General features: G+C 43.7%; 2 protein-coding genes across 16 annotated transcripts; one reads left to right on the top strand and one right to left on the bottom strand.

The window, feature by feature from the left end:
- The first annotated feature begins 47,220 nt into the window (after nucleotides 1-47,220).
- Nucleotides 47,221-62,318, top strand: LOC144937232 (phytanoyl-CoA dioxygenase, peroxisomal-like). The gene is made up of 5 exons (XM_078864615.1): nucleotides 47,221-47,348; nucleotides 59,122-59,232; nucleotides 60,347-60,523; nucleotides 61,640-61,838; nucleotides 62,148-62,318. Exons 1-5 carry the CDS (start codon nucleotides 47,221-47,223, stop codon nucleotides 62,316-62,318), a joined length of 786 nt encoding a protein of 261 aa, XP_078720741.1.
- A 1,263-nt stretch (nucleotides 62,319-63,581) lies between these two features.
- Nucleotides 63,582-114,359, bottom strand: LRRFIP2 (LRR binding FLII interacting protein 2). 15 transcript variants are annotated; one of them, XM_078871139.1, is made up of 33 exons: nucleotides 113,729-114,358; nucleotides 104,101-104,187; nucleotides 96,164-96,181; nucleotides 92,473-92,526; nucleotides 92,019-92,063; nucleotides 91,821-91,889; nucleotides 91,403-91,483; nucleotides 91,164-91,208; nucleotides 90,825-90,869; nucleotides 90,626-90,673; nucleotides 90,261-90,293; nucleotides 89,311-89,352; nucleotides 88,125-88,181; nucleotides 86,309-86,371; nucleotides 85,006-85,053; nucleotides 83,478-83,540; nucleotides 81,103-81,168; nucleotides 79,859-79,924; nucleotides 78,536-78,649; nucleotides 78,046-78,093; nucleotides 77,399-77,506; nucleotides 76,250-76,321; nucleotides 75,640-75,729; nucleotides 74,724-74,804; nucleotides 72,987-73,079; nucleotides 71,197-71,289; nucleotides 70,756-70,851; nucleotides 69,116-69,260; nucleotides 67,498-67,547; nucleotides 66,642-66,741; nucleotides 65,517-65,596; nucleotides 65,276-65,380; nucleotides 63,583-65,135 (listed from the first exon to the last, which is right to left on the bottom strand). In XM_078871139.1, exons 1-33 carry the CDS (start codon nucleotides 113,810-113,812, stop codon nucleotides 65,025-65,027), a joined length of 2,400 nt encoding a protein of 799 aa, XP_078727265.1. In that variant the 5' UTR covers nucleotides 113,813-114,358; the 3' UTR covers nucleotides 63,583-65,024. The 15 variants fall into 15 exon arrangements, with proteins under 15 accessions (XP_078727335.1, XP_078727265.1, XP_078727276.1 ...); XM_078871150.1 differs by having other exon boundaries at nucleotides 91,821-91,883; XM_078871182.1 differs by lacking the exon at nucleotides 76,250-76,321.
- Nucleotides 114,360-144,179: the final 29,820 nt, after the last annotated feature.

Raw genomic sequence — 144,179 nt, 5'->3', positions numbered from 1 at the left:
TTGTCACCCGAGTAGCTCAGTGGGCGTTAGTCGCCAGAGTAGCTCAGTGGGCGTTAGTCGCCAGAGTAGCTAAGTGGGTGTTGGTCACCCGAGTAGCTCAGTGGGTGTTAGTCACCCGAGTAGCTAAGTGGGTGTTAGTCACCCGAGTAACCAAGTGGGTGTTAGTCACCCGAGTAGCAAAGTGGGTGTTAGTCACCCGAGTAACCAAGTGGGTGTTAGTCACCCGAGTAGCTAAGTGGGTGTTAGTCACCCGAGTAACCACGTGGGTGTTAGTCACCCGAGTAGCTAAGTGGGTGTTAGTCACCCGGGTAACCAAGTGGGTGTTAGTCACCCGAGATACTACAGTAGGTGTTAGTCGCCTGTGAACCGAAGTTGGTGAAATAAAGAGTGTGCTACCCGTGAAGTCGTCTCCCGCCGAGTTACTACATTACAACTGGCGTCAGAAGTAAACCTGTCTTCAAGAAGAATGGATACTAGGAAGACTACCCGTACCCACGAGCGAGATCGGGAAGATGACGGCGTACCGGAGACACCAACCTCGGGAGGAGAGGACGAGGAGTTGCCGCCGATGCAGCACTTCGCGGCGATGGCTGACGCTCAGCTCGCCTCCGACACCAGCCTACAGGACGCGCACTCCCGCCTGGCGGAGTTGCTGCTCGCCGCCGCTGCAGTTTTGGCGGAGATCTCCGTTCCAGCGGGCGGAGGGACGGCTGCGGGGTTGGAGGAGGCGGTGCGGCTGGAGGGTTCCCGCCAGAAGGCGCTTCGCGCCAAAAGTTTTGAGGTTGGCGCCGTTTTTGAGGGACCGCCATTGTTTGGCGGGAAACGGGGACACCACGTGGCCGGAGATCTCCACTCAGCGCGGCCCGCGTCATCGGCGCGCGCCGGAGCTCTCCAGGGTGCGACTGCTGACAGAGCCGACATTTTGTACAACCACAGTGGCGCGGGGGAAAATCGTTCCGACGACGACGACGACCGAGTCCTCCAGCAACGATTGCCCGCGCTGTCGGCGTTCAAGGCAGACGGAGGCGACTGGGGAGCCTTCCACCGAAGGTTCCTCGCACATCAAGAAATGTCGGGGTGGTCCGACACCACTGCCCTGCGCGCTCTGCCAGCGATGCTCGACGACGACGCGCTTGCAGCCTTCACATCGGCCCCAAGGTCGTCTCGCTCAACGCTACAGGCCGCGCTACACCTGATGGCTAGGGTGTTCGGCCCGCCCTCGACCTGCCGCCACCAATTCTACGATCGGCGGAAGGTGGCTGGGGAAACAACGCTCGCCTATCGCACGGCGCTGCTCGCCTTGGTGGACACAGCTTTTCCTCGCATGGACAAGGAGGGGAAGGACGCCATGGTGACGGAGCAGCTGCTGGCGTTGGCCCACGAGTTGGAGTCCCCATCAATGTGGCAGACGAAATGTATATCTGCTCCCTGGCGATCGCCACGAGTATTCACGCGTACGAGGTCCTCAAGCGCAAGCCGACAGTCGTCTGCAAATTGGCGGAGAACGCGGCACTGGCCGCCACGATCGCCGAGCCTCAGCCAGCTGCGGATCGGGAGCAGGCCTTCGCTGTATCACGTCCGGGGGAGTGGAGAACGGGAGGTCGTTCACCCACACGTTCATCCCGCAAGCTGGAGCAACCGAAACCTACGACGTCCCTCGTCGTCTGCTACAACTGCGGCCTTCGGGGTCACGTCGCAGCCGGGTGCCGGGCCCCGCGTCTGCGCGCCACGGGACCACGTCGGGAAGACGACCAGGCCCACAAGTCATCCCAACTAAACCCGGCAAGTCGCGGCACCTCACACGCCCGGTCCACATACGCGGCACGTTCGGGTCGCCGCTTGGCGGTGGGGGGTCAGCGGCTGGGTGCCGGGGGTTCACTTCGGCGGGGGGGGTCCGTACACGGCCCGCAAGCAGTCGAATGGTCCGAATTGGCCCACAGGATAGTGGCTGCGTCGGCCGGGTCGTCCGTGGTAACGGGGTTTATTGACGGGGTTGAGGTCCGGGTGCTTGTGGACACGGGTGCGTCGTCCACTATCATTTCGGACCTTATTTATAACATTCTTCCCATCCAAAGTCGACCCCTTCTGCCTGTGGACGTGCCATTTTATGCGGCGAATGGGGGATCCCTGGGGATCATCGGCCAGATTCGGGCGACTATTTGCATTGGTGACATCAAATTGGCGTGCCCTATTTTTGTATCATCATCGCTGGCCGTTCCTTGTTTGCTAGGTACGGACTTTTTGTCCAAAATGCCCATCAAAATTCTCATAGATCAGGCCTGCATTGAGCTTCCGTCGGGACGGCGGGTTGCGTTCTTGACAAGCCCTACCAAAATACGCACGGTTTGTGCGACGGTGCAGGCGTTGGCAACTCAGACTGTACGGGTGCCCCCGGGATCGCAAATGTTGGTACCCCTTCGGTTGAGGAAACCACTCAAGGTGGGTGCGGGGGCACAGGGAGTACTGTTGGGGCCGTCTAACAGGGCCAAAAGGGGCCTCGACTTGGCGGTAGCTCAAACCATGGTGAGAGGGGACAGTGAGCCGTTCGTAATGGTCCTGAATATGGGGTCGCGGCCGGCCATAATTACGCAGGGAACGGTGCTGGCTCACGCCGCGCTGCTACCCGTTGAGGAACAGCTCGTTGCTCACGCCGATTTCAGTGTCGAGTCGCATCCTCCAAGTGATGAGGGGACAGAGTGGTTGGACTCGTTGTGTGCCGGGTCTGCTAACTTGTCCAAGGTGCAATTGGGAGCATTGAGGGGTTTGCTACTCGAGTTTGCTGATGTGTTCAGCAGACATAAGTACGATATCGGCTGCACAGACCTGTTGCGCCACCACATAGCTACGGGGGACGCGGCCCCTATTCGACAGAATCCCTTCCGGCTCAGCCCAGCCGAGAAGGAGCATGTGCAGTCGGCGGTTAATGATATGTTGGCGGCCGACATTATTTCGCCCTCTTCCAGTCCGTGGGGTGCTCCTATTGTCCTAGTTAAAAAACAGGACGGGTCTTTGCGGTTCTGTGTCGATTTCCGCCGCTTAAACAAAATCTCGATGGCGGATGCGTTTCCGCTCCCCAGAATGGATGAGTCGCTGGATGCCTTGGCGGGAGCACAGTTTTTTTCCACACTCGATCTGCTTTCCGGATTTTGGCAATTGCCCCTCGATAACGAATCTAAACCTAAAACCGCTTTCCGGACACCTGGTGGCCTATTTGAATTCAACCGTTTGCCCATGGGCTTACATTCCGCTCCCGCCACGTTCCAGAGGCTCATGGAATTGGTTTTGTCGGGCCTCCAATGGGACACCTGTTTGATTTATCTCGACGATATCATCGTTTTCAGCCGGACTTTTGAGGAGCACCTCCAGCGACTGAGAGCGGTGTTCCTCAGGATGCGTTCCGCTAAGCTTAAATTTAAGCCGACTAAATGTTTTCTGCTTCGGGAATCGGTCAGGTATTTGGGCCATATCGTGAGTCGTTCAGGGATCTCGACAGACCCTGCTAAGACGCACTGCGTCAGCTCATGGCCAACGCCAACCTCGGTCACGGAGGTTCGCAGCTTTATTGGATTCGCCTCCTATTACCGTCGTTTTGTCAAGCAGTTTGCCACCATAGCCAGGCCCCTGCACGCTTTGACGGCTAAGGGTGTGCGGTTTCACTGGGGGGCGGAAGAGGAGGCTGCGTTCTGCTCCCTTCGTGACGCCTTGGTGCAGGCTCCCCCCTTGTGTTACCCCGATTTCACACAACCGTTTTTGCTTGACACGGATGCCAGCAACACGGGTATCGGGGGAGTGCTCTCACAGGTGGTCGGGGGGGTCGAACGGGTGGTCGCCTATGGTAGTAGAGTTCTTTCCCCCGCCGAACAACGCTATTGCGTGACTCGCCGTGAATTGTTAGCGATTGTGTTTTTTACACAGCAATTCAGGCCGTATCTTTACGGCCGTCATTTTACAGTTCGTACGGACCATGCGGCTCTCCAATACGCTATGCGGGTGGCGCAGCCATCGGGCCAATTGTCCCGATGGTTGGAGGTCCTTCAGGACTACCAATTCACGACGATTTACCGCAAGGGATTACGACACTCAAATGCGGACGCCTTGTCGCGGTTGCCACCGCGCACGGACTGCGCATGTTTGCTGGGATCGGCGCGGTGTAAACCCCCGGTCGCCGACACCGCGGGAGTTGCGCTCGCCGCCACTGACACCCTGGGTGTCGACGCTCCCACGGGGAGGGACTCGCTGTTATCGTTGCCCCTCATTGAGTGGGGCCGTCTCCAAATGTCCGACAGCTCCCTGCTTACGCTACGTCGTAAAGTTGACGCTCCCGAGGTAGGGGATGCGCGGGTCGGTTCCTGGGTGTGCAGACAGGGCCTCTTGATGAAGTGGGACAACATGTCCCGGCGTCACGTGCTTGTTGTGCCTTTTGCTATGCGGGGTAGGGTCGTTCTGGCTGCTCATGAACGACTCATGCATCTGGGTTTTCACAAAACGCTCGCCCTAATCCAGCGAGACTATTATTGGCCGGGGATGGGTAACGACGTGGCGAACATTCTTAAGGGATGCGTAGGGTGCGCCCGGAGAAAACCGCCACCATTGGCGGCTAATCCACCGCTGCAATCCATTCAAGTTTCGCGCACAAACGAATTGGTTGCGTTAGACATCTTGGGGCCCTTTCCTGCTACGCCGAGGGGAAATAGGTTCCTGCTGGTTGGCGTAGAGTACTTCACCCGATGGCCCATGGCATGGCCACTCGCCAACCAGTCGGCTGCAGCGGTTGCGGACGCCTTCGTCCAGGGTTATGTTTTGGACAAGGGCGCCCCCGAACGCTTGCTGACGGATCAAGGAAAGAATTTTTCGAGCGTTTTGTTGCGCGAGGTGTGCGACCTGTTGGGTACAAAGAAAGTGCGGACTTCCCCGTACCACCCGCAGACTGACGGGATGGTTGAGCGTCTGAACAGGACGATTACGTCTATGCTGTGCCAACAGGTCTGCGACGATCAGGTTGATTGGGACTTACAGGTGCCGGGGGTACTCGCGGCCTATCGAATGGCCCCTCATGCGGCGACGGGGTTTTCCCCATTTTTTCTTATGTATGGGCGGGAGGCCGATCCGGCCATGGACGTCCAACTGGGGATTTCCCAGCCACGTGCAAAATTAAAATTGGCAGAAGCCCTATGCGGCACCGTGTGACCCAGTTCTGTGCCGTAACGACCGGGCGTGTGATGTGACCGTCGACTCGGGGAGGGATGTGTCGCAGGCTGATCCTCACGTGTCTCCATCTGACCCTCCCCCAGGTGTCTCGGGCCTGACGGCTGCTGACCGTCGGGAACCGGAACCCCGCGGCACGCGCGGGTCCCCGATGCCTGGCCCGTGCCTTCCTGAACTGCCGGCACCGCCGGACGGTCAACCGCGTCTGGTGCCGTACGACGGACCGGCAAGGCGGACTCGGGCTAGGGCACAACACTTTTCATGAAGACATTTTTCGACACCGAGCTCGCCCGGTGTTCCCCCTCTGCCGGGGTCATGTCCCGTTCTAGGGACGCTCGGAAAGAATGGGACGCTGCACGAGTCGGAAGAGAAGAAACAATTTTTTTTTTTTTTTTTTTTTTTCTGCATACACATTTGGTATTGTCACTCGCCGGATTGTATATATTGTTCTGTTGTTGTGTAGTGGCATTGGTTGATGGTTGCGGATGGCAGTGTTCGCGTTGTGTTGTGTTGTTACGATGGTTGTTGTTCTTCTTGTTGTGTTACGGGGCACACTGGGGGGAGGGGGTGTTGTATATTTTTATAGCAGCCGGGTCGGCTGCGAGCTATGTAGTAGGGGGTGATGTAGTGGTGGTGTTGACGCGCGCCGACTGTGACAGTGATGGATCACGGGGCGGCACGGGGTGCGGGGTTGGGCACGCGTTGTGGGCGTGGTATGGACGCGCGCGCCGGGAGTGACGGATGACGGGGCGGCGCGGCGTGGGTGGTGAGGCACGCTGAGATGTGGGAAAACAGGATCGTAGCGAGTGCCCAGTGATTGGTCAAATAGGATGGGTGCTCTCAGCGACGTCCGCAGGTGGGGTATAAAGGGGGACGCGCGAGAGCACTCGGGGTGGTTAACCAGTTGAAGATCGAAGACGGAGTTGAAGAGATAGTGCCCCGAGACCCCTAGTCCCGCTGTCCTTGTAGGGACCGGGGCCCTGTGTGGCTCGGAGGCGAGACTGTGGGACCCGTGGTTCGACGCCCACGTGGGTCGGGACTGGGGGACCCACAGTCGAGACGGACACCCCGGCAGGGTGTGTCCCGAGTAGCTCAGTGGGTGTTTGTCACCCGAGTAGCTCAGTGGGCGTTAGTCGCCAGAGTAGCTCAGTGGGCGTTAGTCGCCAGAGTAGCTAAGTGGGTGTTGGTCACCCGAGTAGCTCAGTGGGTGTTAGTCACCCGAGTAGCTAAGTGGGTGTTAGTCACCCGAGTAACCAAGTGGGTGTTAGTCACCCGAGTAGCTAAGTGGGTGTTAGTCACCCGAGTAACCACGTGGGTGTTAGTCACCCGAGTAGCTAAGTGGGTGTTAGTCACCCGGGTAACCAAGTGGGTGTTAGTCACCCGAGATACTACAGTAGGTGTCAGTCGCCTGTGAACCGAAGTTGGTGAAATAAAGAGTGTGCTACCCGTGAAGTCGTCTCCTACCGAGTTACTACATTACACATGCACAATGCTCTGCATGTATTGGGAGTGTCGGCATATGTTTTCATTGATTGATTTATCCATATATCCCTAGTCATCAAATCAACAAAGACATTTTTATCAGAACTGTTAATAGATTAGACACGTGCCATATGCCAAGGAATATTGGCGAGCTTATTACACATTATTTGTGTGCAAGACTAAATGGATGTCAGGGGGAGCTGGAATTGGCATCATGTCAATCTGTAATCTGTCTTCTCCCAGTGACTACAGTGTTTGACTTATACTCTATTATACTCTATTCGCAATAACTGAGGTTAAACACCAACAGCTTGATCAATGTGTACATACGTTACATTAATTGTTCATCTAAAGTTCCTTTCCCATAATATTTCAAGGTATATTTTACATGAATATCAGAATCAGAATCTTTATTTAGACTGGAGGAATCCGATGAGCCATGAAGCTTTTTATCATAGATGTACAGTATGGGCGGACCAGCAAGTTACAACAGAAAACAATACAAACGATAGGAGTGCAAAATAGATACAATTATAAGCAAGTCACGAAATATAAAGAAATAATGCATACATTAATTATAATTATATCCCGATTTATCAAAATTCGGCAAGGCAGCAAAAACAACAAAACGGACCCAGGCCACACCAAGATAACACACAGCAGTAGTCCCTCAATCAAATGGCACATTAACATTGAACTATGGGCACACAGGTAATGATCAAAGTGACAATCACATTTGCAAATGTGACTGTATCCAGCGCTAAACTTCTGCTTCAGGATATATACATTTCACCAAGTAACTATTGTCACCCGGAACATACTGAAACTACAGCACGTATTTCTATATATATAAATAGTAAGGTGAGTCAATATTATTTAATTAGACAGATGAGAACTAAAAAGAGAACAAGAAAATCTAATTTGAAAGTGACCTCGGGTCGCCCAAAATTTGTTTTTAAAAAGCAATGAGGCAAATATAATACATCTGTGTGTTAAGTAGACGATTGTATGTATGTTGAACATCTTTCATAAGTGAAGATGATGTATACAAGGCTACTTTTATGATACATTTTAAAAGAGCCGTGCTGAAGTGGACAGCGGGGATTTTAATGCTTGGGTTGAGTAGAAAGTGAATGGGGGCCGTACGAGTCGTCTCTTGGGTTAGGCACTTTATTCTAGCCGCACCACACACACAGCTTCACAACCAATGACCTCCTGCATTCTCCACGCTCACATTTAATCTCCCCCAATGCCCCCCCCCCCCATTCATTTTGAAAACCTTCCAGAATATACTGATAGGGTTTTACCCCTTTTTTCTGGCAACAAAACTAATACCTTTTGCAAGGAATCATGCTTACATTAACCACAATACTTGCAGTCAAATGCAAACAAAAACAATACTCTGATAATTTATGCATTGTCTTTGAAACTGATTGGTCCACACCAGAGACAGCTTTCTTTAGAGCCTAGTCTCATATGGTGTTCGACCAGATGACGCCTTTTGGCGACCAGATAACGCCTTTTGGCGTCATCTGGTCGAACACCATATGAGACTAGGCTCTAAAGAAAGCTGTCTCTGGTGTGGACCAATCAGTTTCAAAGACAATGCATACATTATCAGAGTATTGTTTTTTTGCATTTGACTGCAAATATTGTGGTTAATGTAAGCATGATTCCTTGCAAAAGGTATCAGTTTTGTTGCCAGAAAAAAAGGGGGAAAACCCTATTAGTATATTTTGGTACTGGCAAAGGAGGTCCCATGATGATAAACCTTCCAGAAGGTTCTCTATCTGCTCCTCTTCTCCACCAATCACCTTCTCTCTTCCTAAACGTCTTTCAATTCGTCATCCCGTTTTCCAGCCTTTTTCCCCATTTGAAACCTCTCCCCCAATCCCATGCTTCGCTTCCCAGCAACTATCCCAGTCTTAGAGTTTATTTATTTATTTAATATGTCTTTCATTGACCATTACAGGAGTGTGGATAGATGCATGGGCAACTGCTTAGGATACTTCTCTGAATGTTGGTTCTTAATCCATAGACTCTTCAAATTATCATGCCATGTCAGTTGTCTGCCTTGTGTTTGACATTGAGACTTTAATAATTTGCTTACGTAGGCCTGACAAACAAATAGTAGCGAATCTAGTGGCCAAATATCACAAGCAGCCACTTTGGCAAAGAATGTAAATAATTAAACTGTAAATATCTCAATCTTGATTTGAAGCTTTCATGACGGCAGGAATCCATACTCTTTGGTTCTTTCGGTAAAGTTACCGAAAGAACCAAATAGTATAGTAAATATGTCTGTTATTGACATCTCTGAAACTCATGTAATTGAGCGTATATGAACAACAGGCTTTGTCTAAAGTATTTAACTTCATCAACTGTGCACAGGGTTTCCGACTCTTACACTATTCTGAGAGATTTCTATTCTTAATTTATTTTCGTAAATGAATAAATAAATGTCCTTCGAAAATCTCCTAGATTAGTCACCAGGAGATGACTCAGCCCATCATCCCTTCTAGGGTAATAAAATAGGTACCATACAGTATTATGGGGAAGTCAACAGTGTATTACCGAAGGATAGACTATGCCCCACCATAGAAATGTAGAATTTCCACCACAAGTTCAGGACTATGAAAAGCAGATGAGCACTGTATCATTGCATCAGTGTTCATTTGAGCAGAACATCACTTTGACCTTTTTAACTTCAATAGTTAGTGGGGGGAAACCTCAATAATCATGTAGGGTACTAACTCAAGGTGTAGGTCATGAAGATCAGTAATGTGTTTTATTGAGTATATTAATACTGTATTAATCATAAGCCATTATCTATCTACTGCTGGATGAAGGTCTTCCCATGCTGGTCATGGGTGTTATCTGACCATACTTCACCATGTTGGGAAGGGTGGGGTATGAACGAAGCGCACATAACCTGTTCAGATATCAAACAGCTGATGTTTTCTTTGCTGGCAATCTAACTCATCTCTTTGGGTATATAACACAGTGCAGATAAAATCTTAAATTTGCAATACTATACATTACATTTTACTGAATCTAGCTTTGGGGACATGATAGTGACACAACACATAGTGATAAACACTCGCACTTCTGATGAATAGTTTCTGCTATGAGTAGATGAAATAAGTTAGTCAATCATACACTGGGGTAAGTGGTGTCTCATTCTAAAGCATGCCTCTTCCAGGGTGTCCTATCCTGCTGTCCACACGTGGTACGGAAAGATGAGAGAAACCTTGAAATACTTTGAACCAAATAAAAACGTACATAAAAAAAAACTTTGAAATCTAAATGTCTAAAGTAAAAATAAGGGCAAAAGGATTGACTGGCTAAAAAATGAAATACACAGAAATGTATTATTTTTGGAGAACCATCTGGGTTAAAGCTATAGTGTACATTGTAAAACGGAAGCAGCGAAACATGTCCAGCAACATTACGTATTCATTATTTGTATTCCGCTTAAAAGGTTACAGAATCACTTCCTATATGTGAACACACTTTCAAATGTCACATTGGCATTCCTAAACGAAAACAGTTACCAGCATTCATCACCGAGTGAACACCCAGATGAACTTCCGGCTAAACGGAGGCCAACGATAGCAGAGGGATTTTTGTTGTTGTTATTGTTGCATTTACTTGAATCATGTTGTATTGTAATTTATGGGCAGCGTATTAGCTAGGGCACATGACATTTCGCTCACTGACATTCTATTGCTAAATTATATGAATATAATAACATTGAGAGGTGTTAAAATATATCGTTGTGCACACATTTACATTAAAATGCGTTTTGCATTACTCCAGCGTGACAATAACAGGTTGATTTGTGTGCTGATCAAAAATACCACAGAAACATTAATGTCAGGAGTATTTTTTTAATGTGCGATTAAATGAACAACGTCATACTTTTTTGTCTCTAATTGTATGATTAATGGTCTAAATTCCCGGCACTATATTTTTTTTTATTAAGCTGTGTTTATGTTTATTACATATTAGCATGTTCATGTCATCAGACATGATCTATCCACTGCTGAATGAAGACCTCTCAAAGATGTCGCCATCTCTCACGCTCTCACAGCATTTTCACGTACTGCAGCTGACATTTTGAATCACATCAAGTTAATATTTTACATTTGAATGAAATATAATTTGAAAAAGGGTCATAGAAAGGTTGGGGGAGATATAGAAACAATATATGTATTTTTTTAAACATTAAGATTAACGAAATGTGTCATGGCATCAACAGATCGTATAATAGTGTGGCTATTAAAACATCAGAGATGGTTTTACAAGCTTCCATGATAACTAAAAGTATAGTGTAGCCAAAGCAGCAGTCTTAATGTCCCTCAGATTTGTTTTTCTTGGGGCTTAATTTCAAACAAGTGCCTCATCAAACGTTCCTATAAAGAGCATTACTTTCCACATTTCAAAAAAACTTAGGGAAATGGAAACAATAAATAGATTATTACACAACATATAGTTGCTAACATTTATTAATATAGTTGCAATGTAATTTTTTTACTCAAGGGAATGATAAAATAAGTTAATTTCAATATGGGAACCGGAAGTTGCCTCAGTGCAACTTACTGTTTTGTTAGAGCTATTACAATTCTACTGCAGTGCCTACAACCATTAATCAACTCCTTATTGATTTTGGCCGTGGAAAAAAAACATCTGTCAACTGTTTGGATGTCATGGAGATCCTGTGGCCCACCCTGCCTGGAAATTTTGATCGTATCTTGTTGGGAATGTCATTATCGGAAAAGTCTCAGGACTTTGCCAGTTATTTGCCAAAGCCAAGTATAGCATTTGAATTTTTTGCGTACGTGATATGCGGGCTATTGTGAGCGTGTCAGTTCAACTACCTGACCTAATAATTATGTGTTTGGGAAGCGTTACGGTGAGCCAATTTGTATGAAATAAATGGTTTGCATCCTGCAGATGCTTGCTAAGCTCTGTGGGAAATTACCAAAGTAAACCATTTGCACGGAATCAGATACTCTGTGATAACATTGTGTGTCAGTCTCTTAACAAAAACTGACCATTTAAAAATAAAATATAAAAAAGAGCAACATTGAGATGTTCAAGTGTTTCACTTACAACGGAAATTATTTAAGTCTTGATCAGGGATTGACTCGATAATCTTTAAATGGCAAGCAATACGAGTACAGTACCACTTTGTGCAAAATCAACATTGATAATATTATTCATGGATGGATTGGCCACTCCCATCGCAATGGATCATTTACTCTGCTGGCATATGAACCTTATGGCGGGACCCCGGGGTCCCATAAGCCCCCGGTTCTCGCATAAACGTTATATTATAATGTAAACAAAACCTTTGCTCTTTTTCACCAATAGGTTTGAGGGATGGTGGTAAGTGTTATCTTGTTAAACTATGCCTTTAAAACCTAAAACTACTTACCTGCAGTCCCTCTATTTAAATACACTATCGAAAACATAATTTACACCCCTCTATCAATCATCGTGTTTCTCAGTGTGGGTTTGTGAACACACTTTGTAAAGAGTACATAAAATAGTACGCGTTTTCAAATGCGCTATTTATATTGTAACAAACGTTTATACCAATGTCACTCTACAGAGTAGTGGGTCGCCGCTCCTCTTATCCGCATTAATACAAGCGGTATTGGGGACTATGGATTGACCGCAAAAAAAACCTATCTGCACAAATGCATGCGGACAAGAGAAGTATTATCAAACAGGAGGAATTAACGGTGCAACGCATCTCATTTGTTAAATATTTGCAGGTAATAGGATTGTCATCGATTGATCCTGGCTGCAGACATTTAAAGGTCACAAATAATAATGAAGATAAGAGAGCTGTTTCATTGTATTATGCATACCGTTATGACAAATAAAGGACTTAAGTCGTGTAGGCAGTTTGAGCAGCTTTGGATAAGACTTATGATCCTGGCCATACCCGAGCATGGAGTGCATTCGCTTGTTCAGCTCTAGTGCGCATTCGTCCTCGCTGCTGCGCTTGGACAACGACATGACAATAGAATGATCCGCGCCAGGTGGGTCGAGGCGTTTATGTGTGCGGTGGGACGGAGTCGCCAAAAATAAATTAATTACGATTTTGACTTCCGTTTGTTCGGGACCCTGGGGTCCCGCCATAAGGTTCATATGGCCACCTGTTAAATGAGTGCCATTCCACCCTTATTTTAGGATGAAGATTCTTGGACTGTATCACTTATTAACTGATAATATGACCGTTCATAATTAACAATTCAGCATTGAAGTTAGGTCTCCATTACATAGAGATCATGCATTTTGGTGACCTATCAATATTTACAGACTGGGCACTGAATTTACGGCATTTATATTTGAAAAAGGTTAGTTGTTTAAAATTAGGCAGCCGTGCAGGATAGCTTGGAACATTTCTCCTGCCACTTGCAGGCTTTGTGTTGCTTTAGATTATCCGTTCGAGCCTTTGGAATTAGCACTGAACATTAAGAGTCCTAAACTTGGTCTCATGCAATTTTGGCGACGCGCACAACCCACTTGTCTTAAACACGGGTTTTGAATTCAGTGCTGTTCGCAGTGTTGTTGTTCACGTGATGGAGTATCATCATATGCACTGTGATGGCTCTCTCCTCTGCCACAAATCACTCTTCAATGTCTGGTGCTGTTGTGAAGCAACTTTCCCCCTTTTTCAATCTTACCTAAAACTGCAAAACATTTTTAGCCGTGATTTTTCAAGAACTACATGTGCTAGTGATTTAAAATTTCACATGTCACAAGGACAAAATATATCAGTACATATATACAGTATAAGATATCTCCCTGCAGTACGAACTACAAAGGCAAAGTCATTGTCTTTAGTGTTCGCACATTTCATCATTAGCCTCAGGTTCAATATGAACAAAGCTGTTGTGTCCTTCTCAATGTCAGCTTGAGGTTTTTTTGTGCCATTAGTACAAAACGAAGTAGGTTTCAATCAGGCCATTGATGTTCACACAATGACCTGAACATTCTTTTTTTTCAAAACGTCCTACTGAATTAAAGGCTTTTGAACTATAAACATGTCATTATAACTTCTGAAAATAATTGCATTCTTGGGAATTTGTACACATTGCAAGCACACACAAAATGTATTAAAATCCATCACTTATTTCTGGTGGAGCAGCGGCACAGTGGTTTGCGCATTGTATGCTGAACCCATGGACCTTGGTTCGATTCCCGGCTACAATTAACATGACTGGTGAGAGATATATGAAACAGTCCTGGGCCACGTCCATCCTTCAATAACGCACACTTACCACAAACCACATGACTGACAGGCCAAAAGAGCTGCAACACATATTATCCGACAGGTATATTAAAAAAAAGTATTGGCATTACCTGTTGGCAAGGTAATTTTCATAAGCAGCAATAACTCATTCTCTATACTGAATAATTTTCAATAAATGTCATTGCACGTGAAGATACAATAGTATGTGCATTGTGCTGATATGACAAAGTACGAACTAAAGCGATGAGGCATATATTTGATGTGAGACCATTGCTCCCTCCATGGGGCTACTGCCAGACTATATTGGTCCTGGGAGTATTGCTTCATTGGCTCAAACCAGTGTCTGTTCATCACAATTATGGATTGGCCCTGCTTTCTATGGTACAGTACCTGCTAGTCTGACTCTTGGAAGGGCATTCACTCATCCACATCCACAAAAGAAAACAAGACATCCTCCATCAGACGGAATATACCAAGCCTCTGCCCTACAATGATGTTTGCGTACTGCAATATATTTACGCCTCACCTAATATGTGCAGTGCATTTTCCCACTTTGTATGCACTATTGCACATAGGTCACATTCTCCCTGTCACCCAGCTCTGTTAATGATAATACAGTAATACATAAATGTACAGCTCTTTGAAAATTCACTGGGCAATGAAGACCTCCCCATACTACACTGCTAATGGGGGTTGTTTAACCATACTTCACCACACTAGTCATTGTAGGTTGGTAAAAGGCAGGTGATCAGGATTGATTCCGATATCACACGCCATTGATGCTAGCCATGGCTGGGAATCGAACTTAGGTAGCTGGCTTTATCGCAAAATGCCATTCTTTTCATTGTTTTTTTATTGTATTTAAACACGAGCCCGGTACAGAGCACAAACCGTGACATGGGGAGGGGGGAGCACAGAAACTCCACGGACAAAATTACCAAATTCTATACTCCTGGGTTTAGACACGTGCGTTTGTAGTATTTGGCTGCAATACATTTGCATGTGTAGTGGTGATACGCGCTGGGTGTATATGTCATGTGCCAGCGCGTATGTACGGGTGTGTGTGTGGTGACGCGCGCTGACGGGGAGGAGCAGGCGTCAGTGCGCGGGTGGGGGTAGTGCTGCTGATTGGCTGTGTGCCGGTGACGCGCCCAGAGGGAGTGATCGGGTAGCAGCGCGGTGTGATTGGTCGGGGAGTGGAAACACGCGCTGAGCGGAACCGGATCGTAGGGATAGCGCGTGGGGATTGGGTAACTGGGGAGCGGTGCCGACGTTGAGGTCCGCATCCGCTCCGTCTCCCGGGAAGAAGAGGTATATAAGGTGATGCACAGAGGAGCGGGAAGCAGAAGTGGAACCATCTAAGAATGAAGACGAAGGTGCAGAGGTAGAGCCCGGAGAGGAGAGTAATGGAGAGTAATGGAGAGTAATGGAGAGTAGAGGAGAGTAATGGAGAATAGAGGAGAGTAAGGTATAAGTGTGTAGCCAGCGAGAGAGAACGGTCTACACGAGCTGAGTAATGTATAGTGTGTAGCCAGAGAGAGAGAACGGTCTACACGAGCTGAGTGATGTATAGTGTGTAGCCAGAGAGAGAGAACGGTCTACACGAGCCGAGTATGCATACGGTGTAGCCAGAGAGAGAGAGGAAGGTCTACACGAGCCGAGTATGCATACGGTGTAGCCAGAGAGAGAGATGCAAAGTCTACACGAGGCGAGTGGAGAGTGTAGCAGAGGCGCAGAGTCTACACGAGGCGAGAGAAGAGTGTAGCCGAGGCGCGGAGTCTACACGAGGCACAGAGAGCCAGCAGCACAGAATCCAGAGAGTCAAGAGAAGCGTAGGGTGAAGAAGAAGAGGTCACGAGTTGTACCGTTGTATGGTGACCGCATTGTGAAGAAGAGAGGCCACGCGTTGTATTGTTACAAGTCAAGATTTAATAAAAGAAGTGTGTTCCCGTCAAGGAGTTTCCTGCCGTCATTTCCAATACTTCACATGTAATACGCCACTTCGTTGAGCAATCATTTGTGGCCAGGTAGCTTTTGACAAAGAGCTATATAGCTCAGGGGTGGGCCTTACCTGGTAAAATAAAAAAAATATTGTTTAATAGTTAAGAGGGAGGGAAGAAATTGAGCTCACTGCCCCACCTAGGTGGGGACCGCTAGTGGGAGCGTACACTTTTATATGGGGGGGAGGGAGAGATAATGGAGAAATAACTTAAGAGAGGGGATAAAAGGGATGGGGAGAAGGAGAGGGCAGTGGGGTGCGGGGAGCAGTAATGCCATTTTTTTTACATCACAGACTGTTAATGGGAATATTTAATTGAAAATCAAAGGCAAGCCTCAGTGTGATTGTGGTCATGCAACCCAAACAATGGACCGTATAGTAAACGACTGGAGGCTGCGCCACAACAACGTAGGAATAGCAAACCCACACTAACTAGCCCCTGAAGCTAGCAGGCCTGGACATTGGCACTTAGCCCCTGAACACATTGCATGCGGCGAGAATAGTACTGACTGTTTACTCATAAGATTAAAAAAAATCTACACACCCAGAAATGTGTAGTATTCCTTAATTATATGAATACTGACTTAAAGCTTTCGTGACTGCAGGAATTCATATTCTTTGGGTCTTTCGGTAAAGTGACATAGATAGGTTGAAAGAAAATAACAAAAAACTACGACGTTTCGATCGCAACACAAGCGATCGTCAACAGGAGGAGAAAAGATGAAAGCTGCTGAGGCAGATTGTTTCAAAGGTTTTAAATGGGTGTAGCCCAAAGGTCATAAACAAAGTGGGCGGGGCTAGTGATGTGAATGTGAGAAATTAGCATGTTAATGTAAGATTGGAGGGCGACATCCACGGTGAAGGACGCAGAGGTGGCTATGTTAATGCGAGAGATTAGCATGTTAATGTAATATCGGAGGGCGACCTCCATGACGAGGGCGCGGAGGTGGATTCTCCAAGACGGAGGTACTTTGCAAATCCACTGGCTATCAACAAATATTTGTTCATGAAGCCATCCATATTTATAGACACAGACACAATTTCAACTGAGAAGATGGGTAAAAACTGAGCAATCATTGGAAGGATGTTGTTAACCAGATAAAATCATAACTGGCTGTGATGCTTCCATCCTACCTGCCGATGTTAAAAGTAATTTCCGACTCTGAGTTACATTACCTTGTTAAATGTCTTTACATTAACAGGTTAAATGTCTCACTAACAATGCCGCTGCTTCCCTTTTCCTCAATGTGGCGGTGGCTCTCGTTGTTTAATAGGCTGAATGTCTCTCATTAACACAGCTGCTGCTGCGGAAGCCATCTGACATTGACATGCTAATCTCTAATCTCTAGCAATACAATGGCTTCTTCAGCACCGTAGTCGTGGGGTTACATTAACAGATTGACATGCTAATCTCTAGCAATACAGTGGGCGAGGTATATTACTTGTAAAGTCCATCTCTAGCCCCGCCCACTTACCCTTGGGTTGTGTCCATCTCAAACCTATATAACCTCTTGCTGCGTCGCTCTCTCGCTATATTTCTCCTGCCTCAGCAGTTTGCCTGCTGTATTTTATCACCTGAAGACGATTGCTTGTGTTGCGATCGAAACGTCGTGATTTTTTAAATCATTTTTCTATCTACGTGACTTTACCGAAAGACCCAAAGTGTATGAATTCCTGCAGTCATGAAAGCTTTAAGTCAATGCTAATTTCTCACATTAACATCACCAGCCCCGCCCACTTCATTTATGACCCTTGGGCTACACCTATTCTAAACCTTTAAAACAGTCTGCCTCAGCAGCTTTCCTCTTTTCTCCTCCTGCTGACGATTGCTTCTGTTGTGATCGAAACGTCGTAGTTTATTTTCTTTTTTCAACCTATCTACGTGACTTTACCGAAAGACCCAAAGAATATATGAATAGTAAGTGACTCTATGTGCATTAAGCTATATACTGACAACACGTTCCATTCATTGGCTGCCACATTCAGATAACCCCCTCCCCCCTCCTCCCCCCTTAACTTGTATTTAAGGGCTTGTCTCTTGGAATTTTGCCTCACTTGATACAGTAAATCTAGCTGTGACGGTCCCACCTGATGACGGAGATTTGTGTTGCCTCCGAAACGTCGTGATTTATAATTTTATTTCTATTATTATTTATATTATTTTATTATTTATTTTTACCTACGTGACTTTACCGAAAAAAAAAACTAAGAGTAAGGGTGTTGAACTCATGATTATTCTCATGCGCTGCCAAAGCTATTTTAAGCACATCTGCAGTGACTTATTTGCACCTGAGAGATGACAGCTTATGCAGGAGACTTTTGACACATGCACTCTTATATGAACTGATGGCGCAATCTCTCTTGCCCTTACAGTAGATATGGCACACGCCGGACAAATATTTCATCGCGGCAATTCTACCAATGTCAACCGTTTGTTGAAATGTTTTTGTTTATTTGAAATGCTGCTTGGTTTGTGTCTGTTTTCACCCCTCTTCTTCCTCAATCCATCACCTTTCCCACAGCATTCAATTGATGTCTGTACCATTCATTCTCTTTCATTGCTAAGGCTACCAGGCAGCGTGGCTTAGACCTGTAGTCTAGCTTTATTCGCAGGTGGTAGAATTTAAAGTAAGATGCTGACTCATTTTGTAGTTTCGATTTAAAGCTTTCGTGACTGCAGGGATTCATCTTCTTGGTTCTTTCAGTAAAGTCACGTAGAAGGGAAATATTAAAATAATAAAAATAAAACATAATAAAATACAATTCTCACGACGTTTCGGCTACAACGCAAGCAGCCGTCCTCAGGTGAAGAACAGGTCTGTCGGAAAGACAGCGTCTGAATGAACACCACCAAGCTTGGCAGCGTATATTTAAGCTGGGTTAGAGGAGGTTTTGTAGTTGCTGTACAATTATATTGAGTGATATTCGCTTGTATGCAGTTTTCTCCGGTATGAATTTCTCTGGGTAATCAGGCTTTCTACCACACTTAATGATAGTTGTGAATAAATTGGCCTACATTCCCAATGCTGGAACCTCTTAAGCTTTAAGTGTTGAGACTCAGTCACGTTTTCCTGGGAAAGAAAATGCAACAATTTATTTCTCAAATCAGCATTGAGGTGACACCCCTCTCCTATTCACAGCCCAGAACCAGTGGTGGAAATTCTGCATTCCTATAGCATGGGCGAAAGGCTGTTGCCTTTCCCATGAAGCAGTACTAATTTTGTTGACCCTGGAAGAATGATGGGCTGAGTCAACGCCAACCAGAATTTGAACTTGCAATCTTCTGAAAAATGTACATGCTGAGCCCTACAGTACTATCTACTTGGAATGCATTGCATCAATGACTCAGCTGTTACAATTCGCTCAAAATGTACAGTTCATCACGCATACCTGATCTTTGTAGAATAATTGATTGAATTGGCATCACCTTAATAGACTTTGCACACACGCCGTCTCAAGAAACTGCTCGTTTAAACAACAAAGACAGGAGCACTGCCATTTCATGGTGGGCAGAAAGGTGCTCTAATTGATGGACGTGTCTGTGACTGTCAGAGTAATGGGCTGGTAATTGGAATTGGTAAGCTGGCAGACGGTCGTCCGAGGCATCGCCTCTGTTATGGTTGACACAGACGCTGCTGCCTGAGCAGGTCCCAAAGTGACATTTGCAATTCCTGCAGTAGGTAAAGTGGAAAATCAGGGCACCTTGCGCGATGTTCCCTACTCGTCAAATAATTTGCAATTTAAAACACTAAGATGTCATATATATATAGATATGATATATGTATGGAGCAAGCATGCACAGTAAAGTTGGCTAGGTGGCTTGGAGGTCAGAGCAGTGACCCGGAAATGTTGAGGTTCTGGATTCAATTAAATCTGATTCTCAAGTGCAGCAATTTTATATTCTTACCTCGGTCACCAATGACAGCAAAAAAAAAAACATCTTAATGAATTTAGATTTTGTACTTACTTTGACTGAATTCCAACTCTGAAAATTCAAACATTTTATTTGAATTTAAGCAACAATCTCTTTGCAGAATGCACAGGAAAGTGCCGATCCTTTCTATGTAAAAGATACAAATTCCACTTGGAGGATGTTTTAGAAGACACCGTGAAAATCTCCTCTGCAGGTGTTCTCTGACATATGGTCCACACTGCTCTCCGAGGTTTCTGAATGGATTTGGAATCTAATGACACGATGCTGGTCAAACAACTGGCGAAAAAAAACCCCCAAAACATTTACATTTGTAAAAAGCGTGACATACCCTGTGCCATATTTTTGGCGTAATCACATATAGATTCATCATCGCATGATGGTATCTATCATACTGCACGAATTATGCAGGAAGATATAGGATAACATTGAATTCATATGATTTTCATTTTCCATATATTTTGAGTGTCTACTTGGTTATAGACAACGTGATGGGAAAGTTAACTTGTGTGCATGTGTGTATATCTATAACAATAGCGGCCATTCACCACAAAGTGGCTGTGAAATTACCACAATGCTTGTGCCAGGCTAGGTGCACTTAGGAGGTCACGGGACAACCAAGTGTTATGGGTGAACTGCCTGATGCGCACCACCTGTGCCTCCCACTGTGCCAACATACAAAGGTCCCCCATATAGCCTACCCAGGCTGTAGGGGCAAGTGCTGTTCGCGAGCACCTATGAAGGCTAGCATGGCACGCAAGGCGGTGGGTAGCCAGCACCACGCTGAACAACCTTTGTCTCCTTAGTGGCGATTTTTACACACCGCAGCAGCTACGCATTCGAGACTGAGTGGACCACGGGGAGGCCCAGGACCGGTTCAGATAATCGACACTGATGTTGGTTGTGAGTGCGAATCAAACTCCGGTCTTCAGGTGCGTAGTGCAGCGTGCTAACCGCGACACTACCGCTCCCCACAAACACACACTCACACACACAGCTAGACACAGACACACACAAATGACAGATGCCTAATTTTGGTCACATACCCCGTATGCTCAAACGCATACTTACACCGTACACGTATATATATATAATTATTGAGTGATGCCTGCCTGCTAGCTCTGTAAGCTCATTTCATCACCACTGGACACATGGCATGCAGTGTAAGCTGCGTCTCTGTTTATAGCCAGTGACCGTGGGCATGCTTTATTGAAGAGGGGTGATTTCCAGTAAATTCCATGCAGGTTGAGCTGATAAATGGGTCACGCTCCTGCCCATTGATAATAAATCGACATTTCATGAATGTGTAAACTGGATTTGCTTTGTCCTTGAAATAAGATTATGGTTGGGAGTACATCATAACATATCGGAACACAAGTCTCCACCTGTATTACATAATCTGTTATAAATATAAGACAGCTGCTTTATAATACAATTGTCGTACATTGAGGATGTTAACAGTATCTAAATGGAACCACAAAAAACAGTGGTACATGTATCATGGAGAACTTGGGGGTTCATGTATCTGATTGATGTTATACAAAGGAGACAGTTGTATGCAGAAGAGAAGAGGAAGCTCTTAAGCCTGGACTTTAACGCAGGCAGGGGGGTCAACAGCAGCGCAGATGTCTGGGGGGTGGGAAATATAAACTTCAGCAGAGGGGAAAGCGTGGTCTTCCACTGAGCGAAGGTTGGCCGTGGCCCTTGGCAGAAGGCCTTGGTTGCTTCAGCAGAGAGTGCGCAAATAGAGGAGTGTCAAATGAGAGGGGGAGAAATAGGCAGGGGGCAAGTCAATGAAGGCTTTTGATGGATGCCGAGAGCGATGTTAAAGTTGATGATAAATTGGATTGGGAGCTCGCGGAGGGGATCCGAGGATTGGGGTTATACTGTCACAATTACCGGTACAGGTGAGAAGTCTTTGGCAAGTGTTGACATTGAAGTGCTGAATTAGTACTTATCCTAAACCTGGCAGCAACATTTTGGGGAAGCCTTAGAGGAGAGTTATATTTGCCTTAGCATTTGACACTAATTATTGGACATTTCAAAAAAATCACTTAATGATTCCTTGCATCCTGATTGACCTTGTCTGCACGTTAGCACACATTTTTTTCTTCCATTTCTCTAACGTGTGTAATGCATCGTATTTATGTTTGCAAGGATGGTTCGTGCTATGCACTGCAATAGGAATTGATTTTACATAAGGCCAGGGAATATGCCAGAATCTGTTATTATAGTCATTCGTTTGATTCCAATACATAACAATACATCAACATCTATACCCGTCAATGCATGATGCGAGGGAGGATGTGGAATGAAACATATTTAATGTATATAAAAATACATACATCAACATAAACATGTATAGTGTACTACTGTACATAATAATTCATATATATTGTACGATATATTGTATACACTATTAAGAAACATTCATTCAGGGTATACAGGAGTGCCCCTCTTATGCGAGACCCTATTACCTGTGACTCTTCTTATCCGTATGAGGTGTGTGGCCTGAAAAAACACCAATAGTATTAATAATTAACATTTTCAACTTGGAATGTGCACAGGATTTGTTCACTCTCTTATAAAGAGAATCACTCAAAGGCACGAGGAACCACAGTCGCCGACATTTACCAAGCTCTGCGGTTCTCTATATATGAAGGCGTTATCAGTGAACTAACGAGTGTTTACATGTGGGAGGTAACCGGAGCACCTAGTGAAAACCCACTGCCTCACACAGGCAGAACAAGTGGAGTCCACAGTTGTTGCTGTACTGTATTCTCCTGACAATCATGGGTATGGCACCTTGACGCCCACGGGAAGGAAGTTTCGCAACATTTGTGTGATCCACCAACGCTCGTCATGGGGCGAGGTGGGTTGATTCTGCTCGGACTGAGGAGCCTCTAATGTTGGAGGACGAAGCCACCCCCAGTGAGAGACTGGCTGATGCCATTTTCTGATTTTGTGCAGCGATCTAGAGCCTGAGACCAAGTAAAAATGCTGGGCAGACATGATGACTGAAGAAAACTGCTGAGGGAGGGTGGTGATTTCATGTAGGCTGAGCTACATGACATCATTATGACTCATTGGATATGAAGTATTCCCTCGTGGTGCCCTTTTAAAAGAGGGACTGCAATTATTAGATCAACGTCCAAGGCATCTCACTCCTCGGTGTGCTGGGAAATGTCATAGCAAGGATTATTCAACATTGCCTTGCCAGGCATGCTGAGGAGAAGATTACGGAGGCCCAATCGAGTTTTAGGCTGGGACGAATAAACACAGATGCCATGTTCTCTGTTCATCTGCTAAAGTAGAGGTGTGGGGAATTTTTGCAGGACCTACATCTCTGCTTTAATGACCTATTAAAGGCCTATAATGCCATCAAAATGCCATGACTTTGGGTTATTGTTCATGTTTTTGGAGTCCCTGACTCTTTGCTCATGATCATTTAAGGACCTTTATGGTGGTGGACAAGCCGGGGTAAAGCTGCATAGTTGAGAGTCAGAGCCATTTCCTGTTTACTTCGGGGTGTGATAGGAGTGCCCATTGGCATGTACACTGTTTAACATCTTCTTTGACCACGTAGTTTTGAAAATCTTTCCATGGCTGTACCAGATACATATCAATGAGGCACAAATACAATAGGGGGCTGATCGATGCCCAAGTACCTTCAAGGGATGGCTTCCTCCTGGTCAACCATGTTACATATGCCCCCGTCAACCTCATCTTGTTTTATTTCCCATTGTTCCCCTCGTCATCCCATAACATTTTAAATCGCACTGCACCATGGCTCTTTTCTCAGCCCGAGCATCTTTCTATTTCACCTCCTTCCTCAAATAATATGCATGTATGTTCTGTATGTTAAACTTCTTTTGCACCGTACATAGCCAACCGTGTTAATTGGAGTCGTGAGATCGAACGCACACCCATTCAGAACATAGCAATCAAAGAATACTTCTTTTGTGCTTGAGATTAAGGACGGGTAGTCAAATATACACGCACATACATAACGCTGATTATACAAGTACTCATTACAATACTTCAAATTCACATTTTTGCTCACAGATAATCACGATTGATTAAACACTAATTTTATTTCCGTTGAATGCGAGGGCTTTCATTGATTAGGATTCACATTGCGCTACAATTAAATCCGTGAGCGGAGAACGAACGTGAGGGCTGGGCTGCTCAGCCTGTCCTTTGAGGCCTGACCCCGCTGGAGGTGAGTGACTTCGGAGTATAAAGGTGTGAGCAGTCACATATTTTACAGCGTAATTAGGGTTGCGGGCCAAGCCATGTATCGGCATTCAAAAAATAACAACAGATTACTGAACAAATTGATTATTTTGATTATTGATTAATCTATTTATACAATAATAATAGCTCTATCGAGTAGTATGGCAAAGCAATAATTATGCATGTCGTTACCTCTGGGACGAGGGATGTGTGTCTTGAGACTTGGAGCTCATGCGGTGCTAACGGTGGCATCCAGAACCTCTCTCCATCAATGTGCTATTGAGTCAGACCTAAACAAAACATTCAACTGTGTCAGCCATACAATCAACGACGATAGTGTTTACTGTTTCTTAAGCCAATTTAAACCAAGTTTCAATTAACAGACACATACTCAAACCCAAAAGCAAGGATTTTAATTTCACATTTTTTAATGATGATCTTAATTGTGTTTTTTTATTACTGCTTGTGTGAGGAGTCAAATTTGGGGAAACGGTTTGAGCTGTTCTATGATTTATTAAACTGACCAGGTTATTTTGATATCAGGGTAGGAGAGAAACAACGTATTCATAAATAATTAACGTCACAAACTTTTACAGTTCAAATAACGTTGATTAGAACTGCACTCCTGTTGACGAAGAGGATTTCACCAAAACCCAGAGATGCCCCTTGCCTGTGGGCATAACCAAAGGGAACCATTGATAGTGACACGGCAGTGAGCGACCCTGAACGTTGCCTCAAAATGCTCAATTTTCTTGTCTCCACAGTGTCATATGAGTTTGGTGTCTTTGGTCTAAAAACGAATTCAACAATTTAATAGTCATCATGATGGGGCAAACAGCATCTCTGTTGTGTTGGTGGGGGGGGGGTAGAATCTGAAAATAAAACGACTCATTTATCTGGACTACACTGCAACTTCATGATATTTGGGGTATGTAGAAAATATTAAATCAGCACCAAGCATATTTTGCAATGTCATAATTACACTGTGCCTTCTGTCGAAAGTGTAATTTGCCCAAGCAATATTTTACGATTGCAATCATACCAGAAATAAAATGTTCACACCTGAGATATATTTTTTGTTTGAAAAGAAAGTTTTCTTGACAAATGGTAAAAGTCTCCAGAATTAAATTAGCAAGATTATATTCAGAATGAAGGATTGTGACCTTTCCAAAACAAATGTCTAATTTACAGTCACTACTTATCATTGGCTCCCATGCCAACTACCGTTAAATATATTCCAATATCCATCATATTCTGATTGCAATCAAATTACGAGCGGAAGTTACCTCTCACTGTCATTCGTATGCTGCTCTTTGCTTCAGGACTTGATGTCTCCTCAACTTATTTGTGCTTACTTTAAAAAATATATCTTTACCACTGAGACAATTCCCTTAGAGATCTTCTCTGTAATTTTAGCTTCATGTTTTATATTCTAAAAAAATACAAATCTTTAAATAATTTACATTTTTATTAAATTTGTTGTGGTTTGAGCCTACGTGATATGCGGCATTTAGGGGTGCTGTTGGCATTAATGATGCTACATGAAAGTCAACTATTTACTACTAGCCTTTTGCCCGTCCAAGGACGGGTGGATTGCAGTAAATCTGAAACTTGCAAGCGAAAAGCAGACCGCAACGTGATATTCATTGCGTTAATGCGTGTGCAATTTGTAGGGGCGCGGTGACACAGACCTATTTCATTTTAAGGTTATAATCGCTTGTTCATCATGACGTCCTTTTTACTTTGATGTCTCAACAGCGTTACAAAGGTCGCGTGACGTGAGGGTTCTGCCTTTGTAGTGAGGGTTGTAAGTTGACGCCGAGAAGTGGGGAGGAGGCGCCTTGACCCCCCCCCCCCCCATGTGGAGTGACGTCACCCGCTAATTATTATGAAAAGGGGGGTGTCCATTTGGAGGACGTAACCTGCTCATGAATATTAATGAGGGGGACTGGACAATGCTGCTGTGATGTATGTTTGTCTACTTGAATTAAGAGGCCACATTTACATTTTGTCTCAATTCGGGACCTCAACACAAACGTCTGAACCTAATTTAGAAGCAGTACTGTAATTTAGGCAGTAATTTCAATTAAAGTGTAGGTACACGACGCAGGGGAAAACAGCGAATTAAGTGCATCAGCAACTTGAACAATTGGATTCAGACCTAAATGGAAGGCCATGAGTGCCAAAGGACATGGTACATAGAGAGATACGTTTCAATAAAAATGAGACCAGTGTAAAACACATTTCACGTGTCCGTGACACAGAAATACACCATCAGACTTGATTGTAAGGAATGAAAGGATTCGACATACAGGTATCACCTAATTAACCACACAATGTTTATTCTATAGCCAAGCACTACAGTATCTCAAATGTTAATGGATCCAATTCAAGCCAACACAAGTTCATCATTTGACAATGCCATTGTTGCTGTGGTAATAATGAACTTGACATTAATCCTAACTTCATTGGAAGTGATCTAATACTCTACAATTGTGTCATATTAATAAGTGTCATTATATATGTTTCATGAGACATCAAACCCTCATTTTGGAGTGCCACATGGCCCACCTGTGACCATAGCATTAGCTGTTGGGTGAGATTAATGCCGTTTCAAAAAATGTATCATGAATGGGTAAATTGCCTGTTCATGTAAATAAAACAAATGCATATTGCCATTGTTCGATAAAAGTAAGATTATTTTAATTTTGCTTGTTGTTGCTGTGAAAAATCCACTGATGGGTGTTTATTTTGTGGAATTTGCCAAATAAGCGTAAAAAAATTGAGAATCCAATGTATATGAATAATCAACACTGCTAGATAGATCAAATGGATTTTTAGATGTATATGTACCATTAACTCTTTATGTCTTAGAGTAATATTTATTATCAATGGATAATACACCCCTCGACTATCCATACAGTAAACCCTCACTATTTTCCGGGAGTTGTGATCGCTGTTTTGCGTATTCACGACAAATGTATTGGAGTGCTATTTTAAATTCGCGGGGGATGTGTTTTTAAATATTCGCGGCCGTAGCTCTCGCTGCTGACGACCCGACAAGAAGTGGTGAGGCGTGGGAGCGGCGTGGATCTTGAGACCACAAAATAAATAGTTTTTTAATCGTTTTTAACCAAAGTTGCCCCCGCGTGATGCTAATCTCCCCCTCACTCTGCCTTTATCTGCCGCACATTTCCTTGACGATTTTTTTTTTTAGGGATGGGGGGGGATTACGCGCTGTTAATATTTTTTCATTTATATTTTCACTCTTAAATACGTGTGTGTTCATCAATATAAAAGGTAAGTTATATAGCACTTATGTAATATATGTATTCATTAATAAAAAAACATTTATATGTTTACCTTGCTGATCTCGTCAAGGAGCATAAACCATCACACGAACAAAGACGACGGTCACCGCATCGCGGCGCTTTCAGATGCGCTTCTGCGGCCGTCTGGAACGCTCTTCCTTCCGATATTAGGAAGCCACTGGAGCTGTGCACTTTTAAATAATCTAGATTGAAAACTCTGTTTCTTCAGAACTGCTTTTTGTGTTTAGTTTGTTGTCCTTCCCCCCACACTGCCGATTAGCACAGGAGGCTACGTATGGTGCAGAAGAAGTCCAACATAATACATCAACGTAATGTATGTTTATGGCCGTTAACCCTATTTTCCTCAAAAGCTTTAAGCATTAATAGTCACAAAATGTATATTCCCGCCGTTCTCCAGGAATGTATCCCCGTGAATATTAAGGGTTGACAAAGCATTTGAACAATGCTAAATTGTCAACGACAGCCTAGCAACCAACACACTTTCTCTGAAGGACATGACGTCAATCCATCCATTTATCGCCCTCGTATTCTCAGCTTGCGTCCAATCAAATATAGTACTTATTTTCAGAAATGCTTCCAGTTGACATTTATGGTACAATGGGTAATCTAGAAATGTAATTTGCAGAATGCGTGTAGTTGTACGCCATGCACCAAAACTGTGACCATAAATCATGATAAAAGTAGCTTTGTGTTCAAATTCCCTACAATTGATACTTTATATATGACTTGTTGCTATCACTCTTTATGCCTTACATTTTTTGTCCTGGCAGAAGTAAAGAGTGCTAGATATTTCGACAGACTGACAGAAACATGCTTCTTTTAAAATCCAGGGCTTGAGGCTTTCCATAGGAATCATCCAAGGGCTACTGAAAGTCAAACGCTGAAGGCATGATGGGTTATAGGGTTACAGATGGCTCAGCATGCCAGGTTAAATCAAAACAGACAAGGAGACAACTGTTTTGCTTTGGAGTTTAGAGACCTTAATCAAATGACACGAAAAATACAATCAAAGCTAAGGCTGTCAATCTACTTGAGTGAAGCTGAGAACAACATTTTTTGTAACAAAAAACATTTCTCACATTATGCCAGTTGCTCTGAAACCAGATTACTCCAAGGGCAGAAATGTTTTATATGGACACAATCACTTTTTTAAGAATATCAGTGTCTGGCCAAAATAGCGAACATTACAGTTAAATATGTAGATGTAGCCCACACATATACAGATACCAAAAATGTGCAGAACTAAACTGGGATTCGTATAGAGTTGGAGCTCACATAATTCGCTCCGCTGGTTGGATCGTTAGCTTCCCTAGAGGAGCCCGGTATCGATGAGCCACGTGACATGATCCATTGCCCTCCAAGTTAGATAAAATACAATGTGAAATTAATTTGGGCTTAACACTAAGCATTTAAAACTGCACATGAGCGTGTGCAAATAATACTGAATTGTAATCCAAGCAATATATTTTTTATCTAGATGTGGTTTTAAATAGTTCCACGTCACGTCCCATGTTATCCAACAGTACATCAATTAGACATTATGATGAAAGGCACTAATGTAGAAAGCAGTAAATGTCAAGGGATATGATAGATTGTATGCCTGCATTGCATTCGTGCTCTTGACACACACGTCCTTAAAATGTGCTTAACCTGAATGCGTGTACCGTAGTGCTCCGATCACCATGAGGTGTCAACGCTGTCTGGACCCAGTTCACAGACATCATTAAAATCTTGGGTTTCCATTCAGCCTGGCCTATTAACCGTTCTTCATTTGTAAACTTCAGTATGTGCAGAAATAACTTTTGAGTCTGGCACATCACGTGAACCTCATTAAAAAATAAGTGAGCACAATAAAACAAAATGTCACGTTATTATCTGCTTTGTGTAGAATTTGAACTGCATTTATTATCAGAACTTTGCGGATTGTAATGCACGACACATAATCTTTAAATTAACCCAACGAGTAGACATTTTGAAACTTGTTCAACTGATCATAATCTGTTGGTAATTATCAAAGCCATTCTAATTTCAGGAGGTGTATACTGTATTTATGCGTGGACAACGTTGTTAATCTTGCACCGTATTTTGGATGATGTTTATTTTATTACTGGCTGTGTTGATAAGCGGGGGGGGGGGGTAGCAGCGATGGTTACCGTCACTTGGCGAACTGCATCGTGAACCCAGAAACCTGCATTTGATTCCTGTCTGCAGCTAACATCAGAGTCAAGTCATATATAAACTGGTCATGGGTATTCCCCCTTCCCCAACCTACACATTGACCCACAAGGTGATGTATGACCAAACAACCCATATTACCAACATGACGTGTACATGTTTCTCATCCAGCAGTGCAATTACAAAGGGCTATGCATTAATGTATTACTTATTACTTATTAATCGAGCTGTTTGGCAGGGTTCATGGGATATTGTACAGATCTGAACTAAATTATTATTTTTATTCTACCAGGTAAGGCCCACTGAGCTTCATAGCTCTTTTTCAGAAGCAACCTGACCGCACATAAGATCTCAACGAAGTGGCTTATCAAGTAGAAATGTATAACAGCCACATTTTCAACACGCATGTTTCTAAATAAGGTATGAAAAACCGGAGGACCTGAAGAAAAATCCATTCGACCACAGGGAGAACAAGCAAACTCCAAATATACCGGCGTCAGGATTGGAATCGAACCCACGACCTCATGTATACCAGGTGAGGTAGTTAACATCTCGCCACAGTGGTGCCGAAAGTGCAAACAATGTAGCAATATTGACTGCACATATTGTAATACGTGAGACACAAATGCATTGCTGTAGGGTAACATCACTAGTGCATAGCCTACGGATATTCCGTGCCTCATCTGGGATGTCTTGTTTATTTTGGGGATGTGGATGGCCGAATGCCATTCCATAGTACAGGTGTTTGGCAACCAAAATAACGAGAAGAGACAATGTTTTTCGAATTCGGTCCAAAAAAAATGCAAATGCACGTGGTGAAAACGAGACGGTGGTGGGTCCTTAATAAATAACGTGTCATAGGGCAGTCCTTAAAGAGACACCACACGCGGCTCAGGAGCCGCAGGCTGCCGACCCCTGCCGTAGCAGATACCATCAGCCAGCAGGGCAAGCGTAATGACTGGCATGGTGAAGCATGGTCACACAATCACAGCCATTAATATGTTCAGTATTGATTTCAACATCTTAAAATACATTTTACATTTGTTTCCCACGCCGGAATATTTTTAGTTCGATTTATATTTGTCACAAAGCTTCAAATGTTGGTCCACAAACATCACTAATATGAATGTTGTATATGGGGCCTCGTGCATCAGGATGCATGCTAATCCAGTCTCCATAGATATTTCCAAGTACTGTTAATGCCACGGATTGTTTTTTTTTTCTCTTATGAAATAGCTGGCTCCTCTGACACGGGATTTAATCTCAGAGGGTAGATGTGATTATGACAAAATGTTTAAGTAATTTCCCAGCAAAACCATTTAAATTGCCTGGACGTTCTTTCCCTATGCCAGCCACTCTTATTTTTAACATTTTGACGTCCTCTGGTCTAACATTGTTTGAGACTAGGCTCGAACGAAAGCTGGCTCTGGTGTGGACTAATCAGTTTCAAAGACAATGCATATGCTATCAGAGTATGTTTTTTGTTTGCAGTCTAACCACAAGTATTGTGGTTAATACAGGTAGGAACAACAGGTTCCACACTGCCCACCAGGGATTGTTTGTCTGTCTGTCGTGCATATTTGTCTGACGTGCACGAATGCGCTGTCCAACCAAGTTCCTACCTGCCCACTCCGAAGGAACGTGTTGCACACATGATTCCTTGTAAAAGGTTTTAGTTTGGTGTTTTAACATCTTAACACCTGTTTTGTTGCCAGAACAAAGGGGAAAACCTATTCTCAAATAAATCTGAGTATAAACCAACAGATCATTGCACTAGCCTGCACATGACTCTGGGAGCTAACACTCACTCTGGGAGCTAACAAAGCCAGTGGATTCCATAGTACATATTGTGTGCAAGTGGCTTCAAAAACGATACAAATAATCACGGCAATAAACATAACTCATCTCCCTCTGCAGTTAAACAACAATGCTGCCAAACAAGCTGCAGCAACAGCACGTGGTTCGTGTGCGCGTGTGCGAGCATCTGCTTTTCGTGACGCTTCCGGTGCGCTCATACTTTATTGTTAACTAGCTTTTTGGCCCGTTTAAGGACGGGTGTATATTGCAGTAAATCTGAAATATTCAATAGAAACATTGTTCAGCTCATGATTATTAATGAGGGGGGGGGGGTTGCCCCATGTGGAGTGACGTCACCCGATAATGGTTGTTGGGGAGGGGTGCGGCATGTGGAGTGACGTCACCCGCTCATGATTATTGATGAGGGGAGGGGTGCGCATGTGAAGTGCGCGACCTTGTGCGTTCGTGTAAATTTGCACGTGGGCATGAATATTAATGAATAGGGGGGGGGGCCTCTTTTGCAGTGACGTCACGTACAGATGTAGCACTATGTTGCGTATATTTATTTTTTACCGTCACTTTCTGTAAAAAAAACGTCATATTTGAAGCGACTTTGCGTAATAAATGATTTAATTCAGCTCGACCTTCCTCTGCGTTCGTGTAAAAATCCACCCACTCATGAATATTAATGAGGGGGTGTGGGCCTCATGTGGAGTGACGTCACGCGTGGGACGGACAGACATTTCTGGGTGATTATAGTAGGTAATAACAATGACGCATGCGTATCAAGGCCCAGCTTCAGCAACTCTCGGATTAGGTGGGGGGGTGGCAGTAGAGTTTTTTGTGTAGGGGACGGGGGCGGTACCGTAATAGTGACAGATCAAATTTTGACTTAAAACTTTAGTGACTGCAGGAATTCATATTCTTTGGTTGTTTCTGTAAAGTCATGTAGATAGAAAAAAAAGTTAAAATGAAGTGAATAAAGTGAATACAAATACGTGATATTTGTATTCATTTTATTTTTTTCTATATATCTATATGACTTTACCGAAAGAACCAAAGAATAAGTAACAGATCACTCAGGAGAGGGTGACATCACTGTAGAGCACAGCCTATGGATATTCCCTGCCACATCGAGAATATCTTGTTTGCTTTGGGGATGTGGATGGGTGAATGCCATTCCATAGCAGCTGCCATGGAACAGCAGAGACCAGCGTAATGACGGGCATGGTGAAGTATAGTCACACACTCTCATCCATTAATATGTTGAGTATGGAATTCAGAACTTACAATACATTTTATATGTAAAAAAATACGATTGAACAGCTACACGTTGTGTTTGTAACTTCATGTACAGTAGTACATCTGTGAAAAAAATTACTTCATAACTCATGAGATTTATCCATGATAAATACATATTCTTGATCTGAAATACATATTTTAATTCTGACACTGAGATTGCATGAATTAATTGCATGTACATGCACAGCCCTTTGTCAATCCGTTGCTTGTTAGAAATTATATTTAATGAAAATGTATTGTAGAACTCAAGGTGTAAATACATGCTGAGAAAATATTAACCCTTTCAGATTTTCTCATGGCACAATCATTATAACAACCGATTGAGACTAACTGCAGGACGTAATAAAGTGGACTACAAAATGGGGCTCAAGATGAATACGATCGAAAAGAAAATTCACGTCCAACAACTTTGCAGAACAATTATGTTGGAGGAAGACGACTAGAGAACGCATGCAAGTCCGTAAACATTCGACATTTATACTCTTTGGTTCTTTCGGTAAAGTCACGTAGATGAAAAAAAAATAATAACTAAATTAAATCACGACGTTTCGGAGGCAACACAAGCTTACATCATCAGGTGGAACAGTCACAGTAATTTTGCTGTGGCTGTCACGAAAACTTCAAATCTACAATTGGCATTTATTCAAGCATGGGGATCAACATGATGAAATAAGAGGCGGAGGAGAGCAAAATGGAGTTTCGTGTAAAAACTGAACTTCATAATGAAAAGTAGCAAGCCAACGTGCCTATAGAGCAACGATTTTGATTAGTCAATATTATACCTTGCTATATGGATCAGAAACATGGACATTTACAGAGGAAAATGCAGCAAAAGCTTAAAAGTGTACACATTAGTATGAGAGGTGCATGCTTGGAATTATACTGAAGCGCAAGAAGAGCAACACATTGATTAAAGTTAAACTTAGACTCAAGAAGAGGAACACGTGGATTAGAGAGCGTAAGTGTGTTAAAGATATTGACTGTTGATTAAAGCAAGTTTTGACAAGAAACGTCATTATAAGTAATGATGGCCGGTGGGTGGTTGAGACTAACAACACTCGAGTGGCAGCTGAAAGAGAAATGGAGATATTGAATAATCTGGTATACAGGAGTTAGATGGATTGGTGCATGTTTACACTATGAGATATGGTGATGGCTAGGAGAGGCCTTATCCAGCAGAAGATAGACTGTGCTTGATGATGATTTGTGCTATAATGTTTCCAATCATTAAAAACAAAAATACCCTGCATTATTTTCCTTCATCGCATTTTATAATAAACCCAATTTTAACGTGCACTCTTCAAAAGCATCAATGTAATTGTGAGATCAAAAACTGATGGATTGACGCATGAATAAATCATGTTTCAATGCAAAACATGCGATGAATTGACGTATGAATTTGAAGGGTTGAAATTCTGAACAGACGGGCGTCTCAACCTCTGCAAAATATTTTCATGCATGAACAAGCTGAGAGATTACAGCATAAATGGTGATCCATCTCAATTGTAATCGACAGGTTAGCGAAGGATAACACATTCAAACTGTGCTAAAAGGGAAAACATACGGCCACTCTTTACCAAAGACAGCAAAGTGAAATTTCCTGTGGTTACCAGGAGCTGACAAGTACAGAAAACTGCATTATTTTTTTACTATATTTGTGCAAGAACACAAGTTGGTGTGTGAGATTTTGCAGTGGCATGGTTACACCTATTGATTTCAGTGCGGTTTCAAGGCCTTTGCTATTTATTATTTATATACTGTAATGGGTCACATATTTAAGCTTCGCATCCTTATATTTAAAATAAAAAACAACTATTATTTAATCACACAATATATATTAAAAATGTAATTTCCACTTTCTGAAAAGATTGTGTTTTCTCATCGATCATCATCAGTCATGATCTATTCACTACTGCGATTGGCACAATATATCTCAATCCTGCCTATGAGCTGATATTGGTCTCCGCGGTGAGGAGATGTTATCTGCCTCGCCTGGTATGCAGGAGGTCGTTCGTGGATTCAATCCTGACCCTGATGCCTGAGTTGGCATGTTCTCCCCGTGGTACACATTTAGAAACATGCGTTTAGAATATTTGGCTGCTATACATTTCCACATGATAAGCCACTTCGTTGAGCTATCATCTGTGGCCAGGTCGCTTCTGAAAAAAGCGATCTAGTTCAGTGTGTTCTTACCTGGCAAAATAAAAAAAAATCGTTTCAACAGTAGTTTCGTTTTATATTATTTAATCTGTAGGTCTGTTCTACCCCTTTGGCTGCGATTCCAATCACCACTCTCATTCATTGTCCATCGTCCCTTCTTTGATTACTTTCAGATTTTTCAGAAAGCACATAAGAGTTAACATGCACCGATTGAGAACTGTTTTTTCTAAGCATTTTGCTTCGATGATTTTCATGATCAACTTTCATTTCCAGTGTGTGTTTCCCCACGTTGATTAGATGAATGCCAACATCGTTATTTGTATTGAGGAACGTGTTGTAATTGAGCTAATCAGTAAACACCAAAAAGCAGAATCCATCTATCTGAGAAGTGTGGTTCAGGAATCCAACATCACGGACAATCAAATCTGTATATGATGCGAAAACCCATCGTAACGTAAAAATAGCATAGTCTGGAAAACCATGAGTAAAATAAAACATCATGGACACATACTGTATTTCCTTCACTGTTTGGCTTCAAGGAAATGCCAGTTGCAGTACATTTGGAAGTACAATTTAACATATATATGTACAGCGCTGAGATAACTGTAATGCAATGAACTATGAATATTGCATCGGACATTTAAAATGTTCAATTGGTGCATACTGTCAGCTGTAACATACACATCAGGAATATTGACAAAGTAACATGGTATAACGATGAAAAGTGCACAGATGTGTGTAGAGATGTCGGCTTTAAATTGCAATGAGAGATATAAAACGCAACACGGAGAGTCGAGGGACCAAACACAAATCACAGACATCACACTGACAATTAGGAACAATAAATGGACTTGGTCTTGACACATCGCTAGACAGGATGATAGCTGAGGCTGGTAACGTAAAGGGAGCCAACGCGAATAGTGTGCCCAAGAGAACAACCTCTGCAGAGATGGAGCGATAAGATCAGTTAATTTTCATGAGGGAGATGTGTGTAGCACAGACATAGATCGTGAGAAATGGGTATGACATGGGGAGGCCTTCATCCAGCAGAGCAGTGGTTAGAAAATGGCTGATGATGAGTGAAACATTCTGATTTGAAACATTGATAAACCGATGCAATATGACAATGCCATCCATGTCTGTTGCCAGACACAATCATGATGCATAAAATGAATACACATGAAAGGAATATTGGAAATATTTTTCAGAAAATGTATCAGAAGCACAATCGCACTTACGAATGCTTAATGCAGGGTGAAGTGTTAATGTTTATTCCTACAATTACTATATTGTTTTGACATGCCATTGTTGATTTTTATTGTTTTACTCGTACATTGTCCAGACGATGGGATTTCAGTTGGTGAACAGTCCCACTTGCACTCGCAACATACATTAAAATAAAAATGTGCAAATAATTGTTTGACCACACCGCCGCCCTACAACTTCTAGTGGGGTGGACCAACGGTATGAGGAGAAGGCCTAACCGTTTGACACAATCTAGCCATAAAAACACAATTTTCTACATGTCTCGTTTCACAGTAATGAAGAAGCTGATAGTGATTGCTGCATAGTGCTCGGATGAAGGACTGTGGCCTAGAATAGAATTGAGGTTGGAAGGGTGAGCTGTACAAGGACATTACCAGAGCTGCTGTGGGGAAGGGGAATGACGTAATTGACATTTTCCGTTGGGTTATCTAGGTCATGTAATACAAATCCTAAACATTTTTCCAAAAGCTTAGAACAATTTCCCCTCATAACTGAAGCTACGTTATCATATAAACCAATTACAAACACTTTCGAGCAAATCACTGTTCTAGCATGCCTGAAAGCCTCTTAGGATGCATATATATTTTGTATATGTTTCAAGTCATCAACGAATGTGAATTGGTTAATATTTTCCCCATTAATGTTTACACTGTTTTTTCTCCAATCCAATTTTCAGAAAACATCTTCTCATGTGCCCGAACCCGCTTCTGATATATGATTTGAATTGTATCGCTTTGTTCGTTAACCATACTGGGCAAGTATGGTAAAACAACCCCATATGACTGCAATGGCATGGACAGGGCCTCATCCAGCAGTGGGTTGACAAGAGGGTTGTAAATGTCCATGAACTTTATGAATGCAATCTCAGTGTAGCTGTTTCATCTTTGTAAATGTTTGTGTTATCGTCCATGTGTTTTTATTGAGGCTTTTGTTTGTGGGAGCTTAGATGACTGCATCAATGCCCACTGTGTCAAATGCCTTCCAAAAGTCGTTCAATGTACATTCATATAAACCTGGTTTAATAAAACAAACGGAACTTCATTTATTGCTCAAATATACTGCTTCGTCATTAAATAATGTTTTACAAATGTGTACTGCAGTTTCATGCTCTAGAAACCTGCCCTTTTCCATATATTGCAGTTTGCTGAAGTCAGTGTAATGCTTTCAATTAAATTGAACGATTTGCAATAATACACTGAGTCATTTTCCTGATGCAACTTGCTGACTGATATTCAGAATATTTCAAATATTGTTATTACTATTACATTTCTTTATACAGTTCGTGTTTGTGTCTACTTAGTCTTCAACATTGGATTATGGTTTGACAAAAATACATGATAAATGCATAACACGCCCCTTCCCCCTGTCGTGAATTTCATAACAGGAACCTCTCTGCTGTATTGGATATGCATTTGTCTTGTCCCGAATCTGATTAAGTGTACGTATGTGGTCGATAGTATGAAAACAAAATCCTAATTCCAGTCTCATAGTCAATATAAAACCAATGGAAATTAATTGTAGACAATGATTGAGGAATTTAATCAAAAAGGAGGCAACAAAGTTAGTGTCAAGAAAAATACGAGCAAAATAAAGTCAAGAAGTAAATTGTTGGAGGGACAAAATTGTAAAACACATGAGAGAATTAATAATATGTTTTTATTTTACCAGGTAAGGTCGACTGAGCTCTTTTTCACAAGCGACCTGGCCACAAATGATATCTCAACAAAGTGGCTTACCATGTGGACATTTATAACAGCCAAATACGCTAAACGCATGTTTCTAAATATGGACTGAAAAACCAGAGGACCCGGAGAAAAATGCACACCACAATGGGGAGAACATGCAATCTCCAAATATGCAGGCGTCAGGGTCGGGATCGGAGCCACGACCTCCTACAGTGAGGGAAAAAAGTATTTGATATCCTGCTGATTTTGTACGTTTGCCCACTGACAAAGAAATGATCAGTCTATAATTTTAATGGTAGGTTTATTTGAACAGTGAGAGACAGAATAACAACAACAAAATCCAGAAAAACGCATGTCAAAAATGTTATAAATTGATTTGCATTTTAATGAGGGAAATAACTATTTGACCCCCTCTCAATCAGAAAGATTTCTGGCTCCCAGGTGTCTTTTATACAGGTGTAATGCGGGCGAAAGCGACCTTCCGGATGTGACGTCACGAGGAGGCGGAGCCAGGTGACGTGGGTGAAAGGTAGGGGGTCCTTAAGCGGGTAAACCGGAAGGAGAAGTCAGTCGGGGTGTGAATGGAAAGGTGTGGGGCCACGCGGGCGTACGAGCCGAGGGGGCACCGTCAGAAGCGGGAGCCAACCCTGGGAACAGTAGGGAGCTACCGGGAGGTGTAAAGCTGCAGATAGAGATAGGCAGTAAGGCTGTGTGTGAGGGGCAGCGGGGTGGCTGCCAAGAGTCGCAGGAGCAACGAGAAGGCGAGACAGCACGAGGCTGTCAGAGCTGCAGCAGGAACAGCCAAGGGAGCTGTGTGAGAGTACAGCAGCGGAGCTGCTGTGGGGCTGCAAGAGCGACAAGAACAGCAGCGGGGCTGCTGATGTGGACTGGAGCGACATCGGAACCAGCACAGAGAGAATAAGAGAGACAGCCGTGTGGGAACGCAGTACGGACCGAATAAAGGACACTGAGCCAGAGATCGTGGTCAAGTCTTTTATTACACTGGGGTCAGAAGTGAAACGGCATGTCTAAGCAAGTAAGGAAGAAAATTCCCCCGGCGCCAGCATCGGCTTCTTCGTCCGACGACGACGAATTCCCTCCGACCACGGATTCTGCTGGGGTGGTGGAGGAGAGCCCTGCTGAGGCGAGCACGGGGACGGGCGTGGAAGATGTCGGCGCGATGGCGGGTCCGTCAACAACATCGGACGCTGACCAAAGATGGCAACAGGTGGCAGAACAACTGGAAACACTCAAGGACGTCCTGGCGCATCTATGTCACCTCGTTACGCCAAGGACGACGATGGAACGAGAAGGTGCTCCACGGGCCGCCACGTTGCCTGCCCTGCCGCCGCCATTGGCCACGCGGCAAGAAGACGCCATCTTGCGCGCTCCGCGGCGCCAAACCGCCATCTTGGCCACGCCGCGGGCCGACGCCATTTTGAATTTGCCTCCAGAACAACCATCATTGGAAGACGGCGTAAAGAGGAGTCGGAGTCGCCACCTTACTACAGTTAAGGAATTCTCTATCGGGGGCGATTGGAGCGCTTTCGCCTGCCGATTTTTGGCGGCGGTTCGTTCAGCAAGATGGACCGATGCGGAGGCCTTGGAAGTGTTGCCGACTCTACTGGACGACGAATCTGTTCGATTTTTCCGTTCCATAACGGCCGATAAGAAGAAGACTTTATGTGGAGTTTTTGAGGAAATGGCCGACGCCTATGAGCCACCTGACGACGCGCATCGGCGATTCGCTCAACGACAACGAGCACCCGAAGAATCGCCCGTGGCGTTCAGGGGTGCGGTGTTGGAGCTGGCCATGGCAGCATATCCTGACACGCCACAGGATCTGCTCGAGCCTCTCATATTGGGAAAAATGCTGGAGCTGTCTCGGGATCTGGGGATCCCCATGCCTGTGTGTGGGCATGAGAAGCTCACGTCCCGGGCGGCAGCAAAGTGTCTGGATGCGCAGTTTAATCTCCGTCGCTGGAAGCAAGTGGCGGCATGGACGGGTGGGCCCGTCAAGGGAGGAGGCGCGATGGGGTGGGACCCCACAAGGGCGATCTATGTGCCGGATGAGCGGGGTCCACAGGAGCTGACGGCTGCCTCCTCTCCATGGTCGGGACGCGGAAGGCCGGGGCCGCGCGCTACGCCATCGAGACGGGGCCGCCGGGATGCAAGACCTGCGCTTCGGCGCAACGAGGCCGATTGCTTCCGCTGCGGCCGTAGGGGCCATTACGCCAAAGATTGCTGGGCCCGCTTCCCGGGTCCGCCGCAGCAGGAGCCCACAACACCGGACAAGCCGACCAAGGAACCTCCGAAACAGGCATGTCGGCACGCACCAGACACTCGGCAAGGCTTTACACCTCACCCACCACCTTTGTTGCGCGATCCTATTGTTGTTGTTAAAGAAAGGCCATCGACGGGGCCTTGTCATTCAGTTACGCAGTGGCGCAAATTGGCACGGAGAGTTGTCGCGGCCGCTACGGGTTCGTCCACTGTACCGGGGTCCATACAAGGTGTGGACGTGCGCATTTTGGTCGACTCGGGAGCGTCTGCGACTATTATATCGGATGTCATTTTCCATCTGTTGGGCATTCCGCCGGGGGCTGTGCGTCCGGTTTATGGGTCTTGCGTCGCTGCGAACGGGGGAGGATGTGTCGGCTTCGGGCGTTGTGTTAATATCGAGATCTTTGGCGGTTCCTTGCTTACTAGGCACGGATTTTTTGGCTAAGATGCCCATTTTGATTAAAATCAATGAGAATTGTATTGAATTGCCGGGGGGCCGTCGAATCTCGTTTCTGCCGTCGCCCTGGGGGCGACCTGCTTCGGCCGTACAGGTGCAGGCGCTGTCCGTCGCATCTGTGGACATCCCACCTGGTTCACAGATGCTTATACCCTTGCGGTATCGGAAGCCCCTGCCCAATCGGCTAGGAGCATTAGGGGTCTTGTTGTCACCATCCGCCACGATAACAACGGGATTGGCGTTAGTTGGGGCACAGACCATCGTCCGGCCGGATCAATTACCGGTTTTACAGGTGCTTAATGCGGGGGTGGAAAACATCCGTGTTCTGGCCGGTACGGTTGTGGCACATGCCACTACGGCGTTTGCGACGCACGATTGTCCGCATCGCCGGGGAGTGGTCGCTGGTGTTTCCGAGCCAAGGGGTTCGGATAATCGTTGGATCGCTACCTTATGTGACGAAAATTCTTCCCTGTCCGTGGGGCAACGTGATGCGCTGCGTAAATTGTTGCTGACGTATTCGGATGTGTTCAGCTCCGACGATTTGGATTTGGGACGCACATCGTTGCTTTCCCATCACATTGAGACGGGCGACGCTGCCCCTATTCGATTAAATTTGCATCGGATGAGTCCAGCGGAGCGAGAACACGTTCGGGGGGCGGTGGAAGACATGTTGGCTGCGGACATTATATCGCCATCTAACAGCCCATGGGGCGCTCCTGTGGTCTTGGTTAAGAAAAAGGATGGCAACTTGCGATTTTGTGTCGATTTCCGGAAATTGAATAAGATATCGGTGGCAGATGCGTACCCCCTGCCGCGTATGGACGACTCCCTTGACGCATTGTCGGGGGCTAAGTTCTTTTCCACACTGGACCTCTCTTCGGGATTTTGGCAGCTTCCCCTTGACGAGTCCTCACGGGAGAAAACCGCATTCCGTACGCCGCAGGGGTTATTTCAATTCAACTGCCTCCCGATGGGATTGAATGCGGCCCCTGCTACATTTCAAAGATTGATGGAGCTCGTTTTGACGGGGTTGCAGTGGGAGACGTGTCTTATATATTTGGACGATATTATTGTGTTCAGCCGCACATTTGAGGAACATTTAACGCGGCTGGAGACAGTGTTCACGAGGATGCGCTCTGCCAATTTGAAATTCAAACCAAAGAAATGCCACCTACTGCAACGGTCCATCCGTTATTTGGGGCACATTGTGAGTGCAGAGGGGGTGTCCACGGATCCGGAAAAGACGGCGTGTGTCCGGGATTGGCCGACTCCGGCCTCTGTGGGGGATGTTCGGCGGTTTTTGGGATTTGCCTCGTATTACCGAAGATTTGTGCCGGGGTTTGCGACGATTGCGAGGCCCTTGCATCTCCTTACGGGTAAAGGACGGAAATTTGTTTGGGGAGAGCCGGAAGAGGCGGCCTTTCGGAGTCTGCGTGATCTATTGGCTACGGCCTCGACATTGGATTATCCCGATTTTGATCGCCCTTTCATTCTTGATACGGACGCGAGTGACACAGGTATTGGGGCGGTATTATCACAGTCTAAAGGGGGCGTAGAGCGCGTCGTGGCGTATGGTAGCCGAGTCTTGTCGCCTGCGGAAACACGCTACTGTGTCACTCGTAGAGAACTTTTGGCGGTTGTTTTTTTCCTACGGCAATTTCGACCGTACCTTTACGGTCGTTCTTTTATTGTGCGTACGGATCATGCGGCCTTGCAATATGCACTTAAAATGGACCAGCCATCGGGACAGTGGGCACGTTGGTTGGACACGCTGCAGGAATTTTCCTTCCAAATTCAACATCGGAAGGGAGTGCGCCATGCGAACGCTGATGCACTTTCCAGATTACCAGGGCGCGCCCCTTGTAAATGTGCGTCGGGGACGCATAGGTGTTCGCCGATTCTGAACCCCCCTCAACCGCTTACGTTGGCCGTCGGGAAGTCGGATACTCCGATGGAACCGGGACCGACTGATGGGGTTTTGAATCTGCCGCGGTCTGTCTGGATTCGGGAACAGATGATGGACGAGTCGTTGTTGTCCATGCGGAAGCGGTCTATGAGGGACAATGGGAGTCCGAGTTCGGCTGTGGGGCCGCGAACCGCTCTCCGAGATGGTCTGCTTATGTGGCAAGAAAGGTTCCAGGAAAGCTGGCGTGTGGTGGTACCAACGTCCTTGCGATTTGAGTTGATTAGAACTCTCCATTGTGACACACTATTGCATTTAGGGGTGCAGAAGACCTTGTTGACGTTACAACGTCATTATTTTTGGCACGGCATGGCGACAGATGTCGTAGGGCACGTGCGCGCATGCCCTGAATGCGCCCGGCGTAAGCCGCCTAAACATCCTTACGTGCCGCCTCTCCAGTCGATTCAGGTGTCTCGAGTCAATGAATTGGTGGCACTGGACATATTGGGACCCTTCCCACCATCGGCGAGGGGAAATAAATATTTGCTGGTAGGGGTTGAGTATCTCTCCCGTTGGCCGATGGCCTGGCCGTTGCCCGATCAGTCGGCCGCGGCCATCACCGACGCCTTTTTGTTTGGGTACATTATGGACAAGGGGGCGCCGGAGAGACTCCTCACGGACCAGGGCCGAAATTTCTCTTCTAAATTATTGGCTGAAGTGTGCGCAGGCCTTGGGACTAAGAAGATACGGACATCTCCATACCATCCGCAGACGGATGGTATGGTTGAGCGGCTGAACAGGACATTGTCTGCCATGCTTTGCCATACTGTGAGTGAACAGCAATCGGATTGGGATCTGCACATCCCCGGAGTGCTTTCGGCGTACAGGATGACGCCCCATGCGGCTACAGGGTATTCGCCGTTTTACCTTATGTATGGTCGGGAAAACGTGCCTCCGGTGGATGTGCAATTGGGTACTGGGGTGAAGGGACCTCGTAAACCACTCCCTGAATACATTCAGGACACGGTTCGCCGGGTTACGGAGGCGCGGGAAAACGCCCGCGTGGCTACGGCCAAAGCCCAGGCCCGGAACGAGCGGTATGCTCGGCGGTCTGAGGGGGAGTGCCCCTGGAAGGTGGGAGACCTGGCCTGGCTCCATTGCCCGCAGGTGCGGCCGGGGACCTCTCCCAAATTGCACAAACCTTGGCATGGTCCTGTGCGCCTCATTGAGGTTCCCAATCCACAGTCGGCGCGCGTTCAGTTTGGTTCTCGCCGTTGGTTTGTTCATACGTCGCGGTTGAAACCATATGTTGCTCCCCTACGTGATGCGTCATCTCCCAATGTTGCCTTGCCGGGGTCTGTTGCTGCTGACTCTGACTCTTCCCCGCCTGCGTCCATTGATCTTGCTAGAGCGCCTGTCGTACCTGTTCCAGACAGGCCGACCGTGACACCGCGGGGGAGGAGTGGGCCTGTTCGGAGGGCGCCTGCCAGGGCTGCGGTACCTTCAAGCCCGGCGACCCTTCCGACCCCGCTGCAGGCGCATTCGCGGAATACGACCAAGACTGATTCGACAGGGACACGAGATGTCGGTGGACTTCCAATCGCAGCAGGGGAATTACCCCCTGTCATTTCTCGTGTTCCATCGCGTCCCCGTTCTACAAGTGGGCCGCCGACCGTCCGGGACGGGCCGGCGACCCGCACTCGTTCCAAATCGCTTACGATTCGTTGATTGTATGTTGTTATTGTTCTTGTTCTTGCCGTCGTATTTATCGCATGCTTTCGTACGTTCGTCGATGTTACTTGTGTGTTGTTCTTGTTGTTATATTGCATGCTTAGTGTCCTTTAAGGGGGAAGGTCGGTTCACCGCATTACGCTTTGGTGTTGTTCAGCCGAGGTCGGCTGGGTTTTTTCTATGGGGGAGGGTGGTGTAATGCGGGCGAAAGCGACCTTCCGGATGTGACGTCACGAGGAGGCGGAGCCAGGTGACGTGGGTGAAAGGTAGGGGGTCCTTAAGCGGGTAAACCGGAAGGAGAAGTCAGTCGGGGTGTGAATGGAAAGGTGTGGGGCCACGCGGGCGTACGAGCCGAGGGGGCACCGTCAGAAGCGGGAGCCAACCCTGGGAACAGTAGGGAGCTACCGGGAGGTGTAAAGCTGCAGATAGAGATAGGCAGTAAGGCTGTGTGTGAGGGGCAGCGGGGTGGCTGCCAAGAGTCGCAGGAGCGACGAGAAGGCGAGACAGCACGAGGCTGTCAGAGCTGCAGCAGGAACAGCCAAGGGAGCTGTGTGAGAGTACAGCAGCGGAGCTGCTGTGGGGCTGCAAGAGCGACAAGAACAGCAGCGGGGCTGCTGATGTGGACTGGAGCGACATCGGAACCAGCACAGAGAGAATAAGAGAGACAGCCGTGTGGGAACGCAGTACGGACCGAATAAAGGACACTGAGCCAGAGATCGTGGTCAAGTCTTTTATTACACAGGTAACGAGCTGAAATTAGGAGCACACTCTTAAAGGGAGTGCTCCTAATCTCAGCTTGTTATCTGTATAAAAGACACCTGTTCACAGAAGCAATCAATCAGATTCCAAACTCTCCACCATGGCCAAGACCAAAGAGCTCTCCAAGGATGTCAGGGACAATATTGTAGACCTACAGAAGGCTGGAATGGGCAACAAGACCATCGTCAAGCAGCTTGGTGAGAAGGTGACAACAGTTGGTGCGATTATTCGCAAATGGAATGAACACAAAAGAACTGTCAATCTCCCTCAGCTTGGGGCTCCATGCAAGATCTCACCTCGTGGAGTTGCAATGATCATGAGAACGGTGAAGAATCAGCCCAGAACTACACGGGAAGATCTTGTCAATGATCTCAAGGCAGCTGGGACCATAGTCACAAAGAAAACAGTTGGTAACACACTACACCGTGAAGGACTGAAATCCTCCAGCGCCCGCAAGGTCCCCCTGCTCAAGCAAGCACACATACATGCCCGTCTGAAGTTTGCCAATGAACATCTGAATGATTCAGAGGACAACTGGGTGAAAGTGTTGTGGTCAGATGAGACCAAAATGGAGCTCTTTGGCATCAACTCAACTCGCCGTGTTTGGAGGAGGAGGAATGATGCCTATGACCCCAAGAACACAATCCCCACCGTCAAACATGGAGGTGGAAACATTATGCTTTGGGGGTGTTTTTCTGCTAAGGGGACAGAACAACTTCGCCGCATCAAAGGGACGATGGACGGGGCCATCTACCGTCAAGTCTTGGGTGAAAACCTCCTTCCCTCAGCCACGGCATTAAAATTGGGTCGTGGATGGATATTCCAGCATGACAATGACCCTGAACACACGGCCAAGGCAACAAAGGAGTGGCTCAATAAGAAACACATTAAGGTCCTGGAGTGGCCTAGCCAGTATCCAGACCTTAATCCCCTCCCTGCACGACGGACACAATAATCCCTTGTGGGCTGGTGTAACCAGGAGGTTCCTACCAGTATAAACTTGAAACTTACGGGCATGTCCGTATGTCAGCTGGCTATGGCAATCCTTTGTCAGCAGTTAAACGTCATAGACTAAAAAAAATCACGTAAATGCAGAAGACAGCGTCTGCATGCAAATTATATTTCTGAGAAAATTCTAACTTTGTTAATCATATGCATTTTGATCCAATAACACGGAAGTTAATTGTTGTGAAAATGTCAGTTTTAAGTAGAAATTAAAAAAAATACCTCGCATAAATGTTAGGAGAAAATAATAATGCGACTTTAGTTCCTCATACAAACGTTAATTTCATACTACATATAGAGTACTGTATGTTTCTATCATAGGCAACGATTCAGGCAATGACCCTCATATTTTTGGTTCTTTCGGTAAAGTCACGTAGATAGAAAAATGAATAAAAAAATAAGAATAAATAAAAATAAATAATAAAATCTAAAAAACACAATACAAATAAAAAATTACCCTTCTTCATAGCATACTTGCTATGAAAAATAAGAGGTGAAACGTGGCCTATTTATTTATTTTAACGCAGTGTTCTTGACGAATATATGAAGCCTTTATACCTAGTTTTTGTCACGGTATTTTTAATGGATACAGTAGTGACTCAGATGGGATGTGCTCTGTATACTAGTTTGTGTAGGTCAACTAATTTAAATGGCTCTTTCCAGATGAATGTCATTAGCCATTCAACACTGCCAGACGTATTATCAGTGCTGTGTTCAATTGTTCACGTTTTCAAATAATTCAAAGACACGAGGTCAACTCTGTTTGACTGTAGTAATAGCGAGCTCCTATTAAGGGCATCACAAAACTGTTGCAAAGTCACAAACTGTGAGTGAAGTGGGCACATTCCACACAGTGTCATGGAATTATCCTTATTAAAAATGCGAAGGATTACAAACTAATTATCTCATTCGTATGATGTACATTCTAGCTAATCACAAAAATAATTATGAAAGTTATAATTTATTCGTTAATGGTTGTCGAATCTATGTTATTTTGTCAAGGAAACTTGGCGCCACAGGTAGAAGTCTAACTTGACTTGAGATTGCCTCCAATTAGTACGGTTAGCTACGTATGGTGCAAAAGAAGTTCAACATACATACAACAAGGTTTGGAGGTTGGCTCATGGTGCGCCGAAGGGTGCCCTACTCCAGAACACTACATTATGCTGACAAGCTGTGGCCACACCAGACACAGAACTCGAGGCCAAATACACACTAAACTACTCTGACCTCGGAGAAAGGATGGGAAGTGAATTGCCCGAGAAAGGATGGCAGATTGATGAACCAGCTGTGGCCACACCTGGCACGGAACTCGAGGCCAAACATTTACCTCCGAAAGAGGAGGATGGCGTGAAGGCCAATCTGTGGAGGTCTGTCATATGTGTAAGGCCTCCATTGTCTCAAAAGAGAGATACATTGCTTCTAATAAGAAACACATTGTTAATTCTTACACACTGGCCCATTCATGCAATGAGTTTTATCAGTGGGCTACGGTACAGGAGAAGGGGAAAGAGTAAACGTCCTCAGAGGCGTCGTGGTGAAGCAGTGGAGGTGCTGAAAGGTAATTTTAAGATTTGCAGTTGTTGAATCGGGTAGAGCCGAAACATATGGCAAGTCAGTTTATGGAGACTTAAAGTGAGTTTTGCAGAAGTAATATTGGGGGGGGGGAGGAAAAAGATGCTACATTTGTGGCTACTGGAGGGGGAAATGCATTGAACTGAAAGTCACGTGCCGTGGATCACACGAGCTCAAGAAAAATGGTAAATGTAGAACCATCAAGCTCGTGAACAATGATCACGGTGAAGACACGACCGTACGACGGACGTTGAAGAAAGGACATCATTCTACACGTCGTCAATACACGACGACACCTGACACTGAAGAAAGAAGAACATCATTGTTCTGCACGTCGTCAAGAGTAATTGAATGACTGACGCTCTGCTTTATAATAAACTAGCAGAAGTACCCGGCGTTGTCCGGGTGAAAAATATATTTCTTAATAACCTTACATATATACACAGACTAGCATAAGTACCCGGCGTTGCCCGGGTGAAAAATATATTTCTTAATAACCTTACATATATACACAGATGGGCTGCTACCCCTGCCCCCCCCCCCAGCCACGATCTCCTGGGCCGCTGTGCAGTAATATGTACGGCCTATAGTGTGGTGGGGTGTCGAGGCCTAGTACCGTGCAGAGCCTCCGGCCTCGCCTAAATTGCCCACTCAGCTGAGGCTGGGTACAGGGGCTGTTACCCCCCCCCCCGCGCTACAATAATACTGTCTAATCGCTAGAATTTTATAATCTACCGACCCTATAATAGTAATTGCACACATTGTGGTGGGGGGGGAGTGAAGAGGACGTGAAACTTTGATGAATTTACCTCAGAGTCGCGTGTTATTGCGTGCGCATATTTTTAACGGGAATTAAAAACGGCGTCCACCCCGCAGCGAATGCATCGCTACCCGTTGCCAGGGGCAACCGCCGTCCAATGAAACTGCGTATGGTCCGGCGAAACACAGACAGACAGACAGATTTGCGATTTTATATATATAGATACTAAGGTATTGTCAAAGCCCGGTGGGCTTTGACAATACCTTTCACAACTCACCACTCATCCTCACCACTCACCACTCCCACTCACTACTCACCCTGACCATTCACCCTCACAACTCACCAATCTCCCTCACCAATCTCCCTCACCACTCACCCTCACCACTCACCGTCACCACTCACCAATCACCAAACACCCTCAGCACTAACCCTCACCACTCACTCTCACCATTCACCCTGACCATTCAGCCTCACCACTCACCACTCACTCTCACCATTCACTCGGACCATTCAGCCTCACCACTCACCCTCACCACTCACCCTCTGCCTCACCACTCACGCTTACCACTCACCCTCACCACCACCACTCACCCTCACCACTCACGCTCACCACTCACTCTCTCCCTCTCCACTCACCCTCACTACACACTAATCACCCTCACCCTCACTCCTCACTAATCACCCTCACCACTCACCACTCATCCTCACTACTTACTACTCACCTTCACCACTCACCTTCACCACTGCCCCTCACCACTCACCCTCACCACTCATCCCCACCACTCACCCCTAACCACTTACCCTCACCACTTACCATTCACCACTCACCCTCACCACTCACCCTCACCACTCATCCTCACCACTCACCATCACCATAAAGCCTAACCACTCACCCTCACCACTAACCCTTACCACTCACCCTCACCACTAACCCTTACCACTCACCCTCACCACTAACCCTCACCCTCACGACTCACCTTTACTACTCACCACTCAACGTCACCACTCTTCGTCACCACTCACCCCTCACCATCACCACTCACCCTCACCACTCACCATCACCACTCACCCTCACTACTCACCCTCACTACTCACCATCACCACTCACCCTCACCACTCACCCTCACCACCACCAATCACTGCTCACCACTAACCCTCACCACTCACCCTCACCACTCACCCTCACCACTAACCCTGACCCCTCACCACTGACCACTCACCCTCCCCACTCACCCTTCCTACTCACCACTCAACCTCACCACTAACCCTCACCCCTGACCACTCACCCTCCCCACTCACCACTCACCCTTCCTACTCACCACTCAACCTCACCACTCACCCTCACCACCCACCACTCACCCTCACCACTCACCCTTCCTACTCACCACTCAACCTCACCACTGACCACTCACCACTCACGCTTACCCTCACCACTCACTCTCACCACTCACCCTTACTATTCACCACACACCCTCACCACTCACCCTCAACATCAACACTCACCCTGACCACTCACCATCATCACAAATCTTAACCACTCACCCTCACCACTCACCCTCACCACTCACCACACCCTCAGCACTCACCCTCCCCACTCACCCTCACCACTTAACCTCACCACTCAACCTCACCACTCACCCTCACCACTCACCCTCACCATTCACCCTCAACACTCACCCTCACTACTCACCCTCACCACTCACCACTCACCGTCACAACCACCACTCACCCTCACCACTCAACCTCACCACTCAACCTCACCCTCACTACTCACCATTCATCCTGACCAATCACCACTGACCAATCACCACTCACCACTCTCCACTAACCCTCACCACTCAACCTCACCACTCACCCTCACCACCCACCACTCACCCTCACCACTCACCCTTCGTACTCACCACTCAACCTCACCACTGACCACTCACCACTCACCCTTACCCTCAACACTCACTCTCACCACTCACCCTTACTATTGACCACACACCCTCACCACTCACCCTCAACATCAACACTCACCCTCACCACTCACCATTATCACAAATCCTAACCACTCACCCTCACCACTCACTCTCACCACACCCTCAGCACTCACCCTCCCCACTCACCCTCACCACTTAACCTCACCACTCAACCTCACCACTCACCCTCACCACTCATCCTCACCATTCACCCTCAACACTCACCCTCAACCCTCTCCCTCACCACTCTCCCTCACCACTCACCGTCACCACTCAGCACTCACCCTCACCACTCACCACTCACCACTCACCCATCACCACTCACCCTCACCACTAACCCTGACCGCTCACCACTGACCACTCACCACTCACCCTCACCACTAACCCTCACCATCACCACTCACCCTTACTACTCACCACTCAACGTCACCACTCTTCGTCATCACTCACCCTCACCACTCACCCCTCACCACGCACCCCTCACCCTCACCACTCACCCTCACCACTCACCCTCACCACTCACCCCTCACCACTCACCCTCACCACTCTCCCTCACCACTCAACTCTCACTCTCACCATTCACCCTCACTATTCAGCCTCACCAGTCACCTTCACCACTCACCCTCACCACTCAGCACTCACCATCACAACCAGCACTCACCCTCACCACTCACCCTCACCACTCAACCTCACCCTCACTACTCACCATTCATCCTGACCAATCACCACTGACCAATCACCACTCACCACTCTCCACTAACACTCACCACTCACCCTCACCACGCACCACTCACCCTCACCACTCACCCTTCCTATTCACCACTCAACCTCACCACTGACCACTCACCACTCACCCTTACCCTCACCACTCACTCTCACCACTCACCCTTACTATTCACCACACACCCTCACCACTGACCCTCAACATCAACACTCACCCTCACCACTCACCATCATCACAAATCCTAACCACTCACTCTCACCACTCACCCTCACCACTCACTCTCACCACACCCTCAGCACTCACCCTCCTCACTCACCCTCACCACTTAACCTCACCACTCAACCTCACCACTCACCCTCACCACTCACCCTCACCATTCACCCTCAACACTCACCCTCACCCCTCTCCCTCACCACTCTCCCTCACCACTCACCGTCACCACTCACCACTCACCCTCACCACTCAACACTCACCCCTCACCATCACCACTCACCCTCACCACTAACCCTGACCCCTCACCACTGACGACTCACCACTCACCCTCACCACTAACCCTCACCATCACCACTCACCCTTACTACTCACCACTCAACCTCACCACTCTTCGTCATCACTCACCCCTCACCCCTCACCCTCACCACTCACCCTCACCACTCACCCCTCACCATCACCACTCACCCTCACCACTCTCCCTCACCACTCACCACTCACTCTCACCATTCAACCTCACCATTAAGCCTCACCACTGACCCTCACCACTCACCCTCTCCACTCAACCTCACCACTCAACCTCACCACTCAACCTCACCCTCACTACTGACTATTCATCCTGACCAATCACCACTGACCAATCACGACTCACCAGTCTCCACTAACCCTCACCACTCAACATCACCACTCACCCTCAAAACTAACGACTCTCTCACCACTCACCCTCACCACTCACCCTCACCACTCACCCTCACCACTCACGCTCACCACTCACCACTCACCCATCACCACTCACAACTGCCACTCACCGTCACAACAACCACTCACCCTCACCGCTCACCACTCACCCTCACTACCACTACTCACCCTCACCACTCTCCCTCACCACTCTCTCACCACTCACCCTCACCACTCTCCCTCAACACTCACGCTCACCCTCACCAATCATCCTCACCACTCACTCTCACCACACCCTCAGCACTCACCCTCCCCACTCACCCTCACCACCTAACGTCACCACTCAACCTCACCACTCACCCTCACCACTCACCCTAACCATTCACCCTCAACACTCACCCTCACCCTTCTCCCTCACCACTCTCCCTCACCACTCTCCCTCACCACTCACCGTCACCACTCACCACTCACCCTCACCACTCACCCTCACCACTCACTCACCCTCACTACTCACCCTCACCACCACTACTCACCCTCACCACTCTCTCACCACTCACCCTCACCACTCACCATCATCACAAAGGGTGAGTGAGGGAGAGTGGTGAGGGAGAGTGGTGAGGGTGTATATATTTGTGTCTATGATGACAGCAGTACATGCTGACGTTTTGTATGTTAAATGTAAAAGCAAAATGTGTGAATGTGTGTGTCTGCGACACGCAGTTTGTTAAAAAGGGAATAGGGCGATTTTAAAGTAATCTACAACCCTTGATTCCTTAGCAACGATAGCAAAGAATCGCTTCTTTTCGCACTTGGGCTACATGTTTAATTACAGAGTTTTATTTCCATTGGTATGTTATGTTTGAAAGTTTTCAGGAGTTTTTAATAATATTTTTGCCCCAGTCAACGCCTGATATTTCTCATTTGTAGCAGTTTATATCGACTCTATAATCAACTTATTTTAAAGGGGAACAGGGCGATTCTAAATGAATCTACAACCATCGATTCCTCTGCGCGATTCAGAAAATCGATTCTTGGTGCGTCGGGTTTAAAAGTAATTACACAGTTGTATTTTCATTGGTATGTAATGTTTTAAAGTTTTCAGAAGATTTTAAATGTATTTCCCCCCCGGGCAACGCTGGGTATATCGAGTTTATAGCACAAAAAGTCTTCTCCTGACACGTGTAGGGTGTCGAGGCCAAGTACCATGCAGAGCCTCCCGCCTCGCCTAGATGGCCCACCCGGCTGAGGCTAGGGGCTGGGCCGCTACCCCCAACCCCCCCCCCCCCGCGCTACAAAAATACTGTATAATCGCTATAATTTTATTATCTACCGACCCTATAATAGTAAGTGCACACATTGGAGTGGGGAGAAAGTGAAACTTTGATGTATTTACCTCAGCGTCGCGTGTTAATGCGTGTGCATATTTTTAACGGGAATTAAAAATGGCGTCCACCCCGCAGCGAAGGCGTAGCAACCCGTTGCCAGGGGCAACCGCCGTGGTCAGCGCCGGTCGGTAATAGTAATAGTAAATAAATATAAATAAATAAATAAAAAGTAAATAAATCAAGCGTAAATAAATAAATAAAGATAAATCGCACAAAATCGATAATCGGACCGTTTTAAAGGCGACGGACGAAAAATCGGAAATGCCTACGTTCACCGCGGGGCCGGGGGCGTGCCCACCTGCAAATTTTTTTCTTCCTAAACCCCACGGCCCGAGCGCCAAATCCCTCCAAAGCGAGCGTACGCAGAGGGACAGACGGACAGACGGACAGACAAAAAGTGACGTTTATATTATAAAAATATAAATAAGATACTTGTTTGCATTAAAATATCTGTCTATGGTGTGTGATTGAACAGCGTATCAAAGCCATCGTTAAATGCGAGATATCCACGAATCTGGACAATACGTTTGGCTTCTGTCATTGCGTATAATGAATGAATCACAACCTAGACAAATCGAATATTAAAATAAATGACAGATACCTGCCAGAACTACAACAGTGTGTCATCTAACGTGCGTTACTAAATATAAAACAATATTGTGCATACAATTTGACACAAATGTTCGCACTATCACACACAGCTCTGTCATTGTCGTCGTAGAAATGTGTTATCTGTACAGTTGCTGCCGTAATTTAAAATCGCACCATCTTAACCAGTTCTCGGTGACAACTTGTAAAAAAATGTTGCGCACCCACAAAGACACCACAAACAAACACAGTGAAAACTCTACACGCGATCTCCTACCTCTTCCCCTCTCATGTCACTCGAACTCCCCTCCATGCACCCCACACACCAGAAAGTAAACTTTGAGTAGATGGTCCCTGTCAATCTTCCCTGAGTGAGAGGTCGCTCATTCTCCTCTGCTGCTATCTTGGTCTGGAAATCCCTTCCTCACCACCCATCCATGCTGTTCGCATTTTTTTACCACGGTCTATGTCCATTATTGTCGATGTAATAAACATGCCCACTGCTTCTGAACAGGGTTCGGATAAGTGGTGGCGTTTATACACAATGATAATAGTAGTGGTACTGTATTGTACATGCAGTTTGGATGCTGTTCTTCTCGTTGGTCTACCAGTGTTCTACGATGGTTAGGGCGGGGGGTCACGTTTTGTTTGATGACCAATATTAGCAAATACGCATCCATAATTTAAAGTTCGTAGAAGTGTATAATTATTTGGTGATGTTGCGTTGGCAGTGGTGCACAAGGACACATGATCCATGAAAAAAAACACCTCGACACAACCGTCAATAATAACACTGCCTTCAAAGAAAATTAAAAAAATAGCAGGTTTCGGCAGGACCTCCACAGAGGGTGCTCAAGCGAATCCCCCTTGGGTGTATTTTTGTTCAACTCTTCCACGTTGGCCAAACGTGTTGAAAGAGGTGGGAGTTACCCACACTTTACCCCACCGCCAAAAATATTTTTTTACGTGCTACCAAGAAGGGCCATGCCCCAAAACGTCGCCTATTATACATTATACAGGACAGTAGATTACCCACGGGCCTGCGTTATGGGCAACAGAAAGCAGTGTAGCAGCATCCATTTAGCGCTGTACTGTGTCTCTATGCTCCCAAGTCTACGCTCTCGGATACGGCTAAAGTCTTGCTCCCTTGGGGTGGTACAAATTCCTGCTCGCCCCCCCCCCACCACACTGCAGGAGTTTAGCATTTAATGTCCGACAAAAAAAATGATCACTGGCTTCGATTTTCCGCGAAAATCCCTGAGCCACAGCGCCTTAGACCACATCCGCACAAACCGTGGCAGGCAGGCAGACGTGGTTACTCGATGCACAAATATAACATTAAAAAAAAACTCTCCGGTAGCGTCCGACCGTGGTCACCCAAAACTGGGCCGCTTCAATGCCCGGAATCACGACTGTGGAGAGGAGGCCATCATCTCAACGATGCACTCGCGCTACTTCTGAACGCAATTGCCCGGCTCAACCTGTGACATGATGGATGATGACCTGTTGCACATCAACCCGTGCAAATTCCAATCATTGTTTGTGAAGTCAAACCGTTGCCTTGGGTGGCCGCGCCCTACTCCGGCCGGCGATGGAAGACCCAACCCTTGCATTTTTAAAATAGAGGAGCGGGGGGGGTCGCTTTTGACTCCTCTTTGTTACGAACCGAGCTTGAGACGAGCCACCTGGGGACGATGGCGCAACTGCGACTTCGACTGTTCCTGGGTCATCTCCGAGCCGTATCAACACAGACACGTGCTCGTCGACTCTTTTAACGTCGACAACGAGAGTGCTCGCTCCGTTGGTTTTGGGGCCGTACATAAATGACGTCACGCACCTGGGGGGGGGGGGGGTCAGACATTTGTGACGATGTGTGACGAGGGGGGCGGGGGTTTGAGAAATGTGACGTCACATCAAAATGCGCAACTTTAAATAAATATAGACCACACGTTCTACTTAATTAAATCGACTTTTTAATAAATGTTTTCTCCTACAACATCAGAATGCAGCGGCACATTAAATACGCACTACAATGACAATAGTTTAAAGCGATTTGAAGCATGCTTTTTTGGGGGGGAGGGCAGAGCTTTGTGACGTCATATTTGAGGGGAGGTCTGACTTTTTGTGACGCCGTGTGACGATGGGGGGGAGGGGGTGTCAAAAATCGTCCAAAATCGCGTGACGTCATTTATGGACGGCCCCTTTCTCGACCGGCGTTGTGCGTGAGAAACGGGAACCAGTCGCCGGCGCGGTCAACGTTGGTTCTGACTGCCCCATCGACCGCTCTCCATTCTTTCATATTCTGGTCCCCACGGCGCCTGGGCCCCCTATCTCAGTGTAGTTGCACCGCCTGCACACTCGGTATTCCACGCCGCCGTCTTGCGCGTCGGTGTGTGGTGTCTACAATTGCGGCGCCTCTTTCACTTTGGGAGGGAAGCCCGTTGTCCGACAGCTCCAGTGCCAACCCACCCAGCCCACACCGACCGCTGTCGCGCTCGTGTTACTCTCGTTAGTTTGCTGATCCGACACATTTGGCAGCGTTCGTGGAGTCATTCGCGACAGCAGCAGGCAAGCACGCATCTCTCGGTTCCTCGTGTAAAGGCACAGGGACAACATGCCGACCAGTCGTGTGTGGTTTTTCCCTCCTGGCTGTCGCCCAAAACTCGTTCCACAGGTTAACCCCGCGAGCGACAACGACTACAGCCAAGAAGGCAATGGGGGTGCGTCCTGGAAGGACAGCGAGCGGGAAGATGGAGCGATGGTGGCATGAGATGATAGTGTGCAGGAGCTCTGGTGGATTGTTACTTCGCGCTCTCACACCTTGAGCAGTGGATTGGCCGGGTAAAGGCGCACCCTTGCAATTGCTTATTCGTGCCACTGCCAACGAAAGGCCTCCCGCCAGAGGAAGTTCTAGAGACGTCCCCGAGAGCGTATTTGGCCTACGCTTCCATGATGGCCAGAGGTCTTGGAAGAGGTGTGGACAGTGCAGGATTATCCTCGCAGCAAAAGTAGCTACGTATGCTATGGACCCCGCACTTTCAAGGGCCCCGCGCTAAATGCTTTCAAACTATCAATTCCGGTTTCAGTGATTCTGCACTTAGTCTATTACTGTAGTACTATACTGTCTCATCATCATGGGACCTCTTTTGCCAGTACCAAAATATACTAATAGGGGGTTTCCCCTTTTTTCTGGCAACAAAACTGACACCTTTTGCAAGGAATCATGTCTACATTAACCGCAATACTTGCAGTCAAATGCAAAGAAAAAACAATACTCTGGTAATTTATGCATTGTCTTTGAAATTGATTGGCCCACACCAGAGACAGCTTTCTTTGGAGCCTCGTCTCATATGGTGTTCGACCAGATGACGCCGTAAGGCGTTTTGGCGTCATCTGGTCGAACACCAGAAAAAAGGGGAAAAACCCTATTAGTATACTATACTGTCTTCAACTTTTATGAACGACTGGGTGTTTAAGGTTAGCGATTTGTCGTATTATCTGGTTGTATAGCAAATGAAAAAATACAATTTAATATGCAAGTTCAAATGTGTGTTTTAATATTATTTTTGAAATTTAGGGCCGCTTTATAACATATGCTACAGGCCCCGCACTACCTTAATCCGGCACTGAGTGTGGAGTACCCACACTTTATGCCACCACATGCGACCTGCTGGTTGACTTCTGTTTGGATAGACGGAGGTGGAGTGGATTTTGAAAAACGTGTCCATTGTGATAAGGGATAGCGAATAAAACCGGCTACGCGTAGGTTTCATGCCCAGTGTATGAAGCATTATATTAACATGCCAGCATCTATTATTCGGAGTACATTACTCGATTTAAAACTTGAGTTGGCTAGTTGTGTTGCCTGTCAGTCAGTCACATTTGCGCAAATTCATTTTGATGGTGACCTAAGAATAGGATGACCACGATGCATTTCTACAGAAAATGCTGATGGTTTTTACGTAATGCACAAATGATAAGTGGTTTTCTCGTGCACTTTTTGTGCATTCGAAACGTATCTCTATTGCACTCTCGCACAAGTGAGCGGTTAAAAGAAAATCGTACAACGGTAATGAGGCTGGGAGCAATGAAGTGGTTGAGGCACTGTATTGTATGCCCAGCTACCTCAATTCAATTATTGGCAGCCGTTACATCAGTGGCGTGTGCTATATGAACCCATCCTGGACATGTCCCCTTCACTGAGCTGCCCTGACCAGCATTATGAAGTATGGTCAAACAACTCCCATGGCCGATGCAGGATAGGAAGACGTTCATCAGTGAATTGACAAGAGAACTGGAAATTGCTCCGTATGCTGGTATTGTGTGCAAACAGTTGATGTTATCTATACTGTGGAAAAAAAGGTGTCTTGGGAACTACTGCTCCCAAAACCTAAACCCCAATTCCCAGCCCTTGGTAAACCATACCATGAATTTGGGCTCGTTAAGACCCTCATACCACCCTTTATACCATCTCTCAGTTAAGGTTTTAATGCAGTAATTACAAAACACAAATTCCCCAAAATGTAATTTGTTGTTGGACCAACATTCGTGCCCATGTATTGTTCACAATTGTTTATGTTTAACATTCATTGCATTCGTTTCACTTAACGTCGGCATCAGAGCCGAAATCATGTTGCTTAAGGCACATCCCAGCATAGCCTCTCATCTAAGTGCAGGTTATTATCTCACACATACATGGATGGATGAATATCAATGTATATGTCTGCATTAGTTATCCAGGTAATAGCATCGGTTAATGGGCAGTTTTCCTCAATGCTTTAGAGTTCAAAACAGCTTACGACTATGTGGTCGGTGCTCTGGGGATATTCTTTCCACAACTGCACACTGAGCTGTCTTTGTATTTCCGTTTGTAAAAGTCGCGAGCGGATCTGTCGTGAGATGTGCAGATTTGATTTAACGTGAACCATTGTTTTAGAGGTACAGTATATTAAATCCCAGAGGTACATTACAAAATCCGCAATCGGGCGCTTGTTTGGGATATTGGTGTTCATCCAAATCTGTTGCTGTATATATTTGGATTGACTTGTGTGATCAAACACTTAAGATACGTGAAAAACCTCCCTGTCGTAAGTGAAACGTGGGGTGCGATTCGCGGGGTTTGTGCTGGGCCATTTGAGGTTGGGCTTCCCATCTTGGAAGGACTAATGGAAAAACACATGGATGAATGATCCACCTGGCTAAAATGGGGGCCACCACCATTAATTTCATTCTTGATTTTAAAGAGGTGATTCTTATTTCTAGGTACACGCTGGACAATGGGATTCTGACACCAGAGCAGAGAGCCTTCTATGAAGACAATGGTTTTATTGTCATCAAGGGTCTGGTGGCAGATGAAGATCTGGAGCGATACAGGTTGTTACAATTGAGTACAATAATACTTCTAAAACATACCACTAACTGGACATGTATAATGCCACAAATGTATTCTATTGTATAAAATAAACACGAAATAGAAGGCATCAATTAAAATCGATTCATACGCTCAACACATTCCTGTAGGAACGTTGGGTTGCTCGGTCAATGGCCAGGGTCAACGGCGGCGTGGTGTATTCCGCAAATATGCCCGACCGTGAGGGTGGGCACAAGCTGGCGTGAGTAGGTTAAACGTTGAGTTTTATAAGGGCACCACGGGGTGACCAGCCCCTCCCCACCCAGCCCCACCCCTCCCACCCCCCACCCTCCCCACCCAGCCCCTCCCCACCCAGCCCCTCCCCACCCTCGCCTCCCCACCTAGCCCCTCCACCCAGCCCCTCCCCACCCTCCCCTCTCCACTCAGCCCCACCCCTCCCATTGTTGGATGCACGACGGACGGACGGACACAATAATCCCCTGTGGGCTGGTGGAACCAGGTGGTTCCTACCAGTAAAAAACATCGTGTGTCCCTTATTTGGGGGGTGGCCAAAGTGGCTCTGAGGCCAGAGCCACTTAGCCGCCGTCACTAAAATTCAGGCAGCTGCCTGTGATGTAGACGAGTCGGCACGTGTAGCGATGGTCTAAACAAAACCCATTGAACTTCGTACTTCACTTCAGTTTGACAAAATTGCGTGAGTTTCGGTCACGTGATGAGTGTTCCCCTGCAGTGGGGTTGGTGGGAATGTGCTGCCCCCTAGTGTGGATCAGAGGATAACTTGAAGGGATCTCAGAAGTCGTTATGTGAATGTCTTGCTTCTGTTATCTAACACTGGTTGGTTACACTGCCATGCAAGAGTTATGAATGCATCATTTGCTGCGGCGACGTAACACCAATCGCGCAATTAAAATGAAATGCGGAGAAAACACTAAAACATTTTAAGACGAAAAACGTTGCCTTGATTATGTCTAGATTTGAAGCTGAGGGCAATTTGCCCGTTGATTGCATTTGCATTCATCATGTCCAAGTAGTACATTTTAATCGCACGTTAAACATTTAAATTAATGAAAAGCAGATGCTCCTCATGCGAGGCAAAATATTGCATTGTAACTCGAGAGAGAGAACGGCTCGTTGTGGTTTCATTCTGCCAACCCCTGGCACACAAAATCCCTGTGGTGCCATTGCCCCACTCCTTCCCATGTTGCCTCTGCAGATCCTGCAGTACGTGGAGTGCTTCGCGGGCCCGGACATCACGGCTATTCACAGCATGCTCATCAACAAGTCGCCCGACACTGGGTAGCTTGACCCCTCGTCTTTAATTCCCTCTCTAAACATTAAAAAATAATGTTTTGTTGGTGCTCGCCTACATCCACTAAATGAAGTTACAATTTGATAATTGTTTTTTTTACCCTTTTATCTGGCAACGAAACTGACACCTTTTTTTACAAGGAGTCATGTTTGCATTGATATACACCAATGGATTCTGTTTCCCTGTTCTCTGCTGACAAGGCAGCACCAATTCAGCATGTTTACTGCATGGTGGCCAACCATCCAAGCAACTATCCAGGATCGATAACTGCTTGGCTTCCGAAATATGACAATAACGGGATAAATTATTGGTAAATTGGCGTTGTAGAAATGTTTGGGCGATTTGATTAATGGGTGATTGCCAGATAATAATTACACACCTAATAATGAATGTAGGTTTCAGACGCTAAATTGGGTTGTTTGGCCAATTGCACTCATTAGTATTTGGCTTAATGTGGGACAATCAGAGAACCTTTAGAAAACCGAGCACAAATGTGGTGCAGCAGAAGCCGAGTATAAGCACACCCCTTGTAAGCAAGTGCTGGCGAGATATCCGTGGCATCCGATATCAGCGCCACGGCGGCGAGACGTTAACTACCTCGCCTGGTATGCAGGTCGTGGATTCGATCCCGACCCTGACGCTTGTATATTTGGAGTTTGACTGTTCACCGTTGTCGCGTGGATTTTTCTGCAGGTCCTCCGGTTTTTTCCTCCACATTTAGAAACATGCGTTTAAGAGTTTTTGCCTGCTATACATTTCGACATAAGCCACTTCTTTGAGCTATCATTTGTGACCAGATCCCTTTTGAAACAATTGAGTACTCAAATTGTAAATGTTTCGGATCCACTCTTCAACACGCCGGTGCGCTAAAGTAGTGAAATGTTTATTTTGTCAACGTGACACATTTTTTTACTGATTGGCCGTGTCGGGTGGTGGAGGGTTGCGACACTTATAAATAACGCGATCTAACCCAAAAACCTTTATTATTAATACCGGTCGCGAAAGCCTACTACGTGTTAAATCTGGTATTGTATCGGAACCGTGCTTAAACAAGTTTACAGCTTACACCAGATACACGCCGCCTCGTGTCCTCCACCATGAGGTCGGTCTCTCCGTATCTCTGCAGGCCTGAAGACCTCGCGCCATCCGCTGCACCAGGATCTGCACTTCTTCCCGTTCGAGCCTGCGGACCGCATCGAGTGCGCCTGGACCGCCATGCAGCCCATCGACCTAGAGAACGGCACCCTGGTGGTCCTCCCCGGCACGCACAAGGGAGACCTCAAGCCTCACGCGTACCCAGTGGGAGGTGGGAGAGGTTGCCGCGTCCGTCCGCTGTTGGGAGCAATTTTATTTCCGCAGAAAGCAAACAGTTGACACTATTTTATTATCCATTGATAACAATTCAATGTCATCAGCCACGATGTCAGCTGCTGTATGAAGGCATCCCCGACCCGTTGCCGTCTTTCACGGTCATCGGCTGCCTTACACGAGCTTGACTTCCATTGCTCTATCTCTGCGGTGAAAGAGGTCACAAATAGACGATCTCTCCAAGGTGAGGGATAAATCCGAGTTACACAAACCCGGCAATGTCCGTGCGTGCGTGTGCAGGGAGGTGTGAACAAGCTGTATCATGCGGTGCTTGACTTTGATCCAGCGACCCCACGCTTTCACCTGACGATGGAAAAGGGCGACACCGTGTTCTTTCACCCTTTGCTTATCCATGGCTCCGGAATGAATCGCACCGACGGTTTCCGCAAGGTGCGTCCCCGACTTTGCTGATGGGTGTGTGCGTACGCGATGATCGACTGCCAATAGATTGTCAGCTTTCCACAGCTGTAATACGAGCAATAAATTTTCGTTTCACAGCCCTGTGTTAATCCACGTAAATTAATGTTTGTGAGAATCGCAATAATTCCCAATGCGTAGGAGTAATGCCGAAGCAAATACTTAGGTGCCATGAGGAGTCAATTTTTTTAGCGAGTACACTTTTTTTAGCTTAATCCATACAACTATCACACAGCCCAGCAAAGCAGCCAAGGTCATTGTCCACATTTGTGAACATCTTGTAGTTTATACACATGCCGATATCTTCCTTCCTTGGCAGCTTGATATATTCGTTAAAATTCGGGGGTGGAGGTTAATTCACTAATTGTTTCTCTTGCCATTGTGGTATGTGTGTGAACTAGTACTTCCACACGCCCCTTCATGCTACACCCCATATCAGGGGTGGGAATCATATGGCTCTCGTGCTGTATCCAGCATCCAGCCATGAGCCCTACTGCTTTGAGTCATCATGCAAACAAGAAGAATCCTGCACTGAAAATCTTTGACACTAATTAGGTACTAAAAGGGGCATACAATCGAACCTGGCAACTTGTGTTTCTAATTGTAGTGCACTCGGTCACCTGTTGTCTCCCAATTAGTTATGAGAATCCATTCAGTCCGAGCATAATCCAGTTTCTATATCAACTAATGAGCCGTCTGAATGAATGCATCTTTACCTCCATGCTTCATCATTATTACACTAAAGTTTTATCATCATCCTTGTTCAATCCACTAGTGGATACAAAACCTCCCTAAGTTTCAAGTTTATTTTGGATAACCAGGTGAGAACTCAATAGACCAGAGAAGTCTCATTAGCAAGTTTGGCCCAGATGACCACCAAAGACAAAAGCAATCACTAAAAAACCCAAGTACAATGGAAACTACAAATAGAGAAAATACATAAATTGGAGCAAAGGCAAATACGTTGGAAAAGAAATTGAAAACGGTGCAAAAATACGAATCAATATTAAATAATGTGACTTGCATGTCTTGTTATGAAAGTTTCGCTGAAAATTATTTTAGGAAAACCATAAACTCACAGCGGTCGCTGTGAAAGATTTTGCCATCCCGACCTGCAATCTAGCTGAGAAATTCGTGAGATCGACTCCGTGTCAGTCACTGCGCTTCCGGTCTGCTCCGGAAACTCTTTCACAAAACTTCCAGATGCGGAATTAAACGCAAATGAACACATTTCATCGTGAGCTTATAAAAAAAAAACTACATCATCCAAATCAAAAGCACTTTAAACTTCCAAATGCGGAATTAAACGCAACTGAACACATTTCATCGTGAGCTTATAAAAAAAAACTACATCGCCCAGATTAAGAGCACTTTAAACACCACTCTTTCACATCAAAATGAGACGTGAAAAATAAGGAGACAAGAGAATTGATTGGATTGCATTTTCTTTCCAGAAATAAAAATACACTGAAAGCAGTTCTTAACATCGCATGAAGCACATCATTCCACACATTTTGCATATCACCCTTAAAACCAAACCCCAACAAAAGAATTAACATTTTAGGACAATAATCATAAATGAGCGTTCATTAAACATGAACGCCCATTATGATTGACAATAAATGCTTATTTGGCTTTAGGCATAAACCATGAGATAAATGTTGAGATGCCTCACAGATGCAACAACTCGTTCTTGGATTTTAGTTTTTACTATATACACGGTGGATGCTTGAGCACTGAACTGTTGCTGTACCATTCCTACGAGTGAAGAGAAAGAGAGAATATGCTACTCGTGTCAGCGCAAAAGGATATGCTTTCTGTTGATAGTCGTGCTACAAATAATTTGTACTGCGGACTTTTTGCAGCGTTCATAAAGAAAACACGTGAACCTATCACTGTGCATGATACTATGCATATTAAATTAAAATGTCTTTACTCGTTAAAAAAAGGCACAATTAACTTTAGCTTTATAGACCTGCAACAGTAAAGTAACTTTGATCAGTGCATATGCATATTAAAGATGTTACTGTCAGGGACATTTAGTTTTTGAAACACCTGCACATGTTTTAGCATGGACATTTCAGAAAAAAATGCATGGTCTTCCCCCCTCCATTTGGGAGACCCGGAGCGCAAGACGAAACAAATTCAGCTTGCGAGGCCACAGCATATAAAAAAAAAAATGAGCAAAAGTTAAGACTGAAAAGGACCTGTGCAACATTTCACTGTATCGTTCGTAATATATTTCCTTGCAAAGTTAATTGACACATGCCCTGAAAAATGTATGCCTACCAAATCCTGCGAATGAATGGTATATAAGTGTTTCAACACACCAGTTTTGATAAGCTTAAAGAACAGTTGTACACTTCGTGAACGCAAAAAGGATGTTATACGTTTGAACGTATCGTTATTGGCTTCATGTCACCAACAACTGTAATGTTGGGCAAACTATAAGCCATTCGGTTTCAATCTGATTGCCACACATCATCCAAAACAACAACAAATAAATGAAAGCGTGAACATGATAATCCACAATCTGTGTTCAACGGGGAACAGTGACCCCTGAAAAGACACGGGGAGGCTTTAACAAATTAATGAGGCATTGCGGAAGTGAACTAAAGCAGTAGCAAAAAAGGCAGTCAGAACAATAGTAAATCCAATCGATGCAACGTTGCTTTGCTTGGAAGAGGATAGCGTGCATCATTATTCCTGAGGAAGGACCACATTTCTGGTGGACTTTATCTTCTCCAGCCGCTTTGTAAGCTGACTATTGGTGATCTCCAGCTCTTCCACACGGTCCTGTGCTGACCTCAGCTGCAAAGAAAACAGTGGCAAGTATAAGCAGAAATGGTGTGCCGATAACACACAATAATGTGCAAATGCTATGAACACCATTAACACCACCACAGCCATCCTCCTCCAACAGCAATGTCTTATCTGTACATTTCCCTTACCTCTCTTTGCAGTTTACGCTTTTCTGCTTTAAGCTCATCTTCAACTTTCTCTGCATTCTCCGAAGCAGTTTTGTAACGTGCAACTTGACCTTCCAGGCGAGCTATCTGCAAACACAGATGCATGCGCATGTGTGCACGTCTCTGTTTAAAATCTGGTGTTTGGCACTTGAGTTCACACAAAAAGCAAAACGAAAAAACACTTCAACTTGAAAAGATGGGCCAAAATAATGCGAAAGCTTACACTTTGTTCCAATGCTGTGATGTCCTGTTCCGCTTTTGAAAGCTTAAACTTGTGCTCACTGAGTTGTCTGGTTACATCTCCTGAGGGAAAACAAAGACAACACGCACTATGCAGTCACATAATGAAACCTAATGCAATACACACTCCTCTATAATGCCACCAAAAAGGCCCAAGTTGATTAGATTGCCATTACATATGTAGATAAAATATCCAGAGCTGGATGAGTGCCTCCTCACGTGCTGAATATTGTGGGATGGTGAAGTCAGCACAGATAGGGAACAATAGAACTATAGCACAACAATCGATGCTGCTGCACTGCCATCTACTGCCCACTACACCCCACAAGCCCAATGACAACCTGTTCGTGCATGGTCCATTACCCATCCAAGCACTATCCAGGCTTAATCGCACTGAACTTCTGGGATATGATGAGAACAAGTGCATTCAGGGTGACTTGATCATAGATAACATACTGGCAGTATAAAATGTAGTTACATATTAAATGCTTTATAAATTCTGGATGTCAGAAGAATTGTAGCTCGTTTTAACAAATGCCAAGATCAGCATGGTTCATTTTAAAATGTTTTTGTATTGATGTGAACATTTGGTTCATTCCATAGGCACAACGCTTTTTTATCTTGCAAATGATGTCTGGAGCATTAACATTTACTATTAATCCTTTCCCGTTGAGATGTCTGCAAGCTATAGGGTGGGTCCTGTTCACCAATGAATCTTGGAATGTGCAAGCGGTTAGGATTAATTTTATTTGGAGAAACATAGCGCCGTTGTTTTTAAAGACATTGTACTCACCGCAGATAACTGTAGGGACACAACCACACCCCATGATAGCTGGCACCAAACTGTGTTACATGCCTTCCCACATGGCCTTGTGGGAGCCTCGGTACCGATAAAGTTATTTTAGTTTTTTCTTCTGTATACGTACGTCATCGGAATGGTAAAGGCTTATGTAAACAGCATGCAGTGGTAACGTTCTCATTACCAGATGGCTGTATATGCTTGGTAAAAAGTGAGCTGTATTAAATACAAATATGTTAAACAAGAAATGTGTTTATTAAGTAATACCATACTTTTGGCCGTGAAGCCATGAAGGAGTTGTGTGCTTACTTTGTGTCTCGATACCATCCATGCCGTTTTCTGTGGGGTCGCTATCCGATTTTCCCGATTTCTGTTTGGTTTCTTCTAGCTGAATCTTCAGGCTCTTCACCTGTGCCACAGGAAATATTCACATAGAACCAAAATTGAAACAATCACTACATTTACCCAAAAAGTACACTAAAAAAACAAATGAAATGACATCTGAAGCAATGCGATATTAAGTAGAGCAACATCTTCAGACTCGGAAATTGGACTTAAATTCCCGATCACAGCTAACATCAATGGTGTATAGTATTTAGATTTGTTCTGGGTCTCCACTTCATCAACGCGTACCGACCAGTGTGGTGAGTATGGTCAAATGACATCCACTACTGACACCTCGTGGGAAGGTCGTCGTGCAGCAGTGGATGGATAGGGGATGCAAGTTATTAATACTGGTAGGAACCTCCTGGTTACACCAGCCCACAGGGGATTATTGTGTCCATCCGTCCGTCGTGCAGGGAGGGGCTGGGTGGGGTGGGGAAGGTGGGGAGGGGCTGGGTGGGGAGGGTGGGGCTGGGTGGGGAGGGTGGGGAGGGGCTGGGTGGGGAGGGGCTGGGTGGGGAGGGTGGGGCTGTGTGGGGGGTGGGAGGGGTGGGGCTGGGTGGGGAGGGGCTGGTCACCCCGTGGTGCCCTTATAAAACTCAACGTTTAACCTACTCACGCCGGCTTGTGCCCGCCCTCACAGTCGGCCATATTTGCGGAATACACCACGCCGCCGTTGACCCTGGACATTGACCGAGCAACCCAACGTTCCTACCAGCTCCCTCCGCAGGAATGTGTTACTTCATATCTTCAGTGTGTGTAGCCTGGGAATAGCAATCACCTGCTCTACAAGTGATTCCTTGTCTTCAACCAGCCTCTTCAACCTTATGTCTGAATAGGAGAAATCAAATCCACAACAATACTTGAATGTACGATTTTGAATAGCGTATGTTAACACAGCTATAATTGCACGCACACACACACACACACGAATAAATGTGAACCATATAAAGCATAAATATACTAAACGGATGAAAGCTGGTGAATACGTACTATTTTTCCAAAGACTCAGATCACCCTATATTTTGTCATCTGCTTAACTATTGCAAATATAATTTATAGTTCAACAAAGTTATCACTAAAATTCAGGATAGACCCAGCCTGTATTACTTGGCCACTAGATGGCATCAGTGTAGAACAAACCAGGCAATGATGTAAAGTTTACATTAAACTTTAAAATTGGGTGTGTCCAATTGGTGAGGGCTTCTTGGCAACTGAGGGGTATGGTCAACCACGTACAGTCCTTGACAGAAGTAAAAAAAATAGACTTCCTTCAACTTGTTATCAACCAAATAGAAATATACTATGGCTTGTGAATATTTGCATTTCCTATGATCTTGCAATATTATTTGTCGTCTCACAAGCTACTCTGATGTTACATTATACGCTATATGCACAATATAAAATGTTGAGTTTGTCAACGCGACAATTTGATAAACATGGCTTGCCTTTCGTCAAGTTTAAAGTTATATATGGGACGTAAAGCACTTCATTTTGCCAACGTCAGTATTTACTTAAAAGAAAAAAATATTACTTGAGAGTATGCCTTCAAGTTCACAATAACCTTTACAATGACGTAAACGAGTTGTGGAGATGTGCTTACTAACACACCCATCACCGCAACCAGACCACCTTTACCTGTTCGTCGAGAATGTTTTTTACATCGAAGTTTAAAGTAATTTCTTAAAATTACAGCACAGCAACAGTAATCACAACTGCAAGTACTAAAAATCACCAAAAACAATATTATGAATGTCTTGAAAAACTGAAAACAAATCAAATGTGCATGTGGGGAGTTGTGAGCCAATTGTGAAAAATCCACATTACTGAAGTTAAAAAGACAACCTATCCAAGGGATGACCACTCTTGCTGTTACACGCAACCTAAAATACGTGGCAACATCATCTTATTAAAAACTGTAAAATTGTATCATCTTTTAGCATGAAATATAAACATTTGTAAATAGCATGCACTAAATGAAGAGAAATATGGTGCATTTAATCCAACAGTACTGTAAAGTGAGTGGCCCTAATCCTTTTTAATTGAGCATATCTTGAAAAAAAATTTAACAATTCAAATGTGCATGTGAGGAGATGTGAGTCTAGTGGACATCTGTGAAAAGGGCTTCATAGCTCATCGGATTCCTCTAGTCTCAATAAAGATTCTGATTCTGAGTAATAGTGGAGAAGAGCCGAGGGCGATGCATTGTGCCCGTGTGCGGTAGCGTGGTGCGGGAGGAAGCGTTGGATTGTGGCATCGCGAGACCACGACGAGTGATAATGAGGATCACAATGTCGTGGTAGGGAGGCCTTAATCCAGCAGTGGGTAGAACACGACTGGGTGACAATGATGACGAGGCAATGTCACCAGGCAGCGAGTGGATCAAGATGACGTCTCACCAAGCGGCCCATCCCCCGCGCCCTCGAGCAGCTGTGCAGCCTGCCGCGACACCAGGGTCACCGCCCCGCCGCCGGCAAGCGGCTCCCCGTCCGGCCCCACCTCCCCGTTCACCTCCCCCTCCGGAACCATCACCAGCCCGTGCTTCTGCATGGCACAGGAAACGCCGCGCGCAAAGTCACGCAACCGTGCCCGCATTGCCAGCACACCACGTACGCACACGCACCACGGTGGCAAGATGCTAACTACCACGTCTGCTATACAAAGGTCGTGGGTTCGATCCCGACCCTGATGCCCTGTATCTGTATGATATTTGGGGTTTGCGGTGCTTCTCTCCGCGTGGTCGTGTGGATTTTTCTTCAGCTCCTCCAGTTTTTCCCACCACATTTAGAAACATGCGTTTCGAGTATCTTGCTGCTATACATTTCCACATGATAGGCTACTTCGTTGAGCTATGAATTGTGGCCAGTTCGCTTCTGAAAAAGATTAATATAGCTCAGTGGGCCTTAACTGGTAAAATAAAAACAGTTTTAATACTTTTACATGCTGCCAAACCTGTGGGCGGACCCAGTATGCCTTTGAGTTTAAACTCATGTTCAAACTTTGAATGACTTATGCCACAAATATGAAAAGTGGACTTTCTTTTCTTAACAAGATCATGAAGACAATGTGGTTGCAATGGAAAAACTATAATGCTGCATTGATTTAACGCATTTGAATGATTCCTGTTACTAGACAATGTCACAACATTAGCATCTTCCAAATGTAATGCAGAAGGTAAGTCACACTAGTATCTATTTACATCCATGCAATTCTAAGGGTGACATGTCTTTCATATATATTAATCCATTCAATTTCCCTTTTTTCGTATTATCTTGGTACAGGTGCTAACTTATGAAGTTTCCAGTCTAGTAATTTCCTGCAGTCATTCGAATTAAACCATATTGGGAATCCCAGAAGACAATACATAACTTCTCCTGGTGCCACTTTAATAATATTATCTATAATCACCTTCAAGCTGTGTGGGGAATATTTTGCCACATTACTATCATACCATATCGATATGCTGCTACACATACTTCATTTGGTACTGGCAAAGGAGGTCCCATGATGAGATGCACGTACAAACTTAGCCCTCAACTGCGGTACGCTAATACAAAGCAAATATACACAACCTATATTGTACAGCCATTGGTGACTTGCGACAGAGTGAGACACAGTCTTGGGTCGGAGCCAACATTTTGAGTGTAGGATCCCAGCTGGTCTGGCTCTGACCACGATAAGCCACGTGACCACTTTCTACATGTGGCACTCGTACAGAGATACACCTGGGTTGTGCCGTTTCATCTACAGATGGTAGCCATTTAGGTATATTGGTCATAATAATGAGTAGAATAGTCACACATTTTACTTAAAAATTTGAACTGTACAGTGGCAAAAGAGTCTTGAGGCAAGCATCCTGTTTGAATGCAGATTAACACAAGCTGAGTTGTATGTTATAATATGCACCGCTGCTCTGGTAGAATGGAAAGTCTAATCACTTCCTCTGCTGGTTGACGGAATCTTTGCAGTTGACTTGTTTCATGTATATACTATATTCCACTAACAGTGCAGTCTCAAAGCAAGTTGAGTGCTCTCATACCTTTTTCAACTCTTCTTTAAGTTGAGTGACTTGTTGCCTGAGTTCATCTCTTTCATTCATGATACACTCAAAGTGTACCTTTTGCCTTTCAAGAGCCTGGCCCCCATTACGGGGAACAGGAGTTACAAGAGTAGAAGAAAGGCAGCAGTGAGAAAAACAGACGAGAGCAATCCAGTTCAAAGGAGCGTACAGTTTAAACACAGTGCAAAGGACAGCAGGCAAAAGGGGGTAAAGTATGGCGCAGCTGCTATCTTTTCAAGAGTCCAGTAATAACTATGCATGCACAATTTGAATATGCATTACATTCTTGTCCAGTTTTACTTTCGTAGTTGCTTAAATATTTCTTAAAATGTAATGGTATCCCTACAAACATTACTGGTGTATGTCCTTCCTACTTAATTTAAAGGTATGTGCTGTACACACACCGACATGTTCACATACCCCTATCTTCTTTTCTTTCCACCCAATTGCTTCCTGGAGATCATTTACCTCCCGCACATATGATTCTTCTTTACGCTGCAGTGTTTTAATTTCCTGAAAGCGTGAGAAGGCAAAGGAGAAAAAGCATTTGGTAGAAACGAAAGTAGAAATGGCAGAGGCCGGATGAAGAAGAATATCATACGCTAATTCTAACAGGTATGTCCTGTGTATTCGTTAAAAGGCTCAATATATTGTAAACTTACCAGCATGGAGGCATCCAAGTTTGCAATTGAGGGTGCTGACCGCGGTGAATGTGATACCAACAAATAATGCAACTTATCCAATTGCAAAACAAATAAACAATGATTTTACTTTTTTAAACTTGGTTAGACCTTGGGAGGATGTGCTCTTTCTCTAAAAAAAATATATTATTGCTTGGCACCCGACATATATAGCAGTGGCTTGGCTATTACTGATCATTTGTCTTCCTACTGCTGGTAATCCCAAACAGCAGCTGTTTTACTTAATGGCGATATCAACCTGGGAGGCCATAGCAATTAGTAACAGTACAAATTCGCCTTTGATGAATCCATTCAGATATCTTGCAGTGTGTCAGAAAATTGCTGCGCAAGATATCTTTCACAGAATTTCTGAAAAAATCCTTCACGTTTTTTTTTTACCCTTTACACAGTAGAGGTAATAATTTCCCATGTACCCTGTCATGAGATTGTTGAATGACCATAAACAGATTTATTTTTATTTTTTTTGCGACTGTCAACTCAACTACACTTGAGGACCGAGCGAGAGTTTAATCACAGATGGCTTTGTGGATTGAAACGGAGGTCCTCATAGTTGTCAGCCCAGCACTCTGACCTCTATTCCATACATGTACTTTAATTGAGAACAAGTCCATGCACCCACAAGGCACATAACCCATATTGCCATTGTGTATCGCACTCATTCAAATGGAGTGGAGTCATAGTCTACAGATATTAGATGGTGTCAACAAATGAATGTATCGATTATCACCACAAGCTATATTTACAAGTATCAGAATGTTCAACGTAAACAGACGTTGACATAATTAGGTAATCAATGCACTCATTCATGTACTTCCACACGTTTTGTACACCAAATGCAGTGCAAATACATGCATGCCACACAATACAAACATGATATTTCCATGCTCACTAGCGCTGGGTCGCCAATAGCACATGGATTGATGCTATGCTTGGCATTCACTAGGGTAACCTGGCAGACTACAGTAATTACAAACGCTTTACAAATCAATCACATATGAGGTGATTATTTGCACATTTTAATTGACTTAATTCCTTGATGATTTTCAGGCATGCCATCGAGATAGAATAATTAAATGTTAGCTATTGTGAGGTTTACTAATGACTGTAGAGGACATATCAAGGTCGCACAGGATAATGCAATAAAACATCTCTACCCATTCTGCTTTTCGGCAGGTTAGCCCAGTTATATGCTTTGGAATTTTCAGAAATGAGTATCTCGTGTATTGAAAATGTCAGTTATAATTTGTTTATGTTACTATTTACGTAACTATATTCCCATATAACAAAACAATTGCAATGATACTTAAAAATACAATTACTGCGGTAAAGCCTGCTTCCAGTAATTGTGAACACGAGCATAATGGCATGACTCGCAAAAAAGAAAAGCTTTTGATTTTCTGACAGTTGCCATAACTACCCGGTGGCGTTTGTGCACAAACTCCTAAGTGGCAGTTTGACACTAATTTGGGCCCAGGGGAGTGCTGAAAATTGCTGCTACCAACTGCTCACCTCTATGAGTGCATCCCTCTGCTTGAGGCCCTCTTGCAGTTCGTCATATTTGTACTGCAGCACACTTTGCGCATGCTTTTGTCTCTCCAAGTCCTGGGAATATCAAAAATAAACAACAGTTGAAAACATCTCACTTCAGATATATTCAAGCACCTATATAAAACCAATGTGTATTGTTAAATACATCATATACCAAACTAAACATGGGTGATATTTGTCTTCTGCTCTGAAATCACAAACTCCACAAGTCTGGGTTTTCATATTCGTGTTATTGTAATCCAAATATTTAATGAGAAAAATCAAAAAATATCCCTAACCTTTGCAAAATAGACATATGGAACCTTAATTACAAAATATTAATTACAAAAAATAAATATTTTTGTAATTACAATTTTGAAAATATTCTTGGGCAACGTTTTTGTAATTATATTTTTGGCAATATTCTTGGGCAACACAACAACAGAACACCATGGCTTGCCACTGCCAATGGGGTCAAAGGGTGTTTTTTAAAGTTTGCATGACAGCAGATGCAGCACTTTGCAGGAAATATCAAAGTTGTAATATGAGCCGTATCAATCAGACCACTTGATGCCAACAGTCCTAGTGGCGAAGTGCACTTGTGTTTTATTCTTATTTGAAATAAGTTGCAATGACCATCTGAAGTGCGCACATGTGTTTGCCTTTGCCATTACACATGGTCCAACAAAGAGAACTGCTCAGAGTCAATAGCAAAGCGTGCTCTTTAAAAACATCTGTCTAACATCAACTCAGCTGTGACGTGCGTTTCAGATGATAGTTACGAGGAAAATCTGTTTCACATTACATTATCCTCGTTATTTTGCTACCTAGAAATATACAAACAAATCTAGCAATATTTTACTTGGCAATGCAACACACATTTGAAAATTGGCGATTACCAAAATACACAACCCAAAGCTCTTCATGGTTTATTTATGCCTGAATATGTAATTGACCGTGGGGTTCGATACCGATATAAGCTCCCCATAAACATTCAATTAGCATGTCTTGCTATGTGACTGTTTACAGGAGGGCTTAAATCAATAAGTTGAATAATAAACATCATTTTAAAAGTACTCGGCTGAACCTTTGGGGAGTGCACAAAATTACTGTGGCTCAAAAATCCCCACACATATATTCATAGCTGAATATGGTGTGCTGTCAATGTAACTTGCAAGCTGTGTGATATATTCAGTAGGTTGTCACTTAAAAGCTCATTGCTTCAACATAACTGCGGGTGATGATACTAGAAGCTGTATAGATGGTTTGGGTTTAACTTCATGGGTGCAAAGCATCTGCCGTGCAGTCTAGTTTAACAACTGCTGCAATACAAATACGCACATAAGACCGAGTCAAGAATGTTAAACCTACAAGTCATTCACATCGGCACAGTCTATGGGAAACCAAGTAATTACAGAATGAGAAATGTTACATTGGTGATTTATTTACAAGTATGATTCTTGGGGTCAAACAATGCTCTCTGAATCTGGTAATCAATTATGAAACAAAACATTTGTATCCCACATTTTTCAATACCTGGTCATTTCTGTAGCAGTAAAAGCGTACACATATGACACAGAGACACATGCATGTGAATCAATGATGTTACAACCACCAGAGCAAAATGCACACTGCTTGAACCAGTTTGAGGGTTGCTGATGAGCTGGCTCGGTTGACAGCCGAGAGGACACATTTGCGCAACAGTGCAACGCTAAGTACCTTGCATTTGTCCTCGTGTTGGCGCCTGAGCTCCGCCATCTGCTCCTCCATCTCCTCCATGCTGTCGCGCAGGGTGTCCACCTGTAACACGGTGATTGATGCATCCCACTCAGTCGTGCCTCTCATCGACAAATAAAACAACATTTTGATTACGAATTATGAGAACCTGTAGAATGGAATTGTATCTCACATGTATTCACTGTATTGTGATATTACACAGCACATCATCCCGGCATTGATCAAATGGCCGGGATGATGTGCACCTCCGATATCACGGTTGGCTACGTAGAGTGCTAAAGAAGTTCAATGCACATATATACAAATAAGTATCATCCACGGTGACTGGTCTGGTCACCACGATAGGAGTGGGGAATTTATACCAGAGGTTCAAGACCCTCAAAAGATGATGGGCAGCACCCAAAACTTGGAGACAATTTCACTGGTATTACTGAACAACAGGTGGAGTGGTAGCACAGAGGTTAACACACTGCACTTTCAACTTAGTGCGGTGAGTTTGATTCCCAGCCATGGATAACACCAACAGCGAGTGATATCTATCTGAATCAGACCTGCCCCTCCCCCGATTCACCAAGTTGCATTGTCCAGCATGGTGAGGTATAGTTAAACAACCTACAATATTAACAGATGCGGGGAAGCCGTCATCCAGCAGTGGATTAACAAAGGTATGCCAATTATGAGTTTCATTAATTACTGCATCTCTGTAAAATAACTATAAACAGTGAAACATTTTTTCAATTTTAACAACAGCATCTATAAGTATGACCAGTCTTCACGAATATGCACTGTATTTTGCACATGTCATAAAACTTGCTTCAGGGTTTACATTTGTGTACAAACTGTTTCTTTTGCAGGAATGTTACTTTGTTCCCATATTCTACAGAATGTATTTTCTTACCTGATAGATCAAATTAAACTTCTCGTTGTCAAGCTGTGCATTCGTCACCATAGCCTTTTTAAATTTTTCCTGGACCTCTGACAGTGATTCCTGCCAAAGAGAATGCACGCAATAACATGAGTAAAATAAGACAAAATGCAGCAAGTTATTTTTCTTGAGCCTCATTTTCACACGAATGGAAATATCACGTTCAACTTTCTGAGCATGCTCTCTCGGTGCTACACTTGTCAAATAATTTAACATTCACCGTGTTCCCACAGAGGGAAATATAATACAGTCCACTGTGTTTACAACAGACTGGTGCTTTTAATTAAGTCAATTGAATGTGAACAATGAAAGTTAATCAACATCATTAGGGATGCAAGCTTGAAACACGTTGAGTGAAAATCTTACTCATTTTTAAACCAAAAGTACATTTATTTTAAAAAATAACATGCAAACTTTTAGTTTTATTAATCATTTACAGCCACACACTATTTCACAACATGCAGCGATTACGAGTTAAGTTAAAGTCTTGTTGCTTTCAAAAGGCAGACGCTTGTGTGAGTGCATCAAACAACACATGGAAACCCTCAGTTTATTGTATATCTCCACGTCATGCTTCCAGTACCTTTATTTCTTTTAGGCCCTTCGTGTATCTGGAATCTACATCGCGTAATTGATCCTTTAGCTCATAGATATCCTAGTGAGCAGAAATGGAAGCCAGGTCTCAAGAAAACATGAATCGTGAAAGAAGTGACAGACCTAGGGACGGGCTTTCCAATGCACAAGAAACCCATCGCTGCTTCAACACATCGTCTCTGCGGTATACTAGTTGAATTCACGTGTGTGGGAAGCACTCAAGGGGTAGGGAAGGTGGGGGTGGGGGGGTTCGTAGAATCTGCCACCTGTCAGAAGAGCAAAGTATCTACAGCGGTGACACCAACTGCAGTATAGCAAATGTTCATCCACACAAGGAAGAGAAGAAAATACAACGCTGACGGGGGAATATTATACAGATGTAAAAAGGTGTCTACGCACAATGAATACCTCGACAATGGTATGAAGGGACTTTGTGCTGATGGTCTCGAAGACACAAGAGAGATGTATATAGAAACATGACTAGGGACATTGGCCTTTTCTGTAATGTTTGATTAATCTACCATAAGACTAGACTTGATGTATTTCACTGAAGATATGTACACACTGTTTATGATATTTTTACATATTTTATTAATATACTCTTGAGAAGGTTTTTTATAAATCCGCTGTGTGGCTCTCCGTTGCGTTTTCGGGTTGTACTGCGTGTTGCTAAGCACGATGTTTGACGTGTTGTACATTTCATTCCCAGGACACGGTGCGGAATGTTGGACATTGTGCCGAACGCACGGCATAACCCAAAATCTCATGCAGAGGCTTTACTTGCATTAAAATGATCAACTATTGCCATTTTTTTTATCAGGTGATATCCCACTGAAACTCGTGATCGCTTTTTTTTAAGGACACACAGGATATATGGCCCACCAAAGTAATATAGAGACAATTCTAGAATTTTGGCAATTATTAGAGTTATGGGTAATTTGGCTCTGCCACTACACACAAATATTATTTTCCAAATAGGTGAGAGGTTGAATAATTACTGAGGAGCATTAATTGGAACATTTTATTTATAAAGAGTAGTGTCGAACAAGATAACCCAAGTGATATTCATCTTAATATCAAGTGTATTTTATCAGCGACTGCTGGATATATCTGCGACAAAGGGCAAGAGACGCCTCACCTTGGTCGAGACATCCACATCTCCAAGAGAGCCAATGTCTCCATTGCCCTGCTTGGAGGACAAGTTGGATGAGGACAAGGCTGATACAGCACTCCGGGATGCCAAGGGCTGCAAGCAGCATACAGACAACACACAGGTTACATGGCAGCATCACAAGGCAAGCCAGGGTACGACACCTCAATGCCCAACCTTTATCTCCACTGCTATATTATAGGTGTCAGCCACCCTAGCCGACTGCTGTGCTACAGCTGTGGTTACATTACACAATATTTAATTAAAATGCACTCTTTTGCCGTAAATATAGCACCACAAAGTGGCCGATTTGATTGATGTGTGTGAACTTGAATAGTGAGTTATAAATTAACACCCTTTGAGGGTGGCAGCAGTGTGGAAACAAGTCTTGACTTGCCTCCGGTGCAAGCAAAAACTGCAAGGGAACACACACCTAAACTATGACCTAAAACTATGAACTAGTTTTATTCTACCAGGTAAGGCCCATGGAGACATGACAGTATACTTGATGCTATGTGAAATTATATTCCTTACACTGTAGAATCACAGCCATGAACAGGGTTTTGCTGAAATATGGACGTCAAACATGAGTTAATGACTTGTTGCGCTCCCATAAACAAAGTCAATATACTTACGCGTCCTGTGTTTTCTGCGAGGTCATTGTCACTGTGATCATCAGTGTACTGGGGAAAAAAAAGGGGAAAAAAAAAAGTTGTCAGTCAACATGCGTGTGGTTGCAGAACCTTAGGGGATCCGTGTACTGGGGATCCAGCTTGCCTGTGGAATGCATTTAGGCAGCTTGTTTATGTCATCGAGGTCAGCGCAATGAATAAAATGCTGAAGCTGCAGCTTTATCTTCAGTGCACAACTTCAGCACTACGACTAAATTGAAAACAGAGGCAAACAAGGAGCCATATGATATCAATATCGATGCCTTCAGTTTTTTTTTCCCCCAGCAAAGTTAGCAAGACGATGTGACTCAAAACAGTTGGTCAATCTCTGGCAAACGCTTCTGCAAAGCCACGGCAACATTCAAGTCTGTTTTTAGCGTTAGAAAACCAAAGCTTTGCATCCCAGCTGTCCGTCTATTTTAATTCACACTCCCAACTGTGCAAGTAAACTCACTTTAGCCAGCTCAGGGATTGAAACATCATCAAAATCAGAGAGTGCACTTCCTCTGCGAGAAGAGCAACCGTAGATGTCCACTATTGAGCCTTTCCGTGATGGTGGGTTTGACGACTTATGAAGAAAGATGGAAAGGGAAACAGAAAAGAAAAGAAGCAGTTACAGGTACAAGAACAAGGTAGCCGTGTCAGTAGAATTAAAAAAATAAACATTTACACAGTAGAATACTCTTTAAAAGATCTATTATCACCAAAATAATGAGACATTAAATATGTAAATGAAAGGAAAACCAAAAGATGTTGCAGGAATATATGTTCTTAATATACAAACTCCATGGTGGCATGCCATTTGTGCACGTGTTTAGCATATGTGTAGAAGGGCACATGTGCATATTTAACTGAATGAAAATACCACTGAGATAAATGTGCATACGTATGTCCTAACCCTACTAACGGCACATCTTTCGGTTAATGCTAAATTAAATGTAGCTAACATTGAACTTGGTGGCTTGCATTCCACTCCCGGCTACGGCTAACATCAGGGACAATATCTAAACTGATCCTGGCCCCTGCCCTCTCGCTGCATTAACCAACCCGTACTGACCAGCGTGGTGCAGTATGGTCAAACAACCCCCACAAATAGCATGGGATGGGAAAGCCCTCATATAGCGGTGGATTGACATAGGTTTGCACAATTAAAGCATGTTTTAAACTGTACTGACCAATGCACAGATGTCTGAAATATCACCTATATAATTCAAATGTTTGCACATGTTAATTAGGAAATATTAGTGTGTATTATTTTAAACACAAGATCCTATTATTTCATAGCTGTGTGGATTGTGTGTCGTGTATTTTTTTTTACTTTTATCATTTTTCTCATTTTAGTCAGACATTAACACATTCGATGTGCAGCTGAGTTACAGCAAATGAATCACACCAACCATTCCCACAAGGAAATGTTAAAGCATCCAGTTTGGATGAAAGTCTCTCCACATTTTTCGCAGTAATGTGTACAGTTTTGTTTGCTCCATTGTTGGAAAGTGGTGTCCTAATGTGACACGATGTTACATTAATTTTCATAAATAATAAATAACGCATTCCTACACGCAACACTCTTCGAGTGCATGTATCATGAGTATAATGTACAAACAGTAGCTCTTGTAAAATAGAATGATTATCTGATACTAGCTTGTGCTGCTACTGTGCTTTGTTTAATAAAGTGTCAACACGCTGCGGGGACTTTATGAAAGAGCTGCTGATGAACGCGGTTTGCCCGGTGTTCGTCGGATTGTCAAAGGTGGCATTGGTGGCCGGCTCTCACCGTGACGCCCCGGGCTGAGCGAGTGGATTTCCGTGAGTGTACACTCGTCACCTCATCATCAGAGGACTGATAACCACCACGGCAGGCGGAAGAGACGGAGGAGGAGGATACGGCAAAGGGGCAACACAGGAGGAGAGTGTAAAGCAGCAGACTGCAGCAGCGGTGGAGTAAGCAGAATCCCCACATGAACGATGCAGTGGCTCGGAAAAAAAATCCCCACTCAGAAATGAATACGTTCACACACATTTGAGTTAGGTTATAGATAAGCACGCAAATGTTTGCATGGAATTAGACCCGATGTAAGCCCATTGGCAGTTCTAGCAGCCATTCAAGCGATTACAAAAAATAATTTATAATATTGTAATTTACAAGATGATGTTAACAAGGAACAAGTGCAGTAAAATAAATTAACAATTCAATGTAATTGTTTCCTATTAAACCAAGAATCTTAACGATGCATTAATTACATTTCACACAATGAAGCTTGTTTAGCATAACTCACATATCATTTTCTTGCATTTGGCTAAATTCTATATCGCGAGTATAATCGTGTTTGGACATGAGCTTGTAAATTAATACCATATGCCAAACATTGTCCTATATATAACCCTAGACTACAGTACCGTGTATGATACATGAAGGTTTTTTCTTTTCAGTAAACAGCAGCATATTGTTATAGTTTGATACTTACAAGCCAGAAAGCAAAAACAATTAATCACAATTATGTTTTAAACACACATTACACTCATGTAAACAATCTCGCTACGGCAGGAGTGGTACGATTAATGTGAAGGTCTGCTTATAAATGTCCCGTTAGCTCTACTGTTTTGATATCCCCATCAGTGGTTCCACATGCATGCTCTCCAAATTTACGCCACACACCGAGACAAAACACGTTACAGGTAGCTTCCTCTCCATTATCCGTGGGCGGATTATTCGCCTTGCAGATTGCCAGTTCTTGTAAAAAATGTTGTTTTTGCTTGCATTGGTTTAATGATCTGCCTCCGAACGTGTGACTCAACCGATGTGACTCACTCTTGCAATTACAGCCAAAACTAGTCGGTGGAAGAAACATTCTTTGTTTCACCCGCTAAACAAGACATGTAAGCAACACACGTTTTCTTGGCCACCATGAAGTTTGGCCTTATTTCCATGATTTTATTTTATCCGAGCTACTCCTCCCATGACCACGGACAATGGAGCGTTGGCTGCTGTATGATTGTGAGAACACGTTGGCATCTCACCGCTGGGCTGGCCCTACGAGAATTGACCAAAGAGCTGAGCCGAGAGCCGGACACACCCTCTGCTGCCTGAAGTTTTACAAACAAAGCAACGACTTACAAGACACTCCTAAAGGGCACGTGAAGGAGGTAAACGATGCAGGGGATTCCATTCTTTTAAGCCAATAGTCACTTCAACAATGTACATGCACTGTGCAGGGTTGCCATATATTATTTGGCACAGATAGGCCAAAGTACTTTATTATCGCAAGTTGAATTGTTGATGCTTCCGTAATCATGAACAGCATAGTTATCTGAAAATGTAAATATTACAAATTCACGTACTTTGGATAAATAAGTCTCTGTCAGGCGTAAGATAGTGTTAAGTAGAAGTGAGCCTGACATATGCTAAGTAGTGGATAGGGGTAGAGTTTGTTCAGTCCAACACTAATGAGGCTAGTGGAAGAAGATATTTATACAGGGGAAATTGAAGCAAGCTGTCGAGAGCTGTGTTCAATGCCTGTGAACTGATATTAATTGTAGCACTGTGAAAACGAATACAAAAATTAACAATAGCTCACTTTCATAGTACGTGGTGAGCATAAAGCATACCTTGAATTCACACACTGTATGCTATGTATAAGGCTTGCTCTGCTTGTCCACATTTACTCACAAACACAGCAACCTCCACGAAGTACTTAGATTTTAGAACACCAATCACCTAAGACAACATCAACCCAAGATACATAGAACATAACCCCTTTGCCATGCCCAAATTACAATTAACAGCTCTTAATATCACATGAAGGAGGTAAACGAATAAAAAAAAGTGTAACTGTTGCAGCCTTTCAATCAATTAAAATAGTATTTAAAAGTGGCTAAATGCTCAAATAGCACTTACCCTATTCATCTTCCAATAACATTAAGCTATTTTAATAAAAAATGGCATTTTAATATCCTGTTAACTGAAAAATATACTGAATACAATGGTAGGCTAACATTTCAGACAATCTTGATTTGAAGCTTTCGTGACTTCAGGAATCCATACTCTTTGGTTCTTTCGGTAAAGTCACGTAGGTAGAAAATTAATAGATCACGACGTTTCGATCGTAGATAGAAAATTAATAGATTACGACGTTTTGATCAAAACATCGTGATCTATTAACGTCGTGATCTATTCATTTTCTATCTACGTGACTTTACCGAAAGAACCAAAGAGTATTTCCGACAATGGCCCTTCTTTAATGAAAGGGGTACTGCCCAAAAAGTTATCCCGTCTGCTTTGAATTTTTTCTCTCATTAGGTCATCCGCAAGACAAAACTTGTGACGTTTTGTGGCCTGTGCTGCCAATGCAACTCTTGTAATTTTCACGAGCATTGACACATTTCCCTTAACCATTCCGACAGCAGCAACAATGGAACCCATTCCCAATACATGAGGGGAGCATAGGCCAGGTTCAGCGAGTTCAAGGCCAATGAACATAGCTGGCCAAGTGGAGCTTAGGCAGCTGTCTAAACCAAACACATGGACATCCTTGAAATGCCAAACAAATAGTCTTTGAATGAACCGACATGTAAGCTTATATGTGTGGCCTTTTTACACTCGCATGCAGTGCCATTGCTTGATTCTGTTCAATTCACATTGTCTTACTGCCGCTCGAGCAGGACATGGGGAGGTAACTCTTTCGATGCTTTTGGTTGCCGTGAACCAGTGAAGAAAACTCGACATGACCATGGTTGGGGATGGCTCTCTCCACGGGATAACACTGTTGACTTCTCATGAAGCAATGCACGTTTAATACATTCCAGAGGCATGATGCGATGATTCGACTGCCAAGCAGGGTCTCAATCGTAGACCATGCTGTGCGTTGTTCAGAGACAATAGTATGTGGCAGAATCAATGTGGTAGAAACGTTAACAGTGAATTATCCTAAATGTAAACTGCAAATGCATAAATTTCGATTTAAAGCTTTCGTGACTGCAGGGATTCATCTTCTTGGTTCTTTCGGTAAAGTCACGTAGAAGGGAAATAATAAAATAATACAAATAAAACATAATACAATTATTTTATTAAAATAATAAAAATAAAACATACTAAAATTATTTTATCGTGTTTTATTTTTATTATTTTATTATTTCCCTTATACGTGACTTTACCGAAAGAACCAAGAAGATGCAAATGCATAGTCACGCTTTATAACCAACGCAAAACATATTAAAAGAATGAAGGTCCGATACAATAACAAAGACTGAAAAGTATATTCAAGCATTGCGATTCACTTGTCGTTGCATTTTCACTGACTTGGCGAAGTGCTAGTCGATTCAGACGTGGCCATGGTTAGTCAAAGTCACTGCAAACACTGTTAAAGCAATACAAACAGCAAACAGCCTGCACTTACGACCCGTGAGGAAGAGCCCCGCCACCCACGGGCACTGCCCAGAATATCTTCTGAGCCCAAAGTCTACAGGGAAGATGTGTCCAACACAGAGTGGTCACCGGTGCCAATATACACACACACACAGTTGTGCTCATTCCATGAGCCCCTGAATGTCCTGTTCTCATGACATTATGGCACTCCACCAGTTTCCCAACTATTATCACCAGTCCATGTAACTTCTATGTCACTGAGGTCATATGCTCAGTGATCTTTGATCCAGTCCTGAGGCCCTAATTTAAATGGAGCCACATTAGGGGCCGTTCATAAATAACGTCACGCGATTTTGGACGATTTTGGACCCCCCCCCCCCTTCGTCACACGGCGTCACAAAAAGCCAGACCCCCCCCTCAAATGTGACGTCACAAAGCTCTGCCCCCCCCCCCCAAAATAAAACATGCTGCAAATCGCTTTAAACTAGTGTCATTGTGGTGCGTATTCAATGTGCGGCTGCACTCTGATGTTGTAGGAGAAAACATTTATCAAAAAGTCTATTTAATTAAGTAGAACGTGTTGTATATATTTATTTAAAGTTGCGCATTTTGATGTGACGTCACATTTCTCACCCCCCCCCCCTCGTCACACATCGTCACAAATGTCTGACCCCCCCCCCCCTTAGGTGCGTGACGTCATTTATGGACGGCCCCTTAATACCTATTCGGTATTGTAGTTTAACATTTGAAATGCATTCTTACTGCATTTTCTAGATAGTGGCAAAGGAAAATTATGTTCTGCAGTACTGCAATCTTGCCCCTACTTTGGAAATATATACAGTACTCCAGTCAAGATATTTAATTCTGAGTGTAGCTGCATATGGGACCACTGCAGGAAGTCTGGCAACATATATGATTGCATCTATACTGTGCCCTGTTTATAGTTCCGATTCTGACCAGGACAAGACAAAACATTACACTCATCAACATAAAAAATCTAATTTCAAAGATAATAGATAAGTTTCCATTTACGTATACAAACAAGCCAAAACGTTTAATGCAATAGTTTCATGGTCAAACTGTGCCACCAAAATAAAAGAAAGTACCGTATATTTTAAACTCACCAGGACTTTGAATGAGTATACGTATCACAAGGAAGATACATTATCATTAAAAACTAACACGTTGTGATTTAGGAACTGATAAAGGCTCAAATCTTGACTTAAAGCTTTCGTGACTGCAGGAATTCATCTTATTTGGTCTTTCGGTAAAGTCACGTAGATAGGTTCAAAGAAAATAATCAAAAATAACAGAAAACTACGACGTTTCGATCGCAACGCACGCGATCGTCTTCAGGAAAAGGGACGTTTTTGATTATTTTCTTTGAACCTATCCACGTGACTTTACCGAAAGACCCAAGAATATGATAAAGGCTCGCTTGGACAGTAACTCTACCCTCATTTAAGGATAAATAAATTACTTTGTCACCACCATAAAACAAAACAAAGACACTTTTCACTGCATGGGTTAAAGATTATCAACAAAGATTGGACACTGACCCTGCAGCTTCGAGCAGGGGCCAAAGGCTCACTGTAAAGAGAGGAAGTCTGTTGAAAATAATTAAAACAGTTACATGTCCGCATAACGATCACAATTCATATGCGTGAGACACCAGTAAAATGTATTCAGCATTCACTCAAAAATGAGCACACCACATCTAAAAGTGTAATGGTATATACAGTCTATTCAATGTGCCCGAGATGGATGCGGTAGAAGTGTGCGACAAAGCACAGTTGATTCTGTAAAACTGATAAGCTGATGCTCAGTGTAACTGAATAAGTAGTATTTAAAAATACTTTTTTAAACACGCTTTAATGAAATGTACCGTACGAGTAATGGCAGAACTCCACGACTCGAGGAAGTGGCCCCGAGGCTTGCCATAACGTAAGGGGGCCGTGGTGATTTATATCCAACGTGAGTTTAGCGTGGACAATTAGACCCAAGGTGAAACATAACATAAAAAAGATTGTTTAATTTTTTTTTTTATAGAATATAGTATTGTCATCAGTATGACATAAGTATACCAAGTTTGCAGTCGATACTACATTGGGAAGTGGGTTAAAATTGAGTTACAAGATTTGAGGATACGACAACAACAACAGAGTGAGTTAATAAAAGGCATGTAAAAAAAAGATAGTTTAAAAATATATACTTTTCATTATTTATGATAGAATATAGTATTGTCATCAGTATGACATAAGTATACCAAGTTTGCAGTCGATACTAAATTGGGAAGTGGGTTAAAATTTAGTTACAAGATTTGAGCATACGACAACAACAACAACAGACAAAAAAAATGACTCGACTGGGATGCATGAACATATTATGGGGCATGAAAGCTGCAGGGCGGTCGTGTAGCGTTTAGCGCTGCGCTATGAACCCGTCTACACGAGTTCGATGCCCGGACAACATCATCGGTGATAATTATCTGAACCAGTCTTGCGCCTCCCCTAGGTGGACTCGGCGTCAAATGAGTACCTGGTGTGATGTGTAAACATTGCTACATTGGGAGATAAAGTCGGTAGGGCGTGGTGCTGGCCACCCACCCCCTCGTGTACCGTGTCGCCCTTCATAGATGCTCGAGAACGGAACTTTCCCCAATAGTCTGTTAAGGCTATAACGGGGGGGGGGGATCATTGTCTTTGATGAAGCACAGTTCAGTCTATAAAACTGATAAACTGCTGGTCCGTGTAACTGAAAAAGCGATTGTAGAATGGGAGATGTGAAAATGTTAGGGGGTAGAGAGAGGTAAGTGAAAGAAAGCTGCAAGCAGCATGTTTCAGCAGAGGAAAGAAAACAGACCCTTTTGCCAGTGCGCCTTGAAAAGGGCATGTCATCATAGCCGCCCCGGACACCGTCATCCTGCTGCCAATGATTAACATGTGAAAAAAATAAACTCAGCATCCAAAGGACATTCCGTTGTGCGTAAGCTTTACCCATGCCACTTTGCTAAATGTCGAATTATTAAGTCAAACTGTCATCAGCTAATAATATCACGTAAATAGTAGCTTTTTAACATGTAAAGACAAAGTGTTATAAAATTTCGACTCACTCATGACAAAAATATGAGGTTAACTGTTTTCTTATATTAAATCGAGGAGAAATCTATTTAATATAAGGCACCTGAGTCGCAGGCCCAAAAACGATCTTAAAGCAGAATAAGGCAAGAGGAACATTCGTGGTGAGACTTATATCGCTTAATCCCCCAATAAGGAAAGGCCACTTCTAACATTCATTCAAGCCTCGTTTCCATGACCACTGCTAACTGGGCTCTGCTGGTCCAGCAATGGCCCAGGACCAGCACCATGGCCCATTACCCCATGCGCCACCAGGATCTGTGAGCTGGGCTCCCACTCTGTCCCCTCCCCCCTTTGTCACCTAACCCTCCGTGGCTGGAGAGTGGTGTTTGGGAAGTGACATTTATTTTACGTAATTTAACAAAGGCAAGGGTTTTAAAGCAAATAAATGAATAGATAAGTAATTTTATGGCCATGTAATTTGACCGTGAAGTGCGATAAAGTAACCAGCATCACTAGACACTCAATATTTTACTGTATTGGAAGTATTTATTTTTATTTTATCAGGTAAGACCCACTGAGCTATATAGCTCTTTTGCAGAAGCGACCTGGCCACAAATGATAGCTTAACGAAGTTACTTATCATGTGGAAAGTATCGCAGCCAAATACTTTGAACGCATGTTTCTGAATGTGGAGGGAACAACTGGAGGATCCGGAGAAAAATCCATGAGACCACGTGGAGACCATACAAACTCAAAATATACAGGCGTCAGGGTCGGGATCGAACCCACAACCTCCTGTAAACCAGGGGAGGTAGTTAACATCTTGCCACCACGGCGCCCTATTGTCCCCATGACATCACGACTGATTCCAGTGTCAGCCCAGAAAACGATAATGGCTCACAATTTGAAAAGGGGACTCTGTAGCCTTGTTATGGGATCAAATAGAAACCATGCTACTTGGTTCCTATTTGGGCTTCTGTGGGGACAGGGGTTCTCCAGTCTGGCCAGTGCTGCCAATAGTTCTCAGTGGTCGTGGAAACAATCAACAGTCTCATGAGTTTGAGTCCTTGCACCCAACCCATGCCCCTGATTTCAAATTCTACTAATAATGCAGATCACTTTATTCAAGTGTCTGCAGATTACGTTATTCCAGTTTATAACCAAACGATTATGTTGTTTGACAGGTAGAAAAATGGCAGAGACCACTGCACTAGAAAAGCAGTGCACAAGAAAAAAGTAGAGTAAAAATTACAAACTAAAGTGAAGTGATTATGATTGTCAATTACTACAAACGTAACAAGTTTAAAATCAACCACGATTGTACGTGTGAACTTTGTTTTACAGATAGTTCGAGCCATCTGATGTCACTACCAATGTCAGGCTTTACAGCCTCATTCACAGGTAATAACATGTGTTTATCCAAACAAGGCAAAACAAATTAAACACATCTTGCCAAACTATCTCGGTCTTAGTGGAAAGGACGTTTGTGTAATTGGTCTCATACATTTTATTGTGCAATACATGGGCATCGATCTACTTGTATTTGCATCTATATAGCCTCGTTCATTCCGAGAGCATAAAAATAGCAAAGTACACACCACAGCAGGGGCCTTGGCTCTGCTGGAGCCAGCATCCCAGTTGTCATAACTATTTTTCTGATAAAGAAAAAAGAGCACAGATCTCAAGTATCACACATTCAGCATTAGCTCATAATTATTCATAAACCAGGCTTAATGTAAAAAATAAACATGAATGTCAGAGGCAAAGCCAATATTTTGGCAATTTCCGATGTGCCTTTAAAGTTTTCACATGCAAAATAGAAACCAAAAACTGATTCAACATAAACTATTAATATACCGCCTGCTTTGCAATTATGACCAACAAGCAAGAGAACACCAACACATTTAGCTCAGCAATCCGTGCTGTCAACTCCCTGTCGCTACCTTTTTTCAAGTCTAGACCTTTTTCCTCTGCCTAATAAACATGGCCACTATTTATGCTCAGCATCTTCACATGCAGTTGCATGCAAATAATATTTAAATGCTTAATATAATTGTATATTGTATGGCCACAACCTTAAAAAATGTACAGCAAATACCCCCGAACCTCCGATTAGAATGGTTGGCTATATACGTAGAGTGCGAAAGAAGTTCAACATACATGCATACATACATCTATTGTAAGATGCAATAAGTGGAACTCTCTATTGCATTGATGCATACGTCTTAAGATATGATGCTGACACCATGAGATGCTTGCTGGTTTCAATATACAGTACACATTCTTCTCAAGAGAAAAACAAGGCTAATAATCTAGATTTGCAATTGCCGTTATAAACCATATCTGTACGGGTCAATGACACACCAAAATGTATTTTACAAATTTATTGTCTAGCCCTGTAAAGGATATTTCATAAACAATTACTGTTATGTTAGGAAGGAGGCATTCATCATGCATGCGCTTGATTGCATGGGATTAGCCTGAAAGATATAAGAAACCAGAATAAATAAAGCGATTACTTTCCAATGAATGGATATGTCACGTCATCCAGTTCCCTTAAATATCACACATCTGCTTGTTACTGCCCGGAGCTCATTCTTGGAAACCTATGCTGGAATACTGGGCTAGCAATAGGAAATCTATGATTTCGAATATGAAAAAAATTACTCTTGAAAATAAATAGCACATAATACTCTGAAAAAAATCAAACAATAAATGTGTTAAAGATACCGACAGACATTAATGAAAGACAAAACTCACAGCCATGCAGTGAATAATACCTACTCTAGAACCGAGCTTCCGTCTGTATTTGTCGCTTTGCCAAATCTACAATGGAACATTGAGATTAGATGAATAAATAATGTGAACATTGCTTAGATACAACATGTGCATGCTGAATCACTCTTCAACGAAGAAATCCAATGAAAGTAAATCCAAATCCAAATCACACACCAAAGCAGAATGCCATTTGTAAATACTTCAAGTACACAACAACATTTTTGTTAATCACAGCGCAAAATATGTAAAACCACAAGGCTAGTTTACCTGACAAAACAAGGGGCCGCTAAAGTGTGCATGCAATAGTTTGAGGTTATATTTTAATTTAAAACAGCAATGTGGTAAAACAGTCTGCAAATTGACGGCCATTTTAATTATTAAAACGCAAGCAAGTGCACTCAAAAGTTGATGGCTTTATAATGCCCGGTTCCTGCTTTCGTTTTTGATCAGAGACCACAGCTGCAACGTGCAGGACTTTCCATTTTTACTGATAGGAACCCACTGGTTCCACCAGCCCACAGGGGATTATTGTGTCCGTCCGTCGTGCAGGGAGGGGCTGGGTGGGGAGGGAGGGGCTGGGTGGGGAGGGGAGGGTGGGGAGGGGCTGGGTGGGGAGGGGAGGGTGGGGAGGGGCTGGGTGTGGAGGGGCTGGGTGGGGGGTGGGGGAGGTGGGGCTGGGTGGGGATGGGCTGGTCACCCCGTGGTGCCCTTATAAAACTCAATGTTTAACCTACTCACGCCGGCTTGTGCCCACCCTCACAGTCGGGCATATTTGCGGAATACACCACGCCGCCGTTGACCCTGGCCATTGAACGAGCAACCCAACGTTACTACCAGCTCCCTCCGCAGGAATGTGTTAGCGAACAGTTCTGTGCACTAATCGTTCCACATGCAACACTGCATTGTCACGCACTGACGTTTGAGGGTCATTATCTAGTTAGCTGTGTACTTATCACCTCGTCAGTCTCATCGTCGGCAGGCGGCGCACGCTGAAAAAGGTGAACATTTAATATTTAAGGTTAGAAGATACTAATACCCTTGGCAGTTTAAATAAAGATTGCTCAGAATGAAGTCATATATGAATTAAAAATGTATATGCACCTTGCAGTCTATGAATAGAACAGTTGAAAGTTGATTATTTGCAGTTAAATAGAAATGTTATTTTATATTTTTCCTTTTGTTTGAATATTACATGCACATTGACAATGGCGCTTCCAGTCGGCACTCAGGCAGCAGTGCAGAGATTTCTAAAATAAAGTCGTGCTGCCACAACGGTCAGTAATTGTTAAAGTTCACTGGTTTCAACACAAAAAATACAAACCCTTCTATGGTCACTACTCTCCGATTCTCTTTCGGCACTGGACAACCGCTAAAACAACAGGAAGAGAAGAATAAAGAATACAGTAGTGTTAATGACAGCTTAAAAAAAAGATACGTGAAAATGTAGCGAAAATGTAGCAATGAAAAAGGAAACAAAATCACACAAGAGTGCAGATAAGGAGACGAAAGATTGCATATACCGGTTTATATTTTCCCAGCTGGCTGGAGTACAACTCTTCATCATCCTGGAATTCAACCATGATATTTTAAAATAACATTTCCGCGTGAAATGTCATCAGGTGCCGTCAACACACAAATCAGAATTGGCCTTAGGTCATTTAAGCATGCATTCTACGTTTTTTTACAATTCTCCCAACAATAATGTGTGGAGACATATTTACACGAATGCCGTCAGCCATAAATGAAAAAAGTGACATTTTCTTCGCATAAGCATTAAAGCCCATGAACATATATTGAGGCCTATGTTCAATAGCTCAAGGCAAAATGTAAATGTTAAGGAGATGAATGGAGGTAGGTACCGGCTTAACTCTGTGATATCGGCTGGAGTATCTCTCTTCATGATCCTGTAATCCAACCACACTCGTTTACTGATGCTGTATTTTCTACATAAAGTGTGGCATGTAGCATTTAAATTAATAAATACAAATGCGTGCATGATGAAATATAAACAGAGTTTCTCTTGAAAAAAAGTACAAAACCTAAATGTAATTTTCATAAAGTACCGTACTGGTTAAATTGCATTCAAAATAATACAGACCAATGGATATTTCTTTGTAGCACCATTCTTCACCCTACTCCTTCCACTGGAACCATCTCGTTCGCATTCATAGTCCTCACGCTATAACAAAACAAAGTTTAGTCAAGAAGCACACTTGAGCAGGAAAACTCATAGTTGTTCATGCGACTGTAGTGACTCTAGCGACAAACCAAAATATATTATTACAAAGAATAGTGAGTACCAAGAGTGCTGCAAAAATCTCGACTTGCTCTAATGTGAACATATAAAGGATAATGATGCACTAATTAGGTGAGCACTTTATTTATATATTTCACTGTAACCAAATGCTTCCTGTGCATGTGCCAGCACAATGAAACTCAACTCCAGCACCAGCAAGGCTCATCAGTCAGCTCGGGCTCAGTGACTCCCACACCACACGCAGCTGCAAGCTACTGACCCTGCTGCCAGAACGGCCGCTTCTCTCTGAGAGCCCATCGGCGTCAGAGAAAGGAGACGCCCGCTGCCGCTGAAAAGGGAAATGCAAAGTAAGGAAAGGGAGGTAAAACAAACACGGCAAGGAAGCCGTCGTGCGAACGGGCGCAGGTGACAGCAGTGCGCAGAACGAGAAAGGATGGAAGAAGGAAGCAGTACAGACCGACTGTGGTCTGGAGAGCCTTGTTGATGGAACCTCCACGCCATCCTGTGAACCCATGACATCAGCTTTGAATGTAGGATCACCGGTGCATAGGCAGTGATCGCCAGGTGATGGAAAAACAACAGAGGTGAAATGACGGCTTCAAATAATACTGCCGCTGTCGTGAGAGTTGATATTCTAAAGCTGATTTATTGCAATGTATTGCTGTGACCCATCACACATGCCATGATTATGAGTTGTCTTAATCTGAAAATGATCTGCATATCAGCAATGTATAATTATCACGTGATAAAACACACGTAAAGAAAGCCATGTACATTAACCCGGAAAGCTGAGGTTATGCTTGAACCAACTGTACACGCAGAATTAACAGTGCCCCAATATTCAAAGTGTACATGGATGTGCTTCATTCTCCTTTAACAGAAGACGCATGCAAACACGCAACATGTCCTACCATCCACTGGTGTATATTGTCGTATTCCTCATTATGCCGCGGCAACTGATACTTCTACACATAGCAAGACATATCATAAAAAAAATTACAATAAAACAATGCAATGATAGGTTAATATATTATACTATCATGCAGGTGATGTTTGCACATTATAATTCATAATTTCATAGGAATTGATCATTGCAAACATGTGTTCACAATTGTTATAAACTTTATTACATATGTCATATGAATACAGTGATACCTCGGTTCACGAACGCTTCGGTTCACGAACAACTCGGTTCACGAACAGAAAATTTCATAAAAATATGCTCCGGTTCACGAACTCCGCTTCGGTTCACGAACAGGAGCCGCGGCCATTTTTATGCTAATTCCAGGCTGTCACATGGTCGTGACTTCCTGTAGGAAGATCGTGGAGAGAAGCAGACACAGAAAGAAGTACTGTGAGTACTGTGAAGACACTTTCAGTGACTTTTTGATTTTTGGTGTGCTTTTTAGCACATACAGTACTGTACTACTGTACTGTACAATACTGTACTTACTGTATTGTACAGTTCACCCGTTTTGAGTGCTTACTGTCTCCCACCCGCCTCCCACCTGCCTTCCTCCATGCCAGAAGTCATCTCAAGCAAGGTTAGTGTTCTCTCTTTATACATTACTATACTGTACAGTACTACAGTAATGTGTATTGTCATTTGTTTCATATTTTTGTGCTTCAAAAACCAAAAAAAAAGGTCGGAACGGATTAACCGGATTTACATTGAACCCTATGGGAAAATGTGCCTCGGTTCACGACCAATTCGGTTCACGACCAGAGTCAGTTCACGAATTAAGTTCGTGAACCGAGGTATCACTGTATTCATGATTTTTTTACAAATGTTTTTCTTAAAAGAAAGATTCAATCACAAACACAGCTCTTAGATATTCTACAACAGAAATGTAAAAGGTGAGAGACGTTTTACATGTCAACAGCTATGCATGTTTAATAAATGTACTTGAAAGAGACAATAATCCGATTCAGAATTTTCAGGGATATTTAATAAATTATTGTAAATGCATAATAATTTCTATAGCAGGCAATGGGAACCGTTAGCCTTCATGTTAAAGTGTCGTAACAGAATCAGAATGTCTTTATATTGGAGGAATCCGATGAGCTGTAAAACTCTTTTTCACAGATGTCCAGCAGGGGCAGGTAAAGTTCTGCAGTTAGATTGACTTGGTGCATGGCGAATGATACAGAAAACAAATCCCCTTTGTGCCCCCTATGCATAACGATAAATCACCAATTTGGGTGGCACACTTATTCTATACAGTAAACATTAATTTTAAAAATGTATTTCTTGATTTCCTAAACTGTAATATGCACACGTAGTTGTTTGTAACACAATGAATAACAATCTTGAATAAAAAAATAAAGTCTACTATTTAGTTCTTTCAATCTTAGCAATGATGCAATAACCCAAAGAGCTGTGGAAATTAAGATGAGGTCCTGATTATAACAAAGAATTTGCCAGTGAACCAGCATGCACTGGAGTCAACATCTAAATTACCACAGGCAGCTTATTCAGAAAATTACCAATGTATGCTTTGTTGAAAAGTGTACGTTAAAGACCACTCGACATCATACGAGGGGTGTTTGCATTTGTCGAGAGACCAAATTGGTATTTTAAAACCATCTGTCTGCAATTAAATTGCACAATAACTATCCCTACCAGAGTCAACAGGCACAAGAAAATCAAGGGCCCTCTTGGCGACTGTTTAAGTCAAGCCATGTGCAAAATTAGTTCCCGTGAAACAATTTCGTCTAAAAGATGGCTTGAGTCATCACGTGAGAGTCAGCACTGCATCTGCAATCAGGCCGAAACTCACGAGGCCCACAAAACTTGACAACATTACCCCCATTTTTGGTAAGGTTCTAACTACCGTACGACAGTGAATCACGGCAAACTTTAATACATAATTTACAATCCCCAGGGGTGAGCTTATTATAATCACGATGAAAGTCACGCAACCTTTTATGTAGAATAAATACAACTGTCCTTCTAAGGCACAGCCTTTGAAGGCTTAAATTAATGCACAGTATGTTAGTAAAAATAAAACACCATGCACTGGTATAATCGTTTTTGTAATGAAATCTTCATTCTGATAATGCTGATGTTCTTACATCAACACAGCAATGCAAAACACTGTATCCATATCCTTGCTGAGTGTCAGTCCTACAAATACTGCAAAGACACATCAGATTCATAGTCTTGGTTCTTTCGGTAAAGTAACGTAGAAGGGAAATAATATAATAATAAAAATTAAACATAATAAAATGAAATTCTCACGACGTTTCAGCCACAACGCAAGCAGCCGTCCTCAGGTGAAGAAACAGAGCTGTTGGAAAGACAGCGCCTTTAAGACGCTCTTACTTTACCGAAAGAACCAAGAATATGAATCCCTGCAGTCACGAAAGCTTTAAATCGATAAACACACCAGATTGTTCAAAGTATACTTGGTAAAGTACTTGCAGTTTTCATTTAGCAATGTTTGTCACCAAATATTATAAAACAAGAACTACAATCGAGTCTTGAAAAAAATCATATGCCCTTACACAGCATGAACAAGTAAAGTATGTGGCCCATAACGACAGTACAATATACCCAAGGGAAACAACGATATGGTGATTTTAACAAACTTGAATGTTTTACTGCCAATAACTTACCTATTGTGTCGGTGGACACGTCCCCCCTTCGTAACCCTGACTTCCAGACGGATAAACATTTATTCCGCTTGCTTAATGCTACCAATGGTGATTTTTTTTTGTGTGTGTGCGGGATCTAATCGACAACTTTTCACAATAAACTGCATTTGGCGTCAAGTAACGGAAAATTGTAATAGTATGTTCTCATCCCACTACCCAGTGCATTGAGTGCATACAGTGACGCACACTGTGTCACAAGAAGGAACTCCGGAAGGGACGCTATACAAGTACTTTTTATGTCCTCATGAAGTTATCTTACCACAAGAGCCAGATCGCCCGCCTCTTTCGGCTGGGTGCACGAGTGGCTCACTGGGTAAATATACTTGACTGCAAAAGACCCAAAGAATTGAAGTTAAACCAGGCTATTAGTGCGTTGAAATATTCATTAGGTCCCACCCAGCAAGCAGCTCCAGAACATTCACAACATTTGCTTTAACATTATTTTGACGTCTAGTACAAAATACTCAACATCTAGTTCACTTTCTACCCAAATACTCTTCACAAATGGGCAAGAGGCCAGTGGTGGTGCAGCATAGTGCAGGTTCACCTCCTGACTCGTGTGGTCTTGCGCTGGGTATAGGCTGGGAGAAACATTCAACTAATGTATCGGTTGTATTGTATTCACCAACACTGAGCCACCCAAATGGAGTCTTAAAGTAACGAAACAACATGTATTGAAATACCACTTTAGGATTTATGGATGTACGTTTCTAATGGTATATAGGTCATTCACTGACATATACGACCGATTTAAAAGGCTAATGCTTGCTACATAGAAATCTATTTTAAAGGACTACTCAACTTATTATAATAATTTGTGTAACAAACTAAACTCGGACTGGTTATGTTAAGACACAGCAAATCAAAATGAGTGTTGGGATTTCAAGTGCACAGTTGTTAGTAGAATTTCAAGCACGAATTCCAAAAACATGCCTTTTTCCTTACCTTCTGAATATTGTAGATCTTAGAAAGAGAAAATATAAGGTCAAAGAATGAGAGCTATGGCATATACAGAGGAGACAGTCTTGTGAAAACATCGCAGAAATCAACTTGTAATTATTTTACAAGACAGTTAAAAGTATGAAAAAAATTCGGAATGAAAAGAAAAGTCACCAAAGTGAGTGCACGTGATAATGACATACGATGCAAATAAAATGTATAACATAACCGGTATGCCAGTGCCACAATAACTTTGAAACAAGACAAGGTGCCAACAGCTTCATTTCCTCTATCACACTTCTGGTCTATAACTGTGACAGAGACTTTGCAGAGACAAGACTCACAGGTATGGACGGACACTGGCCAGTATTACACGTGCGCGCACACACACACGCTAATACACTGTCAACTACCCATCATAAGCCACGGGCACTCCCCAAAGTGTCACAACAATTTTGCAGGTATGCTTTGTGTGTCACTGTGTTCCTGTTAAACACATTAACAGCTGCAATACATCCACAAATGTATGTACGCATGTTGAACTTCTTTCACACCGTACAACAAACGTGCATTCCTAAATGAATCCACAGTGCCAGGAATGATATGGTAAGTGTCCAATACTTGAGGGTGGCCCAGGCAGTACTGTATAGCTTCTCAAGGCTTGTCATGCTGATAAGCCTGGGCTGGACCCCACACAACCCAGGGAGCCAGGGTGGCTGTCAAGACCTGATTAAGCAGCCCCCACAACAAACCGTCATTGAACATTGACTCACCAGTTTAAGGCGAGGCTGTTAACAATAAAGGCAAGGGGGAAATTGCATGAGAAGGGGCCTACAACTGTACAGCACTTTACTTTGGCTCAGGGCAGAGGTTGACCTTAATGAAGGCCGCAATAAGCAAGACTGGACTGTCTCGTCTGGCCGAAACAATTTCTGTAATATTATTTTCAATGCTGTTATAAATAAAAAAGTGTTGGCATTTAAACTGAACAGAATTATTTTACGTTCAGGGCAATCTGTTGATTTTCTTTGTCCAAGTCGACCAAGACAAGGAAGTAAAGTGTATGGTTGTAGGCTCAAGCCATATCCGGCTGACTACACTAGTTCAGGATGTCCTTTCCACGTATTTCAAATGGTAAAGGCTCTCAAAATTTCCATGTCATTAAAAATATATACATGGTGAATGTTTTCCACATCTCTAAAGTTTGGACTTTGTTTGGGGTGTTTAAAAATTCTGTATTAAATTGGTGTGATGTTCCAGTAGTAATTACCTTAGCCCAATCAAAAAATGAGTAAAGTACTTCACTATAATAACTAACGTAATACGAAGTCAATCAAATGAACATTTAACATGGTATATTTTTTACATTACTTCACCAAACACCGCAAACGGCTTGCTGCTGCTGTAACTGTAGATAACAATAACCCAACTGGACTAATCATAATAAAGTGCTATAAATGGGACAGGAGGGGGATGGGGGGGTACAATATTACATTTAGATTATAATTTCTGTTCAGACACTCGAAGTTTCACACTTTGCTTATACCTCACCAGCAGTTTGACATACTGTGACAAAAATCAACAGTTCGCCAAACGCTGTGCAGTTTTGGTGAGAAAATCGTTTCACTTGTTTGTGCTTTTTACACTTACCAAAGTGACAACGCCAGCATATTCCCACTCTTAACAACGAGTTCTTACATTAGACGAAGTGCACTGTGGAATTATCTCTCTGCCGAGCAGGTTAAGGTGTGGCTACTAGATTTATTTAACATGACGAAGAAAAGCTGCACATTCTCAGTACCATGCTGGTAGGGGTGACAGCAGATAAAAGATAGCCACAACTCTCGCTCAATCAGAATTCACCATGGTAAACACAGCCATCAATACATTGTACTGTATACAGTATATGTGCTTCTATCCAATGACGGTACTCCCCCCTGTACTTTATCATGATGGGGAACAATTTAATGTCTCCTTGAAGTGCTTTTGCCAATTTGCTCATTTCTTCTCTTCACTAGATGCCACTTAGATAAATGCATGGTTTGCTCAACACATGCCACCAATAACAATGCGCTTTCGAGTTCAACATGGTCAGGATGAATGTAACATTTGCGGCTTCGCTGACACCATCAAATCCGTTCCACATGAGCAACACTTTATCCAGTTCTTCTTTGGTTCTTTTCGGTTAAGTCACGTCTAAAAATAAAATAATAAATTAAAATAACATATTACGACGTTTCGATTGCAACACAAGCAATCATCATCAGGTATAAAAGAAATAGCAACAAAAATCTAACTAGAAAACTATAGACAGACATATAAGCAGACAGACATCACAACGGCACACAGAGAGAGGACACAAATCGGCACAAAGAGAGGGGTCGTTTCTGTGACGGTCCCTTAAATATAGAGAGGGGGGGCGGGGACGGAGAGAGGGAGGGGGCAGAGAGAATTAGCATATCAATGAGTGTACGGCAACGTACTGCTGTTGCAAGTAAGATGACAATGTGGAACGGGCACGCAAAATTGAAAACGGGCACGCAAAATTGAAAATTAGGAGACAGGCACACGAAAATTAAATAACCTAGCAAAATATCGAAATGTGATGTAATACAACACAGAGAGTTGGTTAACACACAATTAACGCATAGCCTGGTTGATTACGTGTTTCAAAATTTGCTAAGTTAGAATTTTAAGTGTGAAAATTCCAAAGAGAGGACACAGGCAGAGAGAACAAATAGCCAGAAAGAAAAAGGATAAGCTTAAAACTTCCCCGTAGAAGTGGTTCAATCTTAATTTAGGAGCTTTCGTGACTGCAGGAATTATTCTTTGGTTCTTTTCGGTTAAGTCACGTCTAAAAATAAAATAATAAATTAAAATAACATATTACGACGTTTCGATTGCAACACAAGCAATCATCATCAGGTATAAAAGAAATAGCAACAAAAATCTAACTAGAAAACTATAGACAGACATATAAGCAGACAGACATCACAACGGCACACAGAGAGAGGACACAAATCGGCACAAAGAGAGGGGTCGTTTCTGTGACGGTCCCTTAAATATAGAGAGGGGGGGGGGCGGGGACGGAGAGAGGGAGGGGGCAGAGAGAATTAGCATATCAATGAGTGTACGGCAACGTACTGCTGTTGCAAGTAAGATGACAATGTGGAACGGGCACGCAAAATTGAAAACGGGCACGCAAAATTGAAAATTAGGAGACAGGCACACGAAAATTAAATAACCTAGCAAAATATCGAAATGTGATGTAATACAACACAGAGAGTTGGTTAACACACAATTAACGCATAGCCTGGTTGATTACGTGTTTCAAAATTTGCTAAGTTAGAATTTTAAGTGTGAAAATTCCAGATATTTTGCTAGGTTATTTAATTTTCGTGTGCCTGTCTCCTAATTTTCAATTTTGCGTGCCCGTTTTCAATTTTGCGTGCCCGTTCCACATTGTCATCTTACTTGCAACAGCAGTACGTTGCCGTACACTCATTGATATGCTAATTCTCTCTGCCCCCTCCCTCTCTCCGTCCCCGCCCCCCCCCTCTCTATATTTAAGGGACCGTCACAGAAACGACCCCTCTCTTTGTGCCGATTTGTGTCCTCTCTCTGTGTGCCGTTGTGATGTCTGTCTGCTTATATGTCTGTCTATAGTTTTCTAGTTAGATTTTTGTTGCTATTTCTTTTATACCTGATGATGATTGCTTGTGTTGCAATCGAAACGTCGTAATATGTTATTTTAATTTATTATTTTATTTTTAGACGTGACTTAACCGAAAAGAACCAAAGAATAATTCCTGCAGTCACGAAAGCTCCTAAATTAAGACTTTATCCAGTGTTCAACACACAGCCTGAGCCCAAAGTACTGATGTAATGAAACATAGAAAATGTATGTCTGCAGCCCTTGAGTGGTTTCTTGTCTCCATAAACCTTGATTGTGAAAATCACTCCCCTTGCTAAAAGACAAAGAGAGAAGTGAGGACCTTGAGCATGACTTAACAAAGCAATGATTTTACCTGGACACCACAGTAATGGAAAACATTGACAAGGCTTGTTTACGGTGTTCTATTCATACTGTATTTCTGAATGGAATATGGAGATAACGTTATCGTTAAATAACGATGTTGTTAAAATAAAACAGTATGCAACACGAGATTACGATCCATGCAACAATTGTATTGGACACAGTGCAAGTCCCATTTGCTAAAGTAAAAAAAAGGATATTTCCATCAAATCACTACATATTTGACATTGAATAAGTGTTTTCAGACCTTTGCATAAATATCCAAAAACAAGACTTTTGGGGCAAGTGCTGTTAGCGAGCACCTATGAAAGCCGGCACGGTACACGAGGGGGTGGGTGGCCAGCACCACACCCGACCGCTTTTGTCTCCCTAGTAGCAATGATTTTACACACCACACCAAGTACTCATTCAAGGCTGAGTCGACCTATGGAAGGCACAGGAACGGTTCAGATAATTGTCACCAGTGTTGGCCGTGAGCGGGAATCGAACTTGGGTCGCTGGGTTTGTAGCACGGCGCGCTAACTGCTATACTACCGTGTGGACAAGCACTCACACACGCACTTTACAGTACACATAAAGACGCACCTTATGACAGCAATGCAAACTTTCTAGATACACAGTAGTAGAGCTTACAGGGGATTTACTATTTTTATATCGCACATCGCAGACCGAATGCTAGATCTACTGGTTTAAAAAAAGAGGATGGGTGCATGCTTCTAGGCAATTACAGTTGCCCTGGTCAAAGTATCCATGCGGCAAAGTTTGGCCCGACTCACTATGCCTTCATGTAACCAGATAGCACCCTAGGTGTTGCTAGAAGACCTAACAGGGCTGCTGCCATCACTCCAATAGCAAGCCACTCCATCCAACTGGGGAACAGTGTGGCAGTATATAGCTTGGCACACTTGCCATCCCGACAATATTAATGTCGAGCTTTTTCATAACTCTTGACCAATGTGGATTTTTACAATTCGTTTTTTTGTTGCATCTAAAACGGATATCGAAAGCAACAAAAATGTCAGTTTGTACGGGAGAAGTTTTAATACAATGACAGCTTGACAAATAGTTTATCATATTATTATAGGGGTGGGGAAAACACTACAGTATGACGATATAATACGAATTTATTATACTGTATTTACAATGTATGCAAGTTATCTAAGATTAGAGTATTAGCATGCAAATATACCACCAATGAAGGCATTCAGATTTGCATTTAAACAATGTCATCATTATAAGTCATGACCTAATAAATTGCAAGATAAGGGCCTTCCCAAGCTATTGCCAGCTCTTACGGTCTTAGGATGCAACAATTCATATACCACCTGCAATCATATTAATAATAGGGTTTTTCCTCCTTTTTTCTGGCAACAAAACTGAAACCTTTTTACGAGGATTCATGTCAGCATTAACCACAATACTTGCAGTCAAAATGCAAACAAAAACACACTATGATAATATATGCATTGTCCTTGAAACTGATTGGTCCACACCACCTGCAATCAGCTTATTACATCGCTCCATCTCCGCAGTTTGTCATACTCGCAGGCGTGTTCCCTCCTACCATCTGCACGTGTGGTTGTAATTGGTGATAAAAGTGAACGAGACTTATGAAGCAGACTGCAGCTCTAAATGTGCCAGCTGATTTTCCAACTGGCAGCATCCACCTAAAAGGCCATGGGCCTGGATCCTACATTGACAGCATCCCCAAGGGCTGAGGGCTTAACAAACCACACCTCGTCGTCACATAAAAGCGAATGAAAAACCCACGTTCCTTGTTTACTATGTGCCAGGTAGGGTTGGTCCACTCACTTTTTAAGAACTCAATGAAGGCAATCATGTCTGGCAGGTTCACCATTTCGTTTGACCGCCTATGAATTTTAGCTCACCTAAAAAAAGAATGAGCATAAAGACTGACCTAGTTTAAAATATGGCCTAAATAAAAGTACAGTATAGAAATGTACTGGACAAATGAGCAGGATTACACTCTAGAATTGAAGCTTTCGTGACTGCAGGAATTACTATACTCATTGGTTCTTTCGGTAAAGTCACGTATGTAGAAATAAAATATAATAAATAAATCATGAAATAAAATAAATCATGACGTTTCGACCGCAACACAAGCGCTCATTGTCAGGTGAAAATGGGGCAAAACACATCGCGAGGGAACACACAGAGGGACATCACACACAGAGCACACAGAGAACGGTAAACTGCACGGAGGAAAATACAGGAAGAAGATGGAAGACGTGAACTCAACAAACCTTATAAACATAATGCGATGCAAACCAGTCGGCTAATAACATGGTTAGACACTAACCTGGTTGACCACGTATTTCAAAAGACTGCTAAATTTTGTGTTCATGAACACGCAATTTTGTGTTCATGTGTTCATTAACAAAGTTTGTGTTCGTGAACACAAAATTTAGCAGTCTTTTGAAATATGTGGTCAACCAGGTTAATGTCTAACTGTGTTGTTGGCCGACTGGTTTGCATCGCATTATGTTTCTAAGGTTTGTTGAGTTTGCGTCTCTCATCTTCTTGCTGTATTTGCCTCCGTGCAGTTTGCCGTTCTCTGTGTGCTCTGTGAGTGATGTCCCTCTGTGTGTTCCCTCGCTATGTGTTTTGCCCCATTTCCACCTGATGATAAGCGCTTGTGTTGCGTTGGAAACGTCGTGATTTATTTTAATTTAATTTGTGATTTATTAAAAGTTTATTTATTTCTACATATGTGACTTTACCGAAAGAACCAATGAGAGCAGTGACAACTTGCAGCAATAAAGAGGTTAAAATCAGGTTAACACATCCCATAAAAAAATAAACGAAGGCCTCATCCCCTTCTTGAAAGTAATGATACATTTTGGAATTCTGAAAAAAAATTGCAGTGGAAATTTAACCAACGCCGTTGCACAACCAAACACAGCTTCTGCATTTTGACCGAAAAATTTCCGCGAGTCTGCTCACCACAGGATATTGACAAACAATATCTGAAAAAAGTAATAGTCATGTAACAGTTCTTCAGTTCATCAATTCAATCCGTGATCTTTACACTCTGAATACATGCATAGATTTATTCATGTATGACATCATTATTTATCACGTATCAAAAATTACAGTGGACGCAAATAATATATGTAAAGCAGTGGAGCCCACAAGCCAAACACAAACCAGATACAAAACAAAAAACAAATTGATTCTTAAATCAAATCGCAACGCCGAATAATGGAAATCGATAAAAAAAAATTACTTAAAATAAAAATAATAACATAAGCAAATAAGACAGAATGTGAATCCTTGAAGTTTGAAGCACATGAATGTCTTGCCTGCATTTTAAAAACATAAAGAAATCGAAAACTAATACATTATATATATAAATATATGCATAAAAGGTGGCCAGGTGAATCTGATTAGCCACCCATTCTTAAAACAAATTCTCAAATAGTGTCAATGGCCAGTTTGGTCCGCAATGGTTACACCAAAAACGATCCCATTAAATGTGAGTTTGTGTACATTGCACGAGTATGAAACCAAAATGTAATAATCAGCGCTTGAATTTTGCCAAATTAATATTTTGACAAATTGTCAAAATTCGTAGCCCTGTGAACTTGACTCCCCCCCTCCCCCGCCATGCAGTTACACTGATTTCACACTCAACAGCTACGCCAACAGCTACATATTTTTAAAAGATATCATACATTAAGAGCGTGACACTTTCTGTAATGCCTTCACTATGTAACTTTGACATTGTCTGAGTGAATGTGCACACATGAAGTGTAGCCATTAAATAGTTTTTCAACTGGCATGGACATTATTGTTTTCAGAAAAAGCATTGCTTCGATTCATATTCAATCAAAATTCTTTGAACAAAAAAATAACAAAAATTCAACACTTTTGTGCACCCACTTACATCCTTCTGCTGCCTCTCCAATTCTCGCAGGCGAATCTCTCTTGCCTCTGCTCGTGCAGCCCTCTTCGACGCGAGCTTGGCCTCCGCCTGACAAGTGAAAATCACATGACATACACGTCTGTAAGCACAAATGTTGCAACGTCGACTGCTTTCCCAAAGCCACGTAATGAGTTGAAGATGCTGCTGCACCGACACATTTTAACACAAAATGAATTTGTGCAGTTTTTGTGACGGTGACCTACTCGGGTGTGACCCAGAGATTTAGTGTGGATTGTTTCATTGAAAACTATCAACGCTACATTTAGCTGTAGGTTAGACCTTTGGAATACTTGGATTGACTTGCTTTTGTTCACAATGTCAAATTTAAATTGAAACCATCGCAGGTGAGTTATATACCCATGCTGTCCCGAATGCAATTACCTTCTCAAGGCCATCCTATAAAACAAACTTATATTGCAGTTTATAGCAGCAAAGATTTGTAACGTCTATTAAGTAGCTTTTTTATATTCTGCCTACTCTGCTGCTCAACTTGATTTTGCATGCTCGGCTAAAATGTATGCAGACCAGACAATAGGCCAATATGAAATAAATTTTGCACATTTTATATTTATATGCATGTCACGTGGATTACTCATATCAACTTCAAGCACAACATCATTTGTAAATGTAAGCTCTTGTTCCAAGCTACAAAGTTTCATATTCGACGAGCTGTTTTCCAATATTTGGTTTTTATTACTTTGTACGTGTATTATATAAAGTATCCAATAAGAGCCTGACAATCGCCAGATATATGCGAGGATATGACTACAGAAGACAACAAATCTATGGCAGCCACTTTTTCATTTTGTTTTCAACAAAATCCTAAATAGCTCCAATCAGATGACATAGGAATTTTCCCACTTATACATAGTGGGCCTTTGCATGTTAAGCTTATTATATTACAGAACAAAGTAATGATTAATGTTAATAAAAGTGCACTGAGTTGAAGGCAGACTAGTAATTGTAATATTTGAAACATTTGTGAGGACTTTGCACGTAGTATTTTATATCATCTGCTTCAATCATTAAAGGGTAATTGATCAGTGAGCACGTGGACATTTTAACTTTGTGATGGAAAATTACATTAACAATAATAAAATTATAACAGCTCAATGTAATTTCAATTAGCCAAACAAACACGAAGACAGGAAGTAGAGACAAATATCTGGCAATAAGTCAGCTTTTCAAAATGCATTGGGTTTATTTTAAATTAACGACTGTATTGGCAAATCATGTATTTAAATACCTCTTCCAATGAAAAACATATGTTTAAACATCCTTAGAGTAAAGTTTATCAGCAGGACTTCAAGATATTAGGACACTATATTCAGCTGAACGTATATTCCACACACACACAAAGGATGTTATGTTTGGCACTATTTCCATGCATTCAGCAGGAGCCTAATGAACAAAAACTGGGTGTGGTTGTGATATTCTTTTCACCATCCTGACTTAACCTGCAATTATTTAATCCCTGCAGAATATGTTCTCGTTCAAAACACAGGAAGACAACTTCGAAGCCATTCATTGGTCATGCTTTGAAAATCCTGTTACATTTTATGCTCTTTAAAAAATGAAATGTATTGCTGAGATGAAAATAAGACATGTGAAGTTAAACATTTCACTAATTTCCAGTCATGTATTTGAAATGATTTGCCTTCACTAAAACATACACGCACAAATGACCATGAAGAACAGAATATAAAGGCACTTTGTAAAAAAATAATAGGACAAAGAGCCTCCACCCATCCCCTGGCCTTGCCAAATCTTGTATTGTGCCCTGGTTCGATATACGAGCGCATATTCAAAGTCCATTTCAAACAAACCTACTGATATTAATTATAATGGATCGTGTCTGCCCTTGGCACTCCCCACAACCTGATTATGCCAGAGGATGGATAGAAAGTACCATAATTTTCAAGGATATGCAAAGTCAAAATATACAGAACACTTACGTATGATAAAACATTTGGCCTATAGTTTAATATGGTTATCTAACACAACGCTTTTATAGTCAAATGTACGTGGCTAAAAGTCTCAAATACTGTTAAACAATATTATATGACTAAAGAAGTGTGTTTACATGATACTTATTATTTATACATCTATCTTACATTCATAAAATGGGCTATTGATGAGCTACAAGAAATAGTTACACGAAGATATGTTTTGTGAAAATTCACGAAAACAAAAACAGGCTTGCAATGCATGAGTTAAGAGTCCACAAATCTCTCGCCACTGGAGGCAATGTTCATTTCAAATGATTGGGCGAGTTCCCGCCTATGCCAGAAACACTACCAACACTCTGCACCGTCAACTTAGAGTGAGACAGAGTGAGGTTGAGAGTAGGTGTAGACTTCTCGGTTCTCTGGACACTTTTGGAAAGTGCTTAGGGAAGTACCATTTGAGCTTTTAAATGAATGCCGTTTAGGGGAACATACACTGGGATATAGATGGTGTTGACCTACATAAACATATAGCCAGTGTAAGTACAAAGCCACATTGCTTAGTTTGCTCCTCTTATACTATACATCATTACATTGTTTAATGAAGTAATTTACAGCAAATAATATGGTGATAACGCCTTGGCAGTCAATGAACAAGGACAATTAATAACCCGACATATTTGTCAATAACAATGTGGCCATAAACGGAAAAAAATATCGATTACATTTCGAACAATGACACTTTCTTGATGTGACGAACGTGTTGACTTGACAAAAGTGCCGAGTTTTTTTTCAATTGTGTAAACCAAATTCACTTTAAAGAGCTACACACGCAATACCTAAGGCGTACAGATGGAGCTATAAGGTGCCGGACGGACACGCTGTGGGGTTCTATATAGTTGCACAAAACACTGCCACTGCACACTGTACTTGGCTTGTTTGTAAGACCAGAAGGGTTTGGCCCCATTATGTCAGCAACTGAGTCAGTGGCTTGGAAGCAACTCACTGTGAATAACAGCATGCCCTATGGTGCATACGCCAATTTACTTGACGTCTTCATATTAGACAATTTCTTGAATAGCATATATATTTTTCAGTTAAGCATGTAAACAATTTGATCGCTACATACTTTATAACATGCAATACGTTCAACTTTTTGATAATTTCACTATTTTAATTGTTAAAATACATTTTAAATCATGACTTACATTATCCACAGACTAAATATCCTTACCTCCATAAGAGTATGAATCCTTACCTCCATAAATGAGTATCCGGAATGTAAAATGTTTGAGCTTAACTATTAAGATTCAAAAGTTACACAAATATCTAGTGAAGAATATGATCGTACAAAGCCGACAGGTTTTCAGTGATATATTCTGTATGTACTCACAATCGACCATGCAAACAGGACACGAGTAGTAACGTCTTTGCAAGTATGTGCAGCACCAACACTGAATAAATGCAGCTTAGCAGCTTGCAATCCCTTACACGAGACATCTTGCTAATCTCAGGATTTTCGAAGCACACTAAAATCCTTACGCTGTTGTACGGCCACCTAGAATTAACTCCATGTTACAACGAATGAGGACGTTTAATCATTCCTACAACGCTTAAGCTCTGCTAATACCAGACATATCGATGTGTCACTCTAGACGGGGCCTTGCAATAGCAATATAAACAAAAGCAATGTAAAAGAATGCGGGCGCAGTGATGTTAATTAAGTACAGAATGTAAATTATGTCTCAAGTCATTGTTTTCCCATTCAAAGGATCAATGGAACAACACTCATGCTCACTGACAGCTCTGGGCTCGTGATATAAATGCCACATTACCAAGGAAGGGTTAACCTCTCACAGTATGAACAGTGCTGTCTCATCGCTAGCCATGTTCTGGTCACGACTGGAAGAACTCTCTCCATGTCATCACTATCCTGCGATGCCACAAAACATTGTCTTACTCGTGTGCTTGATCCAATATCGTTGCTTAATGTCTGTGGCAGTTGTCTCTCTCTCTTGGGCATATTTACTCCTTTCGCTGGCATTTTGTTACAAGTCTCGTCCATCTGCTGATATCCCTTCTCGCGACGTGTCCTGCCCAAGCCCACTTAATTTTCTTCACGGCCAACGTGATGTCTCTCATTTGCTCTCTGATCGATATGTTCCTCTCTCTGTCTCTCCATGCTCCTTTGCGCATTCTTAAGCTTTTGTTCCACGTTTGTTGTCGAAGTTTACGTCTCGAATTTCATGACAGGTAATAAGCACCGGTAGAAAATCTCCTTTTGTCAGACAAGCACATTTACATAGTCTTTGGTTCTTTTGGTAAAGTCACGTGGGCTTTCCCACCTGATGACGGACGCTTGTGTTGCTCCCGAAACGTCGTGATTTATACCAAAGAGTATGGATTCCTGCAGTCACGAAAGCTTCAAATCAAACACATTTACGTTTTAAGATAAAAAAAATAAACCACTGTAAAAGTATTAAGTCAAATGTAACTAAAATGACATTTGTTTTTTTAAATAGTAAATGATAAATTAATGAAAAATGTTACTTGTTATGACGTTCACATGTCAAATACCACAGGCATCCTGTATGTTTTTGTCACGTGCTTTATTTTGGACAGAAAGAGCCAAATTGTGTTTAGTGAAGCCAAATATGAGCTATTGTCTGTGCAAGGTCATCACCTACAAAGAGCTATCAAAGCTACACCTCCACATCCAGTCAATGCACTGTATTCATTTGAAATTAATAGTGTGGCAGCTGAAGCGATTTACTTAACAACAGACCATGTGCTCTCCCTCAGGTCATGCTTACTGGCTGGTCAAAAGGCAGTGCACAGCTGCAAGGGTTCAGTACTACAGCAAAAAAAGAACCAAGCTTGCAGAGGATAAACATGCACTAAATATAGCTCCCATTCCTAACGAGTCTCCTCAACACCCAGACTACCCTCCCATCTTGCTGCTTCCCTGCAGCCAAAAGATAAGGTCGTCTTACCTTCTTTATTTATATTAGGTCTTAAAAAAAAGATAATGATTTGTAAAAGAAATATCAGCACACACCTTTGTTAGCATATCATTACTTTGCCTGCACGAACCCCTCTGGAATGTTCCACCCACATGCGGGCCTCGGTCTCCCCCAGGATGATCTTCTTGCTCGCGTTGGTTATTTTGGTGACCGCATCAGAGGCTCATCCCACAGCCGTGCCAACAGCATAATACATATTTTGCATTGCCCATGTACGATATAACAAATGTACGTGTACGATTAAACAGCAGCAGCACTCTACATGAACCAGACATAACACAGCAACGTGTATTATTTCATTAAAACATAGTTTAGTAATTTTAAACTGAAAAGCAAAGCGTGTCATTGTATCTGACAAAATGTTTGAAAAGAGGGTGAAGAACGTATTAATGTTGAAAGTGAAAAGTGTCATGTATGACGTTTGGAATACCAGACCTTGGAATAGCAGTCCGGATTTGACAATGTTTGGAACAAGTGCGACAGGTTTGACAATATTGACAAAATGGGAGTGGATTTCACAATTTTACAAATCTGCACTTAGAGCCTTAATCATGACATAGTTGAAATTGAGGGTTATTCAATTGTACTTGGCCCGTAAAAAACAACAACGGATGCGCAAAAAAATAATGATCTAGTACAACAACAAAAAATGCTCGCCAACTCGATAAGTTGGTGGGTGGCATCATAAGGATGTAACGTGCCAGCGAATACATACCCTGGGGCTTCATAGCCCATGGTTTGTGTTTGATACCACTACTCTGGAAGAAGTGCACACAAAACAAAAGGTAATGAACCATAGCTGAAAAATGATACTTTTCCTCACAGCTGCTATACAGTTTGCCTAATGCAGATATGGTTAAAAAAATTGGTAAATTCAAATGAGCTCTACCAAAGCAATTAATCTGGAGGCATCCTGTATATTGTGGATATAATCTTTACTAAAGCAGTGATTATGCTCCCAACATTTGGAATAACAAAATGTTCTTTGGCATGTATTGTGCTTCAAGCAAAGAGCGTAAACAATGTTGACTTTTTACTCTTGCCATTATTCTAAAGTTTACCTATCCATCACTGGCAAGTAAGGCATTGCCCACCAAAAGGTTATGTGGTATCTGAGAGTAGACTCAATACCATTACGCTAGAAAATGTCAACATGACAGATATACATTTACTTATGTGATGCACCACTGGCACAAATGTAAGCAGTGCTGACATGTGAGATCAGCTTGCAGGATGGGAACAGAGTAAAATGTTACGCACATTTTCTATATATCTCGGATTGGCATGATTGGCTATGCAGGGTGCAAAACAAGTTAAACTTACATATGCTAATTTACAGAACTCGTTATCTTTATCAGGCTTGATCAAGCCACTGCTGGATGAAGGCACCCACCCCCCTAAAACGTTGCCATCCCTCAATCCTGAAATGCAACGATCCATTTGGCACCCGCATAGGAGGTGATCCCATCACTTCCAACTCCCCAGAAGACGGGCTTTTTCGGCACGATTCCTTTGGCTATCACTCAATCATTAGTCTCGATCATTGGTTAACAACATCCCGTCTCGAGACATATGCTGACAAAGCCCACTTACTTTTCTTAACAGTCACCATGTTGTCTTTAACTTGAATATGTTCTGCAATGCATGTGTTCCTCTTCCTGTTTCTTAAATGTAATTCGAAGCTTGCACCTTTCCCGTTGCTTCTATACGCATTTATCAGCTCTTATTAAATTGTTTCGTCAATTACCATGTTTATTAAACATGTGTTTTCGCTGGTTAATATATACCGATTATGTTTTTCTTTAATCAGTGCATGTTACACTAATGTATTGTAAAATATTTGTTTTGTAATTGTAAAATGCTTTGATTTTGTCTGAGGCGTGCTTGAAAAATAGCGTCTTAGCTTAATGGGCTTTATTTGGGAAATAAACTTCTGATTATTTCGAATAGACAAAATACTTACAAAGTATATCAGAACTCCTCATTTCCGCTTCGGTAAGGGGGCACGTGGGGGTGGGGGTGCTTTTGGCAGTTCTTATGTGAAGAAGCATGACCAGGATGAATTTGATGCCGCTTCTTGGTCATTCATCTTATCCACACTTTTGTGCAGATAATTGGATGAAATGCATATTTTCGGAAGGCTATTTCAGTGCCAATTGTGGTCCGGGACAAAATCCACGGATAAATGCAGATAATGGGATACATTTGCTGCGAAACTTGTGAGTTATTCTTATCTGCCACTTATAGGTGACCCCGATCTGCAGAAAAATGTAAGTGACCGTCATCATTGTCGTAAGCCTTCCCACCAGATGGGACAGGCCGGTCATATGACCACAACAACAACGCATTGTTGTTGTTGTGCAGAAATTGCTGCAAGCATTTTTGTTGCCACATGTCATATGGTAGTTCAAGGCCTATAATAAGCAGGTGTGAATACTGCGTATGTACTGAATAGTGTGTATATTATAGTCTTTGGGTCTTTCGGTAAAGTCACGTTAAAAAAAATGTGTTCTACGTGACTTTACCGAAAGACCCAAAGAATATGAATTCCTGCAGTCACGAAAGCTTTATGTCAGTGTTTATATTGTATAGTGGCCTACTTTTATTTGTGGCTGAGGGAATCACCTCGGAATATATTAAATAAAAATGTGTATACTGCAATACGATGGTAAATCTTCGACATCATGAACTCAATGGCATCCTGTAAAAGTGTGGTGCACCCACTATGACTCACGGTGTTCGATTAATGAGTGCATATGTAAGTAAACACTAGTAAATGTATAACGTGTATGAAAGACGTATACACTGTGGCAGTGTATAGGTATAAAGTGTATGTTAGTTTGATGGTGAATTCCCATGACATTTTCACCTCTTTATTAACCTGGCAAAAACACATACTCTTTGAATCAACGAGTGTACATTATATGCAGTGTAAATCATCAGCTGTGTTTTATCCACTGCTGAAAACAGGTCCGCCCACGTCGTTGACATCCTTTATGACCCTCTGATGTCAAAATCCATCTCGCTCCGAGGGATGAGCTGACCTTATCGTCTCGTCTCCTGGTGGTTGTCCACGCCCTCATTTGGCTGCCATCTATGTTATGTCGTCTTGTCCATCCGTTTTCATCCCGTCTAGGAACGTGTCCTGCCCAAGCACACTTTAACTTTCTTAAACAGTCAATAGGTCTCTAGCCTGCCCTTGTTCTTTGATAGATTGTCTTCCTTTTTTTGTCTGACAGTGTAATTTCAGCACGCACTTCTCCATGTTTATTTGCTTACTTTTAGTTTGTGTTCCCTTTTCTTTGCCAGTGCCCATGGTTCTGGTAAGTATGCAATAGCAGGACATATGCTTTGATTGAAAACTGTCTTACCTTCGGCATAATGCTATTTTCATTTGAGAAAATACATTTTATTTCGTAACTTTTATCTCAGTACACCTCCAACAGTTGCTCTCCATTTACTGTTTGACAACTTTGTCCAGAAAACAATCCAACATTTATATATTTTTTTAAGTTGTATTATTAATTAACAAGTGCATGACTTTTGCTTTGCTCATTTACCTTAACCACTCTTGGCATCCGTCTCCAAGTTCTGTGATCATATCCTGACGTTCACTTTGTGTTGTTATAAAGAACATTTGACGTGGTAGTGTATCTGTCAAAAGCCTTGACGAGAGTACATCTTGCCGGACTTCTCTATTTTAATTGTTAAGTTTCGTTGTACATATCGTACAAGACCCATAGTAAATGTATGGTATTCTCATGGTAAGCTCACCTCCTTGACCATCCGGCTAAATGGGTCGTCTATGAATATGAGCGTGAAGTGGTGTTAAGGCCATGGTAAATGTATGGTAATTCGACAGCAATCCAGCTGAACACATCCTCTATGAATCTGGTAGTGTCGTTGTCGTGCAAATACGTTGCCAATGCATGGTATTTCCGAAGTAAATGTGTGGTTAGTTCACAGTAAATGTATGGGAAGTCCATGGTACTAACACAACCATCTGCCAGATGTACAGGCAAGTCCACAGTAAACCCATGGTAACTCCACAGTAGATGCACGGTAAGTCCATGGTACAAACACAACCATCTGCCAGATGTATAGGCAAGTCCACAGTAAACCCATGGTAAGTCCACGGTAGATGCACGGTAGACGCACGGTAAGTCCATGGTACTAACACAATCACCTGCCAAATGTACAGGCAAGTCCACAGTAAACCCATGGTAAGTATATGGGTTATGTACGGTAAGTCCATGGTACTAACACAACCATCTGCCAGATGTATAGGCAAGTACACAGTAAACCCATGGTAAGTCCACGGTAGATGTACGGTAAGTCCATGGTACTAACACTATCATCTGCCAGATGTATCGGCAAGCCCACAGTAAACCCATGGTAAGCCCACAGTAAACCCATGGCAAGTCCACAGTAAACCCATGGCAAGTTCACAGTAAACCCATGGCAAGTCCACAGTTGGTAAGTCCACAGTAAACCCATGGTAAGTCCACAGTAAACCCATGGAAAGTCCACAGTAAACCCATGGTAAGTCCACAGTAAACCCATGGTAAGTCCACAGTAAACCCATGGTAAGTCCACGGTAGGCCAAGTGGGCTCTCTCACCTCCTTGGCGATGTGGCTGAGCGCGTCGTCTTCGGCCGCGAACGTCTCCCGCACCGGGTTCCGCTTCCTGCCCGGCGTCCCCATGCTGCTCCCACTGCTGCTGCTACTACGACTACAGTCACCCACCAACACCAACTCTGGCGATGACTATCACCTACGACTCTTTACTACCAGCAGCAGCAGCGGTGGCGAGTGAAGTTGGGAGCTGCTCGCGTTTCGCCTCGCACAAGACTGTTGTCCTCCTCCGCCCCCTCTCAAAACTCTTCGCGCTGCCACCCCAAGGGGCCCGTGACACCAACAACCACCACCACCGATGCCGCCGCGCCCTGAGCCAAAACTGCGTCTCTCCCCACCCCTCTCTCCTCTCACTGCTGGTGCCGTCTCTCTGTTTTTTCTCGCGTGCGGGGCCCTGAGCTGCCCGGTAGAGTTGCCGTGGTTCCGCTGCTGCCGTAGTTGCGCTGTGGTTCTTCTTCCCTGCTGTTGCTGTAGCTCTGTATGTGAGTGTGAACGCCGCCGCCACCGTCGCCTTGTTCGTAGTCGTCTTCTTCTTCTCCGCCCGTCTCTGCCTCCTCTCTCGAGAGGCCGAACCCGCCCTTGCCCAGCACACCGGGTCCCCCACGTCAGGGTCACGCGTGACGGACGCAGCAAACTGTATGGCCCGGGTTCAAATAACACTGGTCAACACACCTTTTCTGGCATAAGGTATTCCAACGGTTTTAAGGTAATTTTGGGGTACTGATTCCAAATCTGGCATCAGTTTTTGTCTATCACATCAGGTTTTTGAGATATCAAATATTGCATTTTCAATAAAAACTGCAGAAGAAAAATATTAATCTACATAAAATGATATTATAAACACACTATCCTAAAAATACAGCACCATATTTGAACACTAAAGCAGTCACTGACTCGCAACAACTTGCAATCATAAGTGACACAGTTAATTTCGGGTAAAATCAATGAAAATGGGGTATGCCGATAGCATTAAATGAGATGTGATAGAGCAAATCTGAGATCAGATTTGGAATCAGCACCCTGAAATTAGTCTAAAAGAGCTGCAAAAGTCCAGGCCAGAAAAAAAAAAATGTTGTTGACCAGTGTAATAAATGAATTTGCTTGCGTTTCGCCCAGACGACGGTGGTTGTTGTGTGTTGAAGGTAATGTAATGTAATAAATGCCTAACAAGTGGGCCGCGTGGAAGGTTACCGTCTCCCGCATATAAGTGGACAATGTCAGCCGAGCCACAGGTCCATTGTGGTCATGTAATCCAAACTACAGGCCGTGTGTCCCACCTGAAGACGGTCGCTTGCTTTAAGTGACTTTACCGAAAGAAGCAAAGAGTATGGATTCCTGCAGTCACGAAAGCTTCAAATCAAGATCGTGTCGTAAATCTTTGGTAAAACATATTTTAGCGTTGCTGCTCCACGTTTCTGGAAAACCATTGGCGCTCATTTACATTTTTTGTGTACTCCCTTCACACCCCATCTTCCGTAAACCAAAATACACACATTACTTGCACCTAACTTTTTTTCTTGCGCCTATTGCTCGTGATATTCGCTCAGTTGTTTTTTTATTCGCGTGTATTTCGACCATTAAATAACTCGTGGTAATGTGTGCAAGATTCCTTTACTACCCTGAACTCATTCTCTGCGATACTGATGGTTTGGTTACGTTTCTGTGCTCACCACGGATCTGCCTTGTTAAATAGCCGAAAAAAATGGCTAATCGGTATCATCTAAGAAATAAAAGAAACTTAATTTAAAAACAACCAACAATATATCTTGAATGTTCCCAATCATAATTGATTTAAGGTATTTATAAACATAATGTGGATAAACATAGGTTTCCCCCTCCTCCCCCAAGTCTGATTGGAAGGCACGACAGCCCAAGGAGGGATGATTGATGGCTCGTGCTAGTGGAAGGACGTATTGACAGCCGATGGAGGAAATTCGAGATTTGAAGCTTTCGTGACTGCAAGGATTCATACTCTTAGGTTTTTTCGGCATTTTTTTTAAATAATTTTTATTTCTAGAAATAAAAAAAAAATATTTATATTATTATTTTTTAATTTTGTATTTTTACCGATGGAGGAAACACGTCCGTGAGAGATCTCCAACCGCTGAGATGGAGCCATGAGATGAGCTTGTGTGAGCCCAGTGCTGGATAGATTTACATTGCAGCAGCGTGAGAAATGGCAAACGACTCGGGGTGGCTTTCATCCAGTCGTGGATCGATCGTGGCTGACTGACGATTATTGAAGTGACGTGTGGTTAACTCATGGAATTCACTGAGAAAATTCAAATTTAATAGTAACCACAGATTCATGTAACAGAAAAAAACTACATTGGACACAACGTGATTCTCGACAGAATTTGAATTTCTGGTCAATTCTTATTCTTTCACCTGAGAGATAACTGATGTGTCTGGAGCCAATTTGCTTATATAAGGGAATACCACTAAAACATGTGCACAACTGGGTCACAACCCACTAAGTTTCACACGACATGATGGCTTCTGTAATTCACGAACCTGCCTCCGAAGCGCTGGGATACATGCACGGTTTATACGCCTTTTTAAATTCTAAAGACCATGGTATTACATATATATATTCAAGTTTGTAATCTTTTATTTACGTTGTCCTTGGTCAATTGCTGATGTGGTTAAGAGGGCTCAGCTAACGTCCAGAAAATTGAGATAAAATACCATTATGCTATTGATTTACACCATCATCAGCCCTCCAGGGTTTATAGAATCACTCTGTGGGAAGACGACTGGTCGATTAGTGGATAAGCTGGTCTCTGTCGTAGGAATGTGGAATTTCCACTACGAGCTCAGGGACGCAAAAATAGACGACAATCGCAAACATTTGTTAAAACAGGGACGAAAAACACGGCACCCATTTAATCCTTGTCGATCATTTAATTTAAAAAAGAAACCCATGTTTAGGAGGCAGGAAATGCGTTGTAAACGTTTCACATGTTATTACAATCATAAAACCAGCACAAATACAACCTATTCGTCAATAACACTGCTCTACGAGCAAACGGTCTGCTGAAAACAAAGGATAATTGGCTGAAACGGTGCCAATTATGAACATTTTTTTATTTTAGGCCAATATTCCGAATGTGTTGTTTTTGTCATTTGTGCTTATGCACCACTGCCAACGCAGTATCAGAAAATTCCTTTATGCACAGTAATGCAATTAAAAAAAATTCCAAACGGGATTGTTCACTTGTTTGAATTATATTTGAATTTATATAATAAAATAATATGCATTTTTTTTTTATTTCCCTTCTACGTGACTTTACCGAAAGAACCAAGAATATGAATCCCTGCAGTCACGAAAGCTTTAAATCAAAATTGTTTGAATTTGTATTAAAAACATCTTCCAGGCAATGGCAGTTCGCAGTCGAGTGGCCCCTCGGAGTGCCCCCAAACCCCCCCTCCCCTATCGTCATCGAATGACGCGCCGGCCAAGTGAAGGCGGAAGCGGCGACCACGAGGGCTGTGGGGTTCCATGCGGCGAGGCATGGAGGCCGTCACTGGGGCGCCGCGAACTCTTCACCAACCTCTCACTCTCACACACAGCTGTCCGAACATCACGCGGTCAGGGGGTGTGCTGTTAGTAGTAGCAGTGTGTGTACACGTATGTCGATGCAGTAGCCCCATATATGTACATTAGGCGATGTGAAAGGGACACGGTTTGCTATTTAAGGGGTGGTTTGGTGGGTGTGATGTCCCGATGCCCCTGTCGTCAGAGTTGCACGACGCATCGTACACGTAGAAGGGGTATAAGGGGCTTCCCGCCAGCCGTATACAATTACATACATTGTGGTGAGCGTGCCGGAGGCGTAACTACACATTGACACGATGGGCACTTCAATGATAACTATCCCAGAGTGCAACCGGCACATGTAAGCTGAGCCACCGCTGTGCACAGCAAGAACATGCTTGGCTAATGGACAACAGAGGGCTGGTGCAGCAACCCCAAAGTTGTACAGTAGCTCCTCGATTTACGTAGTAGTTGCGTTCCTGGAACGTATATCTAAACTTAGTATGTTGAAACACATTCCTGCGGAGGGAGCTGGTAGGAACGTTGGATTGCTCGGTCAATGGCCAGGGTCAACGGCCAGGGTCAACGGCGGCGTGGTGTATTCCGCAAATATGCCCGACTGTGAGGGCGGGCACAAGCCGGCGTGAGTAGGTTAAACGTTGAGTTTTATAAGGGCACCACGGGGTGACCAGCCCCTCCCCACCCAGCCCCACCCCTCCCACCCTACCCACCCAGCCCCACCCCCCACCCAGCCCCTCCCTGCACGACGGACGGACGGACACAATAATCCCCTGTGGGCTGGTGGAACCAGTGGGTTCCTACCAGTATAAAGATAACAGTACTGTACTATGAGGATGCGTTCCCAGCCTTTCCAACTTACCATTTCATACTCAACAATTCATAAATTACCATTATTTTTTTAAACAAACACAATTTGTATTGAAAGTTATATATATTTTTACTGCACAGTTTTAAAACTGACAAAAAACATCTGCATTGTATCGTAAACTATATTCACACTCATCGGTGTAGTCTGGTGAAATAAGGTTGCATGGCCCATGAAACACCACAGTAACATTGTGGTTCCTCCCTTTCAGAATATAGTACTGTATGCTAAAAATAAAAATATATATTTTTACTATATATGAGATAATGTATGCATCCATAATCCGCTATTCGTCTTTAACATGAGACGTATCCCTGTATCTCAAAAGGTTTAACAGGTAAAGATGAAACAGCTGTTGTGGATGTTAAAATGACAGGTGATATTCCACAAGGTACCACACATTACGTGTATCGGGTTCCATAAACAACTTGTTGGCATTAGAACCGTGTTGTGTATTGTGTTAGAGAGACCCCAGTTTCTTGAACCTGTGGCTCATTACTAATACATTGAATACTGTATACACAAGTGTACGAACAGCTATTAATTAAGTGGAAGTTTGTTCACTCATCCAAGCACTCGCAAAGCTAAGCCTTAAACATCGATTATGGAATATATATAACTTCGTACAGTTAAATAGATATTGTCGAAATAAAGTTTGGATACAAACCAAAAAAAGTCGATCAAGGAGATATCGCCAAGACTATTCAAAGTGATGAGATATGTTGTGAAAACTGGACAGGAGAAATGAAGGCAAAAATATAAATGGTAACATCACTGGATCTTTAACGTGGACATTCACAAACAAAACAAAATATGAAACGTAAGCAACCAACCATGGAGATAGATATACTGGGAATTACACCGAGAGACAGGAACACATGGATCAGAGGATACATGCGAATTGCAGACGATGATTGTTATGAAAAGTATTTGGGTTTGGGGGCACGACATGTCCTTAGAAGAGATGATGGCCGACAGACGATACTGGTGGCAAGAATGGCAGCCAAAAGAAGATGACCACAGATAGTGATGAGATAATCTCATACATAGGGATGACATGGATTGTAATGACGTGGGTAGCCCTCGTTCAGCAGTGGATAGACCACGTCATTTAAAAAAATTAACTTGTGAATTAAAACTTGAAACTAAAAGTGGAATAGCTTAGGTGACAGAACAGTTTCAGATATATTGAAATTTAGGGTGAGTCGTGAATGTGGAAACATCCTTTGAACTATTGTTCTGAGGTAAATACACACGATGTCCCTAACTAAAGAGGATCTATGGGGATTATTCTCTTGGCAAAATAAGCACCAGGGAAGTGATAAGTAATTTAACAAAAAAAATGTCCAGTGTGCTACTACTACAGCAAGCACAGTGGTGAAGCTTTCAGCCAAGTTCAGGGCTATGGATGCCACTGTTGCGACCAACGTCACGACCACCAAGTACTGTATTGCAACGAGGCAACCACAAATGCAGTTTTGCTCTGGACTGACCCCATCCAAAAAAGTCTACGATAAGGATGTTGTATGAGAGTGAAATTGTCCAAAAGTAGCATTGTTTGGCAATTGTGCAGAGACATGGGATAAAATACTGTACAAGTTTATCAGAAAATCCGGTGGATAAATTGAACTTGTAAATTACTTTAAAATGTAAAAAAATATATTTTCAAATCCTACTTAAATTCGAAATACTTTGTTGTAGAATTATAATGGAATTGTATTTCTACCAGTAAGATGGACTCAACTTCTGTGCTGGGTTTCTGTTAACTGCTAAGAGAAAACTACTTCCAAATAGATTGAAGCATTTATGTATGCTGTATACTGACAGATTACACAAATATTTCCTTTAGAGTCTTTGACAATACATTTGGAATTAACACTGCACCGAATATACTTTATTGATGCCATAGAACTACAGTACAATATGTGTGATGTCCCTTCATTACAACCACGCAGTTGAAGATGTTGTGTCCACAAATGTAGCCCTTCGACCTCGGTTAGACCAACTTAGGAAATATAACCAACACCACATTCTTAAGTGTTTTGTGCAGATATTGTTGACGAGACTGAGACACCTTGACACTTTTGAAAAGCGGCCGTTAATCTTGGCACAAGAAGCTGGGATTCTCGCCCAGGTGCCTGCTTCCAAGGTTATTCAGCCAAATCTCCTTTGTGTGTAGTACATCTCGGTTGAATGGCAGGCAGGTTTTTAAGGGGATGTTGATTGGTTGGTTGTCACCCAATTCTGCCAACTGATGTATGGCTGTCGGTGCAATGTTGCTGGTAGTGTTCACGGTATGTCATTCATTTGTAGAACAGTTTTCTGTAAAGGCAATTAAAAAAAGTTTGCAGAACACACGGCTTCAAAATTACATTTTAAAAAAACCCAGACTAACTGGCAGGAAAACCTCCGTTGGATTTGAGGAAATACGCTACCGACCGAATTGAGAGGGTGCCGGTGAACTTATGAATGAGTTAGACGGTGTGTCCTTTTGTTTATCTGCGAGGTTGGCGGTCGTTGCCATGCCTGGTTTTGGTCGTTGGGTGTGTCACGTTTTTCTGTTTCCCCATAGCCCATTACAGTGCATTTGCAAGCCATCATCGGATTAGCATAGGAAAGCCACCAGTCGGCCAACATTACTGGTTCAGTTCAGGCATGCAGTGCAACCTTGGCGAAAAGAGTTCATAATTCTCAGCAGATGTTGCCAATAAAAGGTTAAAGTCTAATGTACTTGTATTTCAATCAACTTCAACTAAAACAGTGATAACGTAGATGATGTGTGTCTTTAACGGCAATGCATGGTGTCATTCAAAATTATACTGTTTTAGCATTTCCATTAATCGTCCTCCATTCTGTATCTCCACACATAAAAATGTAATATTTTGTCTCGGCTGTTTACCTTTTGGTATTTGAGACATGTTAATCGGCAGCATTCGTTTAAGCATGCATACGTTTATTGTTATCCAAACATGGAACGAGTGATTTGATTCTTCACTGCTATGTCATTCGATGCTACATTGTGTATATTCTACTATTGCGTATGAATGATGTTTACAGTTACCATATTTGGCATAGCGTTGTGGATATCTCACTTATTTGAACTTCTTGACTTCCTGTTTCGGCTGCCAAGAAGTCTGGCTTTTTTCCTTATGGTTGTTTTTGGCTGCTATCCTCTGATGAGAATAGTTGCACACTCCAGCTCTCCTGCTGCGTGAATAACAGCTATTTTTAGTACATTACAAGCAAATGTGGCGTCAATAATGTTGGTAATACGTTGTACATTATTAGTACAGTGATGAAAAATATTGTTTTCATTAAAATGCTGCACGTGTAAAAAACACAATTCGGTAACATATCCTATTTACAGCAGGTATTTGATAACCGTGTAATTATAAAAGTAACTGATAAGCATATCACTGTTGTGGAAAGCTATTGGATACTATGGTATGTGTTAGTTGTGTAAGGCCGTACACCTGTACCTGCGTGATAACGGTTTGTGAATTAGTGGGATTCAATGTCACCAATTGCTCCCATTCCGTGATGCATTGGCCATTTACCACGTGTACCCATCCAGTGAGCATGTCATGATTTTCCCTTCACGGGATTGATCAGTTATGATTCAGGGTCACCATTCCATTCAAGAATACATTATATTTTTTGTCATTGTGATGCGTTTGGAATTCTTGAAGGAACAGGGTGTTAATAACCCATTTACATGCAACACACGTGAATTTAAAACAATAGATTATTTCACGTGCAGTGTTTAGATAGATACAGTGTAAGAATTTATTTTGATCCGTGAATTTATGCAGTTATAAGCCAAACATTAAGTTTAAGCATGTCATGTGGAATCAGGCCTGTTGTGTGGGAGGCCACCATAATAGTGATGTATCGTTAAGCACAATGAACTTTGGTCGACCAAAGGGACATGTGGTGGTATGGTGGCCACTAGCAACCCCTAGCACCAGCCCTGTGTGGAAATAAAATCTATTACAGGTCAATGGCATCTGCTTTTTCTCTTACCGTAACTTGACACCACATTATATAGGTGCATACATTAAATTCTGTATGTGTGTCAGATACTGACCTGCAGTATGACAATTTAGGGAAAAAATATATACATATAAAAGAGATTCCTAAAGCTTGATAGCCTGAGACAGTTATTGCAGTGAGCACTCAGAGGTCAGAGGCCAAAGTGAAGCCTTAAATCCAGGTGATGGGTTACTATGTCCATGTTTCTACAACCACTGGAAAGTGCTGGCTTAGTTGATGAACCGGGCTTGCCGGTTTTACCCACACGAATCCTACTGGGCCAACTCAACACGAATACCTCTTTTCCACTCTACAACCAAGCTGTGCCGAACCAGCCTGGCATAACTCAGGAGGCGCTTGGTTATTTTTCACTGCAGAAACTGAGCCGTGCCACTGACTGTACCCTCACAATGTGGTGACTGACGTCATACGCAAGTCACAAGTCATTAGGCGCACCCCTGTCCCGACTTGACCCAGATTCAGATAACTTATGAAGCCAGCGTTATCACAGCCGGTGGAAAACCACTTGTGCTGAGAGGGTACCGTGCTGCCTCGGCCTAGACGTGCCAGTGGAAACGGCATGCGAGTTTAGCTCTGGAAAAGAACCTCGGAACTCACTTTTAATTTAAAAAAAGGAACGCTTTTATCTGAATCAACCCCAGAACTAGTTGTGACCAGAAAAGAAATGCGTGACCAATGTTGCACCTCCCTTTGTTCAATTCCATGTCTAGGTACTTAATTTTGGATAGCTTAAGAAAGCCTAACGTAACCTAAACTTGCTTTGAACGTATTTGTAGAAAACATGATCTTTTGAAGCCGACATCATGGTCCCGGGTGGTACGGAGTAGGAGGGAATCAAGGTGGTGGGGGGAAAGGAAACAGATTGGGAGGGACCGATCCGTTGTAGCCTGATGACTCATGGCCTCTGCGTACACAGATCCAGGGCGTGCTGCTGAACATAAGAGGGCAATTCCTGGGCCATTGCGCTTGTTTTTATTTTGTATTGGAAATGTATCATACGTGGAGATCGGGTACTGTCAACTTCGTAAAATACAGCAGAATGAAGTGATGAGATGTGGTGACAAGGATCAATGGTCACGACGACACCTTGATCTTGAGTCAACTTTTAAGCACACCCCTATGAGTTAATGTATTTTGTAAAATAAAATTGGATTGTTACTGTTGTAAACCTGGAACATGTAATGGTTTTGTTTCATAGATATGTTAAATACTCATCGTGGGAAAAAATGTTCGTAAATCTGACCTGTTTGCTTACAGTGTGGCATATTGCCAAAATACTCGATTGACTGTGAAGGCCTCACACGCACATACAGCACCATCTAGTGGACTGTTGTAGCATAAGTAAACGTACACGGCATTTACGAGTAAAAAAACTGGAATGCGCATCAATTTACGGCACAATTCTTTGGTATTTCCTCCCAACGTTTTTCCAGTCGTGCTCTCGGTCTCATGCCATGAGCAGCAATATCGACTTGGATCTCTTGCAGTGCAGCCAGAGTTCAGCATCAGCTAAATGATTATTCAGGACATCTGAAAGAAATAACGATGAGATCCAAAAATCTGTTTCAGTCTAAAGCTGCCTCAACACATGGCTGATGGAAACTCACTCAGCCAGGAACTCTCCACATGGTGGATGAAGTCCTGCACCCGTAATGTCTGCAATTACGTGTGAAAGGCCAACCCATCACTAACCTAAAGTATGTGGCGGCAAAAGCCCTCTACATTTCAATTGGCCATGACCCTAAGGGATTCCGCGATGGCTTCGAGCCTTTTAAAGGAATGGCATGGGAGCCATCAGTTGTCAGCACATGGAGAGTGGCTGGGGGCAGACCCAGATATAGCAGCTGCCTACATTTTAAGAGTTGAAGGCATTGAACTGGCACATTGTAGGTAATGGTAGAAGGAAAAGCTGTCTCGCGCTCAGAATTACAAGGTCGGTCGAGAAGCACCACTTAAGGAAGGAAGATTTCCTGAAAACTCCTGTCCAACCAGAAACAAGGGGAGCTCAGAGGAAAAAAATACCATTTGGAGAGGTTTCAACATCAATGATGCACTCCGTGGAATGAGTGCATGAAGCAAACAATACTACAGTGATCTTTTCAGTCATAATCGCCAGCAACTCTTCAACAGGAGGTACAGCCCTCCCAAGTGGGTGAACCCCGTTCAACTCCAGGAAAGAGCAGCGGAATGCTTCGCAATGTTGCGAGACATTCAGGATGTGAGCCACCGATGTTGCTGACCCCATACTATTGAGACAGAGCGAAAATGTGAAGCTGAGGAGGAAGACACTTCACAGTGCCTTAGAGGCGAGTGACACCGTACTGACACTTTTGGAGTGGTGGTTACCCCCAGCTCTCCAGATTAGCATTTTAGCATGTGAATTGTATCACATGAGAAGTAAAACATTCATTTGTACAGGCGGTCACGTGATTATCGGGGCCTGTGTTGTGCGTGCACAACGAGACTGCAGTGTGCAAGTTTTTATTTGGGATTAAAATAAATACGTTGATTAAATGTTTAAACGTTTTTTGCATATCATTGAGAAACGTCAAGACAATACACAGCAGCAGTGGCGTCACTAGGGTTGGTGTCACCCAGTGTGGTAACTCATGGTGTCACCCCCATGGACCTCCTCTAGGTACTAGACCACATTGCTAAGGATCCTTAGTGATGTTTTTTGTACTAATGTTACTCGTAAATCCTAATTCCCATATATCACTGAATGTAATGGCAATAGTAGTGACATAAACAACTAGCAATATTACAATTCCAACTTTAAATTACATTATCATACGTACAGCCTAAATGTACTTTTACATAGTTTAATGTGGTTAAAGTGAAAATTCGGTAAGAAAACAATATAATTCAAAGTAAAAAACGTCAAAACATTAAACAACTACATTAAAATCAGATATATAATTGAAAGTCAGTGAAGTTTTAAAATAATAATTTAAAAAATCAAATGTATTAAAACTTTATTTAAGATTTAAGTTATATTTTTAACATGTTTTAAATTGTCAATTTCTCTATTTAGTTATCAAAGAGTTATATAATCAATAATTGTTCTGCATGTAAGTTTATTATCAATTTTAATCATAGAATGTGATCAATATAGTTGTAAATTGCTTAAATGTAATATTTCTTGGATTATATGAATACTAACAACAAAATTGTTTTGTAAAATATTTCTACATTGAATTACAACATTATTAGTTACAACATTATTAGTAACTGAACGGAATCCTTTTTTAATTTGTATCCTTCTTTTCCTTTAATTACTACTTTATTCTCAAAGAGGTTATTGAGATATGTTCACAAATACTAATTATCTTCTTGGTTCTTTCGGTAAAGTCACGTAGAAGGGAAGTAATAAAATAATAAAAATAAAACATAATTAAATAAAATAATATAATGGGTAATAATGGCAGCTCTGACCTGAGAGCATTAGAAGGTAAAAAAAGTAAATTAGCACAGAGTTTTAGCCTCGTAGGTATATTGATACAGTACATGTAAGCTGGGCTTACGAAAAATGTTTTTGTTGTTATAATTAACTACAGGGATATTTTATATATATAAAAAAAAATATGCTGAAACACTGCACAAAAATTGTATAGACAGTAATTTTGGTGTTACCCCCTCTGATGGTGTCACCGGGTACGGCACGCACCCCCCGCACCCCCTACTGACACCACTGCACAGCAGTAGCACATTTTTGAAAAGTAGTTCAACATATTTCATTTAAAATGTTAAGGCTCTAGTCAATGCGTACCCTATAGGCTCACAGAGAATATCCAGTAGGACAATAACTCTTGACCTCATGATACTGGTAGGAACCACCTGGTTCCACCAGCCCACAGGGGATTATTGTGTCCGTCCGTCCGTCGTGCATCCAATAATGGGAGGGGTGGGGCTGGGTGGAGAGGGGAGGGTGGAGAGGGGAGGGTGGGGCTGGGTGGGGAGGGGAGGGTTGGGAGGGGAGGGTGGGGAGGGGCTGGGTGGAGAGGGGCTAGGTGGGGAGGGTGGGGCTGGGTGGGGGGTGGGAGGGGTGGGGCTGGGTGGGGAGGGGCTGGTCACCCCGTGGTGCCCTTGTAAAACTCAACGTTTAACCTACTCACGCCGGCTTGTGCCCGCCCTCACAGTCGGGCATATTTGCGGAATACACCACGCCGCCGTTGACCCTGGCCATTGACCGACCAACCCAACGTTTCTACCAGCTCCCTCCGCAGGAATGTGTTAATGTTGCATGTCCTCTCTGGTCCGTGCTACATGTGCTCGTAAGTTCTGCGATCTCGTGATAACCTCGGTTGTAAGAGTTGCGCTTTTATAAATGTGCTTTACTTACTCTTGTGGTTTTTTGAACGACTGGCATTCTAATGTTTTGTTTGGTTCCCCACGGTGTTGCGTTGTTGTTGTTTTCATTTCAGTAAAAAAATAAGAATTACACCTGCTTGGGTCTTTAGTGTTTTGCATACCCTGCGTTGCTAAAAGAACTTCCATATTTTTTGCCACTGGCATGTAAAGTGCTCAACCCTGGGCCTGTAAAGGGGGAGATTTAATGAAAAAATAAATAAACAACACGCTAAATATGGCACGCTGACCCAACACACACTCTCATATGAGCTGGCACGTGTGTGCCAAGTGCAGAGCCATCAAACGAGCGCCAACTTGGCAGTCGATCCACTGCATGCACCATGCATCCTCGTGCACACGGCTCACAGCGGCAACCCATGCGCACTGTCGCGTTGGCCAAATGTAATGCAACGGCGAGTGATTTCATCATAATCCGATTTTCATTCTGATCAATTCTGATTGTATAAAATCTTAAGCTGATTTACCGAACCGGCAAATTGGATGGGTTGGAGATCATGTAATTTCCAATTATGACCAAATCCGATCGTACACTCCATACTCTGACATTGGCGTGTGTATTGTCCACGACTTATGTGCTACGTGCAGCACCTCCGCTGTTTGGCACCTTCCCTGGCCCACACGCATGCAAGCACATGCCCTCTGTGCTGCGCCCAGAGAATACGGGTATCACAAATGCCGCCCACCAGATGACACATGCAGCGTCTGTCCACGTTCAGGGTTGCCAACATTTCGCCAGACCAAGACCACTTTATATTTCTCGTCCGGCCGAGGTATATCACCGCGGCGCAGTGCACTACCATAAAATTCAACACAATAGCACCAGAACTCTTTTACATAATTTGGATCTACCCCATGCTTCCTATATATTCAATTAATCCTAATTTATTTTCTTTCTACGTGACTTTACCGAAAGAACCAAAGAGTAATCCTGGATGGGGATAGACTCGTGACATATCTAATTAAAAAATAAGTGTTTGACATGGTCTGCATACCGTGTATGGTGACACGAGCCTGTAGTCCAGTTCTATGGAGACATTGTTGGTGGATCATTCAGATGCTCTGCGTTGATAAGGTACCAATGTGTAGGACAGTGAGATGCTGTAGGGGTGAATACACCTGTTGGTTCTTTTGCAGCTCGGGTGTTGATTTTGAATGTTCTCGCCTAGGTATTCTCTAGACAATTCGGAATGCTTTCCTCGTGCTCCGATCGGAATTTACTAGAGATCACAAGTGGAGAGCTAAATTTTGATTTAAAGCTCTCGTGACTGCAGGGATTCATCTTCTTGGTTCTTTCGGTAAAGTCACGTAGAAGGGAAGTAATTAAATAATAAAAATGAAACATAATTTTATTAAAACATAATTTTATTATGTTTTATTTTTATTATTGTATTACTTCCCTTCTACGTGACTTTACCGAAAGAACCAAGAAGAAGTGGAGAGCTCCCAAAATGAATCGTATGACACCGTTGAGGCTCTTCTGGGTAAACAAACAAACAATATGTATATACAGCACAGTAGTTGTGGTACGCACGTGTGATGGTGTTAACATTATTCAATGCATATTTTTCAGGTCACCTACAGAGATTAAATTTTTGTTGTTTTCATAAATCAAATAAATATATTACATTTTTGGTTAATTACATTCGTAAGCAATACAGTACATGTTATTTTTCATCGATTAGCACGTTTTGTTGCTTATGATGCGAAAGAAGTTCAACATACATACTAAAAAACTAGTTCCCCTTAATTGAGGTTCATCTGAAAATTTTAAATCTGGATTCGTGAAGAGACGCAGTAATGTAAAACCTAATTTTAGTACTGGATTGTACTGAATACACTGGATATTGAAAGGAGGCACGACTGCGCACCATCCTGAATAAAATGCACTCTTAAGCTGCACCACTAGAGGGAAGATTTGGCATACGTAATTTCCACAATCAGCGAGCGTCACTCGGTGGACGATGGCAAGTTTGCATAGCTCCAACTTAGGAGTTTTAAGAGACATGTAGATACACCATTGCGATATTGCGCTACTTATTACGACACGAATGTATGTTGACCTTCTTTCGCACCGTATGTAGTCAACCGTGCTCATCGAAGGTGCGGGGGAATGAAAACAACAAAAATATGTACGATCATATAATTATCATCATCATCATCAGACATGTTCTAGCCACTGCTAACTAAACAAAACATACACATATACAATCGCATAATCATCATCAGACATGTTCTAGCCACAACAAACTATATTCTAGCCACAACAAAGTAAAAAAAAACATGTACAACTATATAATCATCATCAGACATGTTCTAGCCACTGCTGGCATCATTATCTCACACGGTCTACAGTCCGTCTCGGGCCCGACACAAAAGTTGATCTCACTGCTACATCACCGCGGGGGAGTCGTCTTCCAGGGCGTTGTCACCCCTTTGGTTGCCACTTCGTTCTCATCCATTCTCTCCAGAAGGTGCCCTGCCTAAACCCACCTATTCTACTCAGCAGTAAATGAGACGTCTCCAGTGTATGTGTTTATTCTCTGATTCATCTGTTTTCTCGTAAAGCTTACTGGTTTATGTTTTGTTTTTATTATTTCCCTTCTACGTGACTTTACCGAAAGAACCAAGAATATATATATACTTATTGGTGCAATTAAAGGAATGTACCGCTCCATGCTTCTTTGCGTATTTTCTTCTATCTATTGTTCCAGTTTCTTTGTCAACGTAAATGTTTCTGATGGATATCACGGTAGGTAATGTGTGCTGACTGGCATGGACTTTTTCCCCTTTAGCACATTTGTGTTTATTTTTCCATCCGTTTCTCGTTCGCCTCTTTTTAATGGTTCGTTATTTTTGTTTAGTTTCTGCGTTCATTTCAATTGCAATGGTGAAAATATAACTGTTCTCATTTAACTGTGTTTATTGAAATGTATTTATGCATATGTTACATATAGTGCAGTATAAACGCTATGTGCTGCAGCTCAAACCTTCCTATTATCTGCGATTTTGCGAATAGGAATAACGCGGAGAGTAATAGCATGGATGGAACCACTGTTGGTCACTAATTCGATTTTACACAATGGAGTCTCTACTCGTTTTCTGTGACCCTCTTTTATGTGAATCCTGTTGACTGCAACCCTGAATCAATCCATACATCATTTAGTCGTTCACAAATCAGGTAATCCTTTTTGCGAAAATGTTGCGGATAAAGAGCTGTCCCCCTATATCTTAATTGACTTCACTGCAATATCGGCGCTTTACATAGTATCAAAGATCATAACAGTGTGTTGGTCACTTAGATATTTATCAGTGACACTATACATAAGTAAAGAAATAAGACTTACTCAAAAATTTAATATCACAAAAGTTGAAAGTGCAGGGCCTTCCTCTCTCGAGTGGAGTTTATTGTTTTTGTGTTATCAAACTATGATATATCAATGCTTAATGGACGTTAACATCTATGATTCACAATTTGTTCATATGCATTTGACCCGTAGCCAAAACCGTGGCAGTGGTTTTCCGGTGAGATATGACTGGATATTAATGTTGAAGGTTGACTTGTCGTTTCCATTACACATCTGTTAGCTATACAGTATTCTATCCATCGTTTATAAAACACCCAACAAACACACTTTCATTACTATCATTCTCTTTAAGGGAGAAGCGAAAAAGATCAGAATGTCTGAACACTTTCAATCAGACGTATTTGTATATAACACACTTCATCATCATCATTAGCCATGACCCATCCACTGCTGGATGAAGGCCTCCCAAATCTGTCAACATCTCTCACGCTCACACAATGCATCAATTCAACTAGCACCTGCACATGAGCTGATTTCATCACTCCATCTCCACGGTGGGGTGGACTGTCGGGCACATTATCTTGCTTTGCCTTCCACTCCACCCTCGGTCTCGACACCAGTCATCACCCATTCTAGTGATGTATCCTGTCCAAGCACACTTGAGTTACTGAACAATTTCTACGATGTCTCTAGCTTGCGTTTTATTTGGGTCCTAAAATTGTGTGTCGTACACTCTCCCCCAACCGACACAGCCAATGAATAAAATCATCACGTAAACAAACGTACCAATTTCTTACTGCTCCAGCACACCAACGGTAACGTTGGAGAGCAATCCAAAAAAATGTACAATGGGGTACAACGCTTCGCTGGTTAGTTACAACCAGCATGCTCGGGCAGTTGACAGAATTATATTGGCCGTGAAAGAATGCCTGAGCGTTGAATTTGCGTTTGTTCCTTAGGCTTGTGAGCTCTCCCTCCAACCACACTCGTTAGCATGGGGAGCAGGAGTGTAGTGCTTAGCGCGCTGCACTATGAACCCAGCGGCTCGATTTCGATTCACACTCACGGACAACACCAGTTATCTGAACCGGTTCTGGGCTTCCCCTAGATCGACTCAGCCTCAAATTAGTACCTGGTCTGGTGTGTAAACACTGCCACTAGGGAGACAAAGGCGGCCGGGCGTGGTGCTGGTCACTGACCCCCACGTGTGCCGCGCCAGCCTCTATAGATGCTTGCTAACAGCACTTTCCTCACCAGTTTGTTCAGGCTATACGGGGGATCTTTGTCTCTGCTGTCGCACTCAGGAGCACCTTGGTTTGGTTTTTGTTTTACAGGGAATGTAGTTTCTACCACAACTTCTGTGTGGGCCGGAGGCTGGCTGGATAAGATAAGAAAGGGGTGTGGTAGATGAGGGTAAATACAATGTAATACACCATTAAGATAGAATACTTATGTTTGCTTAATGAAGCTAGGATAATACTGCAGCATGGAATTTTGAAATGAATTGGTATTCATTACCTTCTAAGCCAAATCAAAAGCAATATTAAACATCACGTTATTAATGTTAAAGGAACTCACATTGAATCTTGTTTCATGTATGTATGTTCTACGTATGTTGAACTTCTTTCGCACCGTACGTAGTCAACCGTGCTAATCGGAGGTTCAAACGTTAAATGCATACATGCAACTCTATATATATGTACATTGTCAATCCATGAAACGTGGATTCTCAAACTCCTAACTTTGAGAAATTACGATATCTGCCTGCTGTTTCATTGCTCGATTTTACCGCACTACCATTGCTTCTCAGCAAAACATGTTTTAATGCGTGGAGGTCATCCAAGCACTATCCATCCCCATCCTGTTGAGCTTACACGATTGAATAAGTTGTGGTGCATTGTAGGTGATGTGGTCATTTGCACTGCATGCACAAACTGGTATGTAATAAAGGGGTTTTGGGTTATATCGCGTAAATATAGAAATGTGTCGTTAAACCCGCCACCACCCGACACAGCTAATTAGTAAGGTTTGTCACGTAAATAAAACATGCCAATGCGTTACTAGTACAGCACATCGGTGTGTTGGAGAGCAAAGCCACAACATTGACAATCTGAGTACAAATGTAAATGTTGTGGCTTTGCTCTCCAACACACCGGTGTGCTGTACTAGTAACGAATTGGCCACATTCTGTTTACATGGAAAACCTTACTAATTGGCTGTCAGGTGTTGGCAAGTTTAACGACACATTTATAGATTTACGCGATCTAACCCAAAAAAAAAAAACCTGTATTATGGATGATATTGGTCACGAAAGCCTACGTGTGAAACTGATATGTAATAAAAACAACATATATACATTTATTATATTATTCACAATGCAGTAAATTCATCGGTTACAATTTTGAAAGCCAAAAATGGTTTGAAATAAGATATCAAAGGGAGTTTCGACACTTGTATTAAGTTTCTTTATTCATGTCCATCGGAATAAAAATGGTCAATTACTTATTTTATTCATCATCGGACCAACAGCTCGATCTGTACCAACAAGTGGCCAAATGGTTGGCTGATAATGTGTGGCGAGGGGATTAAACTGGGTGAACCAGAGAAACCGCCTGCTTTGCCAGCCTCAAACAAAAAAAAACACAGAGGTCAAAACCACACCGAAAACAACAGCCGCTAGACCTCGTGGCCAGACAGGTCAAGTCGGTCAACTGCAAAGCTGTGAAAAACAAGTAGAAGGAAATAGATGTCACTGCAAATGGTATTAAACATGCATTGCGATGCATGACCTGTGCTTCATTAGACTGTACGTGCATAAACCATCACACTGCCCAGCCTTATCATCATCATCGTTCATCATCATTGTCAGTTATGATCTCTCCACTCTCGAATGAAAGACCTATAAAAACTGTCCTATTTTCCAAAATAAAAAATTATGCTACTCTTTCACCACCTGAAGGACACTCGTATATGTGTGGAGGTGCTTAGTTATTTCCTGCTGGTTATTTACATTTCTGTATTAGGGTTCATTCCAGTATGCAAGAAAGCTGCCAATGGAATAATTTTTACAAGTCAAACATCAAATTGGAATCATCAGCATTAAAATGTATCTTCATTATTTCCAATCTACAGCTGCACAAAGGTTTACCATATTATCGCCATGTCATTTGTATTCTGTGCTTTTGAAATATATATAAACTCCTGCATTTTTCACTCGTTAGCTAATAATCTACTACAGAGCAATGTACTTGGGGCCTCCTCCAGTAATGTTAGAGGGAGCGAAGTATTGCTTTAGCTTTCTTGTCCGTAATAACAACAGCACAGGTATTTCTTCAGTTGTGCATATGAACGGATTATTCAGTACATGTCAACCGAATGATGCTGTCAGAGCTGGGCTTGACCGAATTTTTGTACAGTATAACAAATAGCCAAGCTGAGGACGTCCAACTCAATTTGCATACAATCTTGTTTTTTTTCTTAAAATGGGAGCCTGAGATTCAAGCCTTGGATCATCGCGGTCCTGGCTCATAGCTCCGACAGAGGCTCAGCGCGAGCATTAACTCTTCTTTGGGCAGTGAGCCATTACTACTGCACCTCCTCTCTTCAACATTGCATCGTGCATATCCCTTTGTTTGGCAGCCATAGACTCACTGTGTATGTTGTTTTTCATTTGTGCTCGTGATTGTTTTTTTCACAATTAAGTTATTTGGTGGTAATGGTGCTGCATTGGCAGTGGTGCACAAACAAAATTTACCAAAATAAACTCTACACATGTGTCAATAACACTGTGGCCTTAAAAGGAAAATATATATTAGGCAACGTTTCAGGCAATGGCCCTTCTCTGTGGCACACTTCGGCACTTTAGTAAGAGTACATTTAAAGTTGTTTATTTTCTGTTTCATGTTAGTTGAGAGTCATAGGTGTGACATTGGGATGAACATTTAAAATGCAATTCCCTGTCTCGATAGATTCATCCACTTTAATTGCAGGCATCTGATGTGTACACAGAGATACGACCGAGTGCACTGCAGACAAGGTACATCCACCCAATGAGACAAGGTGTCATGTCAGTCAAAGACAGACGACAAATTAGGTCCAGGCAAGCATGCATAGCAAATGTGAAGTAAACATCAGAAAGTTCTTGCCTGATAGAATCCTTGCACTATTTAGACAAACGCTGTTTCATAAAAAAAAAAATGAAGAGCTCCGAACTTGTTACCGTGAATCTGAGGTGTATTTTGTTTATTTCACGTTATTTATTTTATTGATAAAGATCCCAACACACACACACAACCGCGAGGCAGGCACAGGTCACGAGCGCGTCACGTGTCGGGGCGACACCCTCTCAGAAAGGCGACCTGCTGGCAGCGCTTGGGCTCACATGATGATTGTGAGTAGCATGTTTGCAGGCAAGGGGAATGAGATATATCCTCACACGCGTCATCTGTAATGAAGAACTCACTGGCACAGCATCCGTTCACTATTCCGGTGTATAATTTTCGGAGGCATATTTTTGTCAAGCAATGCTGTCTTTAAATCAATCTTACGTGACTTTAATCTTGATTTGAAGCTCTCGTGACTGCATGAATCCATACTCTTTGGTTCTTTCGGTAAAGTCACGTAGATAGAAAAGAACAAAAAAATCACGACGTTTCGATCGCAACACAAGCGGTCGTCATCAGGCAAAGGAGTCAGCCTCTGAAGGCAAACTTTTTTTTAAAGGTTTGGGTATGGGCATAGCCCAAGTGTATCAACAGCACCAGGAGCATGGGCGGTGCATGAGTGCCAATGCAGCAACAATGGCAATGCAGTGGGCGAGTGTTCCGTCCAGAACAGTGTCAGAATTTTGCCGACAAGAATATTGTGCACTTATTTTGTAGACACGGATCAATCACATTGTCAACAGTGCAAGGACAAGTCACTGATGTGATTTGTGAGAACTTTTTGTCAAAATACAAATCTCTATGTCTCAATATATGAACTTTAAATTAGACAGTTTATTTTTTATTTTTGTGGGATTATGTAATAGTTTATACTTTACAAATAATTAACTTAGCCAGAAAGTCCGTAATTGGCATTAAACAAATGTATATCCAAAAGTGATGGAGATCAAATATTTTCTTACTAGCCTTTTGCCCATCCTAGGACGGAAGCTGTAAAATATTATTTATTTATTTAACTTTCAATAAAGAAACGTCAAATTGAAATCGATTTTGCGTAAAAAAATGTATTGCTTAGGATAGCAGTGACGTCACGTACGGATGTAGCACTGTGCTGCGAAGATTTATTTTTGACCATCACTTTATGTAAAGAAACGTCATATTTGAAGCAAGTTTGCGAAAAAACAAATCTTTCCGCTCGACCTTCTTCCGCATGAGTGTAAAAATGCACCCGCTCAGAGTGACGTCACGCGCGTTACACACATTTCTGTGCTATTATAGTAGTGTAATAAACGACTGGACCACGATGTCTGGCTCAGTGTCCTTTATTCGGTTCGTGCTGTACACCCACACGGCTGTCTTTACTCTGTAGCTTCTCCACGGTGCTGACTCCAATGTCGGCCCGATCCACAACAGCAGCCCCGCTGCTGTTTCTCTCACACAGCCCCCCTTGGCTGTACTCGCTGCAACTCCTCTCTCTCCACAGCTCTGACAGCCTCGTGCTGTCTCCCTCTCTCCCTCCGCAGCTCTGACAGCCTCGTGCTGTCTCTCTCTCTCTCCGCAGCTCCTCCTGGCAGCCACACCGCTGCCTCTAACACGCAGCCCTTCTGGCTGTCTCCTCTGCAGCTGCACACCACTCCGCAGCTTCCTCTTGTCTTCGGGGTTGGCTCCCGATGGCCGTCGGTGCCCCCCCTCTTCTCACTCGCCCGCGTGGCCTCACTCTTTTCCGCTCACACCCCGACTGACTTCCCCTTCCGGTTTACCCGCTTAAGGACCCGAACCTTCCACCCACGTCACATGACTCCACCCCCCGTGACGTCACATCCGGAAGGTCGCTTACGCCCGCATTACACCACCCTCCCCCGTAGAAAAATCCCAGCCGACCTCGGCTGACCAATAGCAAATCGTAATGCGGCGAACCGAGCTTCCCCCCCTAAAGGACACTAAGCATACAATGTAACAGCAAGAACAACAACAACAACGCAATTAACATCAACGAACGTACAAAAAGCATGCAATAAATACAACTGTAAGAAAAAAAATAACAAGACAGCAACAATCAACGAAACGTAAGCGATTTGGAACGTGTGCGGGTCGCCGGCCCGTCCCGGACGGTCGGCGGCCCACTCGCAGAACGGGAACGCGATGAAAGTCGAGGAATGACAGGGGGTAATCCCCCTGTCGCAGCTGGAAGTCCACCGACGTCCCGTGTCCCTAAAGAGTTAGTCTTGGGCTTGTCCTGTGACCGTGCCCGCAGCTGGGTCGGAAGGGCTGCAGGGCTCGAAGGTCCCGCAGACCTGGCAGGCGTCCTCCGAGCAGGGCCCCTCGTCCCCCGCAATGTCACGGCCGGCCTGTCTGGAACAGGTACGACAGGCGCTCTAGCAAGATCAATGGACGCAGGCAGGGGAGAGTCAGCAGCAACAGACCCCGGCAAGGCAACATTGGGGGATGACGCATCATGTAAGGGAGCAACATATGGTTTCAAGCGCGACGTATGCACAACCCAGCGACGAGACCCAATCTGGACGCGTGCTGACTGTGGGTTGGGAACCGCAATGAGGCGTACGGGACCATGCCAGGGTTTGTGCAATTTCGGCGAGGTCCCCGGACGTACCTGTGGACAATGAAGCCAGGCTAGGTCCCCAACCTTCCAAGGGCACTCCCCCTCAGACCGTCGCGCATATCGCTCGTTCCGGGCCTGGGCTTTGGCCGTAGCCACGCGGGCATTCTCCCGCGCCTCCGTGACTCGGCGAACCGTGTCCTGAATGTATTCAGGAAGTGGTTTACGAGGTCCCTTCACCCCAGTTCCCAATTGCACATCCACCGGCGACACGTTTTCCCGACCATACATAAGGTAAAACGGCGAATATCCTGTAGCCGCATGAGGCGTCATCCTGTACGCCGAAAACACCCCGGGGATGTGCAGATCCCAATCTGATTGTTGTTCACTCACGGTATGGCAAAGCATGGCAGACAATGTCCTGTTCAGCCGTTCAACCATACCATCCGTCTGCGGATGGTATGGGGATGTCCGTACTTTCTTAGTCCCAAGGCCCGCGCACACTTCCGCCAATAATTTAGAAGAGAAATTCCTGCCCTGGTCCGTGAGGAGTCTCTCAGGCGCCCCCTTATCCATAATATACCCAAACAAAAAGGCGTCGGTAATGGCCGCGGCCGACTGATCGGGCAACGGCCAGGCCATCGGCCAACGGGAGAGGTACTCAACCCCTACCAGCAAATATTTATTACCCCTCGCCGATGGTGGAAAAGGTCCCAATATGTCCAGTGCCACCAATTCATTGACTCGAGACACCTGAATCGACTGGAGAGGCGGCACGTAAGGATGTTTCGGCGGCTTACGTCGTGCACACGCAGGGCACGCGCGCACGTGCCCTACGACATCTGTCGCCATGCCGTGCCAAAAATAATGACGTTGCAACGTCAACAAGGTCTTCTGCACCCCTAAATGTAAGAGAGTGTCACAATGGAGGGTTCTAATCAACTCGAATCGCAAGGACGTTGGTACCACCAGGCGCCAACGTTCCTGGAACCCCTCCCGCCACATAAGCAGACCATCTCGGAGAGCGGTTTGCGGCCCCATAGCCGTACTCGGACTCCCATTGTCCCTAGCAGACCGCTTCCGCAAGGACACCAATGACTCATCCATCATCTGTTCCCGGATCCAGACAGACCGCGGCAGATTCAAAACCCCGTCAGCCGGTCCCGGTTCCATCGGAGTGTCCGACTTCTCGACGGCCAACGTAAGCGGCTGAGGGGGGTTTGGAATCGGCGAACACCTATGCGTCCCCGACTCACATTTACAAGGGGCGCGCCGCGGTAATCTGGAAAGTGCGTCAGCGTTCGCATGGCGCACTCCCTTCCGATGTTGAATTTGGAAGGAAAATTCCTGTAGCGTGTCCAACCAACGTGCCAACTGTCCGGATGGCTGGTCAATTTTAAGGGCATATTGCAAGGCCGCATGATCCGTACGCACAATAAAAGAACGACCGTAGAGGTATGGTCGAAATTGCCGTAGGAAAAAAACAACCGCCAATAGTTCTCTGCGAGTGACACAGTAGCGGGTTTCCGCAGGAGACAAGACTCGGCTACCATACGCCACGACACGCTCTACACCCCCTTTAGACTGTGATAACACCGCCCCAATACCTGTGTCACTCGCGTCCGTATCAAGAATGAATGGGTGATCGAAATCGGGATAATCCAATGTTGGGGCCGTGGCCAATAGATCACGCAGACTCCGAAAGGCCGCCTCCTCCGGCTGTCCCCAAACAAACTTCCGTCCTTTACCCGTAAGGAGATGCAAGGGCCTCGCAATCGTCGCAAAACCCGGCACAAATCTTCGGTAATACGAGGCAAATCCCAAAAACCGCCGAACATCCCCCACGGTGGCCGGAGTCGGCCAATCCCGGACGCACGCCGTCTTTTCCGGATCCGTGGACACTCCCTCAGCACTCACAATGTGCCCCAAATAGCGGACGGACCGTTGCAGTAGGTGACATTTCTTTGGTTTGAATTTCAATTTGGCAGAACGCATCCTCGTGAACACTGTCTCCAGCCGCGTCAAATGTTCATCAAATGTGCGGCTGAAGACAATAATATCGTCCAAATATATAAGACACGTCTCCCACTGCAACCCCGTCAAAACGAGCTCCATCAATCTTTGAAATGTAGCAGGGGCCGCATTCAATCCCATCGGGAGACAGTTGAATTGAAATAACCCCTGCGGCGTACGGAATGCGGTTTTCTGCCGTGAGGACTCGTCAAGGGGAAGCTGCCAAAATCCCGAAGAGAGGTCCAGTGTGGAAAAGAACTTAGCCCCCGACAATGCGTCGAGGGAGTCATCCATACGCGGCAGGGGGTACGCATCTGCCACCGATATCTTATTCAATCTGCGGAAATCAACACAAAATCGCAATTTGCCATCCTTCTTCTTAACCAAGACGACTGGAGCGCCCCATGGGCTGTTAGATGGCGATATAATGTCCGCAGCCAACATGTCTTCCACTGCCCCCCGTACGTGTTCTCGCTCCGCAGGACTCATCCGATGCGAATTTAATCGAATAGGGGCAGCATCGCCCGTCTCAATGTGATGGTAAAGCAACGAAGTGCGGCCCAAATCCAAATCATCGGAGCTGAACACATCGGAATATGTCAACCACAATTTACGCAGCGCACCACGTTGCTCCATGGACAGGGAAGAATTTCCGTCACATAAATGAGCAACCCAACGATCATCCGAACTCCTTGGCTCGGAAACCCCAGCAACAACTCCCCGGCTATGTGGACAATCATGGGTCGCAAACGCCGTAGTGGCATGTGCCACAACCGTACCGGCCGGGACACGGACGTTTTCTCCCCCCGCATTAAGCACCTGTAAAAACGGTAATTGATCCGGCCGGACGATGGTCTGTGCCCCCACTAACGCCAACCCGGTTGTTATCGTGGCGGACGGTGACAACAAGACCCCTACTGCTCCTAGCCGATCAGGCAGGGGCTTCCGATACCGCAAGGGTATAAGCATCTGTGTACCAGGTGGGATGTCCACAGATGCGACGGACAGCGCCTGCCCTTGTACGGCCGAAGCAGGTCGCCCCCAGGGCGACGGCAGAAACGAGATTTGACGGCCCCCCAGCAGTTCAATACAATTCTCATTGATTTTGATCAAAATGGGCATCTTAGCCAAAAAATCGGTGCCTAACAAACAAGGAACCGCCAAAGATCTCGATATCAACACAACACCCGAGGCCGACACATCCCCAATAGATATCTTAGCATCCACCTGACCCACGATACCCATGCTACCCCCGTTCGCAGCGACGCACGACCCATAAACCGGATGCACAGCCCCCGGCGGGATGCCCAACAGATGGAAAATGACATCCGAAATAATAGTCGCAGACGCGCCGGAGTCGACCAAAATGCGTACGTCCACCCCTTGTATAGACCCCGGTACAGTGGACGAGCCCGTAGCGGCCGCGACGACTCTCCGTGCCAACTTGCGCCACTGCGTGACCGAGCGACAAGGCCCCGTCGAAGGGCATGCTTTAACCACAACGTTAGGATGGCGCAACGACGGTGATGGGTGAGGTGTAAAGCCTTGCCGAGTGTCTGGTGCGTGCCGACATGCCTGTTTCGGAGGATCTTTAGCCGACTTGACCGGTGCCGAGGCCTCCTGCTGCGGCGGAGCCGGGAAGCGGGCCCAGCAGTCTCTGGCGTAGTGGCCCCTACGCCCGCAGCGGAAACATTCGGCCTCGTTGCGCCGAAGCGCAGGCCTCGCCTCCTGACGGCCCCGTTCTGGTAGCGCCGCGCGCGGTCTCGGCCCGCCGCGTCCCGTCCATGGAGCGGAGGCGGCCGTCAGTTGTTGAGGGCCCCGGTCATCCGGAACATAGACAGCCTGCGCAGGGTTCCACCCCAGCGCATCCCCTTCTTTGACGGGCCCCCCCGTCCACGCCGTCACTTGTTTCCAGCGACGGAGGTTGAATTGCGCATCGAGACACTTAGCAGCCGTCCGGGAAGTTAGCTTCTCATGCCCACACACAGGCATGGGGATCCCTAGATCCCGAGACAGCTCCAACATTTTCCCTAATATGAGAGGCTCGAGCAGGTCCTGTGGCGTCTCAGGATAAGCTGCCATGGCCAGCTCCAGCACCGCACCCCTGAACGCCACGGGCGACTCCTCTGGTGCTCGTTGTCGTTGAGCGAATCGCCGATGCGCATCATCTGGTGGCTCATAAGCATCGGCCATTTCTTGAAAAACACCACGTAAAGTTGCCTTCTTATCGGTCGTTATGGAACGGAAGAATCGGACAGATTCGTCGTCCAGGAGAGTCGGCAACACCTCCAAAGCCTCTGCATCGGTCCATCTTGCTGTGCGTACCGCCGCCAAGAAGCGGCAGGCGAACGCGCTCCAGTCCCCACCGACGGAAAATTCTTTAACCGTTGTAAGGTGGCGACTCCGACTCCTCTTCCCGCCGTCTTCCAATGGTGGTGGTTGTGATGGCAAATTCAAAATGGCGTCGGCCCGCGGCGTGGCCAAGATGGCGGTTTGGCGCCACGGAGCGCGCAAAATGGCGGCCTCTTGCCGCGTGGGCAATGGCGGCGGCAGGACAGGCAACGTGGCGGCCCGCGGAGCACCAATTGCATCATCCATCGTCCCTGGCGCGACGAGATGGCATAGATGCGCCAGGACGTCCTTAAGTGCCTCCAGTTGTACCGCCATCGCTTGCCATCGTTGATCCGCGTCTGATGATGTCGACGGACCCGCCACCGCCCCAACATCCTCCACTCCCGTTCCCGTGGTCGCCTCAGCCGGGCTCTCCTCCACCACCCCAACAGGATCCGTGGTTGGAGGGAGTTCGTCGTCGTCGGACGAAGAAGCCGATGCAGGCGCCGGATTAACTTTCTTCCTCACTTGTTTCGACATGCCGTTGCACTTCCGACACCAGTGTAATAAACGACTGGACCACGATGTCTGGCTCAGTGTCCTTTATTCGGTTCGTGCTGTACACCCACACGGCTGTCTTTACTCTGTAGCTTCTCCACGGTGCTGACTCCAATGTCGGCCCGATCCACAACAGCAGCCCCGCTGCTGTTTCTCTCACACAGCCCCCCTTGGCTGTACTCGCTGCAACTCCTCTCTCTCCACAGCTCTGACAGCCTCGTGCTGTCTCCCTCTCTCCCTCCGCAGCTCTGACAGCCTCGTGCTGTCTCTCTCTCTCTCCGCAGCTCCTCCTGGCAGCCACACCGCTGCCTCTAACACGCAGCCCTTCTGGCTGTCTCCTCTGCAGCTGCACACCACTCCGCAGCTTCCTCTTGTCTTCGGGGTTGGCTCCCGATGGCCGTCGGTGCCCCCCCTCTTCTCACTCGCCCGCGTGGCCTCACTCTTTTCCGCTCACACCCCGACTGACTTCCCCTTCCGGTTTACCCGCTTAAGGACCCGAACCTTCCACCCACGTCACATGACTCCACCCCCCGTGACGTCACATCCGGAAGGTCGCTTACGCCCGCATTACAGTAGTAATAAAGGTGATAACGGGTGCATGATCTTCATTTACATTTGCAACTGATACAGAGTTTAACATTTTGAAGGCAACCACAAGGTTTTATAAAAACGGTGATACATGTAATAAAACACCTACTGCAATCCTTGCATTTTAGGGATAACATTAAAGTCTTTTTTTTTCTTCAAACAATGGTACATGAAAAATGTTTTAAACCATAACAAGTGTTGAAAAAATATACACTAAAACCTATAGGGTTCCTTACCTGAAAAAGCGGAATTATATTATTGAATGTACAAAATATATGATGTGTGCTCCTTCTCTCTCTCTCTCCCTACATCAAATAAAGAATGCCTAATGGTTTACTTTTATGAGACATGTTGCTTTAATTCTAATAGCGTATGAAAAAAATGTATTTAATATTCAGTGCTAATCAGGATATAGAGTATACATATGCATTAGCTGCGCACCAGCACACTCCGTATATACTTTACAGCCCCGGGGAGGGCAGAGGTGACTTTAAAAATGAGAACGTGAGTGGGAATTGGTGCGGTGCCCCCCCCCCCAGCAAGCACGTAACTATGGCACAGGCAAACACCATGCCCCACCCCACCTCACCATCTGTCACAGCGTCTCTCCTTGCGTAATGCCACAGCACTTGCTCACAGCATGAATTTTCGTAGGGTGGCAGATTTATTTAAGCGCCGTGCAAGAAAAGCCACGGCAAACACTTGTGACAGCCACGACGCACGAAAGGAGCTGTTTTCCAAGTAAATAAATAACGCAAGCACGTACATTTTCAACAAGCTCGAGCAATTATGACAGTCATCGTCGCGAGTGAGTTCTTGTAAGTGGAGACAATATTTTGCTGCAGTTATTCCATCACAGTGTTTTCAGCCAAGTTTCAGTAAATATCCAATGCCTTTTGCATTGCCAAAAAATGTGCAATTAAAATCATGTTGGACTCCAGTACATATATATGTACATATATATAATGAATTGTTGAAAATTCTAAATCAGTGATTTAGAATATTCCAATGTTAAGTACTGCATTGCACGATAGAACAATTAAATATACAAAATGAATGTTTCGTATTCTTATGGAAATCTGTCATCGGTAACAATTCCAAATGAATCCCACCTGAATAAATGTGTATTGTCTAATAAATATCCTCACGTGCGTTTAGTTATACACAATGTAATATGTTTAATAACTTTAACGACTTAAATTGTAACTAAGGTAACACGTGCTGACTTATAGCAACAGTGGATAAACCATGATGACAATACGTTTTTTGTCAACTTCAACTTTTAATTTGAAAAGGTAAGGCCCATTGAGCTATATTCTCTTTTTCAGAAGCGACCTGGCCACAAATAGTAGCTCAACGAAGTGGCTTGTCATGTTGAAACGTATAGCAACCAAATACTCCAAACGATTGTTGATTCTAAATGTGGTGGGAAAAACCGGAGGACCCGGATAAAAATCCACGCGATCACGGGGAGAACATGCAAACTCAAAATATACAGGCGTCAAGGTCGGGATCGAACCCACAACCAACTAAGTCAACTAAGTCAAGTTCTTGACCATGACTTTAAAATGGTTGTGCCTACATTTTAAACGATAATTTAAAATTGTCACCTAAGTAATAAGAACATTGTACAATTTGTATACAGCATTGCACAATAAAAAATTATATTGACATACTTTTTTTGTTTTGTGACTGAAATCACATATTTCCAAAATGAAATTGCAAAAACAAAACATCATTTTGATATTGTTGATGTTGCGGATTGTTTTTCACTTCACTTGCAGAGTTATCTCCAAAGTTCCAAATATTAAACTGACGTTTATGATCATATTCAGGACTTATTTTGGCACAGTGCAATACAAGATATTGAATTAATGTAATTGTTATGCAAATAAAACTAATACAGTAAATAAAAACATTTATCTACATTAAACACTGTATTATTGAAATATTAACTGAAATACAATATTGCCATATTGTTGCAGTACAGCTGTATCATACAACTATTAACCATGCTCCTTTTCAGTGACTGAAAATGATGTGTTGTGCAATGTCAACATCAATTTAAGTTTC

Source organism: Lampetra fluviatilis, chromosome 2 (assembly GCF_964198595.1).
Source record: "Lampetra fluviatilis chromosome 2, kcLamFluv1.1, whole genome shotgun sequence".
Taxonomy (NCBI): Eukaryota; Metazoa; Chordata; class Hyperoartia; order Petromyzontiformes; family Petromyzontidae; genus Lampetra; species Lampetra fluviatilis.
Note: the sequence above shows the minus strand (reverse complement) of the source record. Positions and strands in the feature narration are given on the sequence as shown.

Bases quoted from the DNA above. Each gene is read 5' to 3' on its own strand.
- LRRFIP2 (XM_078871139.1), bottom strand. From the start codon at position 113,812: ATGGGGACGCCGGGCAGGAAGCGGAACCCGGTGCGGGAGACGTTCGCG. The intron at 91,484-91,820 runs GTCAGTAGCTTG...GTTTTGTTATAG, and splicing joins GCGGCCGTTCTGGCAGCAGG to CGTGAGGACTATGAATGCGA. The intron at 71,290-72,986 runs GTGAGCAGTTGG...TCACGCTTTCAG, and splicing joins AGAGGGATGCACTCATAGAG to GAAATTAAAACACTGCAGCG.
- LOC144937232 (XM_078864615.1), top strand. From the start codon at position 47,221: ATGGGAAGTGAATTGCCCGAGAAAGGATGGCAGATTGATGAACCAGCT. The intron at 47,349-59,121 runs GTCTGTCATATG...TCTTATTTCTAG, and splicing joins GTGAAGGCCAATCTGTGGAG to GTACACGCTGGACAATGGGA. The intron at 61,839-62,147 runs GTGGGAGGTGGG...GTGCGTGTGCAG, and splicing joins TCAAGCCTCACGCGTACCCA to GGAGGTGTGAACAAGCTGTA.